The 144,179-nt window shown below is 36.6% G+C and overlaps 1 long non-coding RNA gene and 1 pseudogene across 1 annotated transcript; both read right to left on the reverse strand.

Annotated features, from left to right (window-relative positions):
* Positions 1-3,395: 3,395 nt before the first annotated feature.
* Positions 3,396-80,120, reverse strand: LOC123596746. The gene is made up of 6 exons (XR_006711846.1): positions 79,993-80,120; positions 59,513-59,672; positions 55,104-55,186; positions 16,079-16,122; positions 13,937-14,046; positions 3,396-3,525 (listed from the first exon to the last, which is right to left on the reverse strand). It is a non-coding gene; the product is annotated as an uncharacterized LOC123596746 (long non-coding RNA).
* A 6,654-nt stretch (positions 80,121-86,774) lies between these two features.
* Positions 86,775-114,203, reverse strand: LOC123596883 (annotated as a pseudogene).
* Between the last annotated feature and the right edge of the window lie 29,976 nt (positions 114,204-144,179).

Below are 144,179 nucleotides of genomic sequence, written 5' to 3' on the forward strand. Positions count from 1 at the left end.
CAGGGTTTGTTTGTGTTAGAAAAAAAAAAAAAAAAAAGAATCTTTGCTTGCAACCTCTTCATATCTCAAGCTATTGCACTCTCATCCCTCTGCCTTTTTCTACCTTTCTAATCACACCTTCATTTCTTACCAACTTTTATTTTTTTTAATGTTTATTTTTGAGAAAGAGAGAGAGAGGAGGGGAGGGGCAGAGAGGGGGACAGTGGATCTGAAGTGGGGTCTGTGCTGGCAGCAGAGACCTGGATCTTGCAAACCAGGAGATCATGACCTGAGCTGAAGTCCCACACTTAATGACTGAATCACCCAGGTGCCCCTTTATAACTTTTGTTTGTTTATTTATTTATTTTGAGAGAGAGAGAGAGAGTGAGAGAGAGAGAATCCCAAGCAAGCTCCACACTGTCAGTGCAGAGCCTGACCCAGGGCTTGATCTCACAAACCATGAGATGATGCCCTGAGCCAAAATCAAAATCAAGAGTTCGATTAAACCAACTGAGCCACCCAGGTACCCCTTAACAACTTTTAATCTGGTTTCTGATTGTACAAGTCTACTGAAATATAGCCACTAATATCCTCCTTTCTAAGTCTTACATCTTTCATTTATATTTCATTTTCTCTACCAGCTTGGTAGCACTTAGCATTTTAAATATTCCTCTTTACTTGAAATTAATCTCTTTTTGCCTCCATGGCCCTCAACATGGCTATTCTCCTTCTACTTCTCTGGATCATCTTTCTGTCTCTTTGAGTAGTTTTGCCTTCTCCTGACGCCTAAACTAAGCATTTCCCGAATCAGATATCTGTCCGTTTGACATTTGAAGATTAGGGTTAACTTTTACAAGATAGATTCTCTCTACACTGGCAGCTGCAAGTTTCATAGAAACTGGAGACACTGAATACTTAAGGGCAATCAATCCTGGAAGAGGGCTGCGAGGTAAGTTCAGGGCAACGACTCCACCAAGGTGCATAGTTAGAACCATATACATGCTCACTGGCTTGAACTTCTGTCCCTAGTAATACCAGTGGAGCAGTTAAAATCCCCACAAACACAAATATTGGAGTGATGGAACAGAATTCTACTAGACTTACAACTGTATCCTCAAGACTCAGACCTCTGTTTTGTGATCACCCCAGAGGGAGGGAGCCCAGGTATTTCCTCAGCCAATGAGTGCTCAGATGCTAGATTAGGCTTGGAGCCAAGGTTCCACCATATCACACTGTTTGGACCTCAGTCCCTGATCATGCCACAGAAATGCTGGCATCTCCCCAGTCAAGGAGCTTAGAAGCACCCACAACCAACAGCCAGGGTCCCTCTCCAGGAGTCTACTGCCCAGCCTGTTCAGACTTCTGTGTGCTGCCACAAAATGCAAGAAGACCCAGAGCCCTGCACACCTGTTTCTACTCTCATTTCAGGGAGTTTTCTCCTCTGATGCTGTTCCAGAAGGCTGCTGTGTTTGCTTCCTGATAATTCACATTTGCTTGATCCGTAGCGTTTTTTCCTCAAGGAACTCATCCACTCTCATGGACTTCCTCTATTTACACTGGCTTCAAGGGCAGAAAATGATTTATGAAATCTTGTGTCTCCACTCTTTAGCATGACAGCTGATACAGGTAACAGTTTATCCCTAAATGCAATAAGCAGGCAGCAGAAGTCATGGGAATTTTTTGAGTAGATGAGTGAGAAACATTGTTTGAGGAGTTTTATTAGAAATTCATTTTCCCGTCAAAAATACCTCCTTTGTTGACTTCCTCTTTGTAAAGAATGCAATAATTGTCTCTCATCCAAACCCAATACCTTGGGGTCATTTCTGAATCTTCTATCTGTTTCCATGTTGGCAACAGAGGGATTAGGCTATATAATGCTAGCTATAAATTTTGATTGTTTTACATTGTCCTTTCTCACTGGACATCATCCAGACTTTGGGCAAGAGCCCAGCTGCCACACAGCTACCTGACAGTATTATTAAACCTCCTGTTGTTATTATACTTTTCTTTCCTATATGTCTTGTCTCCTCATCTAAACTAACAGCTCTTTAAGGGAAATGACCTTATTTTAACCACAGTAACTAGAGCAGTTTTGTGCATAACTGCTGCTTAAGAAATACTGGTTGATTTTGATTAGATGATAGTGCGAGGGCAAGCACCCTTCAGTTATGTAAGAGAATAAAAACACGAGGGGGAAGGGAGGGTATGGAGGAGTGAAAAGAAATCAGGAGGTGTTCAAAGATGTGTCATCTATTTCGCAGTTTTTTATTGGAATGAGATCTTCTTAAAGAGCCTACATACCGCTCTGACCAATTGTCCTGAAAGCATATCAATAGCTCTCCCGCAGACAGCTGACACCTTCTAGCCAAATGACAATCTGCTCTCTAACCAAACCTAGGAAACGTTCTGCTTTTTCAGTTGCGGAGAGTCACAGAAGATTTAGACATGGGTATATTTACCACATTCCCTGATACATATAAAATTGCTTTAAAGAACTCTCTGGACAGAATAAAAAAGGAGAGCACCCCAGACAGGATAAAGAGGCGCATGTTTTCCTGGAGGGCTACACCTCTTACAAATGTCTGCCCTTGTTTGCAGAGTTCAGGACAGCATTACTGGATTTCCCCATCTGAAACCAATGCCATCCATCTACATACTGGCAAGTGTCTAGAGAGGCAGAGCCCAAGGAGTCAGCTTGCAGGTTAAATGGGAATTGAATACCCAAGTTACCTGGGTCTTGGGAGCAAGATATTTTCACATGTATTCATCAAGTGGATGCTTGTTCTCTAAGCAATTTTGTTTTGTAAACTTGCTGGGAAATTTATTGGAATTATACAAAAAATTTATCCAAAAAAGGCCTGGAGTCACTTGTGAAGATTGCAGTGTTACCACACGTGTATGAGCCTCTGCTCCCAAATCTGTATGTATGGAAATAAAGTTCAGTACATAGAAATAGCATTGCATCATTTTAGCTTCTTTTGTCTTACCTCAAATTTCCAAGGCGCTGTTTTGTTTGTCTCTCCAGATGTATGTATGGTTGTTTAATGTGAGTTTATAGCTCACACACACATACACACACACACACATGCTTTTAATGGTGATTTCCAGAACTCTCCTTTCTAAAACCTTTGAGCGGATTTATATCATCTACAGACAAATCTGAGAAGATTAGAACCCCATAAAAGGAACCCATGAACTAAACCTCCTCCCCACCTCTCTGGCTTCATCGGCAACTACACTTTTTTGGTACCATTTATTCTATAAATCGAATTTTATAGTTTTCTCAAATGCTTGGCCATCACACACAGACATGCCTTTGCACTTACTTTTGCCTCTGCCTGGAATACTTCATACTTTTTGTGTGAATAATAAAATGGCAAAATCAAAGATACTTAGAATTAGGAAGATTCCTGGTCTTTATTCTGAAAGGCAGAAAGAGGAAGAGAAAAGGTACAGACTCGGGCTCCCCCTACGTTATGGAGGAAACTTTTACTTCACCACTTTCCTCCGTGCAAGTTCTTAAGCTTCTTGAATCTAGTTTTTCATCTGTAAAAAAACAGATAATAATATATATGTCATATGATTGTTACAAGGATAAGATCAGGTCATATGAAATGTTATAAGCAAAGTAACTACTAGTTTTTGTTTTCATTTCAGACCATCAATTATATGGCTTTCTGATTTTCTTCCCAGCTAAGGCTTTTATAATTCTGTCAGTGTTATTTTTTTCTTTAAGATTGTCAGAGAGCTGTCCCCAGGAAGCATCAATCTTCTATATATTTACTTTTGGAATTTGTCATGAGGAGGTTTGTCTAAATTAAGATTATTCATTATTAAAAGAAAATGTCATCCAGTTTAGCTGAAGAGCTTTAGCAAACATGTAAAGAGTAAGGGTAGAGGTATTTTAAGAATTTAGAGACCTCAGTACAATTCTATTTTGTAGGAAGGAGAAAATCTTTGGACAGCCCCTTTCTCTACCTTTTCTTCCAAGATAACAAGATCCCTTCTCCTTACTTTTCTATGGTCTCTTCTTTAGTGTTTTCTTGATAGATAAATTTCTTCCACCAAGTTTGTAATTTCTGCTGTACCATGACTTTAGCTCCTCAGCATCTCTACTTGGTGTAACTTACAAATCTGGTTTCTAACGACATAGAACGTGGTCCCTTAGTTCCAATACTTATTAGCTGGATAAAGTATTCTTGTTCCAGCCTATTCTGTTCAGGGATTAAGGTTAACTGGTACGATATGGTCTCCGATGAACACTGCACATCACAGAAGCAGGATTGTAGATGATGATTAAGGGTGAAGCTAATATCCCTCCCTACTAAAGAGGGATGTTCAAACCTTACTAGGATCGAGACTGCCTGAAACCCTAATGAAGCTTCAAGATCTATCGGACTCTGGCTGGCCAAGGGACAGGGTAGAGAATAGATCCCAGGATTGACCTCAGCTTTCAGATTCCAAAAAATTTCCTATCCTATTTGGCTTCCAGTCCACTATCCAGAAAGCTTCTTTCTATATACAATCATCCCCCTTTATCTCATTTAAGTTTATCTGAGTTGCCTGAAGCTTTTGGTCAGAGCAAGGAGAATAAGGATATAGAGCAAGTGTGGAGCACTTGTAGAGCAGTTTGCCCCCCAGATTTTATCTACAGCTCTCGAAGAGGTAAGTGAAACTGTAAGTGACATATTCACCTGGTTGTGAGGAGCATTGTGGTTGTCTTTCCAACACTTCTTTCACCTCCCTCCCACCTCATTATGTATACCCATGTAAGGAAGGTACACTGATCCACTCCAGCAACTGGGTGGATGAGATCAGATTTTTTTAAAAACCACAAACCACAGTTAGTGCTTTAGGAAATCTATTTCTAAGCCAACCAGCATTGGTATTCCTTTGGATACAGGGGTTGTCTGAGAATAAGTATTGCACAAAACTTGGTCAATGGGACAAAAATGTGGAATTTTATTTTTAAAAAATGCTTTTCTGACAGATTTAATAGAAATATAGATCACTTTTGCCTTGGACAAGAAAACGTATAAATCAAATTTCACTGTCCATCTTATTATTTTAAGGAAGAGAGTGTTTGTATGAACCTGTTATTATGGAAAAGAGATAAGATACATCAACAGAAAGTGGGTTTTGACACCACTGACCACCAAAATGGAACAAACCTAAAACTCTTCCTACCTTTATACTTTTAAAGTAAATGAGTCAATAGGTTGTATCTATTATTTAAATTATTTGCAGCAATAGTTTTTTTACTCCCATTGAAAAACATCCAAACTGATACCGTGGCTTCAGAATAAAAAAGCAGTTGTTGGCTTACACAACTGAGATTTTCCAAAGTATTCTATCTTCAAGCATGACGGGATATAAGAACTCAAATGATTACATCAGGATTTATTTTGTCTCCGTTGAGTCTCTCTTTTGCTTAGCTGGGTTCATTTTCTGGTTTCATGAATAGACCCTGGAAACTCAGTAGATTGCTATTGATTTTGTAAATTCTTAGTCTCAAGTCCCATGGAAAAGACAATGTCATGGGACATTGCCCAGAATTCCTAGGCAATGCCTCATTATTTCCTGTTTACTCTGATTGCATCTTGTACCTCTCACTGTACAATCAGAGCAAATAGGAAGATATACTGCTCAAAAGGCTGCCTCTGAAGCACAGTGTAGAGTGAACTTCCTCAGCCGAACATGGTAAGTGTAAAGTAAGGGGAAGGAGAAGTTCTCCAGAGGAAAACTGGATTTGGTGATCAGAAGAAGAGTGGATGAACTCTGGAAAGGAAAAAAAAATCTACTAAAGGTACCGTCACGTCGAATTAAGCTACATTAAAATATAAATAAACCTTGAAGTTTGATAATGGTAGCTTCAACATTGAAAATCAAGGTTCATATTCATATTAGTGAATTACAGCTCAACTTGTACTAGAACTCAGGCCCTTAAATGTAAGAAAGAGGTGATATGTCAGGAAAAAAAGTAGTTTAAGTATTTCAGTCAGGTTTCTTATGCAGAGTCACTCTGGGACTATTACCTCACTGAAAGGAGGGTAACATTTTGCTCCTTGGATTCTTGAAGGAGAAAAGAAAAAGGTGTTTATGTTTAACAAACAATAAAAAAAACACACACACAACATAATAATCTAGGGAGAAAGTCTATTCAAATGCATCACAGTGTATCTCTGTGAAGGCCCTTTCTCTGTTTCTGGGCATATCTACATTCTAATTAATTTAACTGTTAACATTTTTGTTATATTTATTCAGTTTTGAGAGAGAGAGAGTACGAGTAGGGGAGGGGCAGAGAGAGAGGGAGACACAGAATCCAAAGCAGTCTCCAGTCTCCGAGCTGTCCCCACAGAGCCCGATGCGGGGCTCGAACCCACAAACTATGAGATCATGACCTGAGCTGAAGTCGTACACTTAACAGACTGAGCCACCCAGGCTCCCCATAATTCATTTAATTGTTAGATTATTATTTGGATTTCTGCTGCTGCCTGATAGTCATCAGAAATGAAGGAAGTTGCCTTGATCCTACAAGAACATTTTCTTCACAGGAAGAGTTAAATAAGTCAACGACTTACACCTGGCTTGTAGAGCATCTGAAATTCTGACTCTCATCTTTATTAAAAAGGCACAAAGAGGAAGAGGAATGTGTATATGGCTTATTCTTTTCCATGGTAAACAGTCACATTTCACTGAAACTCCTTCCAATGAAAAGTAACTGGTCTTTTAATAACAACAGGCAAAGGAAAGAAGGAAAGTAGTTGTACAATGACTGCGGGTTCAATAGCTTACATTCAGAGAGGAACAAGGAGCAAAAATGAAATATTTCTCAGAGTTCAAGGGCTTCAAGAGCCAGAGAGACAGATTTTGAAACCATGGGGCTTGGCCTTTGGCTTCCAGAGACATTGCTTAGTGTTTCTTTTCTTCATCTGACACTGTCAGAAAGTATTCTCAGTGTTTTGCAAGCTACTCACACGTTGGAGTCCCACAGAAGTTTGGGAAGTATCATAAAAGTGGTGATAATGCACACTTTTTTCTTATAGAATAGGCCAGGGGTTCTATTTTAAATCTTCTTTAATATGAAATGAACATAAGAAATTCTCAGATAGGAACTCTAGGCAGAACAGAGAAAATCCAACATATGACATAGTATTTTGTCCCAACAGAGGAGTCATATAGCTTTGATGTATTATTTCCAAAGCAGTAATTTTTTGTCACTAATTTTCCATTAGTGGAACTATTCAGGGAGCTGTGGTTACAAGCAGAAAGAACACATTTCTCAGATTATTGACTTTATCTGTAAATTATGTGAAAAAAAAAGAGTCATGCATCAATAAGGTAGATGTGGAAGGTGACAGAGAAAAAGAAAAAATATAAGATGGTACGAATTTCTGACCAGTCATTGTGAACAAAATCTTTTCTTTCTATATCCATTCATTAATTATTCGTGAAATATTTCTGAATATTTCCTATGAGCCAAATGCAACATTACTCATTTACTTATTTTAGGAGTGTTCTTGTAGGACACTAACTACATTTATTGAAAGAAATAATCAGAAAAGTATAAGAAAACACCCAAGTAATTATGTGTGTGTGTGAATATATATATATATATATATATATATACATGTAATTTGACATAACTTTTTTAACTTTTTATTTTGAAATAATTTTAGGTTTATCCAAAGTGTTGCATAACGTATAGAGAGAATTGCTTGTAGGTATGTATGGCAAAGAAATAATCAGTCACATGTACACAGTTTCATAAATAAGGATGTTCATTTCAGTGCTATTTATGAGAATAATTATGAAAATGATTTAGGAGAACATCAATTGAAGAACAGTTAAATAAATTAATATATACTCACATTATCAAATATTGATAGCCATAAAATGGTAAAAATATTCATGTCTATATCATAACCGCAATTTTATCATATCCTCTTATAGACACCTATAAAATTTGAAGGAAGTGCATACCTAAATAGTAGTTACTTTCAGGGGATGCCTATGGGTGTTTCCTATGTGGTATTTTCCAAAGTAATTGAGTTTTGCCACACTAAAATCAGGATTTGAGGAATAAATATCAGCTAAACAAAAAATCAGAACTGTAGGGCCATGATCCTCTGTTTTTTAATAGTATTGTCTCAACTAATTTTAGGTTTACATATTGGCAGAGACTATGACTCTTTGGGCACTATGATATCTTTCAGTGGAGTAGAAAGGTGCTCACCGCATAGAAATCCCATCCACCTTCTTGCAGATGACTTAAAGTCCACAGATGGGGATGGGGTTTAAATATTTACACACTATGAAGAAGGAGCATAATGACTTAAATTCACATTGTGTGTCAATACTAATAATATATCCCTTTTTAAGAGGGGAATTTGGAAAAAGGCAGAGAGAAGTGGATGATGAACCTGCCTCTAAGGGGAGAAAAAGCAGGAAGAGAAGTTGCTGGACACTAAGACAGCTATCGCTGATTTCTGACTTTACAGCTTTCCTGAGGGTTGACTTATATACACTTAGACATGCAAAAGGCCTTGATTTTTGATCTCATGTCTGCTTTTCCTTTTATTCCAAAATACAAGAATATATTTTGAATTTATTCTATTCCTCTTGTTGATTGATCGTTTTTCCTAGTAGATTGGAAATTCCTTCAGGGTAGAGGTTCCATTTTCTATACCATTACAATCCCAGTTTCCAGAATCTTTGAAAATAATATATACCTAAAATTATATATTGAGTCAATGTACATCTTTGAAAAAAAAAAAAAAAACAAGAGAAAAAGCTTTGAAAACAGATCTGGTTGGTACACTGGCTCTGCTACCTTCTACTTCTGTCATCCTTCCTTCCTTGCTTCCCTTTGTTTTCCATTCAGAAATATTTACTTCACAGAATAATAACAGTATGTGAGGCCCTGTAATAAGATTCACACAAGCAAATAAAAAATCTCTATTTTTATTGATGACACAATGAAGATAAAATAGTTCTCATCTTGTAAGGTGGTTGAAAATATTCAATTCCATGAAGAATAATGGATTTCAGGCTTCTTGCCCCATTTTCACAGTTTGTTAGCTTAGTAAATAATAAATGATAGGGGCGCCTGGGTGGCTCAGTCGGTTAAGCGTCCGACTTCAGCTCACGTCACGATCTTGCAGTCCGTGAGTTCGAGCCCCGCATCGGGCTCTGAGCTGATGGCTCAGAGCCTGGAGCCTGCTTCCAATTCTGTGTCTCCCTCTCTCTCTGCCCCTCCCCCGTTCATGCTCTGTCTCTCTCTGTCTCAAAAATAAATAAACTTAAAAAAAAAAGCTGCTGAGGATTCAACTCAGTTTAAAAAAATAATAATAATAAATGATAAATATTGATGGTATTATAGTAATGTATAATAATGTATTCTTTTTGAATTTATTCATTTATCCATTATTCATATCACAGGCATTTATTAAGTACTCACTGTAGTCCAGAAAGTGTTTTATAGTTTGTGACTATAAATGAGTAAGACAGTCTTTGTTCTCTGGGATCTCATTCATCACAGTGAAAAATATTTCATGGGGGAACTAAGTTACCAGTATGTGTCCTTTGTCTGACCATGTTAGAAGACCCTCCCCCAAATATTATATTTTTCCAAAGTACAGTGAAAACTCCTTAAAGCTAACTTTGTCCAAGTCACACAGAGGTTGCAAGATTATCCTGAGTAATTCACTGCTTGGCTGACCTTAATGCGACACAGTGAAGACCAAATGAATGAAAGCAAGTGAGGTTTTTTTTCTTCAAGACCTCAACTTTTTAAGGAATGATATTGTCTAGTCTTGCTTTCAGTTGACCTAACTAGGCTACTAGTCAAATACCATGTGGATTGGTGCTAGGGTGTGTTTCTGAGAGTCTAGAATAAATATGGCTTCCCCAAGCCTTCTAGGAAGTGAAAACCAGAGGTAAATAGACCTCAATTCCAGCAGGAGTCATGGAAACAAACAATATTCAGGGGATAAGAAGACAAACAAAACTTTGAAATAAAATTAAACTTTACTGTGAACAAAATCAGACTGAACTAGGTAGAATATTAGAGACAGTTTTGGGCAGATCTTTTTCCTCCTTACTGGTCATCTCTCACATAATGTATCGATGGGTCTTTCTAGTTCAAAGATAGAGCATTGAGGCAGACTCTCAATTTCTATACAGTCTTGAGGTCCCTGGAATAAGAACATAGAGAGTGTGGATTGGAGAATGGAACAAGGAAAAGCTGCCTCAAATCTTCAGATGGGGATTCATGGCAACCGCTTCTAGATAAGTCCTGCAAATTGCAGAAAATTCCTGCTAGCTCTAATGAGGGACATGTCATCTACCATTCTAGTGTGAACCCAACTGACTTGAAATTAAAAATTCAGTCAAAATGTTTGAGGACCTCTATAATACACAAATTGGAAGGAGAAATATATGAGGGGTTTTACTGGTTATAGAGAAACTTGTTGGGTATAAATAAAGACAATTTGGTCTCAATGACAGGTCCTTCTAATTATGTTTCAAAGAAAATTGGGATTTTAGGAGGCAAATCTATGTATGATTTTAAGTACAGGATTCCTGGATGAAAAGCTTTCCTTTATGCATAAGTAGTTCAGAAAGTGGGAGCCAAAGAGAAGCAGCTATTTGCTTCCCCTGTTTCCTAGCTACAACAGTGAAGTAAGCTTTCACATAGGCAGCCAGAAATGAGTTCTGACTGGGGCAATTATATAAATGTCATTGTAAGCTGTTATCTTATCAGATTTTTTTTTTTCTTTCAGAGTCCCAGCATCATCTTTCAGGGGTACTGGATTACTTAAGATAAAGAGAGGACTCAGATATATTGCCTCAATAAAAACAAAGATGTCTCAGACACTGGCTTTATAACATTAGCTACAGATGGAGACTGCTCAAAAGGATATGTGAAAATAAAAACAAACCTAGCTCACTCATTGCTCAGGAAATAATGAGAGTCACACTTTCCAAAGCCCCTGGACACTTACTGATTTACCCATTACACTCTTTGCATCTTACTTGAGTCAATTCTTTAAATACATGGCCACTACAATGCATGCCACAATGCATTCTAAAATATATTAAGTGAAGCATCTAGAATTTACCAATAAATCTGGATTCTGTGAAGCCCACTCAACTTTCTGAACAATAATATGCATATCCAAGACGCAATCTCAGGGAATGAGCACATGCCTGCCCCCTGGTCTGGCTGAAAGATGGACTAGGAATGGACATTAGCCTCTGATGTGCCCCATAGAAGGGCAACCAGGTAAGAAAGGTAATTGCAGTTTTGTACATCTGTGAAATAAAGGTGGCCTGAGCAAAGTGCAAATAGCATGTTGGCTTTTGGCTATTTTCCACTTCAGAATGGGGGCAAAATAATTGTAGGTTAATTCTTAAAGAACCTTAATTCAGAAATCTGTGGTCAGTCTAGATTGCATTTTTGGTCCTGATTGTTCATTTTCTTCTTTGTAGGAGGATCATACTTCACGCTCCATTGACTTGAAGTGTCCCCTTGTGGCAGGAGTGTATGTCCCTGCTCCACATGACTTTCTTTGGCCTGTGCAATGTAGGCAGAAGTGCCCAAAACACCCCTGTTAGTAGAACATGAAGGGCAATTGTATTGAATGGCCTTAACTCTTTGCCTTTCTGCCACCAGACTGCTTCCACAACTTGGGCCCCAGATTTAGAACACAAATAAAGTGAACTGAAATCAAACTGCAATGGATAGATACGAGTGGGAAATAAATACTATTGTAAGTCTAGAGATTTGGGGACCATTTGTCACCGCAGCATGGTTTAGCAAAGCTAATTAATACGTGATCTCAAAATAAAAATAAATGTATACTGAACCAATGTATGCCTTTAACATATCAAACACTCTTACTGAATTCACCTGTCTATTCATTCAACAACCCATAATCAATCGCCACTTGTATTTTTTCTTCTCTGTCTTTATCAATTTTTTGGCTGGATTGATCTGTTGGTCTGGCATTATGCTGGCATCACCACAAACAGCTCAAGTGAATTCAACAGATAAGAAACTAAGGATTCAAAATTAGGTAGAAAAATTGAGAAACTTAGATTCCATTGGCAACTCCACAAAGACATGAGCATCAGTTTAGGCAGGTCATATTGGGTCTCTATGATGCAAAAGAAAATGTCTTCTCACTATAGCTCACTGTCTCAAGTGATGATTCTTCTTCTTGAGCCAGTCTAGCTTCTGTACTCTTCTCTAAGTATGATATGCTTGTTACCACTGTCATGTCTTTCCTTCTATGTTTGCCTCCTCCTGAATTGAACAAAGCATTGAGTACCTGATATGTGCCAGGCACAGCACTAGCCTCTTCTGTATGCATCGTCTTGTTAAATACTCTCAATTATTTTGTGAGGTAGTTATCTTTTCTTCTTTTGATAAATGAGAACATTGAATATCAAATAGTTTTAAATGACTTTTCTGTATAGCTAGCAAATGGAAGAGTTGTTTTCAAACCAGTGTTTACCTCAATGTCAGTATAGTTTTCATCATCTCACAATGGCCTCTACTCTCACCTCAGAAAATTCTACCAAGAATTAAAACACAGACTAAGTCCTGTTCTTTCATGAAGTCTTCCCCCATTTATTGAGCTCAGACTTGTCACTTTTTTACAATTTTACCTTGCAAATAAATTTCCTCGTTATGGAATTTAAGCAAATATTGTATGACAACTTGTACAAATTTCATATGTGCATGCTGTAATGTTTAACTCAATTAAAATTCATTAGAATAAAGTAAGAGCCTCACTCATTTGTGCTTAACGCTTTGTGGCTGAATAAATCACTTCCCTTTTCAGGAAAATTCCTGTGTGGAGAAAGATTGGGCAGGATGGATGCTTATACCTTCTTAGGGTAAAAAGAGGAAACAAGCTGAGAAAAAGATGACATGAAACAAGCTGAGAAAAAGAAAAAGAAAAATGCTGATACAGTCAGCATTCTAGGATTTTAGGCTATGTCTTCAAACTCAAGAGTTTAAGACACTTTCCACTGTACCATGCTGCCCATGTGGTTGGGTTCTATAACATGTATTTTATTTTCTAAAGCAGGAAAAGTTCTATGGTTTGTCCTCAGTCCCCAAATTGCCCAACAAAAATATGTATTGAAAAGAAAACTTCTAGATTTGCTATACATCACTTGTGAAAAATCGTTCAAGAAATAATTCCTCAACTCATTCAGTCTCATTAGTTTTTTCCTTTGAGGGATGGAAAAATGGATCTTTCTAGCAAAAATCAAATTTGTGCATGACAGCCAGTTGAGCTCAGAGGTCAAAGGATGAATTTGGACTGCTTCAGTGCATTCCCATCCGTTCAATCTTTTGTCATGCTTGCACAGCAGGTAGGATTTGAAAGAGAATCTGCCCTTGCCTAGAAGAATTTTTTTTTAATGAGTGAAAATAATCAGATCTATACTTGAGAGCAGTCACAGCCAATGCCACTTTTCAGGGCTCAAGTAAACCTCTGCTAATACTCAGGAATCGTGAAAATGTTTCAAAAGTCATTTTCATGGTCAAGGATAGGTCTAATATGATGGAGTTTTGTGTTTATACTTGGGGATGGGATAAGTGAATAGGGGAAGCAGGAGAGAGTTTTTCAAGGAAAAGCCTCAAAAAAGATTGAGCACTTCCAAAAATGAATAAAAGGGAACAGAGACAGGTAAGTCCAAAGTCAATGTCACTAAATGCCAATATCCCTTTCAAGCTCTAAGGTCCGAGTGACTTTACTAGTGCAATTTCAATTTTAACTCCCACGCTCACTTTTCCCTAAAGCTAAGTAAAAAGTAAAGAACAAGGGTCAGAAATAGGAATAAGCATTTGAAATAAAAATCAAAAGCAGAAACCTCTAATTGACTCTTGTCCTAACTTCACTTTTAAAAAACTGTTTCAATGTATATATGATGCACCTACCTTTAGGAAGAAACTGCTTGGCAGATTCAGAAAAGAAGGTGGTAGTATCAAATGACTGCACATTTTCCAAGTTCCAGACTTCAAAGTCAGAGCAGTGCTTGCTGCTGAGACTGTGAAGTGCAGATGTTACATAAGCACAGGGAGTATCTCATCTTCCTGAAGCACACGTACTTATGGTTTGGTACATATTAATAATGTTTGATTTTGAAGAAATAAAAGACATGGTCAGATTTAGTTTTGAGATTGCGGTCTTCCATTTCTGGGTGGGCCACATTGTCTCCCTCTCTTTATGTCAGATAAGATACTGCCCTAAAGGGTTTTCAACTGCTACTTCTTTCAAAACAATTCTTTGGGACACCTGACTGGCTCAGTCAGTTAAGCATCTGACTTGATTTCAGCTCAGGTCATGATCTCAAGTTTCATGAGTTTGGGCCCCTTATTGGGGCAGACTAATGGTGCGGAGCCTGCTTGGAGTTCTCTCTCTCTCTCTCTCCCTGCCCCTCCCCATGCTTGTGTGTTCTCGCTTTCTCTTTCTCTCAAAATAAATAAACTTTAAAAATAAAATAATTCTTTGTTCAGCAAAGCAGTCTTCACAAGACTTAATCTTAGTTTGTATGTCTTATTTCCTTCCCTCACAGAACCCAGGGCTTGGTGTCTCTGCTGAAGGATGTGTCATCTACCCTAAGACTGAAGCCACTAAAACAACTCCAACCATCTCTGCAGCAAGAGTAGGAGACGTCTTAGAGTCTTCAGCACTGGGGAGTGACACAAATGAAAGCAGTTTTTCTACCTGAAGAACTTTGACCCAGTATCTGCTGCCAATGAGGGGAGAGGGTTTTAAGTTGCCAGTAGACTAGAAAAATAATTAAAAATACCAAGACAATGCTTATGTGGTAAGTATTGAGAGAGAATTGAGAATGGTGGTATTGTCAATAGTCACAAATACTAGAACGCTATGAAAATATTCTTTAAAGATTACATTAAAAGAAACCTAAATGGAACTGTAATTCTGTAACAAGATTTTTTTTAAAAAGAAAAGTTGAAACATTTATTTTATATTCCATTAAATGCTTTTTTCCTATTAGAATTATAAACATTTAATTTGGAGAAACAGTCTTACTTTGATGCGAGCCTCTAAATGTTTAATATTTTGTATCTCCAAAGAGACAAAACCCAATATCTAATCAGATCATTTGTACATCTCAGTGCTCAGACTCTCTGGACTGTCTCTGGACTAGCTCTGGACTAGATGTCGATTTCTCTTTAGATTTCATGATACTATCTCAAATTTTGTAACCTATTTTCTGGCTACATTGTAGAAATAATCATCAATACACCTGATATAAGACCATGGGAAACAAGAGGAAAAGTGCATTGAAAATAAAATGAAAGTGGGTAGTGGCTGAACTCATTATTTCCACAACTGATCTTGAGGGTCTGTCCATGTCTTGACTTCACCACATCCTTTTCCATGCATCTGTTCCCTTCTCTTCAGTTAGCATCTCAGTGGGTTGGGGGCTCTTCTTGGTGAGTGACTCAAACTTTAATTGATGAGGGTTGCAGACATTGAACAGTCTTGACTCTGTAGGTGAGTGTGGCACAATAAGGTACACTGAAGATCACTTTGGCTCACATCTTATTTCTCTTCTCTGTCTCACTATACAATTTTTTGATCATAGTCAATCACCTCCACCCGCGGTGATCTCCTTTCTGACTATTCATGCTGTCTCTGGAAGATCCCAAACTGGCCAGAAAGCAGACTGAACTTCCCATTAAGAGGAATCATTGGTGGTCCTCTGGTGGAAGTACTCTCCTTTTGGTAATCAAAAACAAAGAGTCACGTATAGACTGCCTAATGGGAAACAGAAGTCTTGCGAATTATAAGACTAGATCAACCTGGGTCACAAAGTCACTTTTGAATTAATGTGTCTGTTGCCTTTTTTGAGAGATACACATTTAGTATTCTTGTGTATATATACTCTTCAGAGCTGCTTCCGCATCCCCTTCCCATCTTCCTCCCTCTCTCTCTTCTTGTATGTGTTAGTCAAGGTCACTTTTGGAACATAGTCAATATGAGTGAAATAAGACAGGGAGAACATTATGGAGTTAAAGTTCCATAATGGGAGGTAATAAATTCATTACCTGTTTATAGTAGGTTCACAAACAAATGTCTGTTATCAGAAGACCTAGAAGAAAAGCAGAGGAGAATGAGGACAAACTGGAAATGGCCAAGCAATCTGTGCCTGCCCATCACTGCATATGACCTCAAAAAAGAATTTCAGAGGAGAATGACTGCTACTTCATTTCTGCTTTCCAAATTTGCTTAAATTCCTCTTTGTCAAATACTAAACTAGAACCACATAGTTCCCAGTTAAGCCAAATTGTTACAGCACAGTCCACCACACTGGGTATCTATATTTGTGGGTATGTGTAAAATTATTATAAAATTAGATTAGTATAGTAATTATAGCTTTGGATATTTTTTTTTATTTTAACACTTAAATTATGAGCATGTGCCCATGCCATCAAGTTCTATATGAATCTACAAAAAAAAAAAAAAAAAAATACAAGAAAAGGCACAGTGGAGCCAAGAAGTGGAAGTAACATTTTAATTGTCCCTTGATGGATGAGGGGAAAATGTAAAACAGAAGGTGGCATTCAGGCAGAGGAAATAACATAAACAAAGAATGAGGAGAATGCATAATGAATTTAGGGAACAGCTAATAGCTTGCACTAGACCAAATAGAGGGTAAATATAATATTTAGAGACATAATAGAAAAAGAGATTCAACTAGATTGAGACTGACCTTAGATTTCATGTCAGAGAGTTTAGACTTAATGCTATAGACAATGGGGAACCAATTAATATTTTTAAGCTTGGGGGTGGCGATGAGGTTTATTTTTTAGATAAATCACTCATGAGGAAATGTAGGAACTGGATTAGAGATGTCCTGGGAGTAGAGCAGAGAGAACTGTTAAGAAATAATTGGAAGAGTTTTGGAAAGGCACAAATCAGAATTAACTAGGGCAGGGGCTATGAGAAATGAGATAAAAGGAGAATTTGAAATTCATGATGGTGGCCAAATCAATGGCTTCATGACTAAATATGGAGACTGGGGCATAAAAATGTGTTAAAGTTGTTTTTGAGTAGTCTATCTTGGGTAGATGTATGGAGATCAAAGCTAATTTAAATTCATACTAGAGGCATTTTAGGCTTGAAATAGAGTGAGCATTACACAATATAGCCAGAATTGTTACAGTGATCTTCTAGGGAGTCCCCATAAAGCTGACCATCAGCCGCTTAAAGTAGAGGTTTCCAGACACAGTGGGTCATCAAAATCATGAGATGGGGATGGAGGGATTGAAAGGATAGAGGGAAGGGGGCATGGCTTTAAAATACATCACATATCACGTTATATTCCAGATATACCAAATCAGATTTTTAAGAGATGGGGTCAAGAGATCTGTAACTTGAAGTTCTCCTGGTGATTCTGATAGTCTGCTAAGTTAGTAAGCTTAAATGTTGATTTGTACAACTTCAAGAGTGCCAATCACAACACAGTCTTTGTGAATGTGAAGTGCACAATGTACACAGCAATAAACAGTGGCCCTGTTTATGAAGAACCAAGAGGCTTCTCTTTTTTTTCTTAATATTTATTTATTTTTGAGAGAAAGAGAGAGAGAGAGAGAGAGAGGCAGAACGCAAGCAGGGGAGGGGCAGAAAGAGGGGGACACAAATCCGAAGCAGGCTCCAGTCTCTGAGCTGTCAGCACAGAGTCCAATGCAGCACTCGAACCCACCAACCATGAGATCATCACCTGAGCTGAAGTCAGATGCTTAACCAACTTAGCCACTCAGGAGCCCCGAACCAAAAGGCTTCTCAATGAGACAATAACCATAGGAAGATCACAAATGGAGTAGCATGTAAATAAGCAAAACCAATCCTACATTAAAGTAATAAAAACATAAATTTTTCAAGGGGTGATCTAGGGCAGTTTACAAGATACTGAAAGAGTAGCAGTAGCAAAGGTTCTGTTTTGCAAATTTGCAAACTTCCCACTTTATTCTTTAAAAACTGGAGTGTTAATACCCATGAGGGCATGAAGTTTGTTTTTCTTTACTGTTGTATCCCTAGAACCTAATACAGAGACTGCCATATAATGAGTGCTCAATAAATATTCACAGATGACTTGTCATTTATTCAACATAAATAATTAAGCTCTGTGTATTTTTAAGACTTTTTCTAAGTGCCATAATCACATAAACAAACAAGATATTGTCTTTGCCTAAAAAGAGTGAAAAGCTTAAGAGTAGAAGATAGATTCATAAGTGAACAAATAAGATGAAGAAAGTGTTGCAGGTGTGTGGAGTACAGAGGAAGCAATGAAGCCTCACAAGGTCAACCACAAGTACAGAAGCCTAGCTGTGATCAGTCATCTGAAGACCAAAATGACATTACACTAGAGATGTGAAAGTGCACAATAATAAAAAATTATATAATTCAATTAAGAATGCACACTCAAAGCTAAGTCATTTTTATATTAGCCTTTACCACATGGCTTTTATTAATGTGAATATGCTCAGTTGTTGATACAAATCTGGAAGGGCCACAGAGATGTTCTGTTAGTGTACTCTCTGCACACTGTGTACTTGGCTTTGGTACACATTAAGGAGAGCTTTTCTGGTACCTAAATGAGTGATTCTCTTGGGAATCAAGACATGCCATGATTCTGCTTTTTCCTACTATAACTGCATGATTTCATGTCATAAACTTAATTCTATAAATATCTTTGGAATGGTGTTTTGTCCTGAAACATGGTGCCACAATAGAGGAAAGTTCATAATACTAGAGAAACATAGAAGATGGAGTTATCCATTCTACTAATCTGAGAGCTCCATGATTCTTCCACCACTTTTTTTTTTTTTTTTTGCAACTTATCAGCCCTTTTTTATTTTCTGGAGAAGGTATTAGTTAATCCAAGTCTTAGAATATAATTAGAGGTTGAGTAGGTAGATGGATCTGTGAATGAGAAAAATATCACATGAAGAAGCATGTGACCACAGACATTTTGCAGATCATGTTGCTTTTCAGAGATAGCAGAGATTTCAGCATGGCTGGAGCGAAAACTGCAGGAAAAGGAAGTGTAGAGATGTAAGTAACGGTCAGATTCATGATTTGTTCATTTCTATGTCCCCAGAATCTAGGACAGTGCCTAAACATAGAAAATGCCTGCTTCATTAAAAATAAATTAATAAGCCAAGGCATTGTAGAAACAGTTTGAAATTTATCCAATAGAAAACAGGAAATCACTGAAGGATTTAAAATAGATGAATAACATGAGATGGTTTTTATTTAGTAAAGATCAACTTAGCAGCACTGTGGTATCTTCAGCCATTAAGAGCAAGAAGACCAGTTAGGTGATTATTGCAATGGTCCAAACAAAAGTAAATTAGAGTCTCAAAAAAGAATAACATTTGAAATATAGAAGTGCCTAAGGAAATCTATTTTAAGCCTCGGGTATGAGTGAATGTGAAGCCTTAGAGTTGAAAATGACTGTTAGGAGGAATACACCAAGATAAGAAATGGAGGAGAAATGGAGGTTTGGGGAAAGACCATGAGTAGAGTTTTGTGCATAGTCCTTTTTGAAATGTCTGTGGGATATTCCTGTAAAGATATGTGGAAAATACTAAGGATTTAGATATCAAAAAGAGATCTGGGGTGCCTGGGTGGCTCAGTCGGTTAAGCATCTGACTTCAGCTCAGTTCATGATCTCACAGTCCGTGAGTTCGAGCCCCATGTCAGGCTCTGTGCTGACAGCTCAGAGCCTGGAGCCTGCTTCAGATTCTGGTCTCCCTCTCTCTCCCCCTCCCCTGCTCATGCTCTGTCTCTGTCTCAAAAATAAATTAAATTTTTTTTTTAAATTTAAAGAAAAGAGATCTAGTCTGGAGATGTAGTTTTGAGAGTGATTAGTGTACATGTTCTGTCATTAACACATATGTGATAAGCAAAACATGTGAGTGGATGAATGTCTCAAGAATACTGAGAGAGAAAAAAGAAACTGGTAAAATATTTAATATTGCAGGGTGAGAGAAGAGAAGGAAGAGCCTTCAAAGGAAGTTGAGAACCTCTGAGAATAACAATAAACTCAAAAGAGAAAAATAAAACCTTGAATTGCAAGTAACTTGTTATGCAAGTGTTCCCAAGATGAGCAAACATTTCTAATAAATTTTAACTTGATAAACAAGCGACGTCTTGCAATACAAGTAGTTGATGATGCTGAATGTTACATGATCACAATTGAGTCAATGGTTCTTGAAATTCACTGTGGTATATGAGTGCTCTGGATTATAAACATGTTTCCAGAACAAATTATTCTCGCAAACTAAGGTTTTACTCTAATCAGAAAATAGCAGTTCATGCTCTAGGTTAACCAAGTACGTAACTCTGTGAACGCATGACTGAAGAATAGCCAATATTTTGAAAAGCAGAACTGTTAACTGAAGAAAGCAAGCCTGTTTGTCAGGTTAGTGTCATCAATTAATATGATTATGAAACAAGTTGTCAGTTAAGCAAGTTTATATGTAATTTTCCTTAAAATTGTTTTATCTTCTCAAATAATTCTTTTTTTTACTGAAATTTTCCTAAATTATTGAGTTAAAAAACTTCTTGAAATATTCTAAGCTAAAATTCCCTAAAATTTCTCAGATCCAAATAACTGAAATTTACAAAATAAGTAATTGCCTCAGGACTGTTATACACCTGGATATCTTTCATAATTATTTGGATAAATAAACATTTTTATATCCCAGGATTACTGTTTATGGTTTGAGTATTACAAGTACAAATTCTATAAACACAGGGACTTACATATAATAGCTACTCTGTAAATATCATGGTAAAGACAGAACTGTACTAGCACAATCTCAGATCTTGAGATGCTGAGTTATAATATGAGTAAAAACAAGAGTTCTGACATTAATTATAAACAGAACTGTAAGATCAGACGATTTAAACAAGCATTTTGAACCCCTCCCCCTCCAATACACATGTACACTGGCCTTTAAAGAAAGGTGACTCTTAATGGGTATATCTGCATAATGGCTTTTCTATGTTACTTTCACTTAGAGCTACTTGAATATGGATTGAGAAAGATTAAAAACGGATTATTATGACCTGGGTGCCAAGGAATCTGACCATCATTTTATGGAATATCAAATTTCCCAGGTAATGTTTCCAAAAGCAAGTTACCTACTAAAATATTTTACCACCCACCCACCTTTATGTTGTTCTAATTATTGTTGTGAGATGGAAAAAGCAATGGGACTTTATTATAAACTGGAAATTTATAAAAAATTTTGTAAAGTCAGGAATAGATAAGAATATTACCTATTTCCCAAGACCTAAGATCTTCGATATCACAGACAAATTTCCCCAGTGTTTGATTAGCCTTAGAACCTGAAAATCTTTTAAATTATAGCAGGCTCCTGGGGTAATGAGTTCTGGTAGTTTTAATAAGTAATGTAGAAAATAAATGGGAAATATCAAATAATGTAACTAGAGACACTTAATTCATTGGGAATATATGTGGGACTAGAATTTAAAACTCCAACCTCCACAAATGATGTGTGTCTATTTGTATGTTATTTATTTGAGCTAATCTTTACTGTTCTTGATAGCCAACCCAGGTAATCAAAGGTGCCAGAGGACACTGATCCCATGAAATAGTTCTGTTGTACTATGAGCAATGTGGTTGAAAATTGACCTTCCTAAACCAAATCAAAAAGTTTTTTTTATACGAGCTCAGATTGTGATAAAATGAAGTTAAAAAGAGACATAATTGGTTGCACACATACTAATACATCACTGAGCTCCCACTAATCTTTTAATCTATTTAATTCAGAAACCTTAAATTAGATGTAGAAGAAACTAATGCTATTAACCACAGCAGTGGAACAACCCATTAGCAATGGACCATGAAGTAACATCTCTTTCCCCTCTTGTAATAAAGAGCAATCAAGTGCTTTGATTGATTGGAACATCTTCTGTGTTTTCTAATTGCACAAAGAAGTTGAATCCCATTTACCTTACTTTATGGAAATCATATTAAAATTATGTGAAGATAAAAGCAAATCATATAGATCACACCAGCTTATGGTATGTTCCATGATTAACACGAATGATTATCTTGAACAGTTTTAAATGACTTAGAGTGGAAATAGAAAAAATATCCCCTTATTTCAAGCCCTTTACTGATCATAGTCTATAACATACACACACACACACACACACACACACATATATATATATATATATGTACATAGATATACACATATATACACACACACACACAAATATTATCCTATCCAAGAGTCCTTCTGTGGCTAACTGAAAAAGTAATACCAAAGGTTATTACACAAATTTATTTTATTAATTGCACTAAGCCTTTATAAGAAAACTTTATGTATCCATTTGTTTTTTTTTCTTTAATCATTCTGCATAATTAAAATGGAAGCTCTATCAGTCCTGTAGCCTTGACTCTTTGTCACTTCCAAATTCTTTGCCAAGAATGTTACCTGCTAAAAGGGAGGAGTTTAATAAATATTCACTACACATTCATTACCTAGTTGAATAAATGAACAAACCTTTTATTATGATGATACTGCCAAAATGTTCTAAAATTCATGGCTTATAGCCATATCATTACTAAAGTCAGATTTCCAAACACAAAACATTATTTCTAAAATCAATCAAAAGTCTTTTGACAGATGAATAAGCAGAAACTCAAAAACTAAAACTAAATAAACATGAATACATTAACAAGTATGAACATCAACAAAATCAGGAAAATGTGGCAAGTAGTTTACCTTTCACTGAAATGTCCATTCATTGCATCACTGGGCACAAAGACTAAATTGATGGTTAATTGATAAAGGTAAGTACTATCGCTGTCCTCCTTTCCAAGTCTATGCATAGATTCAACTAAACATATAGTCTTTAAATGCCTATCACCTGTCATCTAGTTATCTGTCCCTAATTCTTACCAATACCTAACTATGCAACCTAGGAAAAAAATGTTCTTGGATGGACAAATACTAATAATAATTCCCAAGCACATTTCTATTTTTTCAGTTTACTTATTTATTTTGAGAGAGAGAGAGAGAGAGAGAGAGAGAGAGAGAGAGAGAGGAACAGGGGAAGGGCAGAGAGAGAGGGAGAGAATCCCAAGCAGACTCTGTGGGCTCGAATTCATGAACCATGAAATCATGACCTGAGTCAAAACTAAGAGTTGGACAATTGACCAGCTGAGCCATCCAGGCGCCCCCCAATCACATTTCTTAAGTTAAAAGCACAAGCAACAAAACAACACATAAGTCCTTCAGAGAAAGTAACTTAAAGACACTTGAAAGCCGTTTGTGGGAATGAAAAAAATCGAGGATTTTGGGAGGATTTCTGGTTTCCTCTCAGGGATCTAGAAAGTAAGAAAGAATATCACTTCCACCCAAAGAAACAAAAAAAGCTGGACATATGCAAGCCATGAATTTTCTTGAACCCGAGTCTAGGTTATTGGCAGCTAGCTCGTCCAAAATCTAGAGGCAGGAACCCAATGTAGGGGCATATGAGACACACATTGACTTATTTGGGGTACACACAACAAGATGCAGATAACAAGAGTTAAGCTAGAGAGGTTGCAAAATTTGGTAGAGGCCCTCCATGTACCGGCAAGAGGGTGGGAACCCTGGGGGCCACATAACTTGGGGAATCTGAGCCTTTTTCAGGGTTTTTCTTCACAAACCCCATTTTCAAACTCAGAGAAAGGATTGGAGAAAGTTGTAAGAAAATGTGCTGTTGTGGTACTGTCCTGGGAGAGGGAAATGGCAGCCATGCAGCAGTGAAGGAGGGACACAGGCAGTGCCAAGACCCTTTTCTTTTCTTTATTTAAAAAAAAAAAATAAGTGTATTTATTTATTTATTTATTGAGAGAGAGAGAAAGAGAGAAAGAGAGCATGAGCTGGGAGGGGTAGAGAGAGAGGGAGAGAGAGAATCCCAAGCAGACTCTGCAGTGTCAGCACAGAGCCCCACACAGGGCTTGATCTCAGGAGCCATGAGATCATGACCTGAGCCGAAATCAAGAGTCTGATGCTTAACCAACTAAGCCACCCAGGTGTCCCAAGACCCTTCTCCTCTGTCTCTTTTATGGGGCAAATTTTACATCTCTGTGGGTGGGGGGAGGAGGACAGGTAACAAACATTCATCCTAAAAACCCACTGCAGCTGGGAAGAGGGAAAAACAGGAGGAGGGAGGAGGAGTTTACCCCCTCTGAGTGGAAAAGAAATAGGTGTGAGCCCAGAGAAATCACATGCAGAGAGGCAGGAGAAGTGACCAGGCCACACCCATGACCTATGGAGGTGGTGCCTACCTACTCAACCATACACACACCACTTCAGGTTAATAAGCATGAAAGTAACAAATGACTATGGGATAGCGCTGAGAAAGGGCAAGGAGGACAGGAGCATGGGAAGGGACCCACTCTGAATTATAGTCCCTAAAGCTGAAGGTGAAGCAGATGCTAAGAAAGAACTCTAACAAACTAGCCATCAGTCTAAATACTAGGTAACGTCAGAAAAACTTGAAGTTTCTGGTGAATTGAGGATAAACAAGAGACAATAAATCTCAAACAGAGCACAACTCCTAACTAATTCCACAGGCTATACTTAAGGCTTAGAAGAAAGAAGATCACACCCATGTTCAGGAATAAAAATTGTTTACCTCAGTCTCTTCTGTTCTGCACAAGATGTTTGGCTTTTAGAAATTATATATACATTATATAAGTGTGTGTGTGTGTGTGTGTGTGTGTGTGTGTGTGTATACACACACACACACACACACACACAAACCAAACCCAAAAACTACTCCCTAGTGACAAAGTAATCATTAGAACAAGATTAAACAAGATTTAGAGATGACATATATATTGGACATTTCTAACATGGAATTTAAAGTAACTATAAATAATGTATTAAAAGCTCTAGTGGAAAATCTATAAGATCAAACAGGTAATTTCAACAGAGAGATGGAAACTATAAGAAAGAATCAGATGAAAATGCTAGAAATTAAGAACAGTGTTATAGAGGCACCTGAGTGGCTCAGTTGGTTATGCATCTGACTTGGTTTTGGCTCAGGTCATGATCTCACGGTTTGTGCTTTTGAGCCTTTGTGAGACTCCACACTCACAGTGTGGAGCCTGCTTGGGATTCCCTCTTTCTGCTCTTTCCTGGCTACTGCTCCCTCTTTCAAAATAAATAAATAAGCTTTAAAAATTAAAAAAAAAAAAAAAACAGTGTTTGAAGCGAAGAAAGCTTTTGATGCATTCATCAGTAAACTCAATACAACTGAGAATAGAAACAGTATACTTGAATATAGGTCACTAGACATTACCCAAGCTAAATACCAAGAAAATAGATAAGGCAGGGGAGGGGGGTGGAGAACAAAGTAAGACCTGTTAAACAATATTCAGAGTTTAATATATGCATATTTAGAATCTGAGAAGAAGAGTAAAAGAAAAGAAAAACTATTTGAAGACACAATGGCCAAGAATTTTCCAAAATTGTATAATTATTTTTATGCAACATTCTGGAACAGGTATAACCAGAGGGAAAGAAAAATCATCTGTGATTGTGAGGAATTTGAGTAGGGGTGGGAGTAGGATTTGACTAGAAAAGGGAAGCATGCAGGAATGTTAGTGGTAATGGAACGATAACATGAATAAAGTCGCAGTGCAGAAAACAGGCAGATACTACTCTATGTGATCAGGTGAATGTCATCAGTAATAAGACATAATGCAATCATGTACCTCCAGGTACGACACTGAGAAAGCATGGTATTCACCTTGGTGGTATGCATCCCAGAAACACAAAATTTGAATTTCATCATGAGAAGACATCAGACAAACCCATATTGAGGTACATTCTACAAAATGGCTGACCAGTACTCTTCATAAGTATGAAATAGGAAACACAAGGGGAGATTGAGAAGTTGTCAGATTGATTTAATTATTTCATTATTTTAATGTTAATTTCACAGTTTTGGTAATTATGTTATGCTTATATAAGATTTCAGTTAGGGGATTCTTGATGAAAGTCATATAGGACAACTCTAGAATATTTTGCAAGCCTTTTGTAAGTCTAAAATTACCTTAAAATGTTTTAATGTCTGATATCAATATAGCAAAGATATACAGTATACAGGATGATTTTGCAAAATTGTGGTGAACTGAGAGTAAATTTTGGAAAATTGTGGTGAACTGAAGGTAAACTTTGAAAAATTCTCCTGTATACTGTGTTTAAGAAACATACATATAATAATATATGTATTATTATATGTAAATATAAAATAAAACATAAATAGGAAAATATGTACCAAAATAAAGTTAATTTAGCTATATTACTATCAGACAAAAGAGACATTAAAACAGAAGCAATACTAGAGATAATGTGGTCACTACATAGTAATATAAATGTAACTGACCAAGATGATTTAAAAATTTAATAAGATGTCATCCATGTATGGCTATCTGAAAGAAGATATGGGAAAAGTATGAGAACATTTTTTTTAATTTTCAAAAGTCATAGTTAAATACATTTTCTTCTGCTACATTAAGCACCATAAAACTCAATGGGCTACAAATCAGACAGGAGAGATCTAGAACAAAGTTTGGAAAACATAAGACAACTTATATCAGACAATTAGAACCAAAGTGATACATGGATGGAAATCTAATGTACTTTATTTGTGTATGTTAAAATTTAGAAAATAGTGTTATACACACACACACACACACACACACACACACACACAGAGTAATGTGGGAAAATAATATAGGCAAAATTTTCCAACCTTACAAACTGGAGAGGAGAAAAAAAGTTATATGAGAGCTTCAAATATCTATATCTTATTCTATTAAAAGTTAGAGGTCTAAAAAAGTGATCAACTCTTTAATAGAGACATAAGCCTGTGGACTCTGAAGTCAGGCTAAGTCACCTTGGTCTTAGCAGCACCATTTATTTATGACTTTAGGTATATAATTTAAACTTGCTAAGTCTCAGACTGAAAGATAACTAACTGAGGTACACTTCAGAGAGGTAGGGTTTTTTGGGGGGAAGATGTGCAGAAATATATGTTAAATGCTTAAAATATCTATGGCACAAAGGAAACATTCCTATAACTATTATTCCTATAACTATTATTATTAATTATTACCCTTATCTTACAGTATGTTAATGAAGGAATACATTTATATATGGATACTTGACTATTTTTCTTGTTGAAGTATAATTAACATACAGTGGTATATTAGTTTCAAGTATAAAGTGTATACATGGATACTTTGAACAAACGAACTCATTGATACAGTTAAAGTCAAGGGAATGTTGGTTTAAAAAAAACAATGCCATTTGAGAATTCTTAATATCCAAGGAAGGGAATACTACTCCTATTCAGGGGCAGTATCTGTGAGTTTAGAAAAACAAATGTCGTTTCTTGGAGAAAAAAAAAAAAAAGGTGTAATCCCTTAGGTAGAGACTTTATAAGGGACTAAGACTCAGGGGAAATGTATTGCATTCTAAGGAAAAAAAAAAAAGCGGGTGATGTAATCATTAGTGATCAGAGTATGAAAAGTTAGAGCTACAGGCATCATTTTACCCATTAAAAAAAGAAGAAGAAGAAGGAAGCTTTCCAGTGAGCTTTGAGTTCAAAAAGAAGGGATATCAAGCAGGTAGTAAAAAATACAAAATCATGTTGTAGAACTGTAACACTAGGCAAAGAGGGTTCCAAATCCAAGAATGGGCTAAGACAAAACACGAAGAAAAATAGAAAGATTTAGGAGGCTGTGTTCAGATTAAAATGAACAAGAAAGGAATTAATCTAGAGATTGAAGTTAAGGTTAATAGCCAATAGATATCAAGCGGAGGGACCGAGCTTCTATTTTGCTTTCATTTTCCTTTGGAAGGAGAATAACCTTTAATCTGAAAGTTCTTACTAACTGCAGAAGTTATGAAGTAGGATGTCTGAAGTCTCTAGAAAGAAACCAGGAAAAGAAACCAGGAAACTACAGATGGAAACTTTTTAGAAGCTCCTTGGTTTCTAAAAAGGTAAACACTAAGGATGGCCAAAATTATGGCACCTAATGTAAACTCCCGAAAATGTCTAGTCCAGATTACAAAACAGATGGTCTGTGAACACTTGCAAAAGGAAGCACATAACATTTGGGCTCAGCGTGATCTCAGTAAATGAAACATGACAAACTAAATTTATTTTCTTTTTTGATACAGCTACCAGACTGCTAGATGAGAAAAATGCCCTAGGCATAATGCATCTGGATTTTAGAAAGCCATTTGACAACTTTCTCAGCTGTCTTTGAGGACGAGCCAGAGCAATGTGGGCCAGCTGATAGTGCACTGGATGGACGTGAGCCTACTTATGTGTCTATACCCAGGGTGGTGATTTATAGATCAGTGTCGGGCAGGTGGAAACCATCTAGTGCCATGTTCCAATGCTCTGTGATTGGCCTTGTTTTGTTCAACCTATTTATCAAGATCTGCTTGAGGTCTCACTGCAGCTGTTTGTAAGCACATTGAAGCAGAAGAAAAATTTACTAACATTTATTCAGCATATGATTGTCGTAATAAATATCTTATCTAAATTTATTTTTAGAACATCTCTATAAGCTATGGGGTATTATCCCCATTTTACTGGAAAGGAAATTAAATTCAGTTAAAGTACTTGCCCTACAGTTTGTGCACAGCAGAACGACAAGATAGGTTTGCATAATTCCAAAGTTTATGGCCTTACCACTGTATTATGCTATCTCAAAATAAAGATCAATTGCAGAATGTGATCATCATAAAAACTATTGCTGGCTTCTGCTACATTAATAGGCATTTAGTGACCAGATTAATGGAGGCAACTATTCTACTGTGCTCTGCAGTGATCTGGCTATACCTCGGGTTATGTGTGAGGTCTATGATACATGTTAAGAGAGACAGATAAAAAATGTAGACTGTTAAAAGAACAATCAAGGTTTGAAAACCAGTTACATATGACTAGTTGTCTAATGAATGGAAGACATTTAAAATTATGATAGTTGTTAAAAAAACAAACAAACAAAAATAGAGGGACTATGGAACAGAAGAAACATCCCATACTAAGTGGTCAGATGTAGAACCAACAGGGGCTTACAAGGAAGGTCACTACGTAAAAATGTTTTGTAGGGGCACCTGGGTGGCTCTGTCAGTTAAGCATCTGACTCTTGATTTCAGCTCAGGTCATGATCTAGGGGTTGTGAGATTGACCCCCGCATCAGGCTCTGCACCCTGTGGAGGCTGCTTACAATTCTCTTTCCCCCTCTCTCTGCCCCTCCCCCACTTGTTCTTTTTGTTTTTTCTCTCTCTCTTTCTAAAAAACAAAACAAAAACAAAAACAAAAACAAAAAAAGTGCTTTGTAAATAATGGGACATTGCAAAGACACGAATAGTCTACCTTGTGAGGTAGCAAACCCCCTACTGTCAGACAAAGAAAAAGGAGGACCCATTTTCTGGTGCATTGTGGTAGGGATTTTTTGCACTGAATGTGAAGTTGAACCAAATGACTCCAAGAAACTCCAAATTTCTATGTATTTTTGTGTCTGTTTTCTGTACTATCTTGTCCTCTTAGACTGTTACATTATTTTGGACTACACTACCAAGAGCAGTATTTATTTTTAGAAGTATTTTTATATTATATAATATGCTAAAATAGGATAGGCAGGCCACTCATTTTATTCACTCAGATGAGGCCAGCATTTTCCTATTACTATGCCCAATCTACCTCCTCACCCTGTCCCCAATCTTACTCATCACAACCCACACTGAACTCCCTCCTTCTAACTGTCTTTTTTAGTTTCCCATTCATACTTTTCTATAGAAAGTCCACTCAATGTTTTTCGTTTCTTTTGAAACCACTTCAACCTACAATGACCTCATCAGGCTGAAAACCAACCCTTATATCTGGTTTGTATTCTCTATCACTTAGCTACCATGTTATATGATGTCTTGTACTTTCTTGATGTGTCTTTTTACTTCTTAAGGATCAGGATAGTGACCTAAACTCTTGTATCACACAAAAAGTCTATTCTATCCATTAATCATATAGGTAGGACGTAAATTCTTCCAAAGGCTTACAAATACTGAGTTGGGAAAAAATTGTCCCCAACTTACCAAAAGAAAATTTGCATATTAAAAATTAATAAATGTTTAATGAGTTATTTTAAAGTATATTAGACAATAAATTTCACTCCATGTAATTATTTAGAAATTTTATTTAACGTAATATATGGATGTTTGTGTGTTACATGTTGTGAGTTGAGACAAGTATTTAAAAAGAGAGGGTTAAGTGACCTTATTTTCCATAATACCTCATTCTAGGTTAGCATTCAGCTAACCTTGAGCATTCAGCTGAGTACAGATTAGCCTGTGTTTGAGAAAATTTAATGAAGTTCAGGGAAAGAACCAGCAATAGAGATAATAGTGCTCAGAGCTCAATAAGGGAGCTGGGAATAGTACTTGTTTCCATCATCCAAACTGGCTATCCTCCTGACTTATGGGGCACTAAGGAGAGGAAGCAGGAGAGATTTGCCTCCGGAATAAAGAATAATTGATTCTAGTGGGAACAATGCTCCAGTCCTACCTAACAAACCTTAAAAGCAAAATCTAACAGGATTAAACTGTTTCCAAGTACATTAACTGTGCATCAGAACAAAACTTAAAGTATTTATGGGAATACACAAATACTCAGTACCTTGCAAGGTAAAATCACAACATCAAAGGTTACCAGACATACACAGAGGCAGGAAAATATGACTCATAATGAGGAGAAAAATCAAACAATTGAAACTAACCCATAACTGCCACAGATGGTAGAATTAATAGATGAGAACATTAAAACAATTATGATTGATTCTACGCTCTCATAAAATTAAATAACACATAGAAAATATTTTTTTAAAAATCCAACTTCTGCAAATGAAAACCAAAAACTGTGAGATGAAAATAACTTGGATGGGATTAACAGTAGATTCAATATTAAAAAAGAAAAGATTATTGAACTTGAAGACATAGCAAGAGAAACTGTCTAAAACCAAACGCAGTACAAAAGTAAAATTAAGAAAATAATAATAATAATAATAATAATAATAATAATAAATAGAGCATCAGTGAATAGTGATATAAGTGACCTAACAGACATGTAAGGAATGCCCTCAAAGGTTGGAGGGAGACAAAAATTATGTGAAGAAATAGTTTCCTATTTGAAGAAATTTGAATAAAACTATAAGTCCACATACCCATAAACTCAAGAAACTCCAAACACAAGAAATACAAGGAAAATTCTAATAAGGCATATCATAATCAGATTTTTCAAAACCATTGATAAAGAGAAATGGTTTTATTTTTATTTACTTTTAAATACTTATCCATTTATTTTGAGAGACAGAGAGAGAAAAAGAGAGAGAGGGAGAGAGAGAGAGAGAGAGAGAGAAAGTGCAAGCAAGTCCAGGAGGGATAAAGAGAGAGGGAGAGAGAGAATCCCCAGCAGGCTCCGCTCTGTCAGCAAGGAGCCTGGCATGGGGTTCAAACTCACAAACCTGAAAGATCATGAGCTGAGCTGAAATTAAGAGTCATATGCCTAAATGACTGAGCCACCCAGACACCTATAAAGAGAAATGATTTTAGAACAGCCAGATAAAAGATACTCAGAAAATCGAATATGACATCAGATTTCTTGTGGAAAACAATACAAGTGAGAAAGCAATGAGCAAGATTTTAGCACAAACAAATGAAAACTGTCAACCTATAATTCCTAACCCAGCAAAAATATCTTTAAAAAGAAAAGAAAAATGACATTTCCAGACATAAAAGCTGGAAGGAAGGACTCATTCATCAACAACAGACCCATACAACAAAAACTATTAAAGGAAGTCCTTCAGGCAGAAGAGAAATGTTATTACATGGAACTATAGATATACATAAAGGAAGGAAGAGTGTAAGTTGCTGCTTATGGAATATGCCCAGAGCACGCCAGCCTCTAGGCCTTTGCCCTTGCCATTCCCCCTGCTTGAGACTGTCTTACTCCAGATTTAAGAATGAATTGCAGGTATCCTTTGTTCCATCTGTGCAGGTATCCTTTGTTTCATCATCATTTCCTTAGAGAGACTTTCCCTATCTGAATGAAAATAGCACCCCCATCATTGTCAAATCTTTATTCTTTTTTACTGACATCACTTATCACTTCAACAAATTATCTTTTATTTATTTATTTATTTTTAATTTTTTTTATGTTTATTTATTTCTGAGACAGAGAGAGACACAGTATGAGTGGGGGAGGGGCAGAGAGAGGGAGACACAGAATCAGAAGCAGGCTCCAGGCTCTGAGCTGTCAGCACAGAGCCCAACACGGGGCTTGAACTCACAAACCGTGAGATCATGACCTGAGCCAAAGTCGGTCGCTCAACCAACTGAGCCACCCAGGTGCCCCACCTCAACAAATTATCTTATATGTACCCTAACATAATCCACTTTTTTGACCTGGCTGGTCAATGGTTGTATTATATGTTCACCTTATGAAAATTAATCCCACTGTGTACTTAACACTTTACATTTTCAATATGTATGTTATACAGTGATAAAATGTTTTAAAAAATAAAAGAAAAACACAGTGAGATACCACCATATACTCATTAGAAGGGTTAAAATGATAAAAACTGAGTATGCCAAGCATTGATGTAGATAAAGAACAATTGTAATTCTCATTCAATACTGGAACCAATTTAAAACTGTCAAAAGCTTTAGAAAATTAACTGGAAGTTTCTTAAAATTGAAATCTATTTAATATGTAGGCATTTCCCCCAATAAATTAAAACATATATTCACGTGAAGATTTGTATATAAATGTTCCTCAAAGCTTTGTTCATATAGCTAAGAAGTAGAAATAATTTATCAAATGGCGAATGTCTATTAAGAGTTAAATGGAAAAATACATAATATCTACATGATTGAATTCTACTCAACAATAAAAAAGCAACAAACCACCACTGATACAACAATGTGAATAAATTTAGAATTTATTATGCTAAAGGAAAGAGGCCAGACACAAGAGAATGAATACTCCACTTATATAAAATCATAAAAAACCATAATGTAATCTATACTGACAGAAGCAGATTGACAGGTTGTGTGTGCATGTGTGTGTGTTGTGTGTGTGTGTGTCTGAGAGCAGACAGAAGGATGTACTGTAAAAGAGTATAAGGAGACTTTTGGGATAATATAAACTATTATATATCTTGACTTTTCTGTGAGTAAATACATGTTTTAGAACTCATTAAACTGTGCACTTTAATTTTTTTTATGTCTATTTACTTTGAGAGAGAGAGAGAGAGTGTGGGTGAGGGACAGAGAGAGAGGGAGACACAGAATCCAAAGCAGGCTTCAGGCTCTGAGCTGTCAGCACAGGGTCCACCACTGGGCTGGAACTCACAGACCATGAGATGATGAGCTGAGCCTAAGTTGGACACCTAACCAACTGAGCCACCCAGGTGCCCCCAAACTGTGCACTTTAAATGAATGGAGTACATTGTACAGGAATCAAACCTTGTTGAAGTTCATTCAAAATTTAGTTTTTCGTGCCACTTTTTTATAGAGGGTTTCTATCTCTTGCACTTTTACTTGTCTTTCCATGCTTTTACCCTGTCTTGGCACTAGAAAGACACAATAAATTATGCAAAGAACTTTCTCACATCTGGTCTCGAATTATGTACTAACCCAGGTTAAAAGCTTGAATGTGCAGTAGTCAAGTTATTTTCCCTCCAAACTTCTACTATATTAAGAAATGTATTTCTGTAGCTTCCAATATGTGACACTGCCTGGGTTTAGCTTTCCCACTTTACTGGGGAAATGAAAGCAATATGCTAGTAATGGATATTCATTGACTATGTGCAATTACCATTCAGAGCCACACAGATAGGACTGAATTCCATCACCTTCCCTCTGCTATGTATGTGAAAGCCATAAAATGGTAATTTAAAAAAGGCAGAATTTAGTAAGTTTTGAGGAAGGGCCTGCTGTGGGAGAATTATTACGTAATGAGAGTTTGTTCTCCAAAAGTAAGGCGTTTTAACTAGGAGTTTCATTTGCCAAATATGGACTCCCACTGGAATGCTTGGTTAAGACGTTGCAGTGCAATCATAGTTTTGGGGATGATAAAAGGTGTTGCAGAGGCAGTTCCGTAAGCAGCCTAAACAATTTGGTACTTCCTCTTTTAATCTACTGGTAGTTTCCTTGTGACTGAAAGCATCTTTTATTTGTAAAACACAAACAAAAAACGTGTAGAGATGTGTTTCATTTTATCGGAGCCTCACCACAGTCTTGTCTATTAAATGAAATGGACATTATTTTTATTTTGGTGGATAAAAAATAAAACCGAGTCACAGAAAGAACTGCGTGAAGGGCAGTGAATGCAAGTTTAGAGCATTCAAGCTTGGATTTGGATGCTAGTTCTGCCAGTTTGCAAAGCAATTCTGAGTAAAGCACCATCTATTATGTTACAATTTTTAACCTTGTTAGTTAAAAAAGGTTTATTAAGTTTCCATAGGCAAAAACAGTATCCTACTGAAAAGATCAGGAGATAATCTACTGTTTTGAAAAAAAAACTTTCTAATCCTATGCATACTGCCAAAGGCTGTGTGTGGACAAAGCCAGACACATGTCAGGTAGGATGATAAAGCACTACATTTTTAAGACAAATGTAAATGTAACACCACCTGAAAAATTCAGATACCTTAGACTCACTTAAAGCACTTGTGAATTGACAGAAACTAATGATTGTAATAATCCTTAAAATTAATGAGTGCTACATAGAGTTCATTCTCTGATTCAACATGAACTCTGCGGAACCTCGTTCTATAAAATGATGAGAGGTAATTCCTAGCTTATTTACATCATGTTACATTTCAGGAGTTATGGGAGTGATCACCTTGATAGAAGATTGAATTCTTTTGAACGTAAGTTACCACATAGGGAAACCTTATTCTGGATTATTTTGCTTTACACCAGTGCTAACCATGTCTCATTTTAACAGCAAAACAATGTATTTTCTAATATACTTTCAGAGTGTCTCCTACAGTCAGGCCAATTATTTCATTGGGTTTAAATGGATACTGCAGGCAAGACTTCCAAAACAAGATGGCATATTTAAGAGCATTCATGGGCTGTGAACTCAGATTGATTCCCAACTCTAATATATTCTTTGTGTACATTCACAGATCAAATGCTTTGCTTTATCCAGAGTGTTTCTTTACCTGTTAAATAGAAAAGCTAATACTTACCTCGTAAGGTTGTTGTAAAATTAATATTTGCAAATTCTTTATAACAATGCTAGTTCTCCTCTTAGGACATGGAAGACAGATAGCTACTTTTCAATGTTCCTTCATCCAATATTGTTTTGCTGAATATCACATTTATATTTGTGCCTGCTAATTTGTTACAAATATTGATTACTGTTGACAAGATAAATAAGTCCCCTAGGACTCTGTAAAATTTCCACAGGACAGAAAATAACTATTGGTCCTCTTATTTCTAGGGGCACAAGACTCCTAGTGCACTTGACATGTTATTTATTGTCCAATGAGGTAATCCAGACTTAGAACCGTCAGTGGTCCCTTCATGGGAGGGGTTATACTTTGCAGAATCAGCAAAATATCTTGGCAAACTGCTAAGATTACATTATTCCTTCAAGGCTCAGTTTGCTCTAAATGTTTTGGGGAGAAAGTCTTGAGGCTTTATTAGAACAGTAGATGTATTCTTTCTGCAAAAACACAAGAAATCTTATAAAGACTATGCTAGAAAGAGATCATGACCTCCAAAGCATGTTTCTCTTCTGAAATCCAAAGACACAGAAAAGGAAATAAAACTTTTTTTAAAAATTTCTTCTTTCCTCTTTCAACCAACATTTTTTGAAAACATATGTACTCAATACTGTTCTAGTCAGTGAGGATATAGGAAGACACGAAATAAATGGGGAGTGATATAGACACAAAATAAATGGGGAGCAGGAAGTAAATAAGTAATTAGAATTTCAAACGGTAATAAATGCAATGGAGAAAACAAAGTAGGACCAGGAGGATAGGGATTCCTGAGATGGGGTTGCTTTTGTTGCTATTTTATTTTATAAAGTGTAGAGGGGAAAGTTTCACTCAGAAGACAGTATGTGAGTAGAAGTGCAAGAGGGCGAACTGTAGAAAAAGTTGGGAAAGAGCGTTCCGGAATTTATAGATGAAGAGACTGTTCTTTTTGAGGTTCATCAGGAAGGCCAGAATGACTGGACTGGGTGAGGAAAGGAGTCTGGCAGATGGGGACTGGAGGTAGTGAGAAGCCAGATCAGTAGGGGTCTCCCTGGCCATTGCAATGACAAGAGCTGTTATTTAGAACACGATGGAAGGCTAAGAAGTCTTCCATGCCCTGGCCTGATGTAATCCGGTTTGTTTCTAAACTATTTCCCTGATTTGTCATTTGAGAATAGACTGTAGAGGGAGTCTACGTGAAAGAAAAACCACTCAGGACAATTGCAAAAAATCCACATGAAATTCAGTGATGACTTATACTTTAGAGCGAACAGAAGATTTGATGAAAAGTAGTAAAACTCCACTATTTTGAAGGTATTGAAAGGACTAAACTTTTTATTTGGTTTTGGAATATGAAATAAAAAGAAAAGTAAATTTTGCTCTTAGTAACTGGTAGGGTGAAGTTCACATTTACAGAGACTGGCGGGGAATGTTTTTATTTGAATAGTAGAAACATTTCAGATTTATGATATTAGACATCAAGTGAACCTACAAGTACAACAGTGCATTGAATTTATCCTGAAAAGGTTATATGTCCATTTTAGAAATAAATATTGCTATAGTCTCTAAAAACAGCATGAATGACGTTAAATACTGTTTTAAATTTTCAATAAAATATTAAAATATCTTAAGAGAACTGTAATCTCTAAAGGATCTCTTACTAGGGACTCTACAAGTCATCCAATATGTAAATCTATAGGACCAAAATATTAAATTTGTAAAATTACTTCAGGGCTTAACTCCTGAGGCCTTTTACCTTGACAGTATGATCTTCCTTTTTGCATAAAAGAAGAAAGACAACTAATATTGAGCTTCTACTGTGAGGCTAATAGTTTATAAACCCAATTGCTTTTAATTTTCACAAGAACTCTATGAGTAAGAAATTATTATTTCTGTTTGAATAAGGAAAGAACGTTTCACTCACTAAGACACTTATGCAAAGATACCCAAATAACAAATAGAGTGCAGGTTCAAACCCAAGGGCCCTTATAATTTTTGAAACCATCCTACTAAAACCTTTCCCATTTGGTTGCCCATAGAGTGAGGACACTAGCCATGCAGAATTAGAAATAAACCAACCACTCATACTGCATTGACAAAGACCTATGGTATTGAATGGGAACTGAAATGGGACTTTTATTTTCCCAACTCCCTTTGATCAGCCTTCCTCATAGATGAGGATTTGTGTATTATAAAACCCTGTGTTATTACGGAACCAGTTTCAGAGGGGTTTCAATCCACTATTCACAGACAATTTAATTTGTATATTCAAGATTTGCGCCACAGATAATCTCTCCCAGTTCTCTCCCTTTCCCACAGGACTCTTTAATTGTTCTAGCACTTCCATGTGGTACTTCTCCAGCCATGACTCAAACACTTTAAATGACTGTATTTATTTTAAGAAAAACTTTAGTGCCTATTAAAACAGCATGTTCTCCCGCAGCACATCTGTTCTCCCTCTGAGTTTTATACTATCACTTTGCCAGAGGTTTTACCTGCTATTTCAAGGGAGCTTGGTTGCTCTGATTCAACTGGATCCTTATCTGCACTGAGTATAATTAGCTTAAATACGTAGGACCAACTGATATATTTATAATTGTATGATCCTTGCCAATGTCTAGAGTCCTCTGATCCTAAAGGCCGCCGTCTGTGAAAAGGAAACGGTAGTCTCTGCTTTGCACGATTCATGTTTATTTACTTTGCAAAAGCTTTCCCTTCCCTTTGGGTTGTAACCGTGTCCTTTCCTGGTATTCTCCTTTAGTTATACTTCAGATTAATGACACATTATTGTTTTCCTCTATTTACATTGGTACCCAAATCTGTGTACTGTATTGCTTTCTTATATTCCATTTCCTTCATTCAGGACTCTCAATGACGTAGGGTACTGAAAATGAAGAAAACTGGTTTAATAATTTTGGGTGGGATACTTATATTTGCATCAGATTTTGAGAAATGACTCCATCTTACCTTAATATGTGTTTTCCTAGTCAAATCTCTTGGCAGAGCCTTGATTAAATTTAATGACTGTGTCACTACCTTAATATGTGGCACTTCTAGTAAGTTCATTGCAGGGATCATATTAATTCTAAAGCACGGATGTATTGGGTCAGGTTTGGTCTGCTGTGGAGTCAAATAAACCTCTAAAATTTCATATAGATCGGCTTTCCCCATCTTTTAACTTGGCTATCTGAAGTTTGCCGTCTCCACGGTTATGACAGCAGGGACAAAAGAGAGATGTAAGAGGTTCTTAACCACACCTGCCAAGAAGTGACATGTTAGTTCTGCTCACAGTTCATTGGCCAGGAGTAATAACATGGCTCCAATCTAGTTGTTAACGACCTTCAGTGAGTACCAAATTTCTATTTCTCCTCAGTAATTGAGTATCAATTCCTCTATATGCCATCTGGATTCTACTGTTTCAAGGAGGCCAAATCCCAGCCTAGCAATTCTGTAACTTAGGAATTTTACAGCAAACAATAAAACCCTAACAAAGAAATTCATAGCTGGAACATAATATCAGCAGAAGTTAACCTATTTTAGAACCCGAAGAGTACACAAATATAAATGAGCTTATGTTTAATGATAAGAAACATATTATCCTCCTTCTAATAAGTATGCAAAAAGTATCAATGACTTTTATAATGGTGCATCATGGGATTTGTTTTTATTTTAGTAAATAATAACTCTTAATAATTCATTAACCTCCATTAACTCTCAGCTATCACTAAGTGATAGTATTTCTAAGGATAAGAGTTTTAGTTGCTAGAGAAATACCTTGCTTGTAAGCTCTGTATGGGCACTTAACATTTTTAAAAATAGATTTCTTAAAGTCACAGGAATAGAGTTCAGAAATCTCAAAGATTTTGGGACTTCCGCCTTGAACAATGATGTCTAGACACCAAACTGCACTTTCCTTTGCTGCTTTTGTGTCTTTGCAATAAAGAGAGCCCACAAATTGATGGTCTCTAAACATTTGGAGTCTTCTACAATAAAACAGATTTGACAAAGATTGTCACAAGATAACTGAACAATATTGGAAGGTAAAGAAAAGAAAATAAAGAAAACTGGCAAATGTTTGGTTTCTTTAGTGATAGTTTGGATTGTTTGGATTTTTAATGCAAAGTGAATTCACTACAAAGATGTTTGCCATTGGCATTACACAGACAAAGAGGTCACAATGAAAGTGAGAGATGAAGCAATTTCTGCATAATTGCAGAAAATAGTCCAGATAATATACATGTGTCTATAAAAATATACTCTGTGGTATGAATAAACAAACACTGCATTGGTGAAAGCCGAAAAAATTATGAGTGAGATTGTGTGTTTTTACTAATGACAAATTTTTTCTCATATTATTTTTAATTCTTTAAATATTTATTTATTTTTGAGAGGGAGAGAGAGAGAGAGAGAGAGAGAGAGAGAGAGACAGCAAGCAGGGGGAGGAATGGAGAGAGAGAGAGAGTGAGAGAGAATCCCAAGCAGGTTCCACACTGTCAGTGCAGAGCCTGACACAGGGATCAAACTCATGAACTGTGAGATCATGACCTGAGCGGAAATCAAGAGTTGAACGCTTAACTGACTGAGCTGCCCCTTTCCTATTATTTTTAAATTGAAATTGGATTTTCTTTTCGTTATAAAAAAGTAATGTTTACTACAGAATATTTGGAAAATAAAGAAAAACAGGAAAAACAAGAAATTACATCTGCAATGGTATTAAAAGAGTTCCTTCCTTGCATGTTTGAGCTATCTCTAAATTTTTTACTATTATAATGAACATCTAAATACATGCCTTTATCCATATATCCTGTTTGTTTACTGAGCTGATTGTTGGTCCAAGGTAGTTTTTGATTCTTACTAAGAATTGCCAAGTGGCAGTGGCAATCTATAAAACAAAGTGATGTTTTTGTTCTTTTACATTAATGAAATATACACATTGCTCATAGAAAAATTAAAGCTTGGATTTATAAAGAATACTTTATGAAGGAAGGAGAATCTCACTGAATGGAGAAACTCAAGGTACTTCTTACATCAGAAGTCACTGAAAACACAGCATGGTAAGTAGAGCAGGGACAATGCAAAGGCTTTTAGGCTGGTAATATATTCCTTATGGAAGCAACTGTGAGTAACTTTGATGGTAAGGTGAGAAAAGCAACTCTGATTTATAGGATGTGAAAAACAATTAGCATCTTAAGGAAGGAAATTACTGAAGATTGTTCTTAAGAATAAATGAGGGTATTGCAGAAGTGTTTAGAGTTTCTAATATGATTGAAGTAAGAAGTTTAAGAAGCATTTTTAAGAAATTGGATTTTTTTTCACAGGATTGGTTAATGAGACCACCCAATCAATACTGGTTGAGGAAAGAGCAGAACATCAGGGAACGTGAAATATTACACCAGAACTGTAAATGTGTTCAATTATTCATTCAGATTCCATATGTCTTGTCAATTTTTTAGTAAGGCACTGTGCTGGGCAATATAGATACAAAGATTAATAAGAGCCAATTCCCATGCTGTAAGGATTCAGAATAAAGGGGGAAGGATAATTAATTACTTATCAGGTTTATATAATAATAATAATATTTAATAATGTAAATAATAGAAAAATAACAATGGAGGTGAGATGGAGCAAATAAAAAACCATAAAAATCTTTGTGAAGGGACATCAAAGAGTCAATGCAGGTGATATTACAGGGGTCAATTGAAAGGTTTATAGGAGTCTGTCAAGAGGAAACTTTTCTGAGAAGCATTCCACGCAGTTGGGGTAGCGGGGAGGGGGGGGGGAACATGTGGAATCATGGAGCCATAAAGAATGATGCACCCAGGGAAATACCATTCATTTAGTAGGGCTGTGGTTCTGGAATAACACAGACTCAGATGGAAAGTTATGCAGATTCAATTTTGAAAAATCTATTAGGAGCTTGTGTTTTATCAAGTTGTATCAGAAAGTCAATGAAAATTTTAAGCAGGGAATTAATAAGCAAATTGTGGATTTGTCCTGTTTCATGTGTCATACAAGTACTACATCACATATATTCATAGATAAGTAGTTCATCTAAGCTTTTAGACTGAATTCATTTGTACAGTCCCCTTGATTTTCTGCCTTAATATATTTATTTCCTGAATTTTGAGAGAGACATTTTAAGCGACAAAGTGGATGAACTGCTCTCTAAATGGCTTGATTTAGATGCTCCCTACCCCTTACTCTATAGTAGATGATTATGATTATGACATAATATGTAATGAAAATCTGTGGGACACCTGGGCGACTCAGTTGGTTAAGCATCCCACTCTCGATTTCGTCCCAGGTCATGATCTCTCTGTGGGATAGAGCTCCACATTGGGATCTGCCCTACAAGCATTCTCTCCCTCTCTCTCTGCCCCTCCCCCATTTGTGCTCACTCCCAATCTCTCTCTCTCAAAATAAATTAATAAACATTAAAAAAATATGTAATGAATCCCTATTCAGCTATAAAAACAATATGTGTGTATACACAAAACATATTGTGCAAATTGCTTTTTTTCACCTAAGATTCAACATATATTGAAATATCAACATATGTACATAATATGTACATAATATGTATGTACATAATAATAATATGTACATAATATCAACATATGTGCATAAAGTATATATATATATATGGCATACATATATAATTATAATAGATATACTATATCTTAGGTAAAAAAATATAGAGTCGAGTAATCATTTGTATAAAGTGACCTGTTTTTATGAAAATCAAGGAAGTCAATAAAAACTTACAGTGTGTTATATTAGTTCTTAGCATACAAAATTATACATTTCTGAAAAAATACAGCGGGAACTATTCATATTATTTACCGCTGAGAGTGGCAACAAAGACAATTTGAGAATCAGAAAATATTTACTGCTGACATTTCACTCTTCTGTACATCATTTTCTATTATAATCATATAAGAAATATTTATACTTAAAAACTGTTTTTCTTCATTATTACTATGAATTAATGTTTACATTGGAAGTATGTGTATATGATACCTCAAATCCACTTGTAAATATTCCAAATGTTCTTAAGAAAAATGTGTATGTCAATATTTCAGTAACAGGATTTTATGTCTATTGGATCAACCTTGTTAATCATGTTACTGAAATTTTTTCTACTCCTACTCATCTTTTTTTAATTTTTTTTTCCAACGTTTATTTATTTTTGGGACAGAGAGAGACAGAGCATGAACGGGGAGGGGCAGAGAGAGAGGGAGACACAGAATCGGAAACAGGCTCCAGGCTCTGAGCCATCAGCCCAGAGCCTGACGCGGGGCTCGAACTCCCGGACCGCGAGATCGTGACCTGGCTGAAGTCGGACGCTTAACCGACTGTGCCACCCAGGCGCCCCTCCTACTCATCTTTTTAGACTCTATGACTTATTAGTTTAGGAGGAGTATGTTAAAATATCGCCTTATCATGTCAATTTACCAATTCTATTAATTCTGTCAATGTTTACTTCATGTGATTAAGACTGTATTGTTGGGTACTGCATATATAGGATAAATATATATTTTTGACCAGTTGTTCTTTTTATCATTACAGGGCTCTGTGTTGACAGCTCGGAGCCTGGAGCCTGCTTTGGACTCAGTGTCTTCCTCTCTCTCTACCTCTCCTCAGCTCACACTCTGTCTGTCTCTCTCTCTCTCTCTCAAAAATAAATAAACATTAAAAAAGTTTTTTTTTAACGTACTTAACTCTACAAGTGCAAGTTTTGCTATGGACATGGGCAGTTGGAATTCTCATAAATTGCTGATGGGAGTGACTATTTTATAACCACCTAAGGAAACTATATATTTGAATGAACCAACTAAAACTGAGTGTATGTATTCCTTAAGATACAGCAATTCTACTCCCAGACATGCACTCACACACATGACTACCTAGACAATGTATATAAGCATATTCATAATGGCATTTTTATCATATCCTCAAATTGAAAACGTCCCAAATATCCATCAACAGTAAATGAGGTATATGAACTGTAGTAAATTTATAAAATCAGTATTATAGAGCAGTAAAAATGAACTCAACCACATGCGTGAATCCTACAAATTTAATGTCAAGAAAAGATGTAAACCCTAAAAATTACTTATAAGCAATACTAAACCACACAGTTAGAAGTGAGAATAGTATTAAACTTTAGTAATAAAAGAGGGGTAGTGATTGAGAGAGTATGTGAACAGTGCTTTTAAAAGCTGGCAATTATTTTTCCTTTGACCCTGCTGATAGTTATATAGGTTTTGTTTTGTGGCAATTCATTTACCAGCACATGTATTTATGTTTTTGTACCTTCTTATATATTTGTAATACTCAATAATAAAAAAGATAAAAGTTTCAAGAAATAGAAGTAGATAAATCCTTCTAAACCTGTAAAACATATTTATCTCACTTGCCAAACCAGAATGTTTAATGAGAAAACAATGGAACATTTCCTAAGAAAAGTAGGATCCTAACACTGTTATTTTATCACTTTTTATCAGTGGTATTATACAATGCATTCAGATAGGAGGATGAAGTTTAAAAATTAAAAATAAATGCAGAAAAAAATTAAAACTCTTATTATTTGTATAATAATATAATTGTTTCTAATTCTGTAGGTGTGACATCCAAGTGAAGGACCTAAAAATCTAACAAGTTAGACTCAACTATTAAATTAGCATAGACATCAATAGCTTTTCTGTGTACCATTTAGAAGGAAAAATGAAAGACAATTCACCATTGACCCCAACAACAACAAAAATCAAACTCCTAGAAATACAGTAAATAAGAAAAGTGAAAAATATATGCATGGAATGTTTTAAAGCACTACTAAAGGACACAAAAGAATTCTTGAACACATGGAAATAAATATAATATTTTTAGCTAAGAAGATTCACCATCATAAAGGTGTCAATTTTCCTTAAGTTATTTTATGAGACCACAAAATGCTATTTTTGTTCTTTTAACTCTATAGTTCATATGAAAAATTGACTAATAAGAAAAACTTGGGAAATTCTGAAGTAGAAGCAAAATGAGGGAAAGACTGTATCTTCCAGGGACTGACATGCCTATTAAGGCTCAGTGTACACTTTCATTAGCAAACGGAAAAGCCAATGTAAACACATAGAATTCCAAAAATAGACCAAAATATATACGGGTATTTACTACAATATAAAAGCAGCATCTCAACTTAGGTAAGAAAATGCTGGAATTATCCAATAAAGAGTATTGACAAAACTGGAATTGCATTTGAAACTAATTTTGATCTATGCCTCACACTGCACAGAGGAACAAATCCCAACTAGACTAAAAATTTAAATGTAAAAATAATCAACCTTTTTAAATATGAGAATAACACATGGGGAAATTCCTTTATGATCTCAGAGAGAGAGAGAAGTGTATTTCTATGTCTCAGAATCCAAAAAGCATAATATAATAAATTGATTAATCAACTGAGACCATGATTCATTGTAACAATTAGAAAACTGGTATGTTACCAAAATCACATTTTAAACCCGTTTAAAAACACACCTAGAGAAAGGACTAAATAAATTAAAATTCCACTTGATCAGGGCAATGACAATAACCAACCGCTTTCTTCACTGGAGGCATCTGTCAGTTCTGGGCATGGACTAAGGACCAGACATGACCCAAGTAGTGGGCGTCTGCTAGGGAACAGAGAAACAATGGGATCCATGGTTGTGAAAGCTGGCATAACAGACTGCTAACTAGAGGAGCCCCAGATGCACACCTGGCATTCTCCATGAGAGATTTCTTAAGATTTGGGGTAGAGCAGAATGCTGGAAGGCTAGGTCTGAAACATTTAAAAGGGTAAAGTAAAATCCCTTTCAGCCTTTGGTGCTTAGGAATCAAAGCCCCATTAGACAAGGGGACCTGCTTCAAGTACAAAATGCCTCCTTAAGATATGCGCCAGACTCAAAGGCCTGTGGGTGGAGGCTAAGGAGCTACACTCTAAATCCAAAAGGCAGAACCCAATCTGGAAATATTCATGGCTAAGGAGATAAAAACCATTGAACTCAACAATCAAAAACCCAGAAAGGCCATGGATGAGGAATAGGGAAAAACCTAAGTGAACAGAATCTTACTAAAACTACAACCCAACCTAAGCTCAACTCCTAAGTGGCTAAGGTTACCATCATACCACCTTATTTGCTAGCAGTGGCAAAGAAATCACTTTCCCGTGGAAAATAATATTACTGCAGGTTCTACAATTCTCTTACACATGTATCTGACATATAATTAAAAATTAGATAAAATGTGGTGGAACTTATAAATGAAGATTATAAGTAAACAATAGAAATAATTACCACAGTTCTCCAAGGCTCTTGCAGCCAAACTGGGCCCAGCAGGGTTACACCTCTGGCCCATTACTGCCCAGTGAGAGGTTCTACTGAACAAGTTTTGCTTGCTGATTTACATCACCATGACAGAAACTTTCTCAGACTTTGCTGCAGCCTGAGGCTCTTCCTACTTAATCATATCACTTTGCTCAGTCTTCTATACAGGGATACCATAGACTAGGGGACTTTAACAGCAGGAATTTCTATCTTTGCTTCCTTCCTTCTTTCCTTCCTTCCTTCCCGCTTTCCCTCCTCCCTCCCTCCCTCTCTCTCTCTCTTTCTTCTTCTTCTTCTTTTTTTTTTTGAGAGAGAGAGAGAACACAAGGGTGGAGGGAGGGAGAGAGAGAGATAGAGAATCTTAACCAGGCTCCATGCTGAGCATGGAGCCTGACACAGGGCTTGATTCCACAACCCTGGGATCATGATCTGAGCAGAAATAAAGAGTTGGATGCTCAACTGACTGAGCCACCCAGGCACCCACAGGAATTTACTTATTATAGTTCTGGAATCTGAGAAGTTGAAGATCAAGGTGCCAGCCAATTTGGTGCCCAGAGGAGGCCCTCTTCCTGTCTTACAGATGGATGTCTTCTCCATGTACCCTCACATGATGAAGGAAGCTCTGGTGTCTTCTTCTTATAAGGACATTAATCCTATCACAGAGACCACATGCTCATGACCCCTTCTAAACCTAATTACCTCCCAAAGGACCCACCTCCAAATACTACTACATTGAGAGATAGGGCTTCAACATATGAATTTTGCAGCAGTAACCCTTCTTTCCCCATCTCCCTTCAGGAGAGTTAGAGTCTTACTGCCGTCTTAAACCATTCCCTGTTTACTTCTGCTTCTTCCACAAGTGTCTCCCCCAACAAATACCTTGCACATCGAATTCCATCCTGGCATCTGTTTCTCAGAGGATCCAAAGGACATAGATAGTGCAATAAATATCTAAATAAACTATCACTATGCTTAATTTGGAGGCCAGTATAAAGGGGCCAGGAATGCAGAGGTAATTTTAATATTAGTTTTAGAAAATGTCAAATCATAAGTAAATCTGTTTTTTTTTTTTTTAAAAGACCGCTAAGCTGCTGGTAGTCCTTATCTATTTCTGATTTTCAAAGCCATTACTTCCCTCCAAGGCTTAGAAATCTGAACTTCTTAAGCAGTAAATGTGAGGACCAAATCTTCACAAATGAGTTGTTGAAGGTGAGTGTAGTGTAAGGCCTTGTTATGCCCAGAATCCGTGATCCCCAAAGACCACCAGGGAGCCAAGTCCAATGCAAAGGCAGAGAGCCTTTATTCGAGCAAGCTCAGCTCAATCCCCTACCTGCAATGATGCAGCGGTGAGATACCAGAGACAGAAAGAGCGGGGGTTTCAAGAGCACAAAGGTTTTATAGGGATCATGGCCTTAGCCGATTGGCTGGGGAAGGGTCGTGGCCTCAGCCGATTGGCTGGGGAAGGATAGAACAATGGCTGCCAAGGTATGGTCCCAGATCAGCAATTATCAGAGTCACCTGGAACTTACTAAAAATGCAAATGTTGGGCCTGGTGGTCACAGACCCACTGAATCAGAAACTCTGGGGGTGGGGCTCAGCAATCTGTGTTTGAACAAGTCTTCCAGGAGATTCTGATGCCCCTGAAGTTTAAGAACCACTGTGTCTGAGGGTCTCTAACATGTTTGGCCTCAGTGTATACAGAACGTTTCTCACTGGTCACCTATTAACCATTGGCTGTCAGCCTTGCTGTGCTATATAAATACCTAGCACCAAACACCATCCCCAGAGACTCTGATTTAATTGGTTTGGGGAGGGGTAAAATGCTCCCAGGTCATTCTAAGCCTGGACAGGATTGAGGGCTCCTGCCTCTGGCCCCTACCTGAGAGAAGCCCTCCCTCTTCTACTCACACTTTCCATGCCTCTCACACTCCCCTTCCTCCCACCTTAGACTTCGGAAGAATGCATCAATCGGTAGTCTGCTTTCTTAGAAAACATAAGTTACTCAAGGGGAGGAGGCATGGTCTGAGGTTTGAGCGGGAACTTCTTTCTGAGGCCATGTCGGGGACATAGTTACTAGTCGCTGGCCTAGGTCTGCTTTCAGCCTGACAGTTGTTCTTTTTCTTTTAAGAGGCATCTATTTCAAAAAGGTATCCATTTCAAAAACTACTATCTCAAATAAACACTTGCCAGCCACACAACTAAAAAAAACCCCAAAACAACAACAACAACAATAACAAAAAACACCCAAGTCCTCACTGAGTTTCCTTTGTTTTAGGGATCTTGGTTAATCTTGATAACTGAACATTTGGATCACTTGTTTTGTTTTGTTTTGTTTTTCTCTCTCTCTCTTCTGGAGCTTAAATTACCACTCTTACGTTCTAAATTCACCAATGAAGAATGAACTCTTGAAACCCTAGTCCCCCACCCTCCACCCCAATAAAATCACAACCACTGGCCCGTTCTCTCTCTCTCTCTACCTGCAACTTCATTGTGTGGCCCCAGGGGTTCTATGTAATTTTCAGGTTCTGTAACTAATATATTTTTATTTTTTTCGAAGTTTTATGATGGTTGGTGCTGAAGGAAATCTTGCAATCAAAATAAGAACCATGAAAGCTGGTCCAACCACAGCATTGGTTATTGATAGGCTGAGACTGACCCAAAGCAATGAGCAATGTAGTGAGCCGTCTACTCACATCATATTTGCCAGAATCCAATTCCCACTACAATAAAATTGAATAGCTCTAAGGTGCCTGACTGAAATTTTCTTGGAGCTTAATTCTATAATGATGATTTTCTTCTGCCATCCGCTGATAGGGATATGCCACCACTTACTTAGTCTACCAGCCTACAATCCAATGGTTGCTACCGTATAGAATCACATAAATTGAATTTTCAGAGACCCAGCCTTGGTGTCGAGGGATGACATGGAAACGGAGATGCAGACACACCAGTCATCCATAATTATAGAATTTGTACAACTACTCTAGAATTCCCAATCTACTAGTTCTTCCCCATTATACTCTACCAACTATGGGTATATGTAAATAATAGTCAATTTGGTGAGTAAGATAATACATGGGTTTAGATTATCAACCCAGACACGAATTAGAAATGTATATTAAGTTTTACTTAAAATTTCCAGAATATTTGCTACCAAGAGGCTCACACAAAGCAGAAAGAAATCTTTAACTTCAAAGGCAGATCCCCACGTAGTTCCTTCCTGTATTGGAAATGTGCTTCAGGCCCAGAAAAGATGAGATTTCTAAGTCAGGTTCATGGAGTTCCTCAGACAGCAGGAGGCATTTAAAGAGAAGTGTAGGCTTATACAACATTCTCTTCAGCGCCATGCCTCATAGTTCCTTCATCCTATTTAATAAAGATAGTATGTATCCAGAGAGATCCTATTAAGGGCATTTCCCACATAAGTCTCTTCTTCCTAGAGAATATCATTGGTCAATTTACCTGAAAGTCCAGATGACAAGGAGATTAGACTTGGTCACCTGCCTTCTATTTGTCCCCCTTACCTGTCACCTCTCTAAGACAATGAATAGATCAAGATTAACTGGCCTAACACCATTCTCCTAGTGAGTAAAAGATGTAAAAATGGGGTCTGGGAAATAAATTCAAAGGAAATGGCTAATAGGAAATGAGGACTAGATCTTGAAGAGATATTAAAGACAGAAGACTGGGAATTCAATGCCATTCAGAGGCAGTGTGGTTTATTCACAAGAGATGACATCTAGACTTCACACTTAGGTGGTAATAATGATCGTTCTTGTTCTTCTTTTTTTCCTTCTTTTTCTTCTCCCTTTTCTTCTCCTCTTCCTTCATCTCCTTCCCTTCCTCCTCTTCTTCCTCCTCCTCCCCTCCTCCACCTCACCTGTCTTCTCCTTCTCCCTCTTCTCCTACTCCATTGCCGCCTTTTCTTCTTCTTCTTCTTCTTCTTCTTCTTCTTCTTCTTCTTCTTCTTCCTTCTTCATCTTGTTTTTAATCTCCTCCTTCTCCTATTCCTTCTTCTTCTTCTTTTTCTTTAAACTCTCTGGGCTTGAGCTTCCTCAACAGTAAAATAGTGATGATATTTCTCCACAGGAATACTGAGGCTCTAATTGAGGCAAATTATGTGACAGTGCCTAATACTTTGTAGGAGCACATTAAATGTTATAATTTGTCTTATTTTTCTTTTAAAAAAGCAGGAGATAGTTTTTGGCTGTAGTTTCTCTTTTTAGTGTACATACTACAGGCATCCAAAGTATTTGCCATCTCTTCTTGTATGCTTTACCAGTTCTCTAAGTACATTTTATATTCCTTTGGAGAAAGTGTAGTTGGTCTTACTGACTACAGAAGTTTACAGACTAAAGAGGTCAGATGTCAACTCTACTGCAGACTATGTCTATAAAACTAAGTTAGATTTATATGGTGTTTTTAACTAACGCTGCCTCTCTAAAAACCAGGACAGCATTAGGAAAATCATAATTTATGAATTAGGGGTCAGGGAGAAGGCCAAATAATTAATCGACTTCTTTTTAGCTCTCAACCCTTTGGTACAGATGATAGCAATATTTGTGAGACTTGATAGCATATATAGAGCCATACCTAAGAAAGCTCTTCTCTCAGGCTATGAAACTTCCCTACTAAATAACATAGACTCTTCTTGAATGAAATCAAAAAGGAACCTCACTTGCTATCACTGATGGACATAAGTCAGATACTAATGTCGCTCTGTGCATTATGGCAAGGTCTCCAACCTGACAACTGTCCTTATGCCATAGGGAAAAATAAAAGGCAGTGCATGAGGTGCATATCAAATTGCTGCTATTTTCCAGAGACATATATCCTAGGCTGAGTCACTTTGAAAAGCAAGTAGTTGCTCTCTAGGAATGTGCATTTTTATGTGCACGCATATCTGCTTTTAATCTTATAACACTGCTCATCTAATTACATTTTGTATCAGGGTAATAGAGATGTCCTCATGAAGATAAAAAAAAAAAAAAAAAAAAAAAAAAAACAACCTAACAATGTATACTGCATCTGTCTCACTTGAGGTTTCTAAGAATTCCAGCACAATGTTGTGATTCACTTTATGTGTACAAAAGGTTTTTTTTTAATGTTTATTTATTTTTGAGAAAGAAAGTATGAATGGGGGAGATGCAGAGAGATTGGGGGACAGAGGATCCAAAGCAGACTCCATGCTGATAGCAGAGAACCCGATATGGGCTTGAGCCCACAAACTGTGAGATCATGACCTGAGCTGAAATTTATATTGGAATCAGTCTTGCCACTAGTAATTTTGCACTGACCTCAAGCTACATTGGACTTGAAGTTATTTCCTTGCCTGGTTATATTTTAAATATTTCAAAAGTTAAAATTATTTCCGGGATGCCTGCGTGGCTCATTTGGTTAAGTGTGTAACTGTTGATCTCAGTTCAGGTCATGATCTCACGATTTGTGGGGTCAAGCCCCACATCAGGCTCTCTGCTGACAGCATGGAGACTTCTTGGGATTCTGTCTCTCTCTCTCTCTCTCTCTCTCTCTCTCTGACCCTCCCTATCTCTCTCACTGTCTCAAAACAAATGAACTTTAAAAATGAAAATTATTTCATGGTAGGAATCTCACAAAGAATAGAATGTTATAAATTTTTTTTTGTCAGAGTCCTTGTATATTCTACTCACTTCAAAGTATTGGTCTCCCAGTAAATGATGCTCTTCTGATGAGTGTAGCATTAGAGTATTGATTAACCGTGGTAACTGAGTGTCATGATGAAGAAACCATGTTCTTTTGAAGAAATGAGACTATGATATACTAACAACTTGGGCCTTTGGTTGGACCCCCATGCTTTTGTTTTATTTTATTTTAAAAGTTAGCAGTCTTTATTTTTAAAGCAGTTTTTGTATTTACAGAAAATTGAACAAACAGTGCAAAGAATTCCCATATACTCCTTCTCTCCCCTCTCAGGCTTTGCCTTATTAATATCTTGCATTATTGAAGTACATTTGTTACAAATGGTGAACCAATCATGATACACTATTAGCTGAAGTCCAGAATGTCCATAGGATTCATTTTTTTGTGTTGTCCAGTTCTATGGGTTTGACAAATGCATAATATCTACCAGTACAGTAGTATACGAAATAGTTTCACTGATCTAAAAATTCTTTGTGTGCCAACTGTTCATTTCTGTTCTCCTTAAAACCTTTTATAACTACGGATCTCTTTACCATCTCTAGTTTTACCTCTTCCTGAATGTTATATAGTTGGAATGACAAAATATGTATCATTTTTACTATTTGTTATTAAGCAATATGCCTTTAAGTTTCTTCCCTGTTTTTTATAGCTTTAATAGATTTATTTTTATTGCTGAATAATATTCTATTATAGGAATGCAACACAGTTTGTTTATCCATTTCCCCTTTTGAAGGACATCTTGATTTCTTACAGTTTTTGGAAACTGTGAATAAAACTGCTGTAAAGACTCATGGGCAGGTATTTGTGTGGATAAAATTTTCAACTCATTTAGAGAAAAACCTAGGAGCATAATTGATGGATTATACTGTAAGCCTATCTTTCACTCTATAAGTGACTGCCAAACTATCATCCAAATGCTTTTTCCATTTTGTATCCCCAACATCAGGGGGTGAGAGTTTTTGCTACTCTACATCCTTGTCAGCATTTTGCATTATCAGATTTTTTTTTATTTAGCCATTTAAAATAGTTTATAATGGTATCTCCTTGTTTTTTTTTTTTTTTTTTAATTTGCAATTCCCTAGTGACATACGATGTTGAACATCTTTTAGTATTCTTATTTGCCATCTGTATACATTCTTTGGTGACATGCCTGTTCAGATCCTATGCTCATTTTTTAAAAATTGAATTGTTTTCTTATTGCTCAATTTTAAGACTTCTTTGTATATTTCAGATACAAGTTTGTTATCACATATATGTTTTGCAAATATTTTCTCTCACTCTCTGGCTTGTCTTTCACTCTCTAAACCATGTGTTTTTTTGTTTTGTTTTTTTTTTTTTTTTTGCAATTTAGAAGTTCTAATATTATTGAAGTGTAACTTATCAATTATTTTATTCATTGATTATGTTTTAGGTGTTATATCTAAAAGGTCACTGCCAAACCTAAGGTTACCTAGATTTTTTTCCTAAAAATAATGGTTTGTTTTTTTTTTTTTGTTTTACACTTAGCTCTATGATCCATTTTGAGTTAATTTTTGTGAAGGGTGTAAGGTCTGTATCTAGATTCATTTTCTTTGCATGAGGATGAAAAGTTGTTCCAGCACTGTTTCTTAAACAGACCATACTTCCTCCATTGAATTGTCTTTGCTTCTTTGGCAAAGATTGGTTGACTATATTTGTGGGTTTATTTCTGGGCTCTCTATTCTGTTTCATTGTTCTATTTTTTTCTATTTTTTTAAATTTTTCACATTATCTTGATTACTATAGATTTATAGTAAACCTTAAAATCAGGTAGAGTCAATTCTCTAACTTTGTTCTTCTTCCATGTTACATTAACAATTTGAGGTCTTTTGTCTTTTTCACATGAACTTTAGAATTAGTTTGACAATAGTGACAAATTATTTGGTGGAATTTTGAGTAGAATTGCACTGTATTTATAGATTTGGAAAAAGCTGACAGCTTGAAAAATGTGAGTTTTCTTATCTATGAACATGGAATATCTCTCCATTTATTTAGTTCTTGATTTCTTTCATCAGAGTTTTGTACTTTTCCTTATATAGATCTTGTACATATTTTGTTATATTTATACTTGAGTATTTCAGTTTGAGGCAGGGATGTTAATGTAAGTGGTAAAGTGCTTTTAATTTCAGATCTCGTTTGTTTATTGCTGGAATATGGGACATTGATGGACTTTTATACATTAACTTTGTATCCTGCAACATTACTATAATTGAAAAGTAGTTCCTGGAGTTTTTTTGTCTTTTTCTTTTTTTTCAGATTTTCTACATGGACAACCATGTCATTTGTGAAAGCAGACCATTTTATTTATTCCTTTTCAAATTGTATGCTCTTCTTTTCTCTTTCTTTCTTTCTTTCTTTCTTTTCTCTCTGTCTCTCTATCTCTCTGTCTCTCTCTCTCTCTCTCTCTCTCTCTCTCTCTTTTGTCATATTGCTTTAGCTAGGATATCCAGTACAATGTTGAAAAAGAGTGTGAGAGGGTACATCATTGTCTTATTCCCAATCTAAGGTGAAAGTATCTAGTTTCTCACCACTAGGTATGTTCTTAGTTGTAGATTTTTTTGTAAGTGTGCTTTATAAATTTAAAGAAGTTCCCCTCTATGTCTAGTTTGCTAAGAGTTATTATGAATTGGTGTTTGATTTTGTCAAATGTTTTTTCTGCATTTAACAATATAATCCTATGATTTTTTTTTCTGTAATCTATTGATATAATGGATTGAATTCATTGATTTCCATATGTTGAACAAGACTTGCATACTTGAGACAAATCTCACTTGGCCATGGTGTATAAGTATTTTTATACATTGTATTTGATATGCTATACTTTCATTAGGTATTTTTGCACCTATATTCATGAGAGATATTAGATTTTCTATCTGTAGATTTTAGGGTAATATGGGCCTCATAGAATGGGTTAGGAAGTATTCCTTCTGCTTCTACACTCTGCAGGAGATTATGGAGAATTGGTTGCATTTTTTTTCCTAAATGTTTTAAAGAATTCACCAGTGAACCAGTCTGGGCCTAGTACTTTCTGTTTTTGAAGCTCATTAGTTATTGATTAATGTGGTCCTATTCAAATTGTCTATTTCTTTTTGTGTGAGTTTTGATAGATTGTATTTTTCATGAAATTGGCCCATTTTGTCTAGCTTAGCAAATTTAAGGGCATAGTGTTTTTCATAATATCCTTTTATTATCTTATCTAAGATAAGTAATGGTGAATCTTCTTCTGCTATGATAATTTGTCTTATTTTTCTTTCTTGGTTAGATGCTCATTTTATCTTCTGGCTTTTTTTTTTTTTTAAGCACAGTTATGTACTTTTCTCCATTCTTGAGAGAAAGGACAGTCATACATGTTGTGGAAGAGTATTGATTTTGCCTTTGTTAGTGAACATTGTGAACAATAAATGGGAAGGAACCTTATTATTGTTATCAAACCCAAGTATGCACTGTATAAAAGTGAGAATACTATTAGCTCCCAGGTTATAGATGAGTCTACTCTGTACCCAAAACAACAAATGGGTTGTTATGTCCTTTCTTTTAAATTCCAACAACTACCTAAATTGGAGATTAAGCTTATTTTACAGAGAAAACTCATACTCAGATAATATTATCAATGCATAATCAAATGATATTTCCTAAATTATAAAGGAAAAACAGTAACAAGGCAAGATTCTGAATCCATACCTTTCAGACCTCAAAAGTATCCTCTTTCAACCCTTCTTTGTTTCTTGAGATGATTCAACTTCTACTGTCCTGAGCTCTGAATACTGAGGAGGAAAAAAAGTAAAATGATCCCTGTCTTTTAGCATAATATAAAACAAATGACATATTTTATTTTGTGAAAAATATTGTTACTTACCTACCTATTAAATTGTTTTAATCTTTATGGCTACTCCAAAGGCAAAAAATTTGGTGAAAAAAATCAGTAAATTGTGAATACATTTACAAAGCTTATTTGAAAGTATAAATCATTATTACTAAAGCTGACATATGTTATAAAGAAATCAATAAACAAATACATTTGATATATTTGATAAAATATATTATTGATATGTCTAGAATCCTTTCTAGATATGTGCTATTTCATGTCATTAGTGAAGCTAGTGATTATAAATTAGTCACAGAGAGGGGGACCAGGTGTCTCAAGGTCATTGATTTTACTGATATGTTGATTATTATTATTATTACTATTACTATTATTATTTTGGTTTATGACAGCTACAGATTTAGTGACTATTAGGTACATCCTTTTAAATCACTCCTAGACACACAGTCCATTCAGTAGATATAGGTTTGGGGTGTCTTTTTATCAAAAATCTCTTAGATAAATTTGAAGAAGGGACAAATTAAAGGCCACAGAATACATGTTTAGCACAAAGAGTATGGCTTCAAAAAATATTTCTGATAATAAAAAATGATTATGATTATTTTTCGTACATGTATATCTTTGCAAAAATTAACAGAGGCTTACCTAAGTTCTTTATCAATTTTATTAATTTTCTTCCTATAGATGTATGGGAAATAGGGGAATCAAAGGCCTTAGGCCTAAGGTCTAAGACAATATCAGACATTGAATAAATATTTTATTCAAAGCCATTCTCCAAGACCATACTTGTCAAAAAAACTCCCAAGAGAAGATTAACAGAAATTGGCAGTATATGTTGGGAGAAAGGTAGAGAGAACCAGAACAAAAAGAGCAGGAAGAAATGGGAATTAAAAATGAACAAACAAGACAGCCTCAGAAGGTCTGCCTCCTTTCTCGAGGAGTCAAATCTCCCATCTGATTCTTGTTAGGCTTTCCTTGTATGAGATATGAGCAAGTTGGGTGGGGGGGAGGTTCATGAGGGAGCATGAGCAAACTGACTAAATGTTTCAGGGAGGAGACAGATTCTTGAATGAGGTATCGTAGACCTTTACATCATTTACCACTTAGACTTCTTCTCTATTTGAATTTTCAGCCATGATAAAAAGTTTGCAATTTCTGTAGTGTCACAGGAAAATCCCCCATGGCATTTTGTAATTCCCAATTTCCATAGCTGATTTCAACAGTCTGTCAAACTTCTGACAGCTGTAGCTTTTCTCTTCCGGAACACTGGAAAGACACTGTGTTAGAATATTATTTTGATAAATTAATGGGCCTTATAAGAATTCTGAAAGGCAAGAGACCAAATTTCTTGCAGCTACACATATGGGGCTGATGGTTAAAGCTTAGGATCCCAGGTTTAGGATCTTTGGGAACAAATAAGTGTCAGTGTCAGATTGATGTAAACATTCTTAAGTAGAAAAAACTTACAAATCCCCATACTTGAGGGTCCACCTTAGAATAGTAAAATACGAATCTCTGAGATAAGACCTAAGTATGCACATGCGTGCACGCACACACACACAGATGTATTTATAAAATATTTGATCTTAATATATAAAATCATATATGGTTTTAACATATAAGCAAGGTTTAAAACAATTATTCCAAGACTAAAGAGAAGAGGGTATCAGGTTTTTTAATGTTTATTTATTTTTGAAAGAGAGAGAGAGATTGTAAGCAGGGGCAAGGCAGAGAGAGGAAGAGAGAGAGAGAATCAAAGCAGCCTCTGCACTGTCAGCGCAGAGCTGGAAGTGGGTCTCAAATTCACAGGTTGTGAGATCATGACCTGAGCCGGAACCAAGAGTCAGAAGCTCAACTGACTGAGCCACCCAGGCTTCCAAGGGTATCAGTTTGATAGGAGATGAAGGAGACTGGGAGCTGAGCCCAAGGTTTATCAACTAAAGTTTTTTGTCTACTATCAGACACCATTAGGACTCTTAGCAGGGATCCACATATTGTTGCTTGGGATGATCCATTGAGAAATTGGGTTTGGAGGTACAAGGCATCTCCAAAGAAGAAAAGGGTCAGACACTGAAACCAGTTTCCAGACTGAGTAGAATCTGCATTCCCAATGCTGTCCCACCTACACTTGTCATTATTCTACTATACTCTAGGACAGGGATTAACAAACTACCATCTGCAAGCCTAATTTGGCCTACTGCCTTTTTTTGCATGGTCAACAGGCCAAAAACAATCTTTGCTTTTTTAATGTTAAAAGAAAGCTCAAAGAAAGAATATATTTTTTTGACATAGGAAAATTCAATTTCTATAGATGAAGTTTTATTGAATCACAGCCATGGTCATTTGTTTGCATATTGTCTGTGGCTATTTTCACACTATGAGGCAAAGTGCTACAGAGACTGCAAGGCTCATAAAATCTAAAATATGTACAATTTAGACTTTCTACTAGGTTCCTAGCACTGCTGTAACAAATTATCACAAACTTGGTGGCCTGAACAACAGAAATCTATCTTCTCCCTGTCCTAGAGGCTAAAAGTCCAAACTCAAGGTTTCATCAGAGCTATGCTACTTCCAGAGGCTTTAAGATTCCATTCTCTGCCTCTTTCAATTTCTGGTGGTTCCAGGTATTCCTTGGCTTGTGGATGCATCACTCCATTCTCTGCCTTGGTTTTCACGTGGCCTGTGCCCTGGGTATTCTCCACCTGTAAAACATGCACTTGTCATTGGATTTGGAGAATAACCCAGAATGATCTCATCTTAAGATTCTGACCTTAATGACATCTACAAAGACCTTTTTTTTTTCCAAGGGGACACTTTATATCTTACTAGACTCCCTTATAGAAAAATTTTGTCTTGGTCTAGAATTTTAACTCAGCTATGGGAAAATGAGACTCTGGGAGAAAGGGATGGTAGACTGTAAGAACGTTTACATTTTGCTAGTGTGGGCTTCTGTTTTATTCAAAAGGGACAGGAAAGCCTGTTGGCTACTGGATGACTTTTACAGACAGTGAAGAGAATGCTATTGGTGAAATAAGGATTAATTCCACCCACACATAATTCCTTATTTTCCAACAACTACTACTTAAAATATGCCATATGTCAGGGAATTGACAACCAGTCCAGAGATTTGCCTGAGGTTTCAAAAACACCAGTAAATGCAAAGAAACAGGACCATGTTAAGCCGAAACTGCATAAGTAACTGACCTAGCTCAATTAAGACAACCCACTGACAGCCATATTCTCTTTTTATTGCTCTTGTTATGACTTTATAAAATTGAATCCTTGCTAGAAATTTGATCAAAGGAAATATGATGAAATCTCTTCGAACACCCAGGGGGTGTCCTGCTGGCTTCCTAGAAACATGGAGGTTGGGATACTGTCAGAATCTGATGGCATGCCTTCTTGAGCCATGACTGTTTCTTTAAAGGCCCCTTTAAGGGAGGAAACACACTGAGTGTTCAATTATGATTACAGCACATCAAAGATAGTAAGAGCTCAGCCTGGACTGTGGTGTCACTGTGGGCATCTGGATAGCCATAAGCCAGGAATCCTGCAGATGGAGAAAAACAAAAGACAGCCTTGGGCCAAAGGGAAGGGCTGGACCAGCACCCAGAATTCTAGACAAAAGAATCAGGCAGTTTGGACGTCTGCCTCCTCCATGGATCTGTGATTAAGAGGGTGGGAAGACATTTGGCTTTCTGGCTGATTGTTGGGTAAGGAGAATAGGAGGCAGAAATGCTGTCTCTTTCATGGTGTCACTGTAGATACCAAAGAAGGTTCAGCCCTAGAATCTGGAGGCAGCATTAGGGAGTAGAGTACCCATCAAAATGGAAATTGTTTATAGTGAACACAAAAGTCATCTAATTTTCCTCAGTAGAAATCATTTTAATAAGAAATGGAATTTAACCTAAGAGGTATTTCTTTGTGAGTGATAAGATGTGAGAGATAATTGAAGCATAACTGAGGGCTTTATAATATGTCCTAAAAAAGGTGACACTTTAATGTAACTGTGTAAAAGTAAATATACAAATATGCATATGTATGTATGAGTATGCATATAAATGTGTATATACATACAAACATGTATATATAAACACATAATACACATTTAAATATGTGTATACATGTATACATACTCATAATAACCATATAAACACAACTGTTCAAATGCATAAGTATATATAATGGAACTGTAAGTGTAAATATATAAATAAATTGTAGTTAATACATATAACTATAAAATCAACTAGATAGAAGGAAATCATACCTTGACTGCTATGAGATTGTTTGGGTGAAGGGGTCAATAAAGCACTGATGTCTAATGAAATTCACAGCATCATCTGAATATTCAAGGCATGAGGAATCCTGACCAATTGACATAATCTTGACATTTTTGTTGTTCTTTTAGGGTATCACTTTAACAGGACCTGTAGATGTGAAAATGAAGGCACGTATTTACTGTTTTTTTGTTTGTGTGTTTGTTTTTTGCCTTAGAGCAATGAAGACATCTAAAATAAATTGTTTTAATTGTGATATAATATTCTACATAGAAATAGAAAAAATGGACTAATTTTAGTGGAATTTTACTCATGCAAGTTAAATAACTTTTTTTCGAGATCTAGATTTATTCTTTTTCTGCCCAAACGTTATTTTTTCACAAGATATATATCTTTATCTTCTTACGTAGGCATTCGTTGCAAGACGTTCCAGAGCCAGTGATAGTTTATGAAGGTGCAGTCCTGGTTTCTATTTCCAGCTAAAGAAAAGAATGTAAAAAAGTAAATGAAATCTCTGGCTCGTGTTGTTACCTGGGCTATAGTACAAGCATCTCTGTCCAGGTGCTATTTAAAAGTGAATAATCTAGACTTCCTAAGCACACAATTGTCCCCATCACGGGGCCATGACATACTGTTGTGGTGAGGATGAGATTTCATTTGAATGAGAATTCTTTCTGTCATTCTCAAGCAGGAAATTAGGTCTGACTCAGACTAGAAGAGGAAAAGATTTGCTTCTATTCAGCACATGGGTAAAGTTGAACCATATTCTCAGGCTTGTAGATTCTGGGAGAATTTGCCCTGGTTGAAGTGAACTGGCCCTGCCACCTTGAGATTGGGAAGGTGAGGATGAATATAGAGGAAAAAATCAGGAAAGGAAGACCTTTAATGATTCTATTATTAGAAGAACCAGGGGAAGCAAAAGAATAGCCCCAGCTGGGTGTTAGTATAAAATGCTTGGAGAATGGACAGAGCGGATGAGGAAAGAGAGGCAGACTAGCTGTGGATTGTGAGAGCTGGTGATTCGAGAGAGGTGGTAAAGCAGTACTGACTGGCTTTATGTTGGATGTCTCGAACGGTCGTAAAACGTGTCTGTAAAAAGATGAATGATGAACCAGTTCTGTTGCTGGTTGTGCTCCTGTGAATGTACAATTAGAAAGGGACACGCGTCTGTGCTCATATTCAAATAATAGACGACCACTAGTCATGTGAATACATGTGCAACTCAAGGTTTGTGGGTCATCTTGCTTGCTGGTTAACACCATCTTTAACTGGAGAAGGTACAACTTTATCTGTGTCTGGCTAGAGGATTATTTGACCTTCTTGGATTATAGTAGAGCAAATTGAGGGATGGCATAGAATTTATTAGACTTTGTAGGAGGCTGTGTATACTTGATGAAAGTTATTGGGGAATGATGGCTTTTGACAAGTAGAAAAAAGAGTGGTTTGGAGCACTGCATGAAGTGTGGGTATGTGAGATGGCTGAGAGACACAGGCATTGCAGTGTGATGCCCCTGCCCAATTAAAGCCGTATCTTTAGTAAATCATGGTCAAGCTGCATTGGATTCTTTCAGAAGCAAAAGAAAGAGGCAGAATTCTGTTTCAGGTTGGCATCATCAGGGAGGTAGGGTGGGTCTGGGAAGAACTGAAATATTCTTCTGTGGTTCAGGAGCAAAAGAGGGGGGAATAATAAGGGCCTATGTTCAGGAATTTGAAATAATATAGTAGACATAGGATTTATGCCTGAATTATGTAATCAAAGAATCAAAGCAAGATTATCTAAACTGTGAAAGGGTTAAAATGGGCCCATTACAAAAACAAAAACAAAAACAAAAGGAAAAAAAACAAGAAAAAAAGGAATAAAACAAAACAAAAAAGTTAGAATGGAAAAACCCCAGAGAGTAAGGGCACATAGGGAATGAATTACTTCCCGCAGGAAGAACTAAGCATAGGACACAGTTCAAGGAAGATTAAAGCATAGACTTTCTTTTATAGATAAAATAAAGAAAGAAAAATAAAGCAGCAGAACCCCTAGGTGTAATGGAGAATAAATCAGTATCCTGTCAATGACTGCATATATGAGTGGTGAGTAATTACTGTCTAAGAAAGAAAGAAATTGAAAATTCCAAATAAATAGATGGGGAGGTGCCATGGTGCAAAGCAATTTTGTTTTAAAAGTAATAAACTGACACACCAAGATCTAGACACTTTTTTTTCTGTCTTTGCAAATATCAGAAGGAGGCTTCTGAATCGATAATAATGTTTGTTTACCTTGAACCTGAGCCAAATAGTAGCAACAGTTGGGAGAGGATTGTGCATGAAAAAGGAGACTGGGGAATGAGGGACAAATGCTTTTTGTGAGAAAATGCTATTGTCCATGCACTGGGCTTCCCCCTCCCACCTCCCCTCCTTCCCTGCCCCCCCCCCGCCCCCGCCCCAGGGAGATCTGGAGACCAGGACAAATGAATCACACAATGGATTCCCTCCCCCATCATTTTTACAGAGCTGAACTGGGATTGAACAGACCAACATTCTCCCTCAAAAGAATACACACACACACACACACACACACACACACACACAGGACAGAGCCTCAAACAAGCTGTTCATAACTTGAGTAAGTGTGGCAGTATGGTAGAGAAGAATTTATGTACTGATTAAAATAGCAATAAAGCTAACATTTATTGATTATATATGTCAGGCAACGTGCTAAACACTTTACATGCATTGTTTCACTTAATGCTCATAACAAACTTGTAAATAAGTAATAGCAATATCTCTATTTTACAGAAAAAGAAATATGCAAAAGAAACAGAAGTAAAAGTACTTTGCCTAAAGTACAAGATTACCATCACTAGTAGTATTAAGTCTATCAAAGAGTTATTAAACACTTATTTTATATCAATAAGTATTCTAAAAATTCTTCCTATATTCACTCATTCAATTCTGCTGGTAATATTATTCTCATTTTACAGATGATAGTATAAATGTCAGTGCCGGTGTCTAAAACTAATAAGCAGATCCTACTGCTTATTTAATTTTTGGACTAAGCTAGTCATATATATTTAAACTTTGGACTAGGCTAGACATGTACTATTTTCCCATGGACCTACCAGCGAAAGATACCCTCAAATCTCTGTGTGCCAGTCAATCTACCTGATCATCAATTTAAGGCTGTTTCCATGGCAGTGCTGATTGAAGAGGTTTTGATAAATAAAGAATAATGGTATCAAATCTTGCAGTTAATTAATATCCTTAACATATTACTAACTCTTACAGATGTTGTGAAAAGAATGATAGTTAAAGCAAGGGACAATTTATGTGAAATTTATATCTTTAAAAAAAGAAAAAGATACACAGTTCAATATCAATTTTGAACATTAATATTTTCTAAGGGTATTGTACACAAATAAAATTTTTTAATGCAGTTTTAAAATATATGGAAATTTTCTTTTTTAATTTTTTTTCAACGTTTATTTATTTTTGGGACAGAGAGAGACACAGCATGAACGGGGGAGGGGCAGAGAGAGAGGGAGACACAGAATCGGAAACAGGCTCCAGGCTCTGAGCCATCAGCCCAGAGCCCGATGCGGGGCTCGAACTCACGGACCGCGAGATCGTGACCTGGCTGAAGTCGGACGCTTAACCGACTGCGCCACCCAGGCGCCCCGAAAATTTTCTTTTTTTAATGTTATTTATTTTTTGAGAAGAAAGAGACAGAGTGCCAGTGGGGGAGGGGCAGAGAGAGGGGGAGACACAGAATCCAAAGCAGGTTCCAGGCTCCAGGTTCCAAGATGTCAGCACAGAGACCAATGCAGGGCTCGAACTCAGGAACTGTGAGATCATGACCTAAGACAAAGTCAGACACTTAACCGACTGAGCCATCCAGTGCCTCTATGGAAATTTTCTTAATAGAAAGCCAGAATTTGTGGTACTTATATTTCGGTTTGCATTATTCTTAAACATTTTCATCAATTCCGAGAAGCATAAGAAAAATAAGGAAAATGTGATGAGATTTTACATGAAATCCAAAGTATCAAACTTAAAGCACTAAGCTAGATCCTTCCAAAATTTTTTGGTGTTAAAATGTTTTTTTTTCCTTTTAATGTGTAAATAAATACATATATAAACACATACACACAACAATTTCCTTAAAGTTTTTTTTTTTTTATTTACTTGATGAAATCCAAACACCTGAATTCACTGATAGAGTCTATCTCCTTTTCTGTGAGTACAGTGATGTAAACTTTCCACTGCATTTAAGAAATATGACAAATTCTAAATGATGTTTTGGGAAAGAAAATACAAGTATCAAAATGAATTGTTTGCTTAAAATGTATTGTTTTGCAAAATATATACATATTTTTATATAAAACGGTAAAATCTGTGGTCATTCATTAGCTGACATTCATAAACCTTCAGTGAGAACCATGCTACACGCTAGCTATGAAGCAGCAAGAACCCATTCCCAGCTCAACCCCCCCACCAAGAATCATATTGAGTATGTACTGAGTTCTAGGTGTTATGACCAGGGGTTTGAAAGTAAAGTTCATGACCACTTGGGGTTCCAAATCTACTGGAGAGGCAAGCCTTGGCACCAGTAAGTACAGGAAGGTCATTCTGAATGTATAAACAAAGAATTAGGGCCAGAATAATTGACAATTATATAATTAAACTGATACAGTTGAAAAGCATCCTATTTGATAATAGAAACCTGATGCTATGTCCAATAGGGGCACAAAATAAATACAGCCTATTGGGGAGTTAGAGGTTGATGCAAGACAATGAATATTTTTAAATGTTGCATTTCCTGATGCTGGTTCTAAGAAAAAAAAGTTCTGTGAACAAAAAAGATTACAAGATGGGGGGGCCTGGGTGGTTCAGTCGGTTAAACATCCAACTTCGGCTCAGGTCACGATCTCATGGTTCCTAGGTTCTAGCCCCGCGCCGGGATCTGTGCTGATAGCTCAGAGCCTGGAGCCTGGAACCTGCTTCAGATTCTGTGTCTCCCTCTCTCTCTGCCCCTCCCATACTCACACTCTGTATCTCTCTCTCTTTCTTAAAAATAAATAAACATTAAAAAAATTCAAAAAAGATTGCAAGAGATGGAGGCATGGGTTTCTAGGCATATTCAGACATCAGAGTATCTTTAAGGTGTTTGCAAGACAAACTTCAGAAGCAATAGATTTTATTTATGTATTTATTTATTTATTTATTTATTTATTATTTTGTTTTTATACATCTTTTTAAATGATGGATGACAATTACCCATCTCATTTTTCAACAGATTAATAAGCATCTGACCTTTAACTGGCTCATTTCTCTAAGGATTCCAGTCTTGCTGAAAGAGCCAAATGTTGGTGTAGATCCATCAAATCATTTGCTATCATTCAAGGCTTTTGATCAGTACTTGTAAAATTGTGTCAATAAGGAAAAGTTACTCCAGACATTACCAAAATCCTGAAGATTTCTGCAAAAATACTCCACGGGATTTGTTTCTTCCTTACATCAAAATTGTAAATTCTCCTGATCATAGGGAAGTCATCTAGTGAAAATTCAGACACAAGGTAAAAGCATACCTCACAATTGCTAATTTTCCCTGTCTGTACAATTGATCAATATGTTTATAGTCCCTGATAAAAACACTGTCTCATCCTAGATATGAGTGAGGATTTATCAAATACGATTGGGTCAGATTTATCAATACACATACTAGTGTCTCTGCTTCATTGTTCATCTAAGAACGAGTTACTATGGGAACAGTGGTAGTTCCGTGACTGGCCCAGTAAAAATATTCCATTTTAACAGGGATTCCTAGCACTTCATTCCTGAGGAAAATTTGCTTAAAAAATTGACATTTTCAAATACCAAACATTTAAAAAGTCATTTAAGAGCTGTGCTTTTAAAAATATTTCTCAACATAAAAAAGAAACCGCTCTGATAAGGAAGTCCACAAAATACTGATTAATAGGCAACACACTCATATAGATATTCTGGTCCACATTTAATTTGGCAGGAGTGCATAATGAATTTATCTATGGAGAATCTGGAAAAGATAGATGCAAATACAGACAATAATAATCTTTAAGAATTAACAACTAAATAATACACGAAAGAATAAGCCGTACAGGACAGCCAGGAGTTTTGTTTGCATGTGGTAACAAGTGACTTGATCACAAGGGATATTCACCTCAAATATTTGAGGCCTTTATCTACATCTTGGACAAGTATTATCTGCGACCTCTTTCATCTATAACATTCTATTATCTAGTAAGTCTTCTTCCTCCCAAAGAGGATATCTGTACCTAGAATAATTAACCTACAGAGCTATTCATAACAACAATACACCTCGCTACGTATTGTTCCCAAATGGTCAGGAATTAAGTAAAAAGCTGACTCAAGTAATTACATATTTTATTTGAGTTACATCAAATGGATGGTTTTCATTAATATAATGCCAACAATAATTTTGGCATTTTGTGTCAGCATTGATAAATATTACAATTACAAAACAGTTATCAGAGTCCATTAAGGTTCAATATGTTCAGCTTCTTCTCACAATGTGGATGTCAATTTGGCTAGTAAATACTATGACAAATTCATTTTTTCTAACTGTTGAATCTCAAGTACATAGCCCAATACTTGAAATATAGGCAATATTGATAAATATTAGCAAAATGGATAAATGAGTAAGTGTTCACGTTAGGTAGAATATATTGAAGAGAAATAAATATTTAAAAAGTAGTAATTTCTCAGTGCCCACTTATGTGGTGTCCTATGTCATGCTTTACATTGTCCAGCTCACCTATTCTCAGCAAGTGTTTAAAAACTAGGACTTAGGGGGGCACGTGGGTGGATCAGTAGGTTAAGCATCTGACTTCAACTCAGGTCATGATCTCAAGGTTTGTGAGTTCAAGCCCCACATCGGGCTCTGTGCTAACACCTCAGAGACTGGAACCTGCTTTGGAATCTGTGTCTCATTCTCCCATTTGTGCTCTCTCTCAAAAATAAATAAATGTAAAAAAAGAAAAAAGAAAAAAAAGAAAAGAACTAGGACTTGGGAAGCATAAAATGAATTGCTTAATTAACAATCAGAATCCAACATCTCGTTTTTAATAAAGCAACAATAGAAAAAATCATTTTTATTCCAAATTATTTTACCTTTAATTACTGCATTGAAACAATTATCCTCACCTTGAGTAAAATGATTTTCTTTCAATGACTGTTAAAACCTTATTTATAACTACTGTCACCATTTTGCTATTTTGTGTAGCATTTGAGTACCGGAATTAACAATAAATACTTTGTCAGAGAATAAGGAAAATGTTTCATGGATTTGCAGAGGTTGTAATCTTTAAAGGTAAGGATCACATATAAGAGGCATTTGAAAGGTTGATAAAAAGAAAATTGTAATTATAACTATTGATTATCTTATTTTGCTCCTCTAAGAATGAAAAAGGGAGAGGAAATGACAAAAGATTCTTTCTTACCTGTAATCTCAGCTAAACATACATCTTCAAGTGTTGTTTTCCTAGAGTAAGAGCAAAATGAACTAAGGTGCTTTGATTCTTGAGCCCAAAGGGCTCCATTCTGATGTAAATTGACTTCTATTGTTTCTCCTACAGAGAATGTGTGTCTCCAGTGCAGTTACTCTTACATGATTTAATTAATGAGCATGAGTCAAATGTATTCAGACTTTATCCAAGAACAGTGAATTCTAGCAATATTTACAAGCTATTTGAAAGGATTCTTTTGCATTGCTGCTGGTTCTAAAAAGCAAGAACTGCCACCACGTTGGAGACTTGGGCAAAAAAATCACATGCAAACTAGTTTTCCCAGATTTACGGAATAAGTGAAACCAAAGTACTAGGGAAATCCATTTTTTAATGACCCACGATTGAACTGTGACTTTTCTCTGAGCCTGTCTCACATGCCCCTCCAATTTGGTTCAATACTTTTACCTCTGACTTTATAAAAATAATGCTGGGCTCTAGAAAGTCAAATAAGTATAAATAAGTATAATTTTTTTTTCTTTAAAGACTCATCTGATATGGGAATTAAAAAACCCCACATTTTATCTATATTGTTCATCATTATGGTTTCAGTTTACTTCAGTTCAGCAAACATCCCCTAAAACCTCTGCTAGGCAGGCAGGATTCAAAGACAAAGCATAGTCCCATTTCTTCTTCTTAATGCTACTCATTTTGACGGCTCTCTTAAATTTTATTCACCAGGGAAAGCCACTGATTGGTAGTTTGACAGTATGTACTACACTATTTTTCATTGAGGTCAACCTCATTGTTTTTCATTTGAGTTAAAGTGTAAGCTCCTTGAGGACTGTGTTTTTTCACTATTTTCTCCCCAGTGCCCGGTAAAAACCTGACACATAGCTAAGTTTTAACGTAAATTCGTTCAACAAATGTCCTCTGCGGAATTAAAGATTCTTTCTGCAGGTGTTATCACACCTGAGAAGGATAAACTAAAGTATTCAAAGAATTTAGATATTTGCCTTCTCTTTCAGAATTTTAATATGTTTTGGGGCAACAATCACAGCCATTTAAAAAATTCATTTCTATTTTATTTGTGCAAGTTTCTTTTACTCTATTGTTTAGAATACTTCGTTTGGTTTCTTTCCTTCTCAAATTGTTTGATGTGAATTGCTGTGTATCAATCATCCATCCTACAGGGTTCTTCTCACTGCTTAAGCATGTAATAGATAGCAGAAGGGGAAACTGTATCGTCATGTTGGAAGAGCTTTTAAATGTCAATGAAAAGAGTTCAGAAACAGAAATACTCAGCAAGTCTGCCTGGCCGGCATGATAAGCTATGACTTTATACCCGCAAGCATGAATTAAAACGTTAATTCCAACAGCTTTGTTGTAACCCTAGTTTATCACAAATCCTCAGTGTTCAATTTTTCAGCATTTGCCAAATGTGCTGCCTATACACATGGTAATGATTCGGTTTGAATATTCAAATGCTTGGGCTTTCGATTGCATTTTATAATTAAAATAGTAACAAAGTGATTTTGGTATCTGTTGGCAGTTTCACTACCCCCCTGTGGTATTTCTCAAGGGATCTTTATACTATGAGTAAGGGGGAGGCAATGACCTTCTCTGCGAGCATGTGTCTACTGGTTATGACACAGATACAAAACATGAAACAGCATGTCTTTGGCACTTCTGAACCAAAACAAACAAAAAAAAAACAATAAAACAAAACAAAACATGTGTTAGTTGGGTACACATTTTCTGTTATTTCATTCAGGAGAAAACTTGGCTCTATATATTGTTCAAGATAGTCTTCATGGGGGTTATATAACTTTTAGTTAAAGTTTACCAACAGCAATAAATTTAGTCAAAACAAAAAAAATGCTTAAAAATAGTCAAACTCATTTAAATAGAATTTAGTAATTTCAAGCGAAAAAGACTTAAGCTACTTTTTTCTAATGTTATGAGTAAGGTGACAACTGGCTATCTTTGAAGGGCAACTCGCTTCAACTTTGTTATTTCTCACCATAATTAACTAATAGGGTTTAGAATTCTAAGAAATTATGTTTAGGATATGAGCAGCAGACAGGTGATCTACCAAAAATCACCTCTACTTCACAACATTTGACTTAACTGAATAACTTAAACTGAATTGATAACATATTTCACACGTAGATTCAGGAACAATTTTGTTACTTCTAAGTACATGTTATAATGAGAAAATGAAAAACGTAAAGCCTCATCAGAGTCACTACAGTTAAATAGATGGAATCTTTTTCAAGTAAAAAACATATTAAATCCCACTCTGTTTTATTAACAATCTAAATGTTATTTTCGCTTATGCATTGCCACTCAGACTATCAAATTACAAAATTCTGAACTTTCTTAAATTGTTTGTGTACATCTAGAAAACAAAAGCAAATGAACCAAACCACTGTATTTCCTTCTCTTTAAAAACATCTTACAATAAAAATAAAGGGATATTTTCTACTCTGTAAATAAATCCTTTCTCCTATTTATTGGTTTGTGTGAATTTGGTTTAATGTTGCTTATTGTTTACATCAGCCATGCAGACGGGGCCTCTCCCATCCCACACAATATACATGCACATTGCGGCAAATAGTACGGGATCTCAAATAAGAAGGAAGCCAGCCAGAAGTCAGCCACAATATTCATTATTAGTGAAGTGCCTGGAAAAGTCATCAAAGTGCAGCTGGTCAGTGAGAGAGAAAAAAAAAAAAAAAAAAAAAGATGAAGATCCAGATTTCCAGATTCTATGACTCTTTAAATGAATGAGATAATGAGACCAGAGAAATGAGTTTCATACTGACTCAGAGAGCAGTGAGCTTTGCTCTCTTTCAGAAAGAACCTCAGAGAGTAGCTCAACTCAAGTCGACTCTCGTTAACGTATAACAAAAAGGAAAGGAAAATACAGAATAGGTGCATCATTTTGAAATTATTTTTTATAGTAAAAATAATCATCTCAAATAACTGTGTTGATTTGTGGTGAACATGTTTATCTTTTATTCTTTTATCATGAAGAAAATTTATGAAAGAAATTGTGCTAATCTTCTGCTTTGAAAAGAAATTGTGATGGCAAAATGATTTATCAGAAATAAAGGTGAGAAGTACATTTTATTATTACATTTTATTATTAATTGAACGACATTGACTTTGGGACATGGGTTGGAAAAACTGACAATTATCTCAAATTCCCCATTTTTACCAATGAATGTATTGAATTAGATGGTCCCAAAGGTCTCTTGTAACTTTAAGATTCCATGGGTTATATAAGTTACTAAAGAAGCATAATTATATAGGTCACAGAAGTTACATAGATATCAATAACCTACAGCTGCATCTGACTTTTCTTCTACATTATATTATGGTATATAATGTAGATGGTAGTAAATATGAAGGTTTGTGGGGAAGATGAAAGAGAGGAAGAGCTGAAAAGCTGGTAGGTCAAGGAATTAAGTGATGGAGAGGTTACCAGTCGCTAAGGTCCTAGGGTTAATTAAACCCATGCATTAAGAAAAAAATCAGTTATATAATTACAGGTTGCAATGTATTGCATTGGTTCAAACGTATTGGGCTTGAAACGTTAAAATCACCCAAATGCCACCTGCTTCACCAACCAATTACACAACCAGGCAGAAGCATTGTTATTTTAATTTTTCCATAGTAGTTTTGTGAATACAGGTGCCATGAACAATCACATACAATTTCGTCTTCATGCCTATGCTAATTGGTGCTACCACTCACAGATATACTTTCCCAGAGAAGGAAGAGGGCTATAGAATCCTTAGGAAAAATAAATTTATGTAGAAAGATTTGCTTTTAAAAAACGTCCATTGCTCGCTCTCGCTCTCTCTCTCTCTGCCATATTATTTAGTGAATGCCAACTACATGCCAGGATGTGAGCTCTTTGGATGACCTACTTAAAGTCGGCTTGCACTTCGTCAGTTCAAAATCAAAGACTTGCGAGGCAGAGCGAGGACTCCGGAGGTCGTTTATCTCAGACCCCTGCCTGGAGGAGTCACTGTTCTAACCCATCCTAGACTGAGGTTGGATGAGGAGTTGTTTCCAAAGGACCCCAGGGTGCTATAGAAGCTGTGCTGGTGACTCAGTTCTCTGCATTCTCCTTCGCAGTCAGGGCCCAATCAAAGTTCCTGAGAGGTGGAAAGGCCACCGCACGTTTAGATGTTCTGCCTTTCAAATGTACTCGAAATGAGTTTCTCACAATGAGCCGCCATTTAAAACTTCCTAGGCTACCTGAAAACTACAGATTTAACTGTTCCTTTAAAGAACTAAATTTCACTTGACATAGAGTCTTCTTTCTTTGCCTTACAGTGTCAGTCCACTTACCAGTCTTCCGTTTTCTGTCTATGTTGGACATTTAGTAGGTGCTTGGGCATCATTCAGTCATTTAGTGCCTCTAGAGGTGAGGCTTGCTGTGCCTATGAATGAGTTGTTTGTGAGTTTGTCAAAACCCTAAGTCACAGGGGCATTAAAGTGTATTTTATTTAAATACTGTAGGGAATAAAAAATAAAAAGTGGGCCAAATATTGATTGGCAAGTGACATCTTCACTTGGTTATCATGCAGATTTGTGTATATAAAATTCACCATATGTGCATATGCCTTTTTCTCATCTTTCTGAAGTATCTCATGAGAAACATCGTTGCACTGAGAAAAATGCTCCCCCCATCACAGACCAACTCTATCTTCAAATCCAGGTATTCAAATCACAATCACCAATAGATGTCATGGATCTCAAGAGGAGCAAGAGGAAGGTTGATTAATATGTCTTTGTCAATCCAAGGGCACATAGATGGTTCGGCCAATTAGGTGGCGGGCTCTTGATATCAGCTTAGGTCACTATCTCATGGTTCATGAGATCAAGCCCCACATTGGGCTCTATGCTGACAGTATAGAGCCTGTTTGGGATTCTCTCTCTCTCTCTCTCTCTGCCTGCCCATGCCACTCACATGAGGTCACACATGCACTCTCTCTCATTCTCTCTCAAAATAAACTTTAAAAATTTTAAAAAAAATCTTTGTCAATCCAATCAGGCCACTGGCAAAATAATTAGAAGTCTTTGTCAATCCAGTAAGATTACTGACAAAATTTCTTAGAGAACAATGACTCCTCCTTCATTTTTACACGCAAGAATAAAATATAATCCTCTCAATTCAAAGCTAATGGCACTAATAATGTGTGTTCAATGAGATGGATACATTATATATGAGATACAATCTTCCATTTGTATCTGTGCTATACATACATTATATATATTAAATACTCCCCTACTGATAAATTATAGGAAGAAGGAAAATAAGACTTCATGACAAACATTTAGGATCTTCCTAATATGAGAAGAAGAATCAATAAAACATGAATTTTATGACATTTTCTTGCTAGTCAGGCCAGAGTTCCTTCCTGGAAGGAAACATACAAAACTCATTCATATAAGAGAATACAAGAGATCCATGTAACCTGACTTTCTAAAATTTAGGTGCCTGTATTTATTGTGTTTGTCTTTCATTTCTAAAGATATTTTACAATTTGGTATATTATAAAAGTAACTCTCAGAGCAGTGGATAAAAGTGACGTAAATAGTGTTTAACTCCCTAGAAAATATATGCAGTATTTTGCATTACATGACTTAAGAGTCAGAAAATGTTTTGTTGTGGTGGTTTTTATTATTTTTTTCTGTTAAGGGCCAAATAGTAAATATTTTTGGTTTTGCAGGTTTCTATCACTATTCAGTTCTGCCGTTACAGTGTGAAAGCAGCTGTAGACAGCATGAATAATTGATTTGGCTGGATTTGGCTCATTGTGAACCATGTTTGGCTCATGGGGTACAGTTTTCTAACCCCTTCCTTGGACCATAAAAATTTCAAGAAATATCAAAGATTTAAATGTAAAGTAATAAAACCATAAAATTATTGAAAAGTAAACTATACAGAAAAATCTTCTAATCTGGATGTCAAAATGTATTTTTCAATATTATCCCAAACCCAGAATTTAAAAAGAGTAATAAACTTGACCACATAAAATTAAAGAAAAACAATAAACATGGCAAAACCCGAAAAAAGATGACAAGTAATGGACCATAGAAAAACATATTTGCAACTCATGTCAGACAATAGACTAATATCTTACTATATAAAAATTCTTCCTCTAAAAAACAAAAAGGGCAAAAGATGAGGAGACAGCACACACAGAATATAAATATAAATGAATCGTAAACGTATACCTCATATGCTCAGTATCATTCATATTAAGAAAGTTTGAAGTTAAAATGGTCAAGAGTTACCATTTTTCAGGTCTATGATTGGCAAAGATCAAGACATTTGATAAAACATTATGTTCAGGGGAATGTGTAGAAATAGGACCACTGAAACATTGCTGGAGTTGATGGATACCAATCTATTTTCTATGGAGGGCAATCAATGTTGTACTTAATTTTACATGACAAGGTTTCAAAATAATGAAAAGTTGACTTTTCCATTGATATTTTAAAGTTTGTTTTGATTGAAGTTTAACATTTATTGAGTAAAAATCTAATGAAGCCTTAAAAGTCTTTACACTGATTAGTGCATCAAGCATCTGCAAGCAATGAAACTATCCTCATTTTAGTTCTTCAAAAGTCATTACAGTTTCATGCAGATAAAGATTTTTAAAGTATCATAAAACTCATTATTTGGACGTCTTCCAGCCTGGATTGTAAATGACAGCTTTGCAGAACTCTTTGACATCACCTAAAGACATCACCTGTTTCATGTAGTTGTCAGTTAATTCATAAAGAATTTCTAATTTTCAAAGTATGTTTGATTATGAAATGCTCTGGTGACATGTTTCTATATTTGAATTTCATGGCCCTTCAACTTTTTTTCAATAATTCTTAATTTTTGATAACCCTGCTGTGACTCACTACCTATAAAAAGTCCCCTTAACCACTTTTACCTCAGAGTGATCATCCAGCCTTGGGTGGTGTTCCTCAGGAGTATTGGTACACTTAACCTTTACCTACTACCTTCATATTGTTGGAGGAATCATGAAGTGAAGAAAATTACCTTCAGAATCTTTAGATACTGAAGACTGGAGAAGGCTGGAGCTAAAAATAAGGGTTCTTGATTTTCGTATAAAAAAACGTGGGATCGTATCAGGCAATCAAGCCTCCACAGGAAGTGTTTAGCACTGAAACGATCAGATAAGATACATGACTCAGAAACAACTCAGGTGTGTGGAAGCTGGATTTAATGACAGAAATCACAGGTAGAACATTCAATTGGATGGCTGTTATACTAGCCCATGTAAAAGGAAGGAAGATGATGATTGAAAACAGAAACTGACAATCGGGAAATTGTTAAATTAACTTTTAAGTCCATGTGTGTGTTTTGGAAGGAGTATTTCCTTATGTGGGGTTTCATTTTGCCCACTCACTCTAATACCTGTGATAAAACGGCATACTTACTGCTGCTAGGTAACTGTATTCGCTTTCTGGAGAAGAGATTTAAGAAAAGACACATTCTCCATTCAGTTTGAATAACATAGCTGCCATCTGCTTGGCATCAAGGCCCTTTTCTAGGATTAAGAAAAAGCGTTACTGGCACATGCTTCTCTACAGATAGCACCACATTCCCGTTAATTCATAAGTTACCTCATATTTCAGATAGGTTTTGAAACCTTATCATTTATTCTTTCCCTACGAAAATCAGAGTTTTCACCTAGTCTTTTAACCAAGGTATTGTTTCCCATGGCACAAATACCACTTGAAGCACATGGGAGCATTGTGCAGCCTTGGAGAATAAAGTTTTCAGCAAATAATGAAACAAAACCTTTCATCTGGATGAGAAGTGCTGCATGAATGCAGCCATTTAATTGGATAGCACGTTGCTGGAATTTTTCACTTCATTTAAAAGAACAGACACCAGCTACCAGTCCACTGGTAAAAATTTTTTCCACTTAAAATTTAAGTCCACTTAAAATTTTTTTCCAAGTCTAAAATGTCCAGATTTACAAGACAATGGATATGTCATCTCTGGAGATGCTGTATGCTTGGTGGGATTAATGCAGACATAATTCAAGCACTAGTTAGCATATTGACATTGATGATTTATACATTTCTATGATTCTTCGTCCTGATTATCATATTCAGTCTGATCAAACAGAGCTATCGCCACAGAGAAGTTACAGGTCAGGACTCTGGGCTAGGCTCCCAGGCTTGTATCTAACTTCATCACTTAGGATTTCATTAACTGCGGATAAATTATTTAGTCTCTCAATACCTCAGTTTTCCCATATGTAAATTGTAGATGACAATATTAGTTACTTCATATGGTGTTTTGTGAGTATTCAGTAAGTAAATACATGTAAAGCGCTCAAATATGTCATAGCACATAGTAAGTGTTTAGTAAATGTAGTAATTATTGTTTTTAGTTCTTCCAAATGGGGACAGAATTGGCTCAGGCCATTAGACAGATTGCTGACTTTTGAGATGAATCTAAATTGCTTTAAGAAAAATGCCAGTCTCTGAAAATTTCTAATTCAGATCGCCTAAGAAGTTGATCTTATTAGGACATCTTGGTTAAAACTTCCCTCTAGGAATAGTACAGACAGGTTTATAAGGTAAGGACCACCTTGGGAGAAAAAGCAGCTGCTTCAGGAACAATGACGTCCACACCCTCTAAGGTATTTTTCATTCTACTTGACAAAAGCTTTTTGTTCTTATTTTGTTACGTGAACCCTAAAGAAAGAATTTTCCCTGTGTTATAACTGTACTCAGCTGGTCATGCCACCAGCTCAAACCAAAGGGGGATTCTGACTGCTCAGGAAAGCACAGAAGACATGTCACAAAGACTGAAACTAATAGGATTAAATAGGGAGAGCAGAAACCAAATTATATTTTGGCCCTTTCCCTCACATAATTCACTGTAATAAGAAGCTCATTCGTCTCTTGAAAAACTTCCACAAATCTTGCCCTTCTCATTTGGTCAGAAGGGAAAAGAAACTTCTATTTCAATACCTTTTTTGTAGGTCAAACGGCACCATAAAGAATAGAAGGAAGTTTAGGAAATAATTTAATAACGAACAGAAAAAGTGCTCTCTGCACAGAGCATCTATAGGAATCCCCAGAGGTCACTCAAGGGACCACAGTTGCCTGACATATATTTTTTCTTTAGAAGATTTCTCATTTCCCAATAAGAATATTGGTATTCATTATTCCATGAACTTTGCTACTGTTCTGTCTTTATGTAACTTCAAGTACATTCCTTTTGTGAGTTCATGAGTTTTACAGTTAACTTTGAATAGCCATGCTAGTTGAGAGAGAAGAGAATATGGAAAATGAGTATCTTCAAATCTCATTGCAGATACTGAAGTCTTCTTCCACCATGAGCAAGTGCTGCAGCTAGTTCATTTGATAACTTTTTGGGAATTAAAAATGGAACCTCTCCAGGTATAGCCCTGCACAAAGACAAATGGCAGAGCAAACAGAATTAACACTTGACTCTTGGGTGACCTTGTGCAGTGCACGATCTATGCAACCCCATGCGGCATCTTGAACTTTGAAGAAAATAAAATTTCACTTGACAGTTCTATTTTGTAAATTGACAGTAAGGTCAAACATTGTGCTGGTAGGAAACTAATCAGCATTTTAATTTAATCAATTAAATTATTCATATATAAATTAATTGAACATCTAGTATTCATAATCCTAGCTAGCGTCTTTTCATAATTATAACTGTTTTATACATTAAATATTTATCATACTTATTTATACTTTCTACCAAGTACATATATTTGTTTTATTTTCCTTAACATTATCCATAAATATGTGCATACCTCATTTTATTGTGGTTTGCTTTCTTGTAGTTTTCAGATATTATATTTTTTGCAAATTGAACTTTTGTGTCAACCCTACCTTAAGCAAGTCTATCAGCACCATTTTCCAACATTTGCTCACTTCATGTCTATATGTCACATTTTGGTATTTTCTGCAATATTTCAGACTTCTTCATTATTATATTTGTAATGGTAATCTGTGATCAGTGATTATGAGTCACTTAAAGCTCAGAGGATGATTAGCATTTTCAGCATAAAATGTTTTTTTAATTATGTACATATTTTAGACATATGCTATTGAGCACTTAATGGACTACAGGTTAGTGTAAACATAATTTTTATATGCTCTGGAAAACTAAAACATTAATTTGACTCACTTTGTTGTGATATTCACTTTATTGCAGTGGTCTGGAACAAAACCTGTAATAACTGCCAGGTATGTCTGTATGTCTATTTCATATAAACTTTTTAATTATCCATTTGATTAATTAATAACATTTCATTTTAGGTAATTTTGGTATTTTTTTATTTTATTCTTTCTTAGTTTTTATCATCTCATTTCTCAATAATCACCTTTTACGCTGTGATAAATTGTTGGTATTTCAGTACAATTATCAAGATTTCTGTCTCTGAAATATTACGTGTTATTCGGTCTGAAAATTTTTTCCTCATTTTGTCCCTTTGATCCCCATATTTTTCTAGCTAATCCTAATCAGCCACCATGGCTTAGCTTATAGGTTATTTCTTATGGTAGATACTGTCAATTACCCACTCGCCAAATCCTACTTGATCTTAGTTAAGGGTGGAAGTTCCCTGGTCTCAGAACGGATATGGCTTCTCCACCAGTACCAGACTATGAATCATTATGAAATTAATTATGGAAATCCCATTCTCTTACATCAGAGCCTCACTTTATGACCTTCTCACTAATGAGGCCTATGACATCATTTTGGCAAATTCTCTAGTCTATACTCCTGATGAAAAGGCAGAACTTCTTGAGGAGGAAACCTATGGGTCTACTCCATTGCTTTTTCCTTGAATGTGATGGCATTGACCTGTAGGAAACATCCTTACCCAGGATTGAAAGGCCAGCATGCTCAAGATGGCAGAGCAGGAGAAAGAGAATGACACATGTGGTGATATCACTGGGTCCTTGATGATAAAATTGAGCTTTTGTTCCAAATCTAGTATTGCTTGGCTCTTATTTTGTGATTAAATTATTGTTGATCTAATAACTATTTTTATTTGTAAGCCACTACTAATAAGATATTTAGTTATTTATAGTCAACTCTAGTTTGATCTCTTCATTTGTATAAACTACTCTGGACTCAGGTCTGGGCTCAGTGCCACTACTATGTGACTCAATGGCAAAGTGTTCATCCCTTATCAAGGAACTTATCATAGAACATCCCTGATCAAGGAAGTTATCATAAAGCATCTCTTTTTTCAATTTTTTAAAATTTTTATAAGCTTTTTTATTTGTTTTGAGAGACCGAGAGAGTGAGCAGTGGAGGGGCAGAGAGAGTGGGAGACAGAAAATCCCAAGCAGGCTCTGCACTGTCAGCACAGAGCCTGATTCGGGGCTCAAACTCACAAACTGTGAGATCATGTCCTGAGCCAAAACCAAGAGTCAGACACTTAACCAACAGAGCCACCCAGGTGCCCCATCATAGAACATCTCTTATCAAGGAAGTTATCATAGAATATTAAAATTTTCTATCCATCTAAATGAATAAACTACTATTCCATATATTATTGTTACACAATAGGGTAGTATGTCTATCTTTTTCAATATTTTATCTTTGGTATCTAACCCAGTGGCCAGGCCATAATAAATACCATATAAAATGTTGATGAGAGAAAGAGTTGAACTATTCAGTTATTTTTGTCATTATTTTATTATTGTATTTTATTTTATAACTATGGTTATATACCACTACCCTAGGACAAATTTTTAACATTAACATTACTGTATAAAAGGTTATGTATATTTTTTGTGCATTTTTATTAGAGGAATGTTATTTTGATAAGATTTGCTACACAGAGTTAGACAAAACTCAAGATTAAGGGTACAGTCCTCCAGACTGCCAAGTCTACCCAAGAATTTAGACATCATTCACAAGTTTAGGGGTTTCAAGCATGAATTCAGATCAGCTGGCTAAAAACGTGGGGGTTCCTATGACCATCCTCACATTTAATAATTTCCCTCACAGTACTCGGGAAAGCACTATCTTACTCTTAGTTTTATTATAGGAAAAAGACATGATGTAGAAACACCCATGAGGCACAGTGTAAGACTGGGAAGAGGGTTTCAAATAAAGTTTCTGTATCCCAAGGGTATGTTACCTTCCTGGCACTGAAGTGTAACAATATGTGCATGAAATTCTGCCAAACTAGGATGCTCACTCCAGCTTTGCTGTCCCAAGATTTTATGGAGGCTTCATTAGGTTGACAAGAATGATTTACTGCCTGCATATTGAATTCAGTCTCTAGTCCCAGCCCTGGAAATCTGACTGATTTCACATAGCCTAACTCTGATCACAGGGTTGGTACTTCTGGATCTTGGTCAGCCCCTACAGTGGGGTCATCTCTTTAGCAAAATAATCAGTTGGGGTCTGAGGAGCTTAGCCTACTACCAATTATCTTGTTAGCATAAACTATCAGCTGTGGCCCCAGAGGTCCACTATGAATAACAAAGACATTCCATTCTCTGGGGAATTCCATGGGTTTAGAAATTACCTCCCAGGAGCCAGAACTAAGGATAAACCTCTCTGGGTAAAGTTCTTTCTTCACTACATATCTGCCTAAAAATTCTTTTCTCTCTCTCTCTCTCTCTCTCTCTCTCTCTCTTCCTTCCTTCTTTCCTTCCTTCCTTCCTTCCTTCCTTCCTTCCTTCCTTCCTTCCTTCTGTCTGTCTTTTCTTTCTGTCTTCTTTCTTTCTCTTTCTTTCTTTCTTTCTTTCTTTCTTTCTTTCTTTCTTTTTTTCTTTCTTTCTTTTTTTCTAATGGATGCTGGACCTGTGTAAGTTAAAATTTCTCATTCTAATAGTGATAGAGAAACACTGAAGACTTGTCAAAAACATCATTCAAAAAAGAGCAGAAACAAAAGAAACAGGAAATTTAGATAACCCACAAGTTGAATCCAAGCTGGTAACCATTGCTTTCTGTCTGATGACATGTTCAATGAATAGACGTCCTGTCCATGCCCAACAACATTACACATACTTGTGGATGAGAAAACAGCTTACTAATGCTGCAAGAAGAAATGTATTCCCTTTGTGACTGAGAGGTCATAATGCAGGAAGTTTCTTGGCTTCACAGCTTGACTTCACAGCTTGACTCAGAGCACAGAGTTTGGGTCCAGAAGTATGAGTGTCTCTTTCCAGCTGGCTTAAAGTTTGTAAGTGCATCAGCTTGCTGTGGGCTGATCCAACCATGCTAATGCCTTGCCATTGGGACAATAAACCAGGACATTAGAATCTGGGTACCCTGAGATGATATTGAGAGAAAGGTCAGCCATCTGGCTGCTTCACCAGGTCTTACTAGTTTTAATTGACCCTTTTTTCTGTCCTATCTGTTTTTCTATTCATAAGCCCACAAGTGACATTTCAACTGGTATAATGTGAACTAAATGTCTGAGAACTCACTGTCCCAAGAGCTGAAGTGGGGATTGACAAAGGCTTAGTTCTTTCAGAGGCATATTTTGTTTCTCATTAACACATTTATTTTATAGTCAATATTCTTCGCATGCCTGAATAATACAGAAAACAGATTTTATTTCATCTAAAAGATTAATAGGGATGGTATGAAAAAAATGGTAAAGATCTTGGGCTTGTCAGAAGAACTAGTTCTAAATATTTCTCTGAATATCTTTTTTTAAAATTTTTATTTATTTTTGAGAGAGAGAGAGAGAGAGAGATCACGTGCGAGAGCAAGTGGGGGAGGGGCAGAGAGCTGGAGACACAGAATTCAAAGCAGGCTCCAGGCTCTGAGCTGTCATCACAGAGCCCAAGGCGGTGCTCAAATTCACAAACCATGAGATCATGACCTGAGCTGAATTTGGATACTTAACTGACTGAGCCAGTCTGAATATCTTTAATTCCCAGATTTATCAGTTATAAAACAGTAACAAGAAAAGGCTATATCTCAAAAGATCGTTATAAGAATTGTTAGACAGTACAGATAAATTGTTTAGGTACGCACCTATTTGACTCATAGTAAATGCAGAATAAATAATAGTGCTATTTTATGGGCATCACATTTTTACTGGGTAATGTTCAGATACGGGAAGAACATGATAACCTTTACTCAGTTTTTTTTTTCCTTTTACATAGAACAGGAGAACCTCACCAACTGGTAGTCAAATGAAGCCCACAGATCTTCAGTCAACTTCTAAACTGTAAATCCACCTGTGTTGGTGAAAGTAGGGAGGTCATCATATTAAACAAAGAAATCGAGGAGAAAAGCGACTTGTTAACACCACTTTACTTCCCTCATTACCAAACCAAAGAACAGATACACTCTAAAGAGTAATATAGACTACCAGTATCTCAACCATTGCTGTAATCCTTATGTAATAACTGCATTAAAGCACATTATCTCCTTTACAACGTGCAGTGATAAACTGTTAATCAATTATCTTGGTTCTTATATACTTAGACCCTTTGAGGCAATTTGTTTTTACTGGAATGGTTAGCAGTTTGTCTTTTATCCCATACAAGTGTGTGTATGCGGTGCCCAGGTGGCATAGTCAGTTAAGTTTCCAACTCTTGATTTTGACTGTGGTCATGATCTTATAGTTTCTGAGATCAATAAATAAATAAATAAACATTTTGCCCAGGTGGCATAGTCAGTTAAGTTTCCAACTCTTGATTTTGGCTGTGGTCATGATCTTATAGTTTCTGAGATCAATAAATAAATAAATAAATAAACATTTAAAAAGAAAACAAACAAGTGTGTGAATTTCCCTACATTTTGCCATAGCAATTTCACAGAGATAGGTATCTAAAATTGCCAACAGTGCCACAACTGATGCATTACACTGATGGCAGGATGAGTGAGCATGGCTGAGAATGGAACGAGTGGAAAGCATAGGCTTTCAGCTTGTGTAATCATGTAAAGGGCTGTAGATGAACTCGTGGACCACTAGCTTAAATAAAATCATTGTTGGGACAATCAACATTGAAGTCCTTAGATATCAGTGAATGGGGTTATTTGGAGTCATTTCCAAGGTCAGAGATAATCTTAGGCCATTCCACCAAGCAATAGGTTTAATAAAAAATGACTACCTCGACTACTTGGAAAGGATCATATTTTGGTATATTCTCACCGATAGCAATAAAAAATAGAATCTGTCAGAAACTTGATGCAGAGATTATTCAGTGACCAGAAGGTTTAAGAAGAGTTAACCTTTCTTCTTGGTCCTTATTCATTAGTTAATAAGGTCCATAGCTAATATGAATTTATTTGGGCACTTCCCAAAGTGGAACAACTCAACATAGTGTTGGTTTTCTGGAATAAAGCACTGCCACAATCTATTCCGCTGTATCTTTTAAAAGGAAAGTAATGACCTCTCCTTGGTCTCTGATAAGGTATGAGAGTCTGACTATGTCACTGTAGAAACTTAGACTCAGAGCTCGAAATTGAAGCCAATCACCTATTTGTTCTAACACCCTTTCATGTGCATATTGTTTATGCCTTTGTCTTTTGCCCTACAATTACAAAGTTGCGTATAGTGACCAAGGTCATATGTATCACATAGTCTAAAATATTTACTATCTTGCCCATCATAGAAATGTTTGCCAAGTCCTTGTCTGAATGAAGCAAACCCCTCATTACAAGTTCTGAGAAGGATCCATAGAGACTATTTTGTCTATCAGAAAGACTACCAAAATGAGAATACATAGAAGAGATGGAGTTTATGCACAGTTCAGGCACCATGGGAAGCTGTGAAGGAAATACCTTTTTCACCATAGGTTGAAAACCATAGGTTTTCAATTTTTGTTTGTTTCTTTAATATTTGCTTATTTTGAGACAGAGCAGGAGAGGGACGGAGAGAGAGTGGAGAGAATCCCAAGCAGGCTCCACACTGCCCACACAGAGCCCAATACAGGGCTTGCAAATTGTGAGATCATGACCTGAGCCAAACTCAAGAGCCAGATGCTTAACTGACCGAACCACCCAGGCACCCTTCAGTTCTTGTTTTGAATGTCCTATGCTACTTGTTTTTTGTTTTTCTTTTTGATGGAACAATGATCTTTCTACAGCCAATGCTCTGTACTTATCAAAATATTTATATTAATTAACATGTGTAAATATTTTAGTAATGGGATTATTGCATATTTATCTTGTAAAATCAATTCATAACACATATGGACTAGGTCTAACTATTACCAAAAAAAGACTTGCATAATTAAGTGAAACTGTAGTTTTAAGAGCTATAGAAGCTTTTGCTAAAAATTGAATAATGAAGGGAATTAAAAATAAGAGCCTGGGAAATGCAGAGTTCTTTGTGAAAAAGTAAATTAACACTATAATATATTTAATTACCAAGTATCTCAAGCATTAATAAAAAGATAGAGAATAGTCCAGCAATGCTTATATACACTTGTACATCATTTTCTTTAGGTCTATTTTTTAATAAAATAAAATATTCCAATTACAGATGAATTCCCATGCATGATTTTTTACTTTCACAATACATGAACATATTTGCTAATTATGTACAGTATTGTTTTCAAGTTTTAGTTTTATGTAAATGGTATTATGCTTTATGTATCCTTTAAAAATGTCCTAAATGCAATTTGATGAAATCCATTCACATTGATAGATACAGTTTATTCATTTTATCTGTTGTGCGGTCTATTGTCATATGGCTAATATTAATAATAACAGATCAAAATTACTATATGCTATGTCTCTTACTCTACTCTGAAGTCTATTTATATAAAACATCCTACAAAAAATAAGAAGCTGGCACAATTTTTACCTCCATTTTACAAATGAAGAAACTGAAGCATAGAGCTACATTTTGCCCAAAGTTGATAGAGCTGGACTTCACACACTGGCAGTGTGACTCAAAAAAAAAAAAAAAAAAAAAAAAAAATCATTCTAAATCACTATGCCAAAACTGCCTGGCTTAAGCACAATTTAAATATTTGTTCTGCTTTTAGTGGGAATTTTGGTTGATTATGATATTTGCTATTATAGACAATGCTATAATAAACATGTTGGAGCTGGTCTTCTTATGCTACTGTGAAAATTTCTCTATGTATATATAAGAAAATGTATTTGGTATCTGTAGACTTAAATATTTTTCACCAAATCAGATAAATTTAAAGGGATATCTGGCTTTGCAAATAGTTATTCCTTTAAATACTAGTATGTTTCAGCCATTCTTCTTATGTTTATTGATAATTCATATTTATGCTTCTAAGAATTCTTTGGTCTCTTCATTTGCACATGTTCCTATTTCTTTTTCTATTTATTTGTTTTTTTTAGTAATCTGTACACCCAACGTGGGGCTCAAACTCACAACCTCAAGATCAAGAATCATATGCTCTTCTGAGTGGGCCAGCCAGGCACCTCTCCTATTACTTTTTCTTAAACTTTGGAAATTGTGGGGCTTTAAAAATACACTATAAATAGTTTTTAGCTTGTCAAATTTATAAATGGTTTCTCTGTTATTGCTTTTTGTTTTATTGTATGTTTAGTTCAACAGAAGTTTGTAATTTCAGTGTAGTCAAATTTATCTACTTTTTATGGCTATGTTGTTTTTCTCATGTAAAAAAAATAGTTCTTCCTTCCAATCATAAGATATTATTTTGTATTTTCTTCAAAAACTTCAAACTGATATTTTCCATATTAGATTTTCATCCTCCTGTATTTGATTTTTTCCATTTTATTGAAAAATAACTGACACGCATCGCTGTATAGGTTTAAGCATTATGGTTTGAATTATATTATTGTGAAATGATTATAACAGTTCAGTTAACGTTCATCTCATCTAGTTACAATGAAGAAAGGAAAAAATGCCCTTGTAATCTTAGGCTTTACTCTCTTACAACTTCTCTATGTATCATACAGCAGTGTTATCTATAGTCATCATCTTGTACATTCATCCCTATGCTTATTTGTTATATAACTGGAAGAATGTTGCTTTTGATCACCTTTTTCAAGTTCTCCCTCCCATCACCCCATTGCCTTCTGCTAACTTGGGGTTCAGTTTGTTATTCTTTCTCTAGTTCCTTAAGACATAAAGTGAGGTTGTTTATTTGGTATCTTTCTTGCTTCTTGATGTAGATATTCATTGCTATGAATTTCTCTCTTAAAACTGCTTTCACTGTAGCCCATAAGGTCTGGTATGTTGTGTTTCCATTTTTGTTTGTCTCAATTTTTTCTTAATTTCCCCTGTAATTTCTTCTTTGATCTATTGGTTATTCAGGGAAATGTTTATCTTCCATGTGTTCATGAATTTTTTAGTTTTCTTCTTTTATTGATTTCTAGACTTATGCCATTGTTGTCAGAGAAGATGCTTGGTATAATTTCAATTTTGAATTTGCTATGACATGTCTTATGGCCTAACATATGATCTATCGTAGAAAATGTTCCATGGGCACTTGAGAAGAACACATATTCTGCTGTTGCTGGCTTGAATGCTCTGGATATGTCTGTTAGGTCCTTTGGTCTACAGTGTTGTTCAAATCCACAGTTTCCTTATTGTTTAACTGACTGGTTATGGTCTATCCATTGTTGAGACTGAGGTACTAAAGTTCCCAATTCTCATTGTATTTTTTTATTTCTCCTTTTAACTTTGTTAACTTTGCTTTAAATATTTAGGTGCTCCAGTGTTGGGAACATAGATATTGACAATTATTATAGCTTCTTGTTATTGACCCTCCTATCATTATACCTTGGTTTTCTTTGCCTCTTTTTTCCATTTTAGTTTAAAGTACATTTTGTCTGGGGCGCCTGGGTGGCTCAGTTGGTTAAACATCTGACTTTGGCTCAGGTCATGATCTCACAGTTCATGAGTTCAAGCCTCACATCAGGCTCTGTGTTGACAGCTCAGAGCCTGGAGCCTGCTTCAGATTCTGTGTCTCTCTCACTCTCTGCCCCTCCCCGGCTCACACTCTGTCTCTCTGTCTCTCAAAAATGAATAAATGTTAAAAAAATTTTTTTAGTATATTTTGTCTGATATAAACTTACCACAGATTCCCCTGCAATGTCTGTGGTGCAAGATCCAGTAGAAACTCCCACAAAGTGACCCACATGCTTGGGAAGGCTAGCTGTTCCCCCTGGGTTGTCATTTCCCACCAGAGGAACTAAAGACTCCTTTGAGTTCACTGCATGGTCTGCATAGGCTGGCGAAAGGGCAATGTGGTCAAAGTGTAGCCTCTTCTCCTTCCCTTCTAGTGCAATCCGTCTTGTCTCTGAGGTGTGGGGGATGCTTCAGCCTCACCCCTCTGATTTAGGATTGTTTCGGCAGTGTCTTGTTCCTCAGTAGATATTAACTCTTCTTGTGAGAGAGATCAAAGTCAGAACAGCCCAGATGTAGCCATCTTGGTGATGTCACTTGTATTTGATTTTTAAGTATGGCATAGAATATGGCTCCATTTCCTTCCTAAAACTATATGCAATGAAATCACTTATCTGGTAACACTAAATGATGAAACCATCCTTTACACATTTATTTATTAAGATATGATAGATTGATAGGTTTATTTTTAAGTTCTTCAGTGTATTACTTTCTTTTTTTTTGATATTAATGTTTTATTGAAAAAGGTACACGAAAACCACCCATGTATACAATCCCAGGTGAACATACTAAGCAAGCCTCTTTACACCTTCTTTTGTCTTCTAAAAGCTTAACTTCTTTGGAGTAATGTTTTGCACATTTCAGCAATAGTATCCCAGTTAACTTGGTTCCTTTTTCTCCAGGTTCAAAATAAAATCAAACTCCTCTAGAGTCAGGGGATGAATTGAGAGTGGCGAGTAAAGAGAGCCATACATATATTTTTTTAATGTTTCGGGTTTTTATTTAAATTCCAGTTAGTTAACATATAGTGTAATATTAGTTTCAGGAGTAGAATTTAGTGATTCATCACATACATACGACATCCAGTGCTCATCACAAGTGCGCTCCTTAATCCCCATCACCCATTTAGCCCATCCCACACCCACCTCCCCTCCAGCAACTCTCAGTTTGTTCTCTGTAGTTAAGAGTCTCTTTTATGGTTTGCCTCTCTAAGAGAGCCATATTTTTTAAGGGCTCGGTGATGAGTTTTGAGCTCAGCCAGGGTAATGAAATGCTTCATCATTGGAACAAACTGTATATCTACCAAGGACCATTTGGGATTGTCTTCTTTGCTGTATGGGTCATAATGGGGATTGTTTTTCTCAAAATGTGTGTGGTCTGGGTAAGCCTCCTTCATAAGCTTCACAAGTTCTGTGATGCCTGGCTTTTTGCAGTTGCTATGGTAGAAGAAGTCTTCTCCCTCCAGCTTCATGGCTGGAAGGAAGTTCCAGGCCTGTCTTGGTAGTTTCAAAGATCATCCCAGCATCCCAGTCTGCTTGGACTGTGCTTTAAGATCCTCAGTACTGAACTTTACATCTAGGCCTGTGTCTGATTGGCTTTCTGACTCTGACTTGCATTAGCCAGGAACTGATTCCTCCCACAATTTTTAAGGGCTGGTCTTCCTAGGGCTAGAGTTACCCACTTTAGCTGATGTCTCTGCTGGAATCTTGTTTTTCCTGCTGGCCTCTTACTGTCTGGCCCAGTAGGCTCAGCAGCCCAGCCAGCCTCTTCCGGGGCCAGCCTCTTCCGGGTCTTCCTGTGGGGATGTTCTCTCGAAGCACTGACCCTACCACCCAGCAGACCTATGACTTTTATCTTTTTTATTTATTACAGCTTTATAATAAGCCTTGATATTTGGTAGGATAAGCCTCCTCATTTTGTTAATCTTTCTCATGAATGTCTTGGATATCTTAAGATCTTATATTTCGTAAATATTTAAAAAAATCTTTCTAAGCTATCAACTAGAATTTCATTGACGTTGTAGAGTAATTATTTATATGGACTATTGTCATCCATAATCATTGTATACTTCTGAATTTAGTTATTCTATTATTATTTCCATAGTTTTATGTTTTTTTTCTTAAATTCTTGCAGGACTTTATTGTCATTATTACATATAATGTTTGTTGTTATTATGAATGGCATTTTTAAAAATCTGGTATTTACTAATGTGGAATCAATAAATGTGTACCTCTCAGAAATACCTGTAAGAATGAACCTGTTGGGGAAGCCTGGGTGGCTCAGTCGGTTGAGTGTCTGACTTCGGCTCAGGTCATCATATCACCACTCGTGGGTTTGAGCCCCCACATCAGGCTCTGTGCTGACAGCTCAGAGCCTGAAGCCTGCTTCGGATTCTGTGTCTCCCTCTCTTTCTGCCCCTCCCCCTGCCCACACTCTGTCTCTCTCTCGAAAATAAACATTAAAAATATGTTTTTAAATAAAAAAAGAATGAACCTGTTGCATAGTGTTCAGTCAGATAACAGCCTAAGTTGTCTACCTCTGGGATCCATTACAGTATTTGAGTCAGATACACATTCTCCCTAGGCAGCCCCCAGCCAATGACTGAGCATGATCAGCATATTAGGGCCTCGTGTTGATTTCTCTACACAATACTTCTCTATAGGCAATTTTTGCCCTACAGCTCTCTGCTGGGCTGCCTACAGCTTTTTTAGAGCTGCATTGGTCTTTTGCATTTTTTTGTCCTATTTTTTTTTATATTTGTGAAGGAACAACAAATGTCATAAAAATAGGGCTTAGTTTAAAATATTTCCATAAATTTATAATCTGAAAAGCTCTCATTGTGCTAATTAAATAATCTGTAACCTCTTTGTCATCAACATTCTATCAACAGAATTCATAATGTGATGGGACTTTCCATGTCCCAAGATTCAATTTATCATGCTGGGTTTTCACCAGAGGGAATGAAGGTTTCATGAACCATGGTCAAAAATCATCTGATTACATCTCAGTCCCAAACCCAACTTGCCTTTCCCAACCCAGAAAACATTTTTATTTCCAGTTGGAACAAATGTGATCTGCCAAAGAATTTGAGTTCATATTGTTACTGAAATATAGGAAACTTATAGGAAAGTACATGAGAAATCATTGAAATGCACTCATAAATTTTCATATTGTCAAATTTAGAGAAATATAATACAGGTTAATTAAGCCAGGGGATATGAATACTGCACCAAAAATTCAGTTTACATCCAGGTTACTGATGCAAACATTTGTTACCACATATGGCTTTAAATATTTCAAGACATTGGGTTTGATGTTTATACCCCACAGTGTGTGAATCTTCCATATGGTGGCTTCCTATTATACATATTATTTGAGTTACATGGTTGAGTGATAGAAGTTTTTATTTCAAATGCTAGTGGATGTATTCATGTATACACACACACACACACACACACACACACACACACACACACCTATGCCCACAAATTTACACAAGCTTTAGAGCTTATCATGAGCCTTTGAGACCAACAAAATAGCCCTAGCTATCAGTCTAAATAGATGTTGGAGATATGTTTTAGCAAAGTATAGAATTCTTTTTGTAGGCTATTTTATTTAAGGGATACAATTCCAACTCAACATTGTCTTCAATGTTAATGGCAGTAAGTAATTTAAACTTTGCCTTGTTGCTTAAAAAACAGCTATATACCCAAGCTATATACCCAACTTCATCATCTTCTTCTTGCTTTCTATATGTTGAAGAAGCAAATATAATTAATGACTCATTTAGATTATCCAGTGAGTAAGAAGCTCTAGTTTGAGTGGGAAGTCTACAAAAATGGTAAAACAAAAAAAAGACTTGGGATTGCTTGCTCAGGGCCTATAGATAAATGCTTCACCTTACCAACAGAGTAGCATTTTCTGTGTTTCTTTTCTTGTTGACATGCCCTGAGACCAGAAGCCTGACAGTGTTTGACCATGCAGCAGTGGTAAGAAAAGTATGGTGTTATTTTAAAAGGACTTTTCAATTGTAACGAACCTTTTCAATTACCAGAAACATGACTAAAGGATTAAACAAAAACCAATGTCTTAAAGACTTAATACAAAATTCATCCAATAATCTGAAATGATGTATTTTGAATACTCATCACACAAATACTCAAAAAATCGATTTTTAATATTTATTTATTTATTTGTTTATTTATTATTTTTTTTTACATAAAGTGCTCAGCCTAGAATGCAAGCATCCATTTCTCTTTGTGCTTAGTAATGGTGGACCTTTGTAATCAGGGATTCTTAAAAATAAAAGATTGGGGAAGTGCCTCCGCAGGGGTATCATATATGTGAGGAGAGATGATAGACAGATAGATAGATAGATCTCTGTTTCTGCAATGATAAGTGTAACTTCTACTCACCAAGACCTCTTAGGAAACAAAAATTCTCAGAGTTCAGACATCTCACTTTACCATAATGTTAACCACTCTTCCTTGCTTACTAGCAATTGCAGAAACAATTGTACCACATGCAAGACAAAGAATAAATAACCAAGAATTTGGTTACTTAAGGGGCACTTGCTCTTACAGAAACTCACACAAACAAATTGATTGGAGTTGATCTACATAAGGATATGGGTTGACATTGCACGGGTCAAGACCAACTGCAAATTTTACGTCACCTGTAAAGCATTAGCTCCTGTTTCCCTTTCTCAGAGCCCCAGCTTTTCTATGGTGACAGAAGAGGTAGATCTTGGGATGACCAGATTGCATTGTCTAACAAATGGGGCATTTATGCTGCAACAAATATCCCTTCACTTAATAATGGTAGTCATTCACCTCTGGTGCAAGTGACAGTAGCTGAGATTTTTTTTTCCAGCAAACCGATAATGGAGAAAATTTAATCCAAATGAGAAATGGGCAAAGATCATAACTGAAGTAGAAATTTTTTTACAGATGAGGGAGAGTTAGAAGAGAAGGGCATGTTTACATGTAGTCTGCCTCTGAATAAATATAAATAATAACATAAATTGAGTTTAAACTTATGTGGATAATAACTATGGAAAAGAAAATTGCCTCTTAGGTTAATGGTTGCCAGATGCTCCTATTTGTAAGTAGTATGATCCAATGCTACCAAATTTGCTACTGTAATCTGACTGATGTTTTAATGGATTACATAAAACTAATTAGTCAAATCAGGATATATGAGAGACACTAACTACTTTTTATAATTTGTTTTCATATTAAATTCCCATTCTTGGAAAGATATTATCTTCTAAACAGTCATTTAAGTACTTTTTGTGTGATATATGACACAAAGGTCTAGCTTTAAACATAACATTCTATTGTCCCATTTGTTAATATTACTGAAAAAAATATTAGCAATATTTATTTTCCTTAGGTATATTTTCCAACATTTTCTCCATTAGTATGAGCTTTATAGTGTTTGCCTTATACTAGTATATAGGAAAAGACACACTTTATTCACAGTTACATTTCTAACGACATATACAACGTTTGACTTTGTACCTATTACATATTAAGAAGATAGGTTATCATTTAGCTATGTTAAAATTATAATACTACCAAAAAATTTAAAATATTACATCTTTAACATTCTTTCACTTTATACTTTAAAAAATCAGATGGCTTATCTGAATATATTGTACATTTTTTATAGCTAACAAAATCATAGAGACTATTTCAGCCTATAACTTGTAAGCACAGCACCATAAGTAACACTTTAATTGTGTACATTGGCTTTATGTCCAACACATGAAAAATATTTACTAGTTTTACTATACTGTTATACTCACACTTGATGTCGCTATCTTCATTTGTATAGTAAACCCTGTCTCTTACTCAGCCCAAGCTCATTGCTCCAGAAATAATCCCTTCTTTACCTTACATCATCACTTTCCCACTCTACTGGATCATTCCCATCAACATGTACATAGACTGTTATCTCTTTTAAAAAAATGGTTTTCAGACTCCACTTTCTCTGTGAAATATTTTCCTATTATTCTGCTCCCCTTTGTAGTAAAACACTGAAAATATGTGTTGTTTTCCCCCTTCTCACATGTTCTCACTTCATTATGTTTTTCCTCATCACCTATTAAAAATGGTGTCATCAAGATCACTATCAAAGTAACTAAAGCCAATATACTTGACCCGTAGGTAGCATTTGAAATAGATTACCATACCCTTCTTCTTTATCTACTTTCCCACATTTCTTCCAAGACTTTACTCTCCAGGGATTTACCCTACCTCAGTGGTCATTCCATCTCAGCCCCCCCCCTTGCTGGTTCTTCTTCTTCTCCCCAGTCTCTAAATTAGAACATTTCCAGTCTCAGTCTTTGGTCTTCTTCTTTTCTTTATGCTCATTCTGACAGATATCTCATCTATTTTCATGGCTTTAAAAATTAGTATATGCAGAAGACTTCTAAAGTTACACCTCTTATCCACAGTGCTCCAACAGACTGCAGACCTATAAATCTAGCTGTCTACTTGACGTCTCTACTGGATGTCTAGTTGACATCTCAAACTGAACATACTTCAGAATGAATCCAGTCTCAATTACCCCTCCCCATATCAGCCCCACATACAGGTCATGCCCACTATTTTCCAGCACTTACACCAACATAAGTGGAGATATCCTTGAATTCCCATTTTCTCTTACAAACTACACCCAATGTATCAGAACATTTGTTGTCTTTAACTTCAAAATATATTCAAAATCCAAATATTTCTCATCACCTGTGATCACAATTGATTCCCTGGATTACAACAGTCTCCCAACTAATTTCTGCATTTTTGTCCATTAGAGTCTATTATCAACACAAACGCCAGAATTTTTTGGGAAACACTCTTAGAATTGGCACCTTTAGGGGCAAGGGATGGTGAGATCATCTTTAGGCAAAGGGAAATGTTGCACTGTGATACAGTCTCAGCAAAGGTCACTCAGTCCCACAAGAACCTCTGACACTTAAGTGGCCCTTCTGAGTGGTCTCAAGGTGGATGAGAAGTGGCAGAGCCTTTAGCTCCCCATTAACCACTAATGAATGTAGGCTGCCCTCAGAGCAGAGTGAGACTTGGGTGAACGGGCCCCCTCCAGCTGAGGGCAAGCAGAGGAAAGTGTCGTAGTTGGAAGCTATCAGGCAGCAGCACAAACAGCAAGTGCAGAATGAGTCCTCCAGTTCTGAAGGGACATGTGGTTGGAGCATCACAGTATCTACCATACGATCCGTTGAAAACCACTGGTCTTAAGAAAACAATTAGGAGAGGAAGCAAGTGGAATTGGGCCAAGTTGAAATTTTAGAAGAGAATATTGCTAGGTTAGCTGACAAAATATAAATTCCATCTGTTCCTATGAACTTCAACTGTACTGTTTACAAAAACTGTGAATTGTAAGGTACTTTCAAATGGGCATATGATTAATGATTCAAGAGAGAGTAAGTCTGAAGGTGTCAACTATGTGATAGGAATTTAATCATTCAGTGGCTTCAGGAAGGTTCCTTTATTACCAGATATCTTTCTACTTTGTTTCTTTCTGCATGAAATCAGTTCGAAAAGTAGTCATTCGTTCCTTCAGCTTATATTTTTCTTTTGTTTAAAAATATATGCACTCTACAAAGGAAAACTCATTAAACCCTTTTGGTCACTACTATTCATTTTTTATCAAAACTGTGAACATTCAATAAGACTATTGACCCTTTATGTACTAGATGCTGTGTGAGGTTGTGAGCTTACGGAGGTGAATGAATTTCTAAATGATTTCAAGGAACTCTGCAACTCAGTAATGGAAAAAAAGAGAAGGTAAAGGCACATTATTTCAATGCAGCTTGATATGTGCATCGACAGAGATTTGCCCAGGGTCCTGGTCAAAGGTCACCAGAGAGGAATCCTGGAGGACAAGTAGGGTTAATCAGTTGGAGACTAGAGGTGGAAGTAATATTTCAGGCAGAAAAAGCTGTCTCTGTAAAGGTTAGGAGGTCACAGAGGATACACAGCACACTGGAACTTACACGGATCCGTAGCCCTGGGACAGAGAGCCTGAGGAAGGCAAGCTGTGGTGGGAGGGAGGCTGGAGCCACAGGTGGGAAGAAATATAATCATACACAATTGGTTTTCAAACTCAGCATTTCTTTAGCAGAATAGGGAGCATTCTTGGAAGGAAAAATGAGCTGGAACATGACAATCAGAAATTGTAGATTTTTTTTCCTTTATTAATTTACAACATATTTAAAGCATACACATCCTCCTTTCCCAAATTCTCAAGAGATTCACAAAAAGTGATAGTCTTTTTCTTGCATTTGTGACTGTTGCCTATACAGGGAATCCAGTGCAAGATACAGATATTCTTACCCTATAAAAATGCCACATATGTATGCATATAAAACTGTGTATGCTTGGGGCACCTGGATGGCTCAGTGGGTTAAGCGTTGACCTGCGCTGAAGTCAGATGCTTAACCAACTGAGCCACTGAGGCGCCCCTTAATGTCGTTATTTATTTTTGAAAGAGAGAGGGGTGGGGAGAGAGGGGAAGACACAGAATCCAAAGCAGGCTCCAGGATCCCAGCTGTCAGTGGCAGAGCCTGATGCAGGGCCTGAACTCACGAACCATGAGATCATGACCTGAGCTGAAGTCGGATGCTTAACCAACTGAGCCACTGAGGTGCCCCTTAATGTCTTTATTTATTTTTAAAAGAGAGAGGGGTGGGGAGAGAGGGAAGACACAGAATCCAAAGCAGGCTCCAGGCTCCCAGCTGTCAGTGGCAGAGCCTGATGCAGGGCCTGAACTCACGAACCATGAGATCATGACCTGAGCTGAAGTCGGATGCTTAACCAACTGAGCCTCTGAGGTGCCCCTTAATGTCTTTATTTATTTTTAAAAGAGAGAGGGGTGGGGAGAGAGGGAAGACACAGAATCCGAAGCAGGCTCCAGGCTCTGCTCTGTTAGCATAGAGCCGCACGTGGGGCTCGAACCCATGAGCCCCGAGTTCGTGACCCAAGCCGGAGTCAGATGCTTAATCGACTGAGACCCATCTTTGGCTCCAGTCATGATCTCATGGTTTGTGAGTTGGATCCCTGCATTGAACTCCTAGCAGTCAGCACAGAGCCCACTTCAGATCCTCTGCTAACTTCTCTCTCTGACCTGCTTGCGCTCTCACACACTCTCTCTCTCAAAAATAAATAAGCATTTAAAAAAATGTTTAGGGGCGCCTGGGTGACTCAGTAGGTTAAGCGTACGACTTCAGCTCAAGTCATGATTTCACAGGACCTCAAGTCCCATGATGGGCTCTGTGCTGACAGCTCAGAGCCTGGAGCCTGCTTTGGATTCCTTGTCTTCCTCTCTCTCTGCCTCTCCCCTGATCATGCTCTGTCTTTCTGTCTCTCAAAAATAAATAAACATTTAAAAAATTTTAAAAATAAATACAAATGCTTAAAAGAAAGCATGATATATAATTGTACAACTTCTATATAACATAAAAGTGAAGACATCTTTTTATTTACTGTCTATTTATTTATTTTGAGAGAGAGAACATGAGTGGGGAAGGGGGAAGAGAGAAGGAGAAAGAGAATCCCAAGTAGGTTCCGTGCTGTCAGCATAGAGCCCTGTGCAAGTTTCCATCTCACAAACTGAGATTGTGACCTGATCCAAAAATCAATGGTTGGATACTTAATGGATTGAGACACCCAGGCACCCCAAGTCACACTTTTCATATACTAGAGACATTACTTTCAGTTAGAAACAATCTTCAGAAGTCACTAGAGGACTGTAACATGTAAACCTACTTATTAACCACATTGAAATTAATTTATTAGTCTGTTTCATCCAGCACGATTCTGAGGGCATATGACCCAAGAGTCAGGCACACTCTTTTACCTAAACAAATACCCAAGGTGAGTTTCCTGACCTTTCAAAAGGAAAGTAAAACAAGAAGTAAAGGAAAACTTGGTTTATACCATTCATATATTTTTTTCTTATTGGATCACATCTTTGATATATATATACTTTTGTATTTATTCACCCAATCCTATTTGACACCCAGAAACCTTCTTAGGTGCTAAGGATGCAGTCATTCTTACTACTGTCATGGAGTTTACAATTGGGTGGTAAAGGATGTAATCACACATTATTGTATGTCATAACCAGAATATCACAATTATGACTCAGTCATTTAAAAGTGTATATTTACATTAAATATCATATGTTAAGTTAACTTTCAAACCCAGAAGTGATACATAAATTGACTAGCAATATCCAGGTATCAAGCCATATATCATCATTGTGTTGTAAAAATTACAAATTAACTCATAAGTTTCAGATATTACACTAAGTGAATGAATTAAATATTAGTAAATCCACAACCCTGGAATACAAAAATAAAATTTTGTTTTTATACAAATTAATAATGTATAAAAAAACCAGAATCTTAAACACAGGCAATTTTGGATCTTTTTGCCACCTCCCCCCCACCCCCACCCCGCCCCTGCCCCAGGAGCTTGCCTAAATTCTGAATGATGGAATCTTATGTGGTACCAAAACATTGATTAGAAGAGAAGTCAACTGAGGCATAGGATGTTGGCTAAAACACCTCTTCATTTGTTCAACTTCAGCCACTCTTTCATGAGTTATGTGCCATTTATTAGCTTGCATGCCATTCTAGAGCACAGAAGTCTTTGGGAGGTTATCTTTGGTCCTATCAGCCATATGTCCCTACACTGCTATTTTCTCTTGACTCTAAATGGGAAGGGGAACAAAATTTCCCACTGATTTCCAAATATTTAAATCTATTTTGAGATTTCTACCTACAACGCTTCAGCTCAGGTCATGATCTCATGGTTCGTGAGTTCAGGCCCTGCATCAGGCTCTGCCACTGACAGCTGGGAGCCTGGAGCCTGCTTTGGATTCTGTGTCTCCCTTTTCTTCTGCTCTTCCCCCACTTGAACTCTCTCTCTCTCTCTCTCTCTCAAAAATAAATAAAACACTTAAATTTTTTTTTAATTTAAGATGTAAGCATTTAATCCAATGAGTATGCATCTACTGGTATAAATTAAGCCTACACTGAAAGGTATAAAGAAGTGGCAAAGGAGAAATAAATGAAGACAAAGAAAAACCCTTTAACTTTCTCACTATAACAAAAGATTTCCACTGTGATCCAGAACAAAAGGATAGCTTTTTCAAGTGCCAACTAGAGAAAAAGTCAAAAGAGTAAGTGTAATTATTTAATACAGTTCCATCAGTGACATTGATTAAATCTGTCTCCCCAATAAAGTCATTGTGACATCTCATAACTATAAAAGATGGCCCTCCTGTTTTAAGCAGCTATACTTACAACAGGTAAATGACTTTTTAAGCTGTTTTCACATTTGCTTCCAAATCCAGTGAGGACAAAACAGAAGGAAATAGGGCTATAATACCATCTGAGTGATTTACACTAGGCATAAGGCAAGGCACTATTCCCTGAAAGTTTATACACTCACAGAGAAAGGGGTTGCATGACCAGGGTGATATACATCTGGCCCTGCCCAGAAGCTGAGTGGTGTAATAAATCATTATTACAGGTGTCACCAAATGAATGAATTGGCAACTAGAATTAACATCATGTACTCTGGGAAGAGATTTGTCGCAGGAGGGGGAGGAGAAGAACAAATATACTGGCCCTATTCTTACCGAATCGATACATAAATGCTACATCTGGGTTTCTTAACTTAGCATCCTAAAGCAACAATGTATGAGCTTTAAGAAATCTATAAATGCTTTGAAATTGAGTATAAACAATTTTAATGATTTTCTTTTTTTTTAATCTTTATTTATTTTTGAGAGAGAGACATAGAGAATGAGCCAGGGAGGGCAGAGAGAGAGAGAGAGAGAGAGGGAGGGAGAGAGAGAGAATCCCAAGCAGGCTCTGTACTATCAGCACACCGCCCGATGGGGGGCTGAAATTCACAGTGAGATCATGATCTTCCACACCCGCTCCCCCCCTCCCCAGAATCTTCCCTTCTTTTCCACACAGGATCCTGACTTGCTTTTCCAGTATGCATTAACGTTTATTTATTTTTGAGACAGAAAGAGACAGAGCATGAGAGTCAGAGAGAGGGAGACACAGAATCTGAAACAGGCTCCAGGCTCTGAGCTGTCAGCACAGAGCCTGACACGGGGCTCGAACTCACGGACCACGAAATCATGACCTGAGCCGAAGTCTGCCGCTTAACCGACTGAGCCACCCAGGTGCCCTGCTTTTCCAGTATGCATTAGAAAAATGAGAGAAAAAAGGGAAATCCCTGTTTTCTAATACTAGACAATGGCAGAAACAGGATGGTGATCCCTACAAGAAGGGAAACAAATAAGGCCAACCCAAATCACTCCAATTTTTCCACTATTATTCATGATTGTAAATGAATTGTTTAGCTCTAATCTTCAGTTTATTTACTAGTAAAATAAGTATAAGATTAGTATCTACTGCATCAGATTGCATAAGACTTTAATGAGATAACTAAAAACCTAAGCTTTGTACCTAGCACATAAAAAACTTAGTTTGGTGCCTAGCACAAAATAACAGTTTAATGGATGCCATGTGTTATATCATTTTCACTATTCTAGTATAAAAATAGAAACCATATTTATATAAATATATAATATTTTGGGGGGCGACTGGGTGGCTCAGTCGGTTGAGTGTCTGACTTCAGCTCGGGTCATGATCACAAAGCTCATGAGTTCAAGCCCCGCGTAGGGCTCTGTGCTGACAGCTCAGATTCTGTGTCTCCCTCTCTCTCTCTGCCCCACCTCCCACTCGCGTTCTCTCTCTCAAAATAAATAAATAAACATTACAAAAAAATGTTTAATATTTTGGAATAAAAATTTCATAATTATTATAATTTTTTAATAGATGTTTGTTCAGTGTTGCTGTACCTTAGTGATATCTAGAGATAAGTTTCTTAACAGTAACAGTTCCTTTTCCATCCAGTCTCACTTGGGTCATTCTCACATTTGCATTTTGGAATTGTTTTTTGTGAGCTAAATTAGTAAATCTTCTCAGGGGTAAAACAGAAGGGTTAAAAGATTTAAATTCCAATATCATCTGAATACATTGATCATTAAATTTATAATGATACAATTAAATGATAAAATCATAAAAGTTGGGGGGCATTTGGCTGGCTCAGTCGGTAGAACATGTGATTCTTGATCTCAGGGTTGTGAGTTCGAGCCCCACATTGGGCACAGAGATCAGTTAAAAAAAATCATAAAGCTTAGAAGAACTTTGAATAGTTGTGGGGTTTTTTCTTTTTTTTTTTTTTTTTTTAGTCTATTGCATTATCTTCATGTAGGGCATAATGAAGTGAAAACACTTTGCAGACAAAAGATGATCAAATATTTAAATGCCTTTAGAAAAGGAGATAAAAAGTCTGCCTCATCAAGCCATTCTAGGGTCTAAAAACAAATCGCCTAAACTAAGGAGCCTCTGCTGCTGTTCAAAGGCTGTTTGATGCCCCCCCCCCCCCCCCCCCCGCAAAGGCCAGGGAAAACAGTTCCTACTCTGAATGCAAGAAGATATGAAAACAAAATTGTTGCTTCCATTGTTAAGCACACTTTCTAAATTCTACCTAAACATTTGCAACTAATAGCAGATATTGTAAGACCTATGATTTGAATAATTACCTTTAATAGTAGTAAATGTTAGGTCTCTTCAATTTCTCAGCTGTGAAATTTTGTGAGTCACTCACTGCATGCAACTTCACACATTTATATCCTTTATTTTTATAGATTTTCTGAAACCCAACTTCTTCAATTATCCCTTTTTTTCTGATTTATGTTTAATATAATTAAAGTAGATATTGTTCTTCTCTTCAAGTATGACATTTTCCTGCCATACTTGACTCAAAAATGGACTGCTTTTAACAGAGCTAGCGATATGTTGGAAACAAAATCAACTAGACCATTACAAACACAAATACTTAAATGCTCAGTTTTATTTTCTTCTTGTAAGCCACTAACAAAAAGGATAATTACAGAGACAACCAATCTAAATTAAAAAAGAAGTATTTTGTTGGGAAAAAAAAGACCCAAGATTGAGACATATCCCCATAATTAATGAGCGGTCTGACCTCATTAACATCTTCTAATTTCAAATTATTTATCCTCAAAATAGCATATATGTTTCACTTGTGTTACCCTTTCATAAGATTTTAAGGTGAATTTCAGTTTAGACAATAGGAAACATTCACAACTCTGATCTTTACTATTATTGTTACTACATAAGTACTCTACTTTACCAAATCAAATGTATATGCTATATACAAGTTGTCTTTATTAAAATTCCAACAATAGCCTATTCTAATTTCGAAGATTAAAAATAATACTTTCTCTGACAATTTCATGAAGTAACGAAGAAGATGCTTTCTATGAGTGATGACGCTTCCTCTGCAAATAACATGGCACACAAATCAAAATGGCTTAAGCTATATGAAAAATGCATTATCTCATTTACTGGAAGTCTCAAGGTCATGCAGGAGCATCCTTGCTCTGCCGTGGTATTATTATTCGTGGTATGAAAAGGTTAGTGTCCCGGTTCCATGCAACAATGCTGGGAAAGGCATTGTCTAATGGGGGCAGTAACAATACCATTTGCCAACAACACTCTCTTCCCATCTGTTGGCCAACATTTTGTCAAATGTCTTATGTCAATCCAGTTAGTGGCAATGGCAATGGGATTATCATAATTGGTTATGCTAGGGTGTCCAATGCAAAAGCTGGTAGCCACATGTGTCTATTAAAGTGAAATTCATAGTAATTTTTAAAATGAATGGATGGATGAATGAATTGACAGTAAGTAAATTAAATTAAATTTAAAGTTTAGTTTTGCGGTCTTACTTGCCACATTGCAAATACTCAATAGCCCCATGAGGCTAATGGCTACTATATTGGACAGCGTAGACATAGAATATTTCTCTCATCACAGAAATTCCCATTGGACAGTGTGGGAACTTTAGATAAATCAGGATTCACCTCTGAGCTAGAGCAAGGATCAACTTTGCTGAAAGCTGGATATCTGAACAAATTGTGTTTCTATCTACCAAGGAATAAATAAACATTGTATTTGGGCATATGACATGCTATATCTACTACATAATTTTTTGAGGAACACATTGTCACATCACACAAGCCTTACTATCAGCACTTCATATCCTGTATACCTCTCCCCTGCACTATATTTTAGATGGCACGTGGAGAAGTGGCAGGGAGATTTACATAATAATAATATCTGTCAATTAGAGTTGGCTCAATAAATTGGACGTAAGACAACTACTTAAAACTAAAAATTAAAAAAAAATGTCTGAGAAGGTAGCATAGAAAAATATATGAATGAATTATACCACTCTCCATAGCAAAATAAATGTGTCCATATTTTAATTTCTGCATGGTTTTTCTTTCATTTTGCCAGATATCAAATGAAAACATATTTTATATTTAGGAAGTATAGCCTATTGTTTAAAACTAATGGTAGGCTTTATCTATAGGGAGAAATTTATAAGAGTCCAATGGAAAATTGATTCCTACATAGTTTACTTCCTGTCTTCAAGGCAAATTAACTATCTAACATGAAGAAATGTGATTCCCAAGGCATTCCAGTTCGCATGTAGCAGTCTCGATAGCTTCTCTTGCTGCTTCACTATGCCCCTCTCCATCAAAGGGAAGATACCAACTGGGAATACTGGAATAGTCCCAAAATTCTACTGAACTACTCATGTTATTACAAAGTCTAAGATGAAGAATAATGGTTTGATAATTATTGAAGACTTTCTAATATAAATGGAACAATATATGTTGGTTATGTTCGAATTATAAAAAAAAATTGAATGGAAAAAAAATTGAATGGAGATTCCAGGAGAAAATGTTAGAATGCTTTCTGGTAGCTGAGATAAAGGATGTTCTCTCTTACACAGGAAAGAAAAGCAGGGCAAATATACTTCTCAGGTCACAAAGCACTAAGGCAATTTACTCCTGTCCGTATTTTTATCAACGGTCCTTCATCTATAATCCCTGACCTCCAAGAAATTTGGGGCTTGGCGCATTCTCTCCCCAGCCTGAAGGTCATGCTCTGTTCTATTTGCTGTGACTGAAATAGCTGTGTGCTTTCATCCTAAATTCATGCTTTGGTTCCAGGACCATCTAAGCATCTGATTAGCTCCATCTTTTATCTCCCATCTCAGTGGCTTTAGACCTTCGGCCTCCCGTTTCTGATGTTCCCTACGCACTCAGATTGATACAGAGCAGCAAAACTGGCTTTAGAGCCCTGGGTGGGACAAACCAGGCTTCCTCGCAGTCTACTTAATACCTTGCCAAAAGAAGTCTAGTCTCTGGAGCATGATCAACCTTTTTTTAAATAGTGAGTTTAAGCTTTTCACTTATTTTGTGTCTCTCATCCATGCTTTATCACTAATTGAAATTAAAAAAAAAAAAAAACTAAACAAAAAGGCTTGAGAGCATTTTAAAGGTCATAAGAGTGAAGCGGTGCCTGAGTAGCTCCATGGGCTAAAGGACCAACTCTTGATTTCAGCTCAGCTCATGATCTCGTGATGGTTCGTGGGATTGATCCCAGTCTCATGCTCTGTGCTGACAGCATGGAGCCTGCTTGGGACTCTCTCTCTGCCAATTCCCCACTCACTCTCCATCAAAATAAATAAATAAACTTAAAAACAGGTCACGAGAGTGAACTAATTTCTTTTTTTGTTTTTAATTTATTTTCCAATGTTTATTTATTTTTGAGAGAGAGGCAGAGCACTAGCAGGGGAGGGGCAGAGAGAGAAGAAGATACAGAACATGAAGCAGGTTTCAGGCTCTGAGCTGTCAGCACACAGAACCCGATGCAGGGCTCAAACCCATGAACCATGAGATCATGACCTGAGCCGAAGTCGGACACTCAACCGACTGAGTCACCCAGGTGCCCTGCCCTTTTTTAAAAATAGGTTTCATGCCCATGCAAAGTCCAATGCAGGGCTTGAATTCACGATCCTGAGATTAAGACCTGAGCTGAGATGAAGAGTCGGATGCTTAAATGACTGAAGCACCCAGGCGCCCCAAGAGTGAACTAATTTCTAACATTTCATATTACATACATTATAGCATAAATTGGTCTCCCCTGTTATTTTATGTTGTCAGATATTTTAAATCGTATTTAGGTTGGGCTCATTAAAATCCATTTATGATTTGCACTTTCTTTGGTAATTATCTCTACCCCAAATGGTCTCAAACTACATATTTTACATATTTGATGGATCTGGATGTTTTATATGCATTCATTTAATTCCTTAATTAAAGCTGAAACATTGTTTTTAAGTCAAAATACATGCTCATAATTTTAAAGTTTTTAAGATAGCCTCAGGTGGTCATCATTATTTTAATATGACAAATGATCCTCCTAATTCCAGTCAGCTATCTTAAAAACGTTTGTTGGTTTTATGATGTGGCATACAGAAGATTATGGCTAAGGACAGCTTGAACACATAGGGGACAGGACACCATTTTTGAGCCCCAGGTACAATAATAACTGGGTGAACTTAGGTCATGTCTTATAGCTTCCCATTGTCTTAGTCTCATCATTTACAAGACTAGGGCTCCCATGGCTGCTGCAGGAGCAAGGTCCATGTGAAAGGAGCCATGCTCCTTCCTGCCGCCCACTGCCGAAGGCAGAATGTTTTCATCACATACAGATCACACTTAGACTTGAGGGGATTGTGGGAGGAGAGTCAGGATGTGTCAGTCTTCTGTGGTAAAGGGCTTGGACTGGGAAGTACTGCTTTTCCATTTAGTGTGTAAATATCAAGTCTTGGTGCCTTAGTAGCTCCCATTTCTTTTTTTTTTTTTTTCTTTTTTCAACGTTTATTTATTTTTGGGACAGAGAGAGACAGAGCATGAACGGGGGAGGGGCAGAGAGAGGGGGAGACACAGAATCGGAAACAGGCTCCAGGCTCTGAGCCATCAGCCCAGAGCCCGACGCGGGGCTCGAACTCACGGACCGCGAGATCGTGACCTGGCTGAAGTTGGACGCTTAACCGACTGCGCCACCCAGGATCCCCAGTAGCTCCCATTTCTTGACCCCATGTTCATCTTGTCTTAAAAGCCCAGAGTTTGGAGTGACCTGTTCTTGGCCAGCGTGTGGAGTTTCCACTAAAAACACTGGAGAATTGTCAAGATGACTTCAAATTTACTTTCATTGTTCAAAGTTGTATGGAACAGCAACAAAAATACAAAAAATCCAACTGAAATTACAGGCAAAGGACTTAAATAGACACTTGTCTAAAGGCAATATCCACATGGATAATAAGCACGTTAAAAGATTTTTAGCATCATTAGCTATTAGGATAATGCAAGTCAAAACCACACTGAGATAACACTTCACATCCAGTTAGATGATCATAATAAAAAAATAACAAGTCTTGGTGAAAATATGGAGAAATTAGAACTCTCATGCATTGCAGGTAGCAATATGGAAAACAGCTTAGTAGTTTCTTAATACACTAAACATAGAGTTATCACATTAGCTAGCAATTCTACTCCTAGCTTTTTATTCAAGAGAATTCAAAACAGGTACTCACACAAAAACTGGTACACAAATATTCATAATCACTCTATTCACAATAGCCATAAGATGGAAATAATCCAAATGTCTGTCGATGGATGAATGGACAAACAAATGTGTATATCCACACAATGCAATGTTATTCAGCCAAAAAAAGGAATGGAGTGCCGATCTATAATACAACATAGGTGAACTTTAAAAACATTATGCTAAGTAAAAAAAGATGGGCACAAAGGCACATATTTTGTAAGATTCCATTTATATGAAATATCCTGAAAAGACAAACCCATAAGTACAGAAAGTAGATTAGTAGTTGTCATGGGCTGGAGGCAGGGGACTGGGGAATAATTGCTTACAGGGTGTGAGGTTCCCCTTTGCAACATTGAAAACGTTCAGAACCAGATAGAGATGATGGTTGTACTACATCGCAAATTTATTTGATGCCATTGAATTGTACACTTTAAAATAATAATTTTTATGTTATGCGTATTTTAACACAATAAAACAAATTATGACTCAATTTACACAAAGTAGAAATTTACATTTCCACTAAAGCAAGAAGGCCTACCGTATGTGGGAAGAGAAATTCCATTCTTATCAGCTACTTGCAGCAGTGGAAAAGGGAATTTTTTTTGTTTATATAGTTTTGTGATTTAAAAAAACAGCATTTCAAGGCATAATAAAAAATAATACTCTGGGGTGTTAATTTTCAAAGTTTTAGGCATGATCTTCAGCCAATCAAATTTTTACTTGTAGTTCCATGCTGCTTTGTTCTAACTGCTAAATTACCCTCTTTCTCTTTTTTTCTTTCTCTTTTCTTTCATTAGCATCATCTCTGTTCTGAGGTATAAGCTGGGCTTTCTTACAATTTAGTGCAAAACCAATTATCTCTCAGTTATAGTGGGGTTTTTGTTTTCGTTTGTGGCCAGTGTTTCTCACACACTGTTCAGCATCAGAATAAAAAAAAAATCTCCAAATTAAAATATTTGGCAGATAGTGATACAATAATGAGTTTTGGCTTCCTCTTGGCATTCTCATGTTTTTGAAAAGTATCACACATACAGTGTTGGCTATAATGAAGTAAGCAGCTGAACTAGAATTTAGGTTTTATTTCATCTACTTTAATGTGTAGTACACATGAACAGATAGATATTTAATAGTTATAACCCCAGTGGCAAACTGGGGTGTGAAAAAAGAAAGTATTATTCTTTATTTCTTTTTTTTTTTAAATTTTTTAAAAATGTTTATTTATTTCTGAGACAGAGACAGAGTATGAACGGGGGAGGGTCAGAGAGAGAGGGAGACACAGAATCTGAAGCAGGCTCCAGGCTCTGAGCTGTCAGCACAGAGCCCGATGTGGGGCTCGAACTCACGGACCTGAGATCATGACCTGAGCCGAAGTCGGACGCTTAACCGACTGAGCCACCCAGGTGCCCCTTATTCTTTATTTCTTAAAGTCTGATTCAGAACTATCTTCTCACTGTTAAATTGCTAATTTAAACTGGTCCTTTCTGGGTTTAATTTCTATACAGTGCAGTGATCAATTTCTCATTTAATTCAGGTCTGTGGTTCAGTCTTATTCTGGTTTAAAATTCTCCGTTTGTCCCCCCTATTTCTGTGTTGTTCTGCATTTCTGGTGGTCTCTGCACCCCTTCTCACATGCTGTCACCACCGGTGGGCTTCTCATCTCTGCCTGGCACAGGTGGTACCTTTAGATGGCTTGGATGAGGGCAGGGCGGTGGTCCCACAGGGAAGCAGCTTTATGTCACTAAGCCCCTACCTGTGACCCAGCCTACAGTTTTTTACAAAATATTTGCCTTAGTTGAGCCACAATTGAGTAAGTTAAACCCCTCAGCATTCCTCAAGGGTGCGGCATTCAGAGAGCCATCTCCCACTCTGCCAGGGACTCTGGGGTCCCTCACGCTGTCTTTGGGGCTTCTGCACGTATGTCCCACTTGGGAATCCCAGACAAGAACACAGGCAGAGTGTCTCTGATTTCTCCTCACACTTCGGAGGGAACTCTGGTGTGGTTGCAAGTTTTTATTGTGCTCAGATGAAGAGGATGGTGCAGATTACTCAGTTTGAAGGAGCAGGAGACACTTGCAAAGGCTCACAAACAAATGGGATGATCCCTGCCCCCCCACCCCATCCAGCCCCAGCTAAATAAAAGCACCTAGTGCTTTCTTTCCTTCTCTCCCTTCCCTTCTTTCCTTTCTTCCTTTGTTTGCAAGAAAAACTCAAAGTTTAGGGCACCAGAGAATAACAATAGATTCGTAGTAGGATTGCATATGTATTTCAGTACGTTCAACTACATGAAGAAACACAGATTAATTTCCCTAGCTATCTGATTTTTATCACATGTATCCACCCAAATAAGCCTGGACAGAAAGAATAGCAACAAAGAACAAAACAAAAACCTCTCATCCAGTAAAATTAGTTCGAATCATATTTAAATCTTTTTAAGTGATCGGTCAGACAATATTGGATAAAATTTCAGAAATCTACTCCACTCGCCTGCTCTCTCCTGGATGGTATCTGGGTGCATGCAGGAGGGTTAACGCTTCAAGGGCTTGGTCTTTGGGAAAGAAAAGAATGTCTCTGAGCCATGCAGTATCCTACCTACCTTCATCCCACCCCTCCATCCCTGGCTTTCCCTCTGAAGTATCAGCTGCTGTCATGTGCGTGGTCTTAGCCTCTCCCCTCCAAGCCACCCGCTGCTACCTTCTGCTGAATTTGTGGCTAGAAAATGGCCCTTTCTCATCTTAGTCAGGGTGCTGACAGCTGTCCTTGAAAATCTTGTCTCTCAAGATTTGTTTGTGGAGCCTGCTGGGATCTGAGTTTGAGTCCCAAACTACCCCAGGCCCAGGTACAGTTACAGAAATTCCTTACCTGCATGCGAGAACTGCCACATCCTACTACTGGCCACAACAATTAATTTTAAGGCAGCACTGAATGAGAAGAATACAGACCCTCTCTGTGCCTGTGTATACAGTACAGCTGAGTTCTTTTCTATATGGCCACCCTTGGGGACGTTTGAGATACCCTACCATGCTGACTCCATCAGGACACCTGAAGAGAAATTAGCAGAAACTTCTGGGGTCTTGGTATTCCTCTCAATGAAAGCAATTCATCCCCCATTCCATACACCTGGCTATCTGCCTCTTCTGCTCTGTCTCCTGTCACCCCATTAATCTACCAGGGCTGTAGGTTGTGGTGGATATTACTCCATTTCTCTTTGTTGGAATGTTCCTTGGGCGACACTCAACAATCACATTCTGCAGACCTCTCCTTGATAAGTTAAGTGGATAGATAAAAGAATTTCTCTGGAAACAGCCTTGCTTTTAAACTGTTTGCCATGTTACCATCTCAAAAATACTATATTAGGTGTCAAAACTTGAATATTAACTCTTTCTGTCTTTTGGTGGAATATTCCTGATGCTGCCTTACCTTCAACTGCCCCAACCTGTATGCTCACACAAGCATAGACACTTTTAAGAAAAATTATCCAAGACATGGACATAGGATGCAGAGATTGATGGATGTCCTACCAGTGTAATGCTGAGTACTGAATAGGACACACAACGTTACTGAGGATTAGCTAATTTTCTAGGAGTGGTTGTCTTCATTAAACTATCTTTTCACTATTGATTAGCATACTTTACAGCTCTGTAGGGATATAGGTTAACTTGTAGAAAACTGGTATTTGGGAAATCATTTCTTGACTGGGATCACTAGAGTGGATTCTTGTCCAACAGTAATGTAAAAATTATATCTATCTAAAAGAAAAAGTAACTGCAAATATTAGGGTTTATTGCCATACATGACATTAATCAGTTTTATATCTAGTTGCAAATGATTTTCAGCGTTACTGTGACTGACAGACTACATAAATCTTCATTTCTTGAAGTCTGCTTTGAACTAGGTTTAACATCTTACTGGTTCCCTTATTAATGAACTGAGTAAAATTTTTGACACTTCTTTGTTTATAACCTTTTGAAAAGTAGAAGTAGTGAAAGAGGCTTTTAAAGATGTATCTTCACAGTTTTGGGGGGTGCATGTTTATCTTTCACTCAAATTACCCTTGGAAATATGTTACAGAACAGAAAAAAAACATCTTTAGGGCAACATACAGGCTAAACACTAGACTTCTTTGAAGTATGTGGAAATCGGTCGTATTCACCATGGTACTAAAGAATCCTAAAAAATATTGACTTTTCCATCACTCTTGTTTGGCATAAAATTCAAAGCAAAACCTTTTTTGCTCATCCAAACATAAGGTACAAGTTCTGTTTTATCCTTTATGATACTTTCTAGCTAGAAGTCGTGTTGAAGAAATTGGTGAGTGCATCTCTGCTTGAAACCAACATCTCAATATATGATTTCCTTTAGAATATCTGTGTACTATGTTGGAGGAGGGGGTGTAAAAAATGTTTTATTCTTCAACCAAAAAAAGTCCTTTTCTCAAAAGTTGTATAGATTTTTAAAAATTATTCTGGCAAAAAAAAAAAGATAATTGAACAGTCATGTGAGATAGGTTTATGTATGGAAATCAAGTTAAGAGTAAATATATAGATATAGCTATAGATAGATGTAGTGCAGAAACACATGTAGATATAGAGGTAGATATAATATTGACCTTGTAACAAAATCAAACACTCATTTATCTACCTATCTTTTATTTATTTATTTATTTATTTATTTATTTATTTATTTATTTATTTATACATACATACATACATACATACATACATACAAGCTGGATATTTTGGTTTTGAAAATTTCCAATAATCTATTTGGGTTATTTTTGCCCAGTGCAGTAAATAGGTTACTTTCAAGCTAATTGGAACTAATTGAGTAAAAATAAGGCAGAGTCTTATAGAGAATACATAGCTTCTTCCCCTACAATACAGCCCTCCCAAATTCTTTGTATTTACACTTACTTAGATGCCATTGTAAAATCAAAACAACTTTAAAGGAGAAGGGAAACATGAGGGGTAAAATGCTTGGGTAGGCCGCCAACTACAGAGAGTGTTTAGGATGTTAATTTCAACCATGGTTGATAGGCGAGCAAGAGGACATTTTGGGGTTTATACTTGACATTACTTACGAATGTGTTCATTATGTATAAAATATTTTATCTTAAGCCTGTTTAACTAATATCTTTATCTCCTCATTTGAGTGACATGATTTAGGGTGTTGTGAGGTGGATGGTGAGTGTGCCATACCCATCACTTACCCATACGCTCATCTGTCCCACAGCACCCCTTTCCCTGTCATTGCTGTGCTCCAAGTCTCTTGCCTTAACTCAAGATTTCTGTTTATTACTACAGAGAATTTCTCTGCATACTTATTTGCCCTTCAGCTTGACATTTTGGCTTTATATCTACCTATTTGATTACCATGGTTGCAAGATGATGGATTGAACACATTGCAGCTTGTCTCTCTTATGTTCCTGGTCCCTAAAAATGGCTTAAGAAATGGCAATAAATCCAAAATTACAGCAAAAAAGATAAGGGTGTCTTTTGGGGGCTCATTGGCCCACACACTGTGAGAATCCTTTGAAGCCCAAAATAGTTGAAGGAGAATTTAAGTGGGAATGGCTACTGAGAATGCCTGAGGATTATTGCTGCAAAATGGGAATGGGCCACATCTGGAAGTGTTTTTGGTTACCAGGAGCCTGGAGGGCTCAAAGGCCAGCTCTGGACTACTTTGTTGGTTGTGCCATTGCAGGAGCATCTGTCTCTCTCCTTGCTCATTAACTCCTACCTCATGATTGTCCAGGCTGTGAGGGGCTCTAGACACAGAAAGTGCCAGAGTTTGAGTTAGATATACACATATGCAACTCCTTTTTAAAAAGTAGTTTATCATACATTATATGTGCAGAGTTTAGATCTATATGACCTAGTGAATTTATATTAGATAGCATAGGAAGCTCAATTCTATTCAAACCTTTCCCTCCTAACATAGGGCAAAGACAGATGAAGTGTAAAAAAGAAAAAATAAAACATGGCCCAGAAGTGTTGAACAGTGAGTAGCAATAAAGTTCTCCCCTTTTTACTGCTCCTGGTTTGAGGCTTGGCTGTAGTAAAATAAAGAGGATCTAAAGTTTAATTTTGCTTCTGTTTTGAAATTTGTATTTCATTATATTTACTATTACCATTTATAGTGATGTAGAAGGTAAGTGTCCTTTACCTTAAAATTTTACAAGAGCATTTTATATCAATGCAATGTCATTTTCATCTGAGCCATACCTGAGAGTCAGAATAATATTCGGAGTTAATCAACTCTTTCCCTCGATCCCCAATTATTACCACTTTTGAAAATAAGTATCTTTCTGTAATAGATTATGTTCACTGAGTTGGAGCTAAGAGAGAGAGTAACTAATCTGAAGAGTTAATCAACAGTCCCTCCCTGGTTCCTAAATAATCGTCATGATTTCAATAAATTCTTCAGTTTGCTCTTGGCAAATGAGTCTTCCTATGTTGTCTAGAGTGTTTTAAAAACTCATGCTATAAAATGCTTATTGTAGACACTTCAGGCAGGTGTACAGAAATAACTATGATAAACCAGCAATGTGTGATGAATGACCTTTCAGACTTAGCACAGATGACTGGCAAATGCATGTGAGAAAACAGACTTTTCTAAGCAGTTCACATGAGAGATGGTGTACAACTTAGAATCATCTATCAGAGAAGACTGAGCTGGCATTAATTCTAAAAACCCGTTAGTATAATTCTTCAATTAATGGAGAAGTAAACTGAAAATTAGGGTAATTAAGTGATATATGGAGTCCTGCAGTCCATTAGTGCCAGAATCAAGACTAACACCAAGGTTTTCTCACTATCAATTCAGTACTTTCTCACAACATTACACTAAACAACAATAGAACAGTGGTTGATGAACTATGATTATTTAATCCAATCTACCTTGGTTTGAAAACACCAATTCAATATTTTATTTAAGCCAACTGAAACCAAAAGGAGCAAATCCAAACTTAAAGATATTGAAGGCAATTACCATTCAATCCGTTATGCAGTTAATAAATACATCTAGAAAGTATGCTACATATTACCGAGTAATTCATCTTCCCCAAAGACATGAATTCTGCATGTCATACTTTCCGTTTAATAGCACAAACTGTAGCAAGTAGATAGGTATGTGCATATTTTTCTGACATGTTTATTAAAGCCGTACAACAGCTACTAAATAGATATTCTGAGAGCAAGGAGTTCTAATTTCAAAGGAGGCTTATTGACTTCTGTTCAGTTTCTTATAGGAAAGCCTTGGGGAAGGGGTCTTTAAGAATTTGGTGGATGAGGAAAATGGTATAACTGGAACAGAGGTGAAAATTCAAGAAGTTGAGGACAACATAAGACTAAAAAGTTACTTCAAGAAGTGGTAGAACTTTATACTTTCTTGAAAAGTTTGCCCAGGGCTGGCCATGTTAATCACAGTTGACAATCACTTTTAAACTGTCTATTGCTCTTACCGGATCATAAGAGGCAAATCTAACTCTTTTGACGTTACTTTTGTGAGTCTAGTGAGGACTGAGATAACCTGCAGCCCCAAAACCTAACTCTCAGGACTAAATATGAAGGCTGCCTCCATCAACATTCCAGTATTATTTATTCTGGAAAATTCTTTCCAAAAAGATAAAGATATAAAACAGTAAATAACTTCATTGTTTGCTTCAGGATCTTCCCCAAAATGCAACTATCTAAAAGGAATGCGCTCTATCAGACTTTTTCTGGAACAACAGTTTTATTTAGGTAGGCAGCCTTCTGAGGACAATAGATGGTTCAAATAGGCAAAGAGATCACTCATCCCAATATTAGTAACTCAGGGACACTTATCTAAGATCCTTACCTTTATTTGTCCACAGAACCTAAACCATGATATCCAAAACTGTACCCAGTCCAAATCAGATTCAAGCCCTAAACACCTAACTTCAACCACCAAAGCCTTAAACCCTAAAAATAACTATTTCCCATCTTCCCCTTTTAAGAAACTGAATGTCTCTTAAGGTGATGCTCTCCCTTACTCTAATAAGTTAATCAGCTGAGCTTTCTTTGATCAACATTTTAATTTGGTGGTCTGTTTGGGGAGTTGTCAGCTGACATTACTAATAGCAAAGAGGGTTTTTGGCCAAAAGAGTTGTAACTACTGTATTATTCAGAAGATGTATCTTAAAGTTTTTGCTAGGACGTTGATCTATTTATTTTTCCATTATCACTTCTTTGTTAGATAAGAGGTTATGGGAAGTACTTGTGTCAGAAATTATTGTAGTCAGCATTTTATGTCCTTTTTCCTGATGGTCACTCCACAAGCACCTGTAAAATACAGCTGCTAGATTCTTCCCACTACTCACCTGCTGGGAGACAGGGCAGCTTTGCCTGGCTTTCTCTTCCTTCACTCTCTCCTTTGCACAGGAGTATGCAGATATAGCTGATGCCTTGGCCACCATGCTGACTCTCAACTCAGCTAATTTCTTTGCTCCCCGTGAAGGCATGAAGAGGTCCTGTTAACACCAAAAGAAAAGCTAGGAGTTTTCCTAAAGGCTACTCTGCCTGACTGAGCTGTGAGCTGAGTTTCCCTTCATGTGACCTCCCTTCATTTTGTTGAGGAGCCAGGTGAGGAACATTTCTATCCCTAATTCCAAATGTGAATGTATGTGGGGGAAGATAATCCCCTGAGACTAGGAATTTCCCGGAACCTACAAAACAAGCACTGTACTTTGAGGCAGAGAGAAGAGATGGTGGCACACCTGTGACCAACTGCCTCTGTATATTTAATGTTCCTTCTGTCTGCAATCCAACAAGGTCAGAAAAGGCAGAATCAAGGCTGGCTTCATGGGCATGTGACCTGTGCAGTTGTACAGGGTCACATACTTGGTTTAATACCCGGTTGTCACTGTCTTGATATTGTCATGATATTTGATCAAGGGACCTGCTTTTTCATTATGAAAATTACAGAGGTGGCCCTGGGCAGGCTTTGTTTTTAGCTTTTTTTCTAGACACATGGTCCTTTATGTAGATCCTTAAAGTCCAGTGCCAAATAGAAGATGATAAATTCTCTAAAATTCTCTCTTGACAATCTTGCCTTTCTTGCTGCAAAATATTGCTGCCTATCTTGAAGAATCAAAAATCCAAGTTTAGGTAATGAAATTTGAACTCTCCCTTTTGAAGCTACTTTTTAATAATTTTAACCTCTAGCTGGTCCAAGGCAGAAGAAATCTGGAGAATGCCATGTAAACAGAATTTTCTATATAATTAATAAAAACATAAAAGCAAAATATAAGCAGCACTGGTTAAAAAATAAATAATTGGGTTACATATTGGTAATAAATATGAAAAAGTTTCCTCTTTTGTAACAAATACAGATTAATAAAATAAGATAAATGCCACAGTGGAAAAATATGAAAACATACACAAGTACCTTACTAATATGTAAAATAGTAGTCATGCTTGATTAAAAAAAAAAAAAGAAATGCAAATACAAGGAAGTATTTTATCTCCCAATCAATTGTAAAATAATTTTAAGGGTTAAAAATTCCTTCAAGATTGCCAATATCCATTCTTATCTGTTGCTGACAGTAGAACAGACTACACTATGCATAACCCAAATTTTCATGTTTATTCATCTCATCCAGTAATTTTACCTGAAGTAATTTACCATAAAGAAAGCGCTGCCAAACAGTTATGTATAAAAAATTCACAGCAATGTTATCCATAGTGTAGACAGTATGACACTAGACATGTAGAAATAATCAGAGATGCAGTCCAGAATTTATATGTAAAGATGTTCACTGTAGTGTTATTCATAATAGAGACAGTTCCCACCTTTGTATACAATGTTTTCTTGAAAATATGTATGTATGCAGAATGCCAGTAGGATGAAAAACAGACTTACATAAAATAAAGATGTTTCTATTCCATGAGAACCAGAAATATCATAAATCTCTAATAAAACCTTGCCAAAATTACAATTTCAGTGAAATACTCCCAGATATCCTACTTTATATTCTACTTTGTTTCAGTTTTATCTTGAGAATGATACTTTTTTCTTATTAGTATCTGTGGTTGTTTCATTCTTATATTATCACATAAGAAAAAAAAAGAATTCTGAAAAAAATAAGTCCTCAATTAATTGCACAAACTTGAAGAACCAAAATCAAATAGGCTAATGTTTTTGTTCATTATCTGATTTACTCATATTAAGGATTCTATTCAGCATGTGAGATTTGTTTTAGGGAGAGTAGCACATATTTCATGAGAATTTGGATTTTGAAAATGAAATACATAAGTCAAAAACTACTATGGTTAAAAAAAATTAAAAGTACCCAAAGTACTCAACATAAGTCTTCAAATAGGAGAATTATAAATACTTTACAGGAAAGCCTTTCAATTCCTTGGAATACTGGAGGAGCTATTCCAGGTGGAGAAAATTTTAGTTCATGGGCTTTCTGGACAACATACACAAACTTAGCTAGCTGTTTTAGGAGTAATTTGACTGTGGGTAAGGAAAAAGTTTTCCTCAACCCTCTTAGGATTCCTCATTGGGTCTGAAAATTAAACTGACAAAAACAGATTCACAAGTGAAGAGAATATACATTCACGTAATACAGCTTAATGTGACACAAGAGACTTCATAAGGCAATTAAAACCCGGAGAAACAGACCTGAGTTTTTTTATGAGCAGTGAGATGAAAAGTGGGCTGTCCTATAGAAATATGATAGGTAAGACAGTGTGAGGTTAGTGGAGTAAACTGGGAAACTTAGCAAGACTTGTTTGTTCAGATTCTTGATATCTCTTTGTCTTCACACATAAGGCTTGTCCTTTCCTTGGGGTATCCTGAGGGAACATCTCACATGAGGGTTTTATAACTTGTTTCAGGAAATAAGGGGGAGGAGAAAAGGTCAGAATGAGCTTTCTGCTTCTGCTATTTTCTAAAACTTCTTCAGCTTAAAATATTTAATATTTCCAGTTGCCATATTTTGGGATAGTGTGCCCTGAAGTGCATCAGAACATCATCCCAATGATGAATGGGCCTGGCAGGTCATGATCATGGAGGAGACGACATTCCTGCAGACATCACATTCTACACTTTTCCTTCTTTACTCCTTTGAATAGAGTTGCAGGTTAGGTTTGTGATAGAGCTGGCCTTCCCATGATTCAAGGTATTGGGCCAGAATTAAGGGAAATTCTTTCTCCAGGATCTGGTAAAAAGAATATATCACTTTGTATTAATATCACACACTAATAAGTCTTAGATACATATAAGAAGACAAATAATAAATATGTTGTAAATCACTGTAAGTTTTTCTTGACATCTCTATTTCCAGGATGTTAACATAAATGTCAAGCTCTTATATATTCCCTTAACACCTCCTGTTGTAAACAATACTAGCAACTTTCTATAAATGTTTATAGCTCTCCTGATTTACTGTAAGCTCCCTAAGGACGGAGAATTTGTCTGTGATACTTTGTTTTATTCTTAGCACCTAAAAGAGTGAGAGGCACATACAATGTGCTTAATAAATATATACTAAATACACAGAAGCAAGTAAACATTTGTTGAGCAAATGAATGATTAAGCTCCAGTTGAGAACTTCTGGAAATCTGCTTAAGACCAAACGCTATCATCTCAGGTTTTCCGTGATTCATCTCATGGATTTGCCATAATTAGCCCTGATATTCCATGTACTGTATTTCAGTCAGGCCGAATTAGCCTTGACAGTTACATCATTCTCAAAATGAACCACCTATGTTCAGATTTTTTCTTTTATGTACTCCTACAGCTGATAAAACAATATAATAGAAAATTATTGCTTAATAAATGTTGAGCTGCATGTAAATGTAGAGCAGGAAAAGCTTTTCCTCTACCCTGTTATGTTTACTTGTTTGTTTGTTTTTTACCAATGGTGTGTGTGAATGAATTAAAAAAAAAAAATAAAAGCAGGTTAACAAATTATATCTGATGTTAGTATTTAAAAATTTTTTTTAACGTTTTATTTATTTTTAAGACAGGGAGAGACAGAGCATGAACAGGGGAGGGTCAGAGAGAGGGAGACACAGAATCCGAAACAGGCTCCAGGCTCTGAGCTGTCAGCACAGAGCCCGACGCGGGGCTCGAACTCACGGACCGCGAGATCATGACCTGAGCCGAAGTTGGCCGCTTAACCGACTGAGTCACCCAGGCGCCCCATGATGTTAGTATTTTTTTAAAAATTTATTTATTTATTTATTTATTTGACGTTAGTATTTTTTATAAAGAGAGGGGATTTACAGAAAAGAAGTGAAAAGCTCAAAGAAGTGGTTAGACTAGAAGACTTGTATACCACCTTAACAAAGATATAAATTGTGGTAAGGTAACTAGGAAATAAGGGCTTCTTAGTAAGGTTTGTTATGAAGACACATCTCTAGGTCATCTTCAGTCTTATCGGCATGGAAAAGGCATGATCTTGACACAAGGGAAATGTATGCTCTACTTTTAGGCTGAAATGAATAAGGCAGAGGGTTCTTTTTATGCATACTATTTCTCAGTTGCCTTCCATGCAAAATAACTCTTATGCCAAAGTAGCAACATTTTGGAGTGGCTTATTCTGACTTCCATTTAAAATCTCCCTTTTTTTGAACATTCTAGCATTTGACCTTGCGCTGGTGTTGTATTTGCACTAGATTGGTGTATGTTCCACATCTTTCAAAAGAAATTACAACTACAGGGACCCGTTATATTTTAGATTCCAAAACCTTTCTTTTGTCTCTTTAGTACACTTGTTTATACTTTCTCTCCATAATCCAAGAGAAAATAGTAGATATTAACTCTTCCCAAAGCCTATTCTAAAAAAGTTCTGTGGATCAATAAATATGCTTTGTATTGGGAAAAAATGTGTAAATCACTTTCGTGGATATATGAAGCGAGAAATGATTCAAAAAGAGGAAAATAAAATTCTACCTCTAAGCTATACTGGTTTATTTTTCTCTAAGCCTTACTATCTCAGCGTGCTGCATTTATTTCTTTAAAATTAAATTTCTTGAAGGAGAATGTCATTCCAGCCCTTCTTTAGTTGGCCTCGGATATTTGCATATAACTACCATTCCAGTGAATATGGGTTTTGCTTAGCAATTAATCAGTGTCGGATGCCTGCCATTGTAGAAAGTAATTCACATGCAGATAGTTTTCTTAACTTTCCTCATTGAATTCCAAAAAAAAAAAAAAAAATGTATGAAGCATCTGGATTTTTGACATACCTCTGTCTCAAAAGCTGAAGTGATAATGTTTTCATTGAAGAGATGTAAAACACCTGGGGTGTTAACATTTAATTGAAGCTTGTTTTTTTTGAAAGAACAGAAATGAATTTGTACTTTGTCATAATTCATTTCCCAGAAGATGCAGTTGCTCCACGGAAATCAGACAATAGAACTGTTACCTCATTTCATTTTTAGCCAGATAATCAGATTGAACAATATCTAACAAATATTAATGATATTGTAATGAAAGCACTGAAAATACAAATAAATACTATCTTGTGATAAATGTATATTTCATTCAACAGAAGCAAATACCGTAAATATAATTTTTACTTTTACTTTTTTCAATCTGTAATACCACCTGGCAATATTCAAAGACAAGTGTGCCCAGAATAATCTTGTCTCATTGAATTTGGAAGAATGTGAATTGTGCTATTTAACTCTTACATATAAACAAAACTTATAATAGAAAAGAAGATTTTAATAGGTTAAATGTAAAAAACTTCAGGACAGTAGTCTTGGTAAATCATACCATTTTAGAGAGGGAATCTTTCACATTTTAAATTGAAAAAAAAACCCCTGAAATTGTCAATCTTCTTTTCTATCTTCCTTGTCCATGACACTAAATAGAAGCCACAAAATTGAAGGATCTTTATACACAAAAATTTAAAATCACATGTTCATGAAATAATATAATTTTTTTTCATCTTTATTTCTGATGAGGACTTAGAAAATTAGTGAAGAATTCTTTAAAGGTAAAATCATTGTTGCATGATTTTTCTTTTTTTTACCTCAATACCCAGGATTTGTTGTCTCGCCTTCGAAGGATAAAGAGGTAGACACAAAATAAAATGAGCAGCAGGCAAAATATTAGAGTATAAGATTAGAAAGTAAGAATAGTATCAAAGCTCTCTTTATAGAGAGAGGGCACTGGAAAGTGAATGTGCCGGACTATAAGCAAGGGTCTTTGTTTTATAAGGTTCTAGTCAGCACTCCCTACTTTTCCCCCTTGTTCCTTCTCAGGTTCTACCTTTATTGGCTAGGTAATCCTAAATGCCTACTCATTCCTTTTTGACCGGCTCATTTCCATTGTATGAGGGGTGGTCCACGGCCATACCGTTCCTTTATGGTCTACTACTTATTTTTAGTTAGGTCTTTTGTTAAATTCCTGAGGAGAACCTGAAGGGGAGTTGGTGCTGTCTGTTAGTTCTTAAGAGGAACCTTATGCCCAGAGGGGGTTTGCTGTGGTCAGATGCTCCCAGCTCTGTTTATCCCCATCCAGGATCCTCAGGTCTTGATCTTTCTCTCTCTGCCTATTTTATCCTATCTTTCCCTATCGAATTATGACATAGAAATATAAAATGAATACATTTCACAGATTTTATTTAGCACAATAATTAATGAGGGAACCAACAATGTATTAAAAACTAGTTCAAAGAATTTGAGGAACACACATGTAAAGACAAATAGAAATACTGAAGTGAATGTGCAAATACATACAAATTTGGTCACTATCCATTGGGCAATGAACAATTACATCTCCACTGGACAAAATTCATTTGCATTTCTAACAAAAATATTTATTTACATTACTATCAGTTTTCTACAACTTACAGAATTATAAAATACATTTAAGACCATGAAAAGCTAAAATAATCTGAGTGTTCTGGACAAGCCACCAGTAATCAACTTTGCTCATTTGAAAGTCTTTTACATTTTTTCTTGATTTACAAAATTTGAATACTTGCTATCTGTTTATATGTTAGGGAGCAAGAATTCCTATCCTCTCAAAGTCCTTCTAGCTGGACTAAGAATCAAATTGACATGAGACAGATTAACAGGAGAGAATCAAATTTAATAGAGTACATACAGGGAATCCACACAGACATGGAAATTCCAAAGGCAGTCAGGCAAAATGAGGTACACACATCATCCTGAATTAAGGAGAAAGGGGTAGGGATATGGGACTCTCGGGGTGGGGGGTGGGGGGGGCTGGAATTCTCGGGGCGGGAAAAGGACCTCACAGGACAATAAGAAGAAGAACAAATGTTTGGTAATTAGATATTTGTCCTGCCATACAGATGGGTCACTCATATAAAATTTATCTTTGCTAATAGAAAGATCCCAAAATTAGACTCTTCCATATATTTAAGGGAGGGGCAAAAGTGTCTCTTGAGCCTGTAAGGTCTTGATTGCCTTCAGCTCAGAACAATCTTCACATCAAAGTAGACCATCTTGGGATGGCCTGACATCAGCCCCTACAATACAAGTAACTGCAATTAATCTTTACCAAGGATAACTTTAACCTTATATCCCATTTCACATGAGCATTTATGTAGATGTTTCATCTTCTTTTGTAATAATTTTTAATGCAATTTAAGAGAATACAATGAGTTATTTTAGGGATAAATTAAATTAAGGGTTTCTTAACATGATAAAGCATGGGACTCTACAAGTATAAGAACAAATTTGTTTTGTAATTTATGGTGTCATTCTATATATAGTTGAGTTTATATGTAAACTATCATGTGAATGTGGTAGACTTGGTATATTTGTCTAAATGCATATTTCAGGGATAATATCTAAATCTTTCATCAGATTCTTAATGGGACCCCACAGTTTCTAAAAAGGTTAAGAACTTCTTCTCCAGAACAAAATTATTCTGACCTACTTGTCTGCCCGCTATTATTTCATTCAATCGTTTGGACTATTTATAGCAGGAAAGGCAGCTGGACTATCACAGACACTCAAACATGCTGGCACGACAAGCAGATTTATCTAAAAATCACCCTGGGAGCTCACACTGGGTTGTCTGGATAGTGAGCTATTTGGGGGAACCTTGATCTTCCCACTCACTTACACCTTATTTCATCAAAACTGAGTGCAACACAATTGAGTTTCTCATAAGACTGATGGCTTCCTTCTCCCAGTAGGAGGCACCAAATTGACCCTTACTAGACAACTCCTGAGAAGTCTTGGTACCTTGGCCCCATCTTCCCTTCATGCTAGTCGTCTGATTACTTGCCAATTACCACATCAGGGAAGAGAGCAATGGGCAGATGAAGTGCCTTTCTTAGAATGCAGACACATGCTACCCAAGCCATAGAGAGCCCTGGCATGATGCCAGTCTATGTGATGCTAAAGAGGATCAGAGGACCTGTGCCTTCTATTCTTGATGAACTTCGGTTGCCAAGTTCCTCAATAAAATCTATTCCTATTTCTCAACCCATGCCATAAGATGCTCTGGAATGTATGCCCAGGGTTAGGGAATACAGTTGGTGATGCAAAAGGGACATAATTTTATAACAGGTGTTGACTGTAAAGAGATAAAAAATATGCCTCAATCACCATCATAATATGTATGTATTCTTTGGTTTTCAGAGTATTTATGAGCTTGCTGGAAAAAAAAATGTATGCGTTCTAGGGGTTCAGAGAGACATAAACAAGTTTGGTGAACTTGCGGGGAGGGCAGTGGAAACTAAATGGTAGGCAAGACTCCAGGGCCCTTCAGGCATGATCCACTATTAGGAAAGGAGACAAGTATGGACATCAGGATTCAGCAACAGGGGTGAATTTAGAGAGGAGGATATTATGGCAACATCATTTGGATACATTCCTGATTCAGTCAATTTGGCAACATGTGCACATCACGGGCAAGAAAAACTTACAAAACAAACATACAAAAAAATAGTAGTTTTCCTTAAGCTTTGGGACCCTAGTAACTGTTGGGGAGCTAAAATGTCCTGTCTCCGTCAAGGTCCTTTTAGCCAGACTAAGAATCAAATTGACATGAGAGAGATTAACGGGAGAGAATAAAAGTTAATAGCAAACATATGGGGAATCCAAACAAACACGGAAGTTCCCAAGATAAACATATTATTTTGAGGCAAAATAAGGTATACATGTCATTCTGAACTAAGGAGAAAAGTGTAAGGAAGAAATGCAATTTAAAGACAGATGAAAAATATTAAATGTTTGGTAAATAAATGTTTGCTAGACCACTCAAAAACAATGACACATAGAGGACTTTGATCAAATAGGACCTGTTAGGTTCCTCCCTGTCTATCGTACCTAGCTTATACCAAAATGTAGTTCTCATGGTGATGGCACCATCTTTCTGGAGCAGGCCCAATATTTATTTTTTTAAAGTGTTTGATGAGGAGGTAAAGAGATTTTCCTGCATCTACTGGGTTTTGATTGCTTTTTAACTCAAAATAATCTTAATGCCAAAGAAGCTCATCTTGGGGCAGCCCGCCCTTCGTCCCCAACATAATTCTGATGTAGTGACCTTATAAAAAATGGATCATAAAGTGATAAGAGAAATTTTTCTTCCAATGCTAGAAAAATATGCACAGGTTGTCCAGAACATTAGAAAGCATTTGTCAAATGCCTGAAATGAGACACATTTGTGAGAACAGCAGACTAAGGGAGATTAGTCACAAGATGAAAAGACTAGAAGTGAGCTCTGAGCCATCACCTGGAGCAGCCCAGGAGCAGTGAGGGGAGCAAGTATCTGAGCTGCATTCAATAACAAAATACCAGCAGTTCAAGCTGGTGATGTCAAGAATTTCAACAGCAATAACATAATTTGAACTGCCTATCCAGAAATGTTTGCATGCATTGCCATATAAACATAGGTATAGATTTTGACATAAAATTACTTATTACAACACAAATGGCATAATCTGTATTGTGTACAACTAGCTCTTTCACTTCTTGGATGTATCTTAGATACCTTTACAAATCAGACTCTAGACTCACAGAGCTTTAGTTTAAAGCCTGGGTTCTCAACATACTGAGAACACCCCCACTTTGTTTGGGCTTTACACTTGTGGCTTCCTTAGCCTTTCTCCATCTACATAATTTGTATCATTCTTTGATACATATATCTTCTCAAATATCACCAAGCCCCCCTTTTAATGCAGTTCCCTGTTCTTCTCTGCCACACTTTTTTTCCCATCACTCTGTAGCAACTGGCCCTACTTCATTTTTCTTGATAGCACTTATCACGACTCACCTTGACATTCTGTATTTATCTGTTTATTGTCTACCTTTCTTACTGAAATGTGAGCTCCAGGGGGATAAGGACTTTGTAGGTTTTATTACCACCATATTCTCCAAGGCCTAATATAAAGTAGGTTCTTGATAATATTGTTAAAAGGATGAATGCCTCAATTATTTATCATTCACCAATAACTGGTGATTATCAGTGGTATGAGTTCATGATAACCAACTTGTCCTTCATATATAAAAATGTGGATAATAATGCTACCTAGTACATATGGTAGATGTAAAGATGAAAGATTATTTTACTAATTATAATAATAGTTAATACTTACTGAGTATGCACTGAGCTAACCTCTCTTTTACTTGCTCTCCAACCTATACTATAGAGACTACAGTTAAACCCACTGATGAGTAACCTAAGGCCAACAGAGTTCAGAAATGACAGTATATGATTTTTATCCCAAGCAGCCATATTCCAGAATGCTATCCTCAAAACTACATTCATGCCACTTCCTTGACACATATAGCATGGGCCCAACTAATGATGACTAATGTTGTTGGTAACATTATTATTGTTGTCATTGTCCTGTGCTTTTCATGACCATATATGTTCTATCACATGGATATACTATATTTTATTTAACAAATTCCCTGTTGCTATATTCTTAAGCTGCTTCCAGGGCACTGGGTGGCTCAGTTGGTGAAGCATCCAACTCTTGATTTTGGCTCAGGTCATGATCTCAAGGTTTGTTATTTAGAGCCCTGCATCAGGCTCTGCACTGACAGTGCGGAGCCTGCTTGGTGCTCTCTCTCTCTCTCTCTCTCTCTCTCACTCTTTCTCTGTCTGCTCCTCCCCCACTCTTGCACACATACTCTCTCTCTCACAAAAAAAAGCTACACCCATTTTTATAAATCACTACAAGCAATGTCTCAGTGCAATACATGTACATCTGTGTACATATATACAATAAATTTTCATAATTGTAATAGGCATGTCATTTTGATATATCTTACCAATTTATACTTTGAAGACATTATACTTTTATGCTTTGAGGCCCATAAAGCATCTCATATATTTGTTGGTCCCTTAAGCTTTTGTTTTCATCATCCCTACTACATTTTACATGAGTTCAGTAGTTGCTGTTAAAAATTCACAAACTCATAATCTCCTTTGCAAAACCAAAACAAATTTGTCCAATTTATGTCAATACCCAAACCATTTTGTTTGGCTTTGCTGTTTTCCTTAAGAATCTGTTTTATCTTTGTTTGAACCATTTGATTCTAAAAGAAAGTTTCCAAATTTATGTATATTTTAATGAAGATGGTGCTAACATTTTGTTTATTTGATCTTGACATTTCTAAGTGATCATAAGAACTTCTAAAAAATTATGAGCTACTCATATCTGTAAATATTTTGGGGAGCTTAGCCTAAAGTGTCCTGAGCAAAGGGACCTCTAGAGTACTTACTAAACTGCCATAAAGGTGCTCTCTGACTTAACATTATTTCAGAAAATATTTAGGCAAAATTAGAAAAAGAATTTAAATAGTATACATCATCTTAAAGACCAAAGATCACCCAAGAAATAAGCATATTTTAAAGTCAAGATATACAAATCATGTTTATGGTCTCTAGCTCGTTAAAGAGGGCAGCACAAGTCGCTGTAATCCTTTCCTGAAAACATGCCTTAACAATGCCACTACAGAGATTTCTGAATGCTTATATAAATACTGAAAACATCCGAAGTAGTTATGGCTCAAGATTACAATTAGCATTTCTTAATGGAATAGAGTACCTGTAAGATGCTAACTTGTATAAACAAAGTGTGAAATGTGGCTACAATAATTTTAATTGCTATCACTTTTCCAGTGAACCTTTTCAAAAGATACTTGAAGAGGTTTGCCAACTTAAATCGTCCAATTATTTGGAAAGCGTTGCAAAGTACTACTTACAAAAAGCATGTAAAATAAGGGAAGTACAGATTGCATATATTTGATTGCTTCCCCCACTTTTGTACAGGCAAGCTAGGAGTGTATGTGTGTGCGTGTGTGTGTGTGTGTGTGTGTGTGTGTGTGTGTGTGTTCCTCTGTGGGATATTGTTTAAAATTCAGAATGGACTCTTATAGTAGTCCTCCTATTCATTATCAATGAGATCTATTTTACTTCAAATAAACATAAGATACTGTTTTCTTGCTGAAGGTTTAAAAATAATATTTAATAAAATTGAGTGCATAGAAAAAGCCATGACAATTGCAGGCAAATTCCCATCTGAATACATTTGTCAATTTTTTTTCCTGTGTATGTAATACAAGCTTACCTCAATATGGAGCCAAGAACAAGGAAGAAAACAACTTACTTCATCCTTTTCCTTTTTACCCTCAGTGCCATCCTCTTAGTTCAAGCCCTGATTATTTGTGCTAAGCTGGTTGTAGCAGCCTCTTCTCTCTACAGAGAACTACAAATTGGTTGGATTTGGCAGTAAGTCAGCTTTACCTCCAGTAAAAGGTAAGCCAGTTCAGTAAGCAAAAACAATTTTATCTGAGCCACAATCCAAAAGAACAACTATCATATTTTTTAGGTACCCTCATTATATATCTAAAGCATTATCAAGAATGATTTTAGGCATTCGTTTCCTGAGAACTTCATTTGATAAATTTATATACTTTTCACTTTTCTGATATATATTACTTTGATGTTTCTGACACATATCACTTTTTTGTTGTTTTTTTAACCGTGTGATTTAAGAAGCCTAAGGGAATACATCCTAAAAAATTAGAGAAAAATGAAATGAATTTTCATTTGTAAACCTACACATTTATCATCATATCCAATTAACTCGGAAACCTGTAGCTAGTAGGAAACACCTACTATGTGAAAGATATTGTAGGGTGTTTCAAAGAAGGTGTAATGATTTAGGAGTTGTGATCTCTGATCTCTGTAACAGAGAGCTCACAATTTCTTTAAAGGAATACTATAGAGTCACATAAAGATAAAATTCAAGGGAGTGTGTAATTTGGCAGGATATGAGAGATGTAGACAATGAGTACTATGTAAATTCACAGGATGAAGAGAATATTCAGTACTTTGCTGGTGAAAAGCCCTTTGATTTACTCATCTTCAACAGAATCACTCTGCTTTTATCTGTTTTATTTGTTTATGCTCCTGGCTAAGATTTCATCTAAAGAGAGGGTTCTGTGTGGGGAAAAAGTTAGTTTGAAAATCACCATTCCCATAATGAAGTGGAGCAGAGGCAAAGATTTTTTTAAAACAATATTGGGTAATCTAACTTATATACATATGCTTGTTTTTGTGATGCATCGTGTGGTGCTTTGGGAGCATGTTGATTTACTTCCTAACCTGCCAACCTGCCATGAATTTCAAAGTAAATGTGGATGCCAGTGTCTTTTCAAATCTTTCAGTCACCTGCTATTGCCTAAAGAACAAAACCCAAACTTTTTAGCAGAGCACATTCCCTATTGTGTTTCCAACTTCCTTTTCTCTTTATTTTTTAAAATTACAACCTTATACCTGATAGCACAACCATACCACCCTTGAGATGTCTATTTACAATGTTCATTATTCAAATGAGATAACTGAGTTTCAGTATGGTCATGCCCCAGTGGATGAGAGGCTGTTCCATAAATTTAGGCTTATATGCTTCTAACTGTGTGCTCTTTCTTTAACATGCTATTTCCCATGAGACATTCACCTCTACAGTGCCAGTGTTAAATCCATAATACCTACTCAATATATGTTTGTTAGATGAATAACAATCAGGAAATTGGATATAAAAGAGAAATGTAAGATAAAATTCCACCCTCAAGCTTACCTCCTCATGACTGGAAACATGGCATAAAATTATCAAAGCATTTCCTAGTCTCTCTGTATAGTTTCTTCTTTAGAGGAGGATGGTTTTCCAGTCCCTGATGGTGTCCAAAAACTAATTGTCCATTAATCTCAGAGGCAGACTATTAAAGTGTGAGAGCAACATTTTGAGAATTTCTGATACCTCTTCTAAAAAGTGAAATTGCTACAGTGTCACAGCTTTCTATATATTCCATGGATGCTGTGGGCAGGTGACGATGGGAGAAGTAAAGACAGGGTACATAAATTATCATCTCATCAAAAGGGTTAGAGTGATTTCTACTTCTTTTGTAGCTAAGTACCTTTCTTTACTTTGAGAATAGGTTTTTCAAACAAAAATAACAGATGAAGTGTCAGGTTTATACAGTTCACATATTTGAAAATACTTCCAAAGAGATACACTTTTATCCAGTCAAGTTAATATCACACAAGCGCGGGCACACACACACACACCTTCCTGCCGTTGATTTATTGGATTTTTAGATAGTGTTTGACAAGCTCATTTAATATCTCCCAACTTCCCAGGTAGGGTTTAAGAAATGATGCTTGTTTCATCTGCCAACTCAGGAAAACACAAGTCTTTGTAGAGAACTTACTGCTCATAGTAACAAAATTTAGAGAAAATGCACATATCATTTAAAAATACATAAGGCAGAATTGAAAAGTTTCACCTTTTCCATAATAGTACTTAATAAAATGATAGCAAAAATAAAAATAAAAAAATATAATAAAATGATAGCAATCTATTTCTAGTACCAAGAGAAAATGAATTAGATCCATGTAAAACTTTTCTCCTGAAGAATGAGTGTGTATCTATGTGTGTGTGTGTGTGCACGTGTGTGTGTGTGTGTGTGTGTGTGTGTCTGTGTATGTGATTCCCATAGAATTAGCGGCTTTTGAGGAAATGAAGGAGAATATTATTAAACTGTATAAGTCAGCACAATAAAATGTAATAGGAAGTAATATTAAATAAATTCTCTTATTCACTTGACTTTAGAAAAAAATGACATACACCTTAATTTGTCCCAGATTAATAAAATGTTCTCAAATCTTCCCTGGTATCTTCTATTAAGTACAATATGTCTATGCATTTTATCTTTAATAAGCAACTTGGGGTAGGAAAGGTTTCGCTTTGTTATGAGAACTAAAGAGTTATTTTATCCCTGGTGCAAACCTTTGCTTCTGGATGGGGGGCTGTTGCACCTTAGTAAAACTGGCAATCCTTCAAAAGGGTTCTGAAAGCAACTATGATATTTGAAGATAAAAGCATGGAGACATTGCCTGCATTCTGTCCTATAAACCTTAGGGGTAAATCCTTTGATGTTCAAATGAGAGGACCTTAAATTCCTTTATCTTTCTACTTTTAAAATACTGTCCGTGGATTTTTTTAATAAACACTACATTCAATTTTCTACACAGAATAACTGCTATTTTGTATGCAGCCTAGATAAGTACATTCTATTTTAATGTCAATGTCTCATTACATTTATTTTTCATATCTTCACTAAGACAGACTATTTCAAAGTAAGTAGAAATCTTAGGTATCATTAATTATATTATAAAATTAAAGTAATCTAGAAAATTCAATACCAAGGAAATATTTACTGTCCCATTCATTAACCTGTTATCAATCAGCATTTTATTATATTTAAAAATTAGCAAAACTTAAAATTCTAGTTTCATGCTTCTCCATGGCTATTATTAAGCATCTCAAAATGAATCTGAAAGAAATTATATGTAACCTGAATTGCCCTTTGTTGCAAACCTATTTACTCATAGAGAATGTCCAGTCTTCTGCAAATCCCCACGTGTACATTACAACTATTTTGGGGATTTTCTAGGAAAGTCTCATACATACTCCAAAACTTTAGCCTGTTCCCTGAGGATACAGATCTGTGGCACTCAGGGCTGCTGTGACTCATTAATGAGGTGCAGCCTTCCTGCGCTGCCTTCCTCAGCTTCTCTGTCTGTCCAAGGGCTCTCCCTGGGCAAAGCCCTTAGTATGTAACATTGCTAGACAGCACTCTGAAGCACCTATTTTCATTGACCTTTTGAAATTAGAAAAATTTTATTTTAATATGATCAAATATGCAAAACGGTAGAAAAGACATTATAATCTCTGTATATCCCCCAGTCAGGTATAGAACATATTACTAAATACATTTGAAGACCCCTGTATAACCTACTCCTATAACATCCCACTGTTTCTCCATATCATTTAAATGTATTCATTTATATTTTCATATGCGTATATATCATTAATATATAATTTTATAGGATGTAAACATATAAATGGTATCACAATATATATACTTCTGTCTTTGCCTTTGCCCTTTCAACATTATGATTATTTTGTTCAATATTTATTTTCCAGTGTTAATTTCCTTACCTTTTTCTCTAGTTTAAGCATTTTCATTACCATATAGTTTTTTCTTTGTATATCTTACCAGATTATTAAAATCCAGAGTAATTAGACATTGTGCCATTGACACAGAGGAAGAGAATTGGAAGAAATAAACCCAAAGAATGAATCATATATATATATATATGTATATATGTACATATGTACATATATATATATATATGGTATATATATACACATATATGTATATATGTATACATATATATCATATATATATATATATAGGAGCTCATGTGAGGGGAAAATTCTGATAAAGGAGTTTGGAAAAACTGATTATACTCATGGGAAAAATAGGATTTTTACCTCATAATGTGTATGTATACACACACACACAAATCAATTTTTTTTTGAGAGAGAGATGGCACAAGTGACTGAGGGCAGAGAGAGAGAGAGAGAGGGAGAGGGAGTAGAAGAGAGTGAGAGAATCCCATGAGGGGCAGAGAGAGAGAGAGAGAGAGAGAGAGAGAGAGAGAGGGAGAGAGAGAAGCAGGGATCACCTGGAGTGGGGGCTCAATCTCACCTGATGCAGGACTCAAACTTGTGAACCATGAGATCATGATATGAGCTGAAGTCAGTCAGATACTTAACAGACTGACCCACCCAGGCGCCTCCCCCCCCCCCCCCCCAATCAATTTCAAGTGAAGTAAATCCATGGTACTCTTCATATAACTTTGGGATCATGTGATGGCTTTGTAATGTGTCAGCTTGCCAGGCTGAGCTTCATTTCCCCAAAGTCTGTTCCTTGTATGCTTCCTGTTAGAAAAGGCTGCTGGAGAGATTCTCTGCTCATTCACAGGGAGGAGCAGCTGAACCTACAGTTGCTTTGTCTTCCCTGGATTTTTTTTCTTCAGTTTTTCTGACTACTGGGCTAAGTGTGTGCTTACTACCATGACTAAGAATCCTAGCCTCTGTTGGATAGCCAATAGATGCCTGGTCACTGATGACAGAGACAATAGAAAAGATACGAGTTTTAGCCCATCTTCGTGGGATTCCAGCCCATGTTCCTGACATGCTGGACTATGTTATCTTCCTTTCCTGACTGCCTACCCAGCAGACTTCAAGTTCTAGCATCAGACGCAGAGACAGTCTTCTGGGAGACTGCTTAGGCCACACATGTCAACCCCAACTACAATCATAGTTGCATTATTCTCTGGAATATGCAGAGAATATTCTGGAAGGTTCTGGAAGGTTCCTCAGCTCCAAATAAAACAGATTTTGTTGGATCTTGTGCCAGCATTTCACTGGGTGTGTGTAAACTCACTAAGGTTTTACAACTGCCATAGGAATACTCTACACAAATATATGAATACATTTTCTCCATTCTTGAGGCATAATCTTAATTCCATGTTAAGTTGCAAATATATTTTTTTAATGTTTATTCGTGAGGGAGAGAGAGACAGAACATGAGTGGGGGAGGGGCAGAGAGAGAGGGAGACACAGAATCCGAAGCAGACTCTAGTCTCTGAGCTGTCAGCACAGAGCCTGATGCAGGGCTTGAACTCACGAGCTGTGAGATCATGACCTGAGCTGAAGTCGGACACTTAATTGACTGAGACACCTAGGTGCACCAATTGCAAATATTTTTTAAAAGATGAATTTTGGGGGCACCTGGGTGGTTCAGTCAGTACACATTCGACTTTGTCTCAGGTCATGATCTCACAGTTCATGGATTTGAGCCCCATGTCAGGCTCTTTTCTGACAGCTCAGATTCTGGAGCCTACTTCAGATTCTGTGTCTCCCTCTCTCTGTCTGCCCCTCCCCTGCTCACACTGTCTCTTTCTCTCTCAAAAATAAGTAAACATTAAAAAGACATTAAAAAAATAATTTTGAATTTATGGTTTTTAAAGTTATGGGTGTCTAAAAATATCAATCATATATATTTCTTCTATATTTTCTAAGTCTAAAATATGAACTCCATTAAAAAATAATTTTTGTTTTGTGATTCATATGTTATCAAATACATAAAATTGTATTTCCATACCTTTTTTAAATGAAACACACAATTAAGTGGCATACTACTTAAACATTCAAATTTGTTACTTAGGCAATCAAATCTGCTATTTGAATATATCCAGAAAATTCTGGATCCTAAAGCAATTTTTAATGCCTAGGGAAATTAAGAGGTGTTCTAAGTTAGATCATTATCTCTTTCCATCTGTTGGAGCTGTAGACTTCTTTTTTTAATTTTTTTTTATATTTATTTATTTTTGAGAAACAGAGTGAGACAAAGTGTGAGTGGGGGAGGGGCAGAGAGAGAAGGAGACACAGAATCTGAAGCAGGCTCCAGGCTCTGAGCAAGCGGTCAGCACAGAGCTTGATGCGGGGCTCGAACCCACGAACTGTGAGATCATGACCTGAGCCGAAGTTGGACGCTCAACCGACTGAGCCACCCAGGCGCCCCTGGAGATGTAGACTTCTTAAAATTTAACTTTCAAGGGGAACCAGGGTGGCTCAGTTGGTTAAACATCCAACTCTCGATATCAGCTCAGGTCATGATCTCATGATTCGTGAGTTTGAGCCCAGGTCAGGCTCTGCTCTAACAGCACAAAGCCTGTTTGGGATTCTCTCTCTCCCCCCCACCCCTCCCTCCCTCACTTGTGCTCTTGCTCCCTCTCTCTCAAAATAAATAAACATTAAACAAAACTTAACTTTCAAACTTTGAAGATGAAAGGAAGGTTAGCATGGTTGAGAACAGATTCTAATATCCCTTTCTTCCCACACTATCAAAGTCTTTCTCCCTGGATCAAAGACATATTGTACTCTTTCTACTGTGAGTGATGATGTAAATATTGATGCAAGCCAGGGTTATATCTCACATTTTGTAACTTTGTACTCTATCATACTTCTCAAGCACATCAAATTTATTTTAATTACTGGAATGGGCTCTCATTTTCTTTCTCACCCCACCAACTCTGAGATTTTGTATATGCTATTTCTTCTGTCAGAGACATTTCCTCCATACTTTTCCAAACTTCAGGACAGGGATCGTGTCTAACTTCATCACTATATGTCCACAACTCCACAACTACAGCATGTGTGGCACATAATAAGCACATAATGAAACCTTCTTTGATCAATTCCTGATAGAATTTCATGCTATTCTGTATTTTCCCTCTAATCAGCCACTTTCACCTTTTAAGCCCTTTTCCAATGAAACTTTGTAAGAGTGTCTCAAATCTTCCTCTGTAACTTACAACACCCAACAGAAAATATCTCATGAAATTATTTCCAGCTTTTCTCCCTTTATCATCTCCAGTAAAGAAAGATAGTATTTTTCTGCTTTCATAACCGTTATCTGTAAATTCATTACTACTGTGATCAGGAGTAACTATATCAAGCAGGCTCTGGTTGCAAATTGCATAATTTGATTAGAGTTTAATAAACAGACTATTTACAAAACTATAGGCAGGATTTAGAAGAAAAAAAAAACAGAATACAGTGCAATTCTCGAGGGCAAGCAGCATTCTTAACACACGTAAGTGGGGAGGAGGTTATAGGAACTTTGTAGAAAAGAGTTATGTGGAGAGTGCCATCTTGAAATAGTTGTAGCCTTTAGTCTAAGGAAGCCACCAGGCCTAGGCACTCACATAAGAGGGAAGAGAATGACATTCTGGCATTCTCTCCTCTGTCTCTCTGTTTTCTTGCTGATGAGTCCCTTGGGTCATAGCCCAGAAGTAAGAGAGCCTTGTTGCCATACACGTCAGCCTCCATGGACAGAGAGCAAGATGAAGAAGTTTAAAGCATAGATTTTAAAGACAAATGAAAAATATCCAGCAAAATAATTAGTACTATTCCTATAAATAAGAAAATAATGTATTTGCTTAATGTTCAAAATGCCAACTACTTTATATATGCATCTAACCATAAAAATTCTCGAAAAATATCAATAATAAAACAGTATTAAAATCATAGATTGAGGGGCGCCTGGGTGGCGCAGTCGGTTAAGCGTCCGACTTCAGCCAGGTTACGATCTCGCGTGAGTTCGAGCCCCGCGTCGGGCTCTGGGCTGATGGCTCAGAGCCTGGAGCCTGTTTCCGATTCTGTGTCTCCCTCTCTCTCTGCCCCTCCCCGTTCATGCTCTGTCTCTCTCTGTCCCAAAAATAAATAAACGTTGAAAAAAAAATCATAGATTGAAACTGAAGAAATTTGTTTTGGGTCAAGACTAAATTAGAAAACATGTCACGTAGGGCACCTGGGTGGCTTAGTCGGTTAAGCATCTGACTTTGGCTCAGGTCGTGATCTCATGGTTAGTGAGTTGGAAGCCCCACATTGGTGAGCTTGAGCCCCACTTTGGGTGAGTTTTAGCCCGGCTCTGGGCTCTGCACTCTCTCTCCCTTTCTCTCTTCCTCTCTCTCTCTGCACCTTGTAGAGGTGTGTGCCCAATCTTCTTGATATAACTGTGCTCTCACTTTGATCCTTAATATGAAGAAACTGATTTAATATTTCAAGTTCAGTCTGGTACATATAGCATATGGGCTATACTATTCTGTATTCCTACTTATATCTCCTTGTGTTTTTATGTTTTTATTTGTGACTTTTCAATCAGATTAGTTGTTGTGCTTTTTCTCAGGCAATGCTTTTCAAACTTCAGGATGCATTCACCAACCACTTGGGGAAGCCTACCAATATCCATTTGGTTGGACCTCATCCCAGACTTCCCATTCAGTCAGTTTGGAGGTAAGGGAATATAAATCTGCATTTCAAACAAGTTCCTAGATGATGCTGATGGTACTGGGGTACAGACCACACTTCAAGGAGCATTAATTTATGGGACTATACAAACCATTATCTCTTAATGTAATTCTTAAATTTAGTTTTTGAAAAAATACAGTTTTTCTTCATATTTTATATACATTTCTATATATTTTATGTGGGTTCACAGAAGTTTTGGAATCTAATTATATGAAGAGCTTTAAATTGTTACATTATAATTTAAAATAATTCAAGGACTGTTGGGGGAAAATGATTCTTTATACTAAGAATGATGAAGACACGTGATGGATTTGGTTTTAGAATAGTGAAACCTACTGAATTTGGTCAAGTTTTGATTTCTTTATTTCTTTCTTCATTTATTTTTTAATTTTTTTAGAGAGAGAGAGAGGGAGGGCATAAGTGAGGGAGAGGGGCAGAGAGAGAGAGAGAGAGACAGAGAGAGAGAGATTTAAGCATGCTCCATGCTCAGCATGGAGCCCAATATAGGGTTCCATCTCATGAGCCTGGGATCATGACACAAGCAGAAATCAAGAGTCAGACCCTCAACCAACTGAACCACTCAGGCACCCTTGGTCAAATTTTGATTTCTGATTGATATTTAAAATTTAGGAATTCCAACGTAACAGCAGTAGTACCTCAGTCAAGTTATTGCATTGCTTAGTTAGACTCACACTATTATATAAGCAGATATAATACCCTAAGTGGATCTAGTTTTGAATGTCAGAGGCAAGTATTTTAGTCACTAATACACTAAAAGCATATTTCTCATTGGTAAAATTAATAAGACAACTTTCAAATCATTAAAGTCCCCCATTTTGAATTTAAAGCTATGAATTTAATTACAAATTTTAGATTAAAAATGGAAATACATAATTCATGTTTATACTTGCTTATCTTTTCTATTTCATTAAGGTATATTCATTAGGAATTTATCTTATTTTAAATCATGTTATGCTTGACAAAAATATCTTGATTTATTTGTCTTTCTTTTCCAAGAATTACCAGGGTACTTGGCATAGAGTAGAATCAGGATACACATATTTTGATGAGTTCATACGTAAAAAGGGCATAAAGTGCTGTACACAATATAATGGAAGTATGTACTGGTGACAAAAAGCCCAAAAGAAGTGGTCAATTCAAACACTGCAGAACCACTGTTCCATGGGAATTTCTGCAATGATGAGAAAATGTTCTGTATCTATACTATTCAATATGGTAGCTACTAGCCATTCATGGCTATTAATCATTTTAAAGTTTATTCATTTAATTTATTTAGAAAGAGAGTGTGAGCTGGGGGTGGGGGGGCATGGGAAGAGAGAAAGAATCCCAAGCAGGGTCCTCGCTGACAACACGGAACCCACTGCTGGGCTCAAACCCACAAACCGTGAGATCATGACCCGAGTCAAAACCAAGAAGCAGACACTTCACCAAATGAGCCACCCAGTCGCCCCTATTAATCATTTTAAATATGCTTGGTGTGCTTGAAACGAGAAACTGAATTTTAAATTAAATTTTAATTAATTAAAATATAAGTGGCTAGTTGATGGGGGTGGGAGGGAGGAGAGAGTGGGTGATGGGTATTGAGGAGGGCACCTTTTGGAATGAGCACTGGGTGTTGTATGGAAACCAATTTGACAGTAAACTTCATATATTGGAAAAAAAATAAAAAAATTAAAAAAATTAAAAAAAAATAAAAATATAAGTGGCTAGAGGCTACTATATCATAATGATAGTGCAGTCCTAGAGAGAGAAGAGTGGTCTGAAAAGCCTTCATAGAAAAGGCAAACCATGACGTGATTTAAGTCTTTAAAAAAGAGTTGGTATTTACCAGGTAATTGCCATTGAGTAGGTTTGGAGTGAGGCTCCAGAAGCCACACTGTTTGCACACTGCTCACCCCATAACCCCAGCAGCAATTCTAATATTCTATATGCTTCAGTGAGTAAAGTTTGAGACATACAAGCCTATTCAAGGTATAAGATGAAGGCTGAAGATAGTGGCCTAGGAAATGTAAATATTTAAGAAGTACAGACAGAGAAAAAGACTAAGTGGGCCTGCCAGCTCTGTGGAACGAGACAAGGAGATGTTTCTTGAGAATCAAGCAGAGAGTGGTGGGAGATGAATGGAGTGGTCAGCAGTTTATTGCCAGAATTCAATTAAGAGGCAGACTGAGGCAACAACAATGGATTTGACAATTAGGCAGCTGTTGGCTGTGCTCTTTGCGATTCAGTGGAGTGGTGCTAACTGCCAGAGGCTTCGTGGTATTGATACATGTGTTAACTTTAAGCAGAGCAAAAAGCAATTTTATGTAAGTAAAAAAATGAGTTTCTTCGGGAAGAGCAGAGGAATTGCAATTTGGGACAAGCAAACTATGGCGAACCACAGTGAAATCCGAAGAGACAAAGGGAAGGTCAACTTTTATTAGGTTTTAGGAGGAAACTGGGGAAGGCTATTTTGAACAAAAGTTTATTGGAAAATAACAAGAGTTCGAGGTTGTGGCAGTTTCTCAATGGCTGCAAACAATGGTTACTGTGTTGTTGCTGCAGCAGAGAGGGATGCTCATTCCTTTTCTTGAAAGCAGGAGATAAAAAATAAATAAAAAAGGTGGGGGGCAACTGGGTGGCTCAGTCAGTTAAGCATCTGACTTTGGCTCAAGCCACAGTCTCCCAGTTCATGAGTTCAATCCCTGCATCAGGCTCTGTGCTGACAGCTCAGGGCCTGGGGCTTGCTTCAGAGTCTGCGTCTCCCTCTCTCTCTGCCCCTCCCTTGCTAGCGCTCTGACTCTCTCTCTCTCTCAGAAATAAACATCAAAAAAAAAATTTAAAGCAGAAGATAAATTATTATGTGAAAAGAGCCCTTCTTTGTGAAAATAATTCTTATCTGCCTTCTTCCTGCTGGTCATGCAGGTTACAACTAGCAGTACGTGCATGACAGCTCCCCTTTCATTGCTTCCCAACTCCATTTTAAACGAAGTTTCCTTATATATTTTTACACATGGGAGTTGAAGGAGTGAATAATTATTGTGAGGATTATGCTATGGAAAGAAATGATAAGGCAACAAATAAGGAAAGTAGGTTTAAGCATAGCTTTTTTTTTTAAATAGGGAATATTCAAGTTTATAGTGTAGGGGTTCAGTATAAGTCACCCAAAAATGTGCCACTTTGACATATTGATTATTTTGAATTAAAGGTGTTTGAGAAATGGCTGGTGCAAGAAAGACATTCTGACCTTTCCCCCCCCTGAAAATAGGAGATAAATCTTCTATGTGAAAGGTATCCTGCCTGTACCAAGGGGAAGAAGACATCCTTATTGCTGGAGACAAGGAATTTAGCAAACTTTGTTACTTTTTCACCATTTTACTACCCTGGTCCACACCCCCTTGCTTTGTCAATTCTTCATAAGTTTATTGTTTCTTTGTGTAACAGGTCTAAAAGCTTTGTGCCCTGATTACTTCTTTCAGTCCTATCTTTCTGGGGCTCCTGTAGATATACACATAATCAAATTTATTTATTTTTCTGCAATCTGTCTTTTTGTTAAAGGGAGATTTCAGCCAAGAATCTGGAAGGGGATAGGCAAAATTATTTTTCCTCCCCTATAGTATCCTTTCAGGAAAGACTAAGAATATGTAAAGAAACAGAAACAAGCCCCAAATATACCACTTGGAATATTCTCTAAATCAACTTCCCTTTGCCACCTGACCCTTCTTTTTCATGACAAGCATAGCCTAATTTGGTGGCTCTGGGTGAAACAAACCCCCTGCCCTGGCAATAGGCCTCATCACCCATTCTTTATCTCCACCTGCCAGGACAGTGCCTGATACCTTAGCCAATGGTATTTCACTCTCCTCTACGTGCCTAGGATTTCTTTTTTTCTTTTGAGAGAGAGAGGACACAAGTGAGGGAGGGCTGAGAGAGGGAGAGAGAATGAATCCTATGAGGGGCAGAGAGAAGGGGGGGGGGGAGAGAGAGAGAGAGAGAAGTGGGGCTCAGCCAAAGCAGGGCTCATGTTCACCTGAAGTGGGGCTCGAGCTCACCTGATGTGGGACTTGAACCCATGAAACCATGAGATCATGACCTGAGCAGAAGTCAGATACTTAATCTACTGAGCCACCCAGGCGCCCTATGTGCCTAGTATTAATACAATCACAATCTCGTTCTCTCAGTTCCATTTTCTAAAACAAATATTAAAGTAACTTAAACATCATAAATTATATTAAAACACCACATAACTCTATTATTCCTTGTACTAAATAATGATGTCAGGTCAGCTGCAAACTCAAGAGAAAAATTTGTGAAATCAAAAGTTCTGAGTATGAGTCTCAACTGCCCATTAATAATTATAAATGGTGGATCATGGAAATATGCCTCATAGGATTTCTCGGAGGATTGTCAAAATCCAGAAAATGGAAATCCTATATTAGGTGAAGTACATTTAACATAATACCTCCTTCTAAGTGTGTTTTCTTTCAGTTTTCTTTTTGAGATAGAACTCACATACCCGACCACTCACCCATTTAAAGTGTACAATTCAGTTGTTTTTAGTATATGAACAGAGTTGTTCCACAACCACAGCAATCAACTTTAGACTATTTCATTACCCCAGAAAGAAACCTCACATATTTTAGCTGAACTTTCCAATACCCTTATTTCCCCACCCAACCAGCACTAGGCAATGACTAATCAATCTACTCTCTGTCTCTGTAGATTCCCAATTAGATTCTGGACACTTTAATATATAAATGGTGTCATATAATATGTGGTCTTTTGTAACTGACTTATTTTTTTTTAATTTTTTTTTTTACGTTTATTTATTTTTTGAGAGACATAGAGAGACACAGCACAAGTTGGGAGGGGCAGAGAGAACAGGAGACACAGAATCTGAAGCAGGCTCCAGGCTCCGAGCCGTCAGCACAGAGCCCGATGTGGGGCTTGAACTCACAAACCACAAGATCATGACCCGAGCCGAAGTCAGACACTTAACTGACTGAGCCACCCAGGTGCCCCATGACTTATTTTAATGTTTTCAATGTGCATCCATATTGTTGCATGTATCAGTACTTCACTAATTTCTACAGGCAAACAATATTTTCTTGTATGGATAGACCACATTTTATTTTTCCATTCACCATTTGATAAACACTTGGGTGTTCCACTTTTTGGCTACTGTGAATAATACTGTTGATGAACATTCATGTGAAAGTTTTTGTATGGACATTTTCTTTTTCTCTTGGGAATACACCCAGGAGTGGAATTGCTAGGTCCTATAATAACTCTATCTTTAACCTTTTGGGAAACTGCCAGATTGGTTTTAATTGTTTTTAATGTACCTGCTTACACGTGTTTAAAGAAGTTCAGTTTTCCTCTATCAATTTCTGTTTTTACCTCTGGGTCTAAGCTTGGATGTGGCTGAATCAGAAAGCATTCTGAGTTAGGTTCCCTTCGTTGTGCTTCCATGTATCCTGTGATTATCATAATAGCACATTATGTTACATGCTAATTGAACATTCATTTTACTGACATCTCTTTGAGAGCCTTCTGCACTGCTGGTTGCCCACTGCTAAAAGCCTAGCAGGTGCACCATCAATATTTGTGGACCAAATCAAAGTTTCAGAGTTATAAGGAATTTTTATGTTCTTTATATTTCTCTGAAATTTCTATTTTTTAATAATTAGCATGTGTTCCTTTTTTACATTACTTTATAGACAAAGCTATGTGATTATAATTTGTAACTGTAATTATATGTAGCTATATAATTATATATGTAAATTATATAATTTACTTCTAATTACTTCTACTGAGCATGTTTAATTATATTATCAGTTAAAAATCAACTTATAACCTTCTTTAAAACATGTGTCAACTATTTGTCTTTACTCTAGAAAAAATACTTTAAAATGTTTACAGTAGCCCTTTTGAGTAGTAGGGTTTTAGTGAGGTATATTTTTGTATATTCCATTTCTCTACAGTAAAAATTATTTGTGTTATATTTAGAAAATATTCTTATTTTGGAAAGCAGCATTCAGTTTCCTCTGCACAGAGTCCATGTTCAACAAGAAATCTCCTAAGTTGGATTTAGTTTCCAAGGAGTACTGAAAATTCCCTAAGCAGAAGACATGAATATTGCAATCTTTCAAAAGGTAAACATAGCCCTTAATATACAATGAATACATTGTCATTCTGGAACTTTATTTAATAAATCAGTCTCCAATAACTTGGTCAACTCTGAATGCACTAACACAACTGAGCTTTAATATGTGTAAAATTAAGATCCTGAGTATATGTGGTGACAACTTCAAGATATGGCCATTATATATGGTCTAAAGTTGGCAGCTGGTTTTCTTGTATGACACATCCATTTTATTACTGTGAACTTCTGTCAAATACACAATGATATCAAAATATTTGTGGCTCAGATAATTTCCATCTTTCATAGTACAGAAGACTGCATTTTGAAGAGAGAGAACGTTAGTCGGTAAGTTGATATGTGATTGCTTCTATGCAGTGTGTACTTTTTAACCCAAAATAAAAGAGTGGTTAAGATGTGCACTTTGTAGCCAGACGGCCTAAGTAGGAACCCTAGCTCTGAATCTTAGCAGCTGTGGGAATTTGGATATACTGTTCACCTGCCTGTCCCTCTATTTTCTCATTTGTGAAACGGATATACAGGTACCTACCTCACACAAGGATTTTATGTATTAGTACTTATATAACCATTATATATGCAGAGAAGATACTTAACACAATGTAAATTTTAGCTAAGAGTACTGTAGCTTTTCATTTTAGCCTGTGACTAGATGAGTTTGAATGCCTCACTACATTTCCTTTGTAACAGCCTGTAGTTTAGACATCTTATGAATTCAGGCTATCACATCCTCAAGTGGTTCAAAATATTGAGCCTTTATATACTTTTCAATGTCTCCTCTACTCACATTTTTTTTTAATTTTTTTTTCAACGTTTTTATTTATTTTTGGGACAGAGAGAGACACAGCATGAACGGGGGAGGGGCAGAGAGAGAGGGAGACACAGAATCGGAAACAGGCTCCAGGCTCTGAGCCATCAGCCCAGAGCCCGACGCGGGGCTCGAACTCACGGACCGCGAGATCGTGACCTGGCTGAAGTCGGACGCTTAACCGACTGCGCCACCCAGGCGCCCCTCCTCTACTCACATTTTAAACCAAATAGTTGAACAATGCATGTAAATATAAATTGAAAACACATTGGGCTTTTTTGATCCATTATATTAAGTAAAATTCAACCAGTGAAAAGCTTAGCTATAAAACCTTAACCCTATTGGAGTTGAAAAATGTTCCATTACTTGTGGAAATTAGTGTGCTGGACATACCTTCACATGTTTAGTGAAGGGAATATAATTAGAGAAAAATTTTTAAATGTACTTCTTTTTTGAATTAAATGTTGAAAGCACTGTAACCTCAGATTAAATACGAGCAGCCTCTGGTAAAGTGAATGAAAAAGGTGCTTTAAAAATCACCACTGGGGAATTTAAGGAAATAACTTTCACATTAATAAGTTAAAGCTATCAGTGTAGAGTTTTGTCCATTCTCCCTTGAGCTGTTATTACTTGCCCAGTGAAGGGAATAGTTATATTAAAAGCCAACTTTGGATTTTTCTTTCCTTTTTTTTTTTCCTATAAATGCTATGCATTGATCATCCCTTTAATCATTCTTTTTGCAGTGAGTATTGCCTTTAAGGGGGAACCGAATTTAGTGCTCTGAAAAAAAGAAATGACATAACGTAGGGCAACAAAGTCAAGGCAAAAAGAGCCTGTGCTGTACCTGAGGATTTATTGCATTGCCTCCATAGGAGAATGTCTTCTTTGGGCTACTTTGTGCTTGTAATCCTCTGCCTCTACTCCAGTGATTCTCGGCCTTGACTGCACTTAGGATCAATTTGGAAACTTTTAAAAAATCCTAGTGTCCAGGCTGCACCACAGGCCAATTAAATCAGAATCTCTAGGAGTGGGACCCAGGCTTCAGTATTTTTTAAAACTCCTTAAGTAATATCAATGTGTAGTCAATGTAGAGAGCCACTGCTCTGGAAAATCTCTTCTACCTCCCTGGGAAAACACATTAGGGCCATTTCATACAACCAATACTCTGCTCGTTCGTAACCATGTCAAATTGCTCACCCAAGAAGTGGGGGAGCTTTGGGTGATGGTATTTTCTTTGTTGTGACCCAGAAGCACTTCATTTCAGATGACATGTTAGAGATGGAGAAACTCAACTCATTGGATCCTACTAGCATGATCTCAGATGCTTCAGATGATCTGGGCAAATGAGGATTTTAAAAGATACATTTAAAGAAAGAAGGAAATCTCTAAACCATTGGCTACTTACCTTAAAATGTGACTAAAAGCTATTTTTTTAAAAAATAATAAAATGTCAAGTATAACATCTGTTTTACTCTGGTTTGACTCGATTTATTATGTAGTCTAAATGACAGTATTCCTCCTCCACAAAATAATAACAGTAATGAAAATAAACATTTTCCATATACAGTTAGGTTGGGGAGAGAAACTTTCACGTATGTGGTCTCTCTTCTTCTTGAAATATATTTTAATTGTCCTAATAGTACCAAATTCTTTCAGTTTTTCTCCTGTTCCTACAACCACTTCTCAGTGTGGCTGGCTCTTCCTCCTCTGCCCCTACCTCCAAATGATGGAGTCCCCCAGGCCTTGGTACTAAACCCTCTGTAGTATTCTATCTAAATTCTCTTCTTGCATGATTTCATGAGTCACATAATTTTAAATGCCATGTATAAGATAAGACAGCCCACATTTATATTTCAGGCCACAACCTCTCCACTGACTCATCTATTTACACAACTTTTCCTCTTTCATATCTACTGCACGTTTTGAATTTCACCAATACCTAAATAGTCCACCTGACTTTATCTTCAGACCTGCTATGCTACTTCCCAGAACATCAGTGTTCTCATCGGGACTACAACAGGAACACCTTAACACTCTCTGCTTCGACTCCCATCTTCCTGTTGACCATTTCTCTCCACAGAAACCAGAGACATCTTTTAAAGTTATGCTTTAGACCACAGCACTCCCTTGCTCAGTATGCTCCAAATTCCTCATCATAAGTTGTATATCCATGTACAATCTGATTTCTATCTCCCTCTTTTACCAATCCATTCACTCAAAAACATTTATTATTCACCTATCATATGCTCCAAAGGATCCATCATACATTTGCTCATGTGGAACTGATATACTGGTTGGAAAGGAACAACTAAGTTGAAGACGGTGTGTGTGTGTGTGTGTGTGTGTGTGTGTGTGTGTGTGTGTGTATGTGTGTAGTTGAATATTTGTTTAAAATAGGATGGTCAGGAAAAGCCTCTCTCTGTCTCTGATGGGATGACATTTGGCAGATACTTAAATGAGATCAGGCAGGGACCAGCTGGAATGAGGCATGCTAAAATTCTTTATCACCCATACATTGTCCATATCTTGCAGATATATAGTAGCCTTTTGTCTGTACCTATAACACTTCTAGTTTATTCCTGCCCTGGCATCTTTGTACTTAGTCTTCCCTTTGCTTGGAGATCTTACCGGATGTTTGCCTGTCTGTGTTCATATCATCATTTGGATTTCAGCCAAACATCACATTCTCAAATAGCTGCTCTTTGAGCACCCTAATTACCTCCACATCCCCTACTACTTTCACTGTCTATTCCACTTACCAATGTCTCATTATTACTTTTTCACTTCATTTATCACAATCGGAAATATTTTACTTTTGGGTAGAGCAGCGTTATTGTTTTTGGTCTAGCTATTTCCATGAGCGCAAAACCTTAAGAGCCTTATTCACGACTGTGTACTCAGCATAGAATAGTGTCTATAGTCTGATCTTTTTTTTTTTTTTTTTTTTTTTATGTAAGACTGGACTTGAACCCGGATCTTCAGAATCCATGCTTTTCCCCCTGTGCCAAAGTAGTCAATTGCTTATTATTATAAGTTGTCCAGTATCTCCTAATCTGAATTTGCTTTGGCTATGTTTACTCTGTCATTAAGTAAAGGATCCAATCAGCCGCTATCACCAGCTTTAGGTTGTTCACCTCAAGCGATCAGTTAAGCTAATCTGGTTAGCTAGGTTAGCTGTTAGCCCAGGAAAAAATATGTTGATTCCCTTTAGAATAGTGATTTTCTACCCTGCCTCCATATTCGAATCTCAAGGGGAGGGGATTTTATAATATAACTATGCTTGCACCTGACCTCTAGAGGTTGTGGCATGCTCCATTTAGAGTGCAGCCAGGGTATGGTGTTTAAAAATTCTCCTCCAGTGATTTTAATGTGTAACTCAGACTGAGAAACAGCGCTGTAGGAAAAAGTAGCCCACCCAAAATGAAGTGACAAAATAAGAAAAGCAATAACCAACTGTTTACACAAAGCACTGCTCTGAAAAGTGCTTTGAGGATTACATACAACT

Source organism: Leopardus geoffroyi, chromosome C1 (genome assembly GCF_018350155.1).
Source record: "Leopardus geoffroyi isolate Oge1 chromosome C1, O.geoffroyi_Oge1_pat1.0, whole genome shotgun sequence".
NCBI classification, from domain to species: Eukaryota; Metazoa; Chordata; class Mammalia; order Carnivora; family Felidae; genus Leopardus; species Leopardus geoffroyi.